This window comes from Macrotis lagotis, chromosome 7, assembly GCF_037893015.1.
Source record: "Macrotis lagotis isolate mMagLag1 chromosome 7, bilby.v1.9.chrom.fasta, whole genome shotgun sequence".
In the NCBI taxonomy this organism is placed as follows: Eukaryota; Metazoa; Chordata; class Mammalia; order Peramelemorphia; family Peramelidae; genus Macrotis; species Macrotis lagotis.
In genome coordinates, this window is record NC_133664.1 from 109,723,753 (window position 1) to 109,845,648 (window position 121,896).

Sequence of the window (121,896 nt, forward strand, 5' to 3'; positions counted from 1 at the left end):
GTCTTTGGGTTAAACAAATTCTACATTACTATAGTGATTTTCTACTGTGTCTTATTATTGCACTGACCTACCACTCTATTTCTTAGGCAGAACCAAATAGTTTTAATGATTACCTCTTTATAATACAGTTTTAGATGTGGTACGGCTAGTCCTCCTTCTTTTTTTTTTTTAAATTAATTCCCCTGATAATGTAAATATTTTGTTCTTCCAGATGAATTTTCTTATTATTTTTTCTAACTCTATAAAATATTTTTAGTAGTTTGATTGGAATTGATACCAGGGAAAATAGAATTGGCTAAAGATTTTTGGGGTTCTGGTGAACATGAACAAATTCATTTTAAAAACTGACTTTGGCCCAGAAGAATTCGGAGACAAAAATGTTTATTTAAGAATTACTGTGATAAACAGCAGCCAAAGGAGAGAGGAGACAGGGGAAGTAAAAGCAGTTCGCAGTAGCTGATCCCCTGAGGGATGAGCAGGAGGACAGTCAGATCTTAAGGGGGGAGAGAGAAGGCAGGGGCATGAGCAGGAGGTGGGAATAGCAGCTGGTTGGCATCTGGGCTGGCAAGAACAGCAGCCTCTGGACTTACATAGCATGCATTGGGTAGACGGGTTGGGGAAAGTGTTTGAGGCAATTATCAGCATCTTAGTGGATTTGCATCTCCGAAGGGATTGGGGTATTTTCCTCGACCCATCTCAGTACCCAGTTTCTATGGAAAAGACCTAGGGGTAGGCTTGGGAAAGACTAAGACATTCCAACAGGGTCTCTGTGTCTCACATAGGGGTTATCTGGTTAACAATAGGATGGAAACAGAAGCCCACAGAGTGAGCACAATAATATTTTCTTAATATTTCATCTTCATTTATGGCATTGAATAAATTAAGTATAATTGTCATTTTATTATAATAGTTTGGTCTACCCATAAGGAACCGACATTTTTTTCAATTGTTTGTAGCTGCCTTTATTCATTTGAAAAAGTGTTTTGCTAGTCATATGAAAAATTGCTCTAAATCATTACTTATTAAAGAAATGCAAATTAAAGCATCTCTGGGGTACCACTTCACACCTCTCAGACTGGCCAATATGACCAGAAAGGACAGTGATCAATGTTGGAAGGGATGTGGGAAATCTGGGACACTCTTGCATTGTTGGTGGAGCTGCAAACTCATTCAACTTTTCTGGAGAGCAATTTAGAATTATGCCCAAAGGGCAATAAAAATGTGCATACCCTTTGATCCAGCAATACCACTACCTGGTCTGTATCCTGAAGAGGTCATGAAAAAGGGTAAAAACATCACTTGAACAAAAATATTCATAGCAGCCCTGTTTATGGTGGCAAAGAATTGGAAATTGAGTGACTGTCCATCAATTGGGGAATGGCTGAACAAATTGTGGTATATGTACATTATGGAACACTATTGTTCTATTATTAGAGGGAGGGATGGGAATTCAGAGAAGCCTGGAAAGACTTGCATGAACTGATGCTGAGTGAGATGAGCAGAACCAGAACATTGCACACTTGAACAGCAACATGGGGGTGATGATCAACCTTAATGAACATGCTCATTTCATCAGGGCAATAATCAGGGACAATTTTGGGGTATCTGTGATGGAGAATTGTGGAAAGAATTGTAGAGTTTAAATAAAATCCAAGGACTATTATCTTTAATTTTAAAAAGTTATCTTATGTTTGTTCTCTCTCTCTCTCTCTCTCTCTCTCTCTCTCTCTCTCTCTCTCAGGTTTTTGCAAGGCAAATGGGGTTAATTGGCTTGCCCAAGGCCACACAGCTAGGTAATTAAGTGTCTGAGACCGGATTTGAACCCAGGTACTCCTGACTCCAGGGCTAGTGCTTTATCCACTGTGTCACCTAGCTGCCCAAGTTTGCTATCTCTTATATTTTATTTTTTTCTTAAGGATATGATTTTTCTCTCAACACATTCAATTTTGATCAATGTATAGCATGGAAACAATATAAAGACTATCAGACTGCCTTCTGTGGGGAGTGGGGGGAGGGAAGGGAGGTTGGGGGGAAATTGTAAAATTCAAAAAAAAAAGTATTTTGTCACTTGATATATACTTCCTGGATTTGTTTTGGCAGGTAGATTCCCAAATATTATATATTGTCTATAGTTATTTTTACCTTATTTTTAATATAAATTTATTTATTTTTCCAACTTCATGCAAAATAGTATTCAATATTTCAATTTTTTGGAAGGTTTTGTGATCCACATTTTTCTCCCTCCTTTCTTTCCCTTCTCCCTCCCCTTCAGTCAGTAATTTGTTGTTCATATATATATATATATATATATATATATATCTCATGTTATTTTTTATATATATATAACATGTATATCTTAAACATATTTCCATATTAGTCATATTATGAAAGAAGAATCAGAACAAGAGAGAAAAAAACCTTGAAAGTGGAAGAAACATAAAGAATAAAACAAATTTTAAAAACTGAAAATAATATGCTTTGGTCTGCCTTCAGCCTCCATAGTTCTTTGTGTACAAGTTGTTTTAAAAGGAGTTTCTCTTTCTATGTCTTGCTGCTAAGCTTTGTGGTGAATCTATAGAAATGCTGATTTCCGTGAGTTTACTTCATAGGCTTGCTAAAGTTGTTGATTGTTTCTAGTAGTTTTTAGTTGATTCTCCGGGATTCTCTAAGTATACCTATAATCATCCTCAAAGAGTTTCCTTGCTGCCTGTTTGAATTCCTTCAAAATTTTTTTTCCCTCTCTTCCCCAAAGCTATCATTGTTAAGCGTTTATTGGCTTTCTGGAACAAAAAAATGTAAGCAGGATGCATTTTAAAGTTTAATTGCACTATTAACGTTTCTCCACCACTTTCTTAAGTCAAGATAAAGAAACAAATGATCCACATTGAAAAATCAGCACTTGGTGCTTAGGATCCCATGGGAATTGAACCGATTCCAGCACACTCTTGGATTTAGTAGTAATGTAAAAATTTAAAAAATAGTAATGAGTTTTTAAACGTTGAATAAGTTTGATATTAGTGAGAAAAGGTGTATGCCACGGAATAAATGTTATCTCCTATGTACAAAGTGGCGTCTCACGTTGGTGGGGTTCGCACACCACCCTAACGCCGGAGCTGGCGCTGCCCTGAGAAGGGACTCACCAGGCACGGGCTCCCCCCCTCCCGCAAGGTGGCATTTTCCTGGGCACCGCTGGCCCAGAAGCACCTGATAAAGCCTCCTTTATAAAGGCAGGGGGGAGAACGACAAAAGCAGCGGTGGCTCCGGAGGGCAGAAGTTGGCACCGCGGAGCCCGGACTCTGCAACGAGTTAGAGCAGCGCCTGAGCGACTTTGGCTCTTCAATGGGCGCCGGTGGCAAATGCCCGGGAGATCAAAGGCCTCGGGCAAGGGAGAGTCCGCACTGTTGGGGAGCACGCACGTGACTCTCCCTGGGAGAGGGGTGACTGCCTACGGGCACGGCCCGCTATGACGTAAAAAGAGGAAAGAAAAAAATGGAAATCCGGCAATCACCATTTTTTCCCCCTCTTAAATAAGATTTTGAGTTTTACAATCTCCCCCACCCCCCAGAAGGCAGTCTGATCGCCGTTGCGCGGCTTCCTCGCTATACATTACGCATCACCATTTTTTCTCTTAAAGATGTCACTTGTTTGGAGTTTTACTATTTCCCCCAGGCAGTCTGATCGCCTTTACGTGGCCACTGTGCATTATGCATCACCATTTTTTCTCTTAAAGATGTCGCTTATTTGGAGTTTTACTATTCTCCCCGGCAGTCTGATCACCTTTACGCGGCTTCTTCGCGGTGCATTACGCATCACCATTTTTTCTGTTAAAGATTCCACTTATTTGGGAGTTTTACTATTCTCCCCGTTAGTCTGATCGCCTTTACAGCTTCCTCGCTGTGCATTATACATCACCATTTTTTCTCTTAAAGATGTCGCTTATTTGGAGTTTTACTATTCCCCCCAGGCAGTCTGATCGCCTTTACGCGGCTTCCTCGCGGTGCATTATATATCACCATTTTTTCTGTTAAAGATTCCACTTATTTGGAGTTGTACTACCCCCCCAGGTAGTGTGATGGCCTTTGCGCGGCTTCCTCGCGGTGCATTATGCATCACCATTTTTTCTGTTAAAGATTCCGCTTTTTTGGAGTTTACTACCCCCCAGGCAGTGTGATGGCCTTTGCGCGGCTTCCTCGCGGTGCATTATGCATCACCATTTTTTCTGTTAAAGATTCCGCTTTTTTGGAGTTGCGCTGCCCCCCAGGCAGTGTGATGGCCCCGGCGGCTGCGGGCCGCGCGTTGTCCGTCCCGTCGGCCCCGGGGGCCGCGGCCCGGCTCCCCGCCGCCACTCCCTCGGGCCGCCCGCGGCGGGGGCGTTTCCGGAAAGCCCGAGCGCCGGGCTGCGCCGGGCCCGCCCCGCCCCCTCGGGTCTAGGTTTCGTTTCCGCGGCGCGGCCCGGCAGTCCGGGCTGGGCGTCCTGCGGGGCTCCCGCCGCGCGCCGCTCCGCCGCGCCATGGCCGACCCGGCCGTGTGCGGCTTCCTCACCGCGCTGCTGTGCTCCCACGGGGGCCGCATGGGGCTGCGGGAGCTGCTGGGCCACATCGAGCTGGCCGAGGCGCAGCTGCTCGAGGTGCTGCTGGAAGCCGGCCCCGAGCGCTTCGTGCTGCTGGACCAGGGCCCCGACGGCGGCCGCCCGGTGCTGGCCACCACCCCCCGTGCGGGTGTGCCGGCGCGTCGCCTGCCGCGGGCCCTGCGAGGCCTTGCACCTCTGCAAGCTCAACCTCCTGGACAGGTGCCGGCGCGACAGGTGAGTGCGCACCCCGCCGGCCCCGGGGCGCCCTCCCGCCGGCCTCGGCCCCGCCGGCCCCCACCCGCCCCGCCGCCGCTCTCTGCCCGACTTTGCTGGCCGCTGCCCGCGACTTCCTGTTTACGTGTAACTTGGCCGCGAGCTGCGTGGAGCACTTTGAGAAAGCTTGAGGCTTGTGCATCCTGGACGGGCCCCCCGACCCCCCGAATCGCCCCCGCCGCTGCCCCCGGCGGGCACCTTGCCCGGCCCCGGGGAGCCTGCCCAGCCCCACCTGCCCCGGGGCCTCCCCTCCGACCCCCGCCTCCCCCAGCGCCTCTGCCTCCGTTTCTCCTCACGGACTTCTAGCACCTTCCTTACCGCCGCTGAAACCGTGCTGAGCTCCCCGGTATCGATCGACCGGTCCAAAAATTTCTTTTTTTAAAAAATTTTATTGATTTTTGCACTCTCGGAGACCGCCCTATGGCACCTAGATGTATAGACTTGTGTCTCACTGTGCACAGAGACAGGTACGGGGGCAATCCGACCGTTCTTCTGGGCATTCAGTTATACTTTCTTAAAAAGTTTTTTTGTTTTAATAAGATTTTGTTTTTTTCTGATTACTTGTGCTCACAGTTATTCTTCAAAGAATAATCCACTTAGTGTATACGACAGTCCCTTGGTTTTGCTCCTCGCGCCCTTTTTTTATTTCATACAGGTCTTTCCATGGTTTCCTAAAATTAAGCTGCTCATCATCCTCTTTTGACTTCCATTTTGTTGTTTTCCTTCTAAGTCTCTCTTCTCTGTCTCCTCTTCCCCTCTAAACCTCCAAATAAGGAGATACTCCAAAACTTGGTCCTCCAAGCAACAGTTTTGGACCTGAGATTCTTGCTCCATTTTGCTTTTTCCCTCCTTGTAGATCTCTTTTGTGACTTCAGCTATCGCACTGTGACTTTTCATCCAATTTTACACTTACTTTTTCTCTGATAAGCACTTGGTTCATACTTCCAACTATCTGCCCGATGGATATACCTACCCATTGGTAAAGGAGACGCCTAGTATCCTACCAACACTTCAAATCTATATCCCCCATCTTTCCCTCTAAACTAGTTTCCTTTCATCACTTCTACCATCTTTCTAACAGGAATCAAAACCTCAAACTTAGAAGGTAAAATATGTATGACATTTGCAATCCTCAATGTATTATACAAATGCAACTTTATTATTAATTATTATTATTGTATTTATCATCCTCTTTTTATTTAGTCTTCCAGTAGATTAAATAAGTTATTTCATAATCTCCTTCTCAGAATGGGATTTTTAAATGCATAAAATTAAATACATTTAATTACAAAAGTAACTGAAGATTAATAAAAATAAAAAATGTATTTTCTTCTTATCTACGTTCATATACTCCCTAAAAAAATCTATCCACACACCCTTGGTGGATTTATGCACCCCAGGATAAGAACTGCTGTGGAGATTTTCTATGTATCCAATATCTCGTGTCCATCTTGTCCCATTTATTTGTAAAGCCAAATCCAGAATCCCAAAGTGGTGGCCATCTTGTCTTCAGTTATCTCCTCATAACAATTTACTCTATTGCTTGTCCACAGGTGAATCTTTCTAACATACTATTTTATACATATCACCACCTTGTTTAGAAATCTTTAATGACTCCCCATTGCATCTGTGATAAGGATAAAAATCTGGCCACCTTAGGCTGATATAGGAGGCCCTCTCTAACATGACTCTGCATAACTTTCTAACTTTTTTCTATGCCATTGATGTCAAACTCAAAGAGATATGGGGCCACTGAACTGTACATAAGGGTCCCTGCAGGTACATATTGGCTTAGAAAACCACATACTAATATGACCTATGTTATATTTATTTTTATTCATTTTATTAAATTTTTTTCAAGCTCATTTAGGTTTTATTTTACTGACCAGAGATATGAAAGATGACCATTTTATTTTAATCCAATTCCCTCCTGTAATAAATAATAGATTAAAAAATAATAAAATAACATTTGTTGTTTCCTTCCCACAACAAATAATAAAATTAATAATAATAATAATAATAATAATAATAATAAAGGTAAAATTGCATTTTAATCCAGTCCCCTCCTGTAATAAATAATAAAATGAATACTAATAAAATGAATACTAAAATTACATTTTACTCTAGTTCCCTCCTGCAATAACAAGTTAGCAATAATATTAATAATAAAATAAATAATAAAATTTCATTTTAATCTGATTCCCTCCTGTAGTAAACAATTATTACAATAATAATAATTTTAAAAATTAATAATATGACATTGTAATCTGGTTCTCTCCTGCAATGGGAAGTGTTTATGGGCCTCAGACCTCTGGGCCTTCTCCTGTCTAACACCTCTACCTTGTTAAAAAGCTTCTACTGGCCAAACTGCTTGGCTCATTTCCTCTGAAAATTATGTGGTGGGCATTCCTGCCTCCCAGTCATTTGTTTGTGCTGTTTTTTTTCCTACCTAAATATTCCACACTCTTGCCTGATTCTTATATCCATACCTTCCCTTCTGTAACGAACTCAAGTTTCTCTTCTTCCCAGAAACCTTTCCAACCTCTGCCCCCATCTCTCCTATCCCTGGACTTATAGGAATAGTCCTCCTCCTGAACTCCTGCTGCATTTTAGACATATGCTTCTTTTTATGGTGTTTCATATGTTTATGTACCCACCTGTCCTTTGAAGGCAGTGACTGTTTTAGAACTCATTACATCACCACGGCTTGTATAATGTCTTATGCTTAGTAAATTTTCATTGAGCTTTCTTTGATTGTGATGATAATTCAGACCTCTGTCCTGCAGACATTCTTTTAGTTATAGAAGATATAGGGCCTTGCAAAAATATACTATTTCCTTATGTTTCTGTTGGAAGAAAATTCACAACTTTGATCAAAACAATTGTTATTCTGTATATTTTGTTGATAATGTTTGTGTGTTTATACACACATAGAGATGGAAGGGAAAGGGAGAGAGAATCCATTATAGAATTAATTATTCAAAATAAGAAAACCATAAAAACTGAGGGGAGTCAGATTAAAGTTAAGGAAGTTATAAAGAGCTTAGAGATTGTTTAGTTCGGTCCCCCCATTTTACAAATGAGGAAAATGAAGTCTAGAGAGATGAAGTGGCATCCTCAGTTACAAAACTAGTTAGAGGCAGAAGTGACTGTTGTTTCTCACATACTGCATCCTCCAACTTTTCCCCTCCCCTTGCCATGTTCAAATGTGCCATTCAGTAATGGGCAGAGAACAAAAATCAACAGATGGCAAATAACTGTCCACTACCTTATATCCCCCAAAGTTGTCAGAAAATTAAAAAATCCCAACCTTAATGAAAAATATCTCTGGCATCATAACATTTTGCAAGCTGTCTCTACCTGGTCTTCTTGCCAATTGATGCCTTTGGTGAGACAAAAAAAAATCTCTGCTTTCTTGATTATTGGGCCTGCGTTTGAAAAGGCTCAGATATTTTTGTTGGCCATTGTGACCACCCACCTTGTCACTTCAAGGATTGAGACAAGTGTTATGGCTAGAAAGATTATTTTTTTTTAAAGCTTTGTCCTTTCTTCTAGTTTCTGCTATCCTTTTAATCAGGTCTTGGAACTGAGAAACCTCCAGAAAAGTGTTATTCTCATGGTATGTTTGAAAAACAATATTTACAGGACAAATAGATGCATGGTAATCATTTATTAAGTACTTACAACTTGCCAAACATGGCCCTTCATGCTGCTTGTATAAATCCCCAACAAGACAGCCCCTGGCCTCAAGGAGCTTACATTCCAGCAGGGTAAAAACACTGTGTAGTAGTGATATTATGGTAAGGATCTTTTGGTTTGAGAAATCACAGGAATGATAGGCATAGCCATTGATTTGGTTATTGTTCCTAGAACAAGTGTTGGCAGGGCCAGCGGCAAGACACAGTATTCAGGATCCTATAGGATAGGAAGCATGATCCAAGACCAGTTAGATAGAGTGGTCCTATGTGTTTGCACTGGGAATGTCCCAATAGGGAAAGCATGGCCCTAGAATTATTCTTTCAAAGTTGAGTAGAGAAGGTCATCCAGGTCATGTTCTCAAGTGGCCTGGAAGTCCAAGTGGCACAGAGGGGGCCAGTAGCAGAGAGGAGAGACCTTTGAATGAGATATAGATATAGATAGTTTCACATTTTTTGCCCTTCCTTCCCTCTCCTCCCCTGCCCCTGACAGAAAGCAATCTAATATAGGCTATATGTGTACAACCATGCTTTAGATCCACTCCTGTTTATAAATTTTTGCATTCCAACTTTTCTCCCTTTGAGATACTAAGCTATTTAATGCAGGTTATATGTAATCATGCCAGACATATTTCCATATTAATCACATTGTGAATGAAGATACAGAGAAAAAGAAAAAAAGTGAAAAAATAATGTCTCAATCTGTATTCATCTCCCATCAGTTCTTCCCTGGAGGTCAATAGCATTTCTCATCCATATAGGTCCTTCAGTGCTGTCTTGTATTTTTGTGTTGCTGAGCCATAGCCAAGCCATTCACAGGAGATCATTTTATGGTATTGCTTTTATAGTGCACAATGTCCTTTTAGCTTTTAATTATTTTTAATTCAATTATTTTAATTTTATTAATATTAATAATCAATATTAATTAATAATTTTAATTTAATTACTATTAGTCACTCATCAACTTTAAGTGCTAAGATGGGGGGGTGCAAAAAGAGGTAGAAGATAATCTAATCTCTACCCTTGATGGACTCATGGCCTCCTCTACCTCCTTTTCCTCCTCTTTATGCGTTTTCTCTTTATCATCATTTTCCATGAGAGAAGGCCATCCTAACACCCACAAAACTTATCTTCTCTGGGCTAAGTATCTTCATTTCCTTTAAATAATCCTCATAATAGGGGTGGCTAGGTGGCATAGTGGATAAAGCACTGGCCTTGGAGTCAGGAGTACCTGGGTTCAAATCCGGTTTCAGACACTTAATAATTACCTAGCTGTGTGGCCTTGGGCAAGCCACTTAACCCCATTTGCCTTGCAAAAACCTAAAAAATAAAAATAAAAAAAATAATCCTCATAAGGCATAAACTAAATGACCTCCACCCTGCTGGTTGCTCTCCTCCAAAAACTGTACAGTGTCCTTTCCAAAATAAGGTCTTCAGAATTGAACACATATAGGGGACAGATGAGAGTATTTTCCTCCTTTGCTGCTCTATCACAGTTTTGCTCCATATTGACATAAATGTGTATGTACTAATATATATGTAATATATACACATATATAAGATATCTTACATCTTTTTTTACAGAGAAGCTACTCTTTAGTATACCTCTTATACTTGAGTTAAGTTTTTTTGAACTTAGTGTAAAGAGTTTGCATTTTATAATTTTTCCTCATAAAATTTCATCTAATTCAAGCTGGTATATTTTGTAATTCTTCAGTCAGTATACTAGATATTCCTCCCAGTTTTCTATAATCTGTAAATTTGATAAGCATGTTCTATATTCATTTATCTCAGTCAGGGCTGTCCAACCTTACTTTTAAAAGTTTTTATTGAAACAATAGACAATATGTTTTGATTTGCCATTTTAGTGAGAGCTCTGTGGTAGCTCGACCTTGTTTACAAAAGCATTTTGTAAACCCCCACAGGCAGCTGGCATTTTGGACAGCCCTGATCTAAGTCATTGATAAAAATGTCATTAAAATTTTTTTAAATGTTTGTCTCCTATTATTCTTCTTGTTTCTCCTTTGAACAATTTAGAAAAATTAAACCCTCCGTATATTGCAGCATAGTCCAGGAAAACAAATGCCTACATGGGCCATGTCTGAGAATGTATGTTTTTTTCTGCATTTTAAGGTTGTTGCTTCTGTTAGAACATGAGTGGTGTGTTTATTTTTCATTATTTTGAACTTGTGGTTTATCATTGCTGATGATCAGAGTGCTAAAGTCTTTCAGTGGGATTTTCCTTTATAATGTTATCATTGTAGATATGGTTCTAAGTTTATTCCCTTTAATCTCTACATTAGTACTTCTGAAACTGTTCATTTCACATTTCCTAGAGCACTGTAATATTCCATAACATTCCTGACACAGTTTGTTTAATCATTTGCTATTAGGAAGATACATAAATAGGTTATTCTTAGGTATTTTGTACATTTTGTAGTTATTTGGAATGAAAGTTCCTTATTGTTTGATTCTTTCTACCTTTTGTTAGTTCAAAACAGAAATACTTATGGTTTTGTGCATTTATTTTGTATCTAGATACTTTAACTAGAGTTATTCTCTTAATTTCACTGGTTGTCCAAGGTTTTCTAATCTATTACCTACAAAGAGAGATAATTTTCTCTCCATTTTGTTGTTGTTTAGACTTATAATTTTGCCAGTGATGAAGCTGGCTCTTGGTGATCAGTTTCCTTTTCTACATATTTGCTAACCATTTACTTAATAATACATTCTAGAATTTTATCAGGAATCAAAATCAAATGCACTGACTTCTAGTTTGCAGATTCCATCTTCTTCCCTTTTTGTAAATCAACAATATTTGCCTTTCTCCAGTCCTACGGTGTGGACATCTCCTGTTGTCGATGGTCTTTAAAAAAAAAAATCACTGCTGGGCAGGGATATCTGCTAGTTATTTCAGTTCCTGAGGATATAGTTTGTTGGAGCCTGGAGACCTGAACTCATCAAAGGCCACTGGATGTTTACTTTCATTTTTCCATATTTATCTTTTTTTTAGGTTTTTTTTTTTTTTGCAAGGCAAATAGGGTTAAGTGGCTTGCCCAAGGCCATACAGCTAGGTAATTATTAAGTGTCTGAGTCCAGATTTGAACTCAGGTACTCCTGACTCCAGGGCCAGTGCTTTATCCACTACACCACCTAGCTGCCCCTCCATATTTCTCTTAATGGGTTAAAAGCAGTTTCCCAATTTCCATCCCCTATGCAAATTAGCCTAATTTTTCCTTAAAAGATATTGAAACACTCAAATAAAATCTTTAATAAAAGAAAAAAAAGATATTGAAACTATCCTCAGGGACTTGATTGAGGTTTTTGACATTACTTTCTGTTCATTTTAATACAAAGCCACATGTGTCTTCTGATGACTGATGCTTGCTAAAAGATGGGTAGCTCCCGTTAGGAGCTTCCTTCCACAAAATCAACTGGGAGGTTCCTTCATGACTGTCCTTGAGGAAAAGGTCTTCTCTTCCTAGAGCCAAGTTAATCTCCTTTTGTTCATTATCAAATGACTTGAGGTTTGTCTTGTGGTTGTGCTACCAAATCTCAATCACCAGTTGATGGACCTGAGTCACGTCCAGCCCAGTGGTTATCAGAATTTCTTATCAGAGAAACTAGAAAAATAACAGATACTGAGAAGTTTTGCTTTGTTATCTATTATCAACAGGAGTTCACCCAAATCAATGGAGATTTGACTCTTCATTAATTATATTACATGTGGATTCAAAAGGGTATATAATGTGGGAAATTCCCAGTATTGAAACTCCTTCCTGAGTCCCCAGATTCGGGTCAGCAACTTGACTATCATTTCTCATTTTAGGAATTTGAACGGTGAGAGATTAAGGGACTTGCCCACTTCTTTTACTAGAAAAGCATATATATATCTCAAAGTATAGGAAGCTTATGCGTGTGTGTGTGTGTATAAACACATATACTGTCATATTTAACTATTAGGAACACATAATATGCAACATGTGTATTATTTGTGTACACATATAAATAATATTTACATAAGATTATATAATATATATATATTATGAATAATATATTATACTCCTCTTTTGGAATTGTTCTCAGAGCATATAGCTCATTATTTTGGTACCTTGTATGAAATTGATCCTGGGAGGTGTTTTAAGAGTGCTGTCAATATTTTACTAACCAATTTTCCTTTATATGTATGTATATTGTATGTATATGAATATGTATGTCCAGCTGTGATCTTATGTATATACATATATACATATACATATACATATACATATACACACACACACACACACACATTCACATATATGCAACCCTCTCTTTTCAGGAGGAGAAGCTGCCTCAACTTTGGGGCATGTAGCATTCCTCTGTCACTTTTGGAGGAGGGGAAACTGGGTATCCCTAACTTGCCAGACTAGAAGTGTAGGGGCTACTCACAGTCCCGGTCCCATTCTTAATTGGTCTATTTTTTAAAACTCATTATCCAGGTCTATTTTTTTATTAACCTGGTCTACTTCTGACCTGGTCTGATATAAATGTATTTAATAAATTGTTGAACAGTCTTTGTTTTCATTTTTATTTTTTTCTAGTTAGGTGAACAATAGAATTTAAGTTATATAAGATACTATGGTTACAAAAATCCTTTCAGTTGTAATAACTGATATTTATATATTGTTATTTATTATGAAATAGTATGCCCATTCAGTTGCCTAAGTAAAACTAAGATCTGACCATGTCCCCCTCATACTCAGTAAACTTCAGTAGCTGCCTATCCATTACCTTCAGGATCAAATATAAAATCCTCTATTTGGTGTTTAAAGCCTAGACCTTCCCCACAACTTTTCTAAATAGTTTTATATTTTAAGTGCCAGCTAAAATCCCATCTTCTACATGAAGGCCCTCTTGATTGCCCTTCATGCTAAGGAAGGCTTTTCCTCTATTGATTATCTCCAGAGTATCTTGTAAATAAATTTAACTACTGAAGGTGAGTCAACTCTGCCTCATACTTAATAAATGATTACTGATTTCAAGGTTTGCAAAGTATTTAACGTAAAATTTAACAAGTTGGAGCCTCATAGTAACCCTGTGAGATGGATTTTTGTTGTAGTTTAGTTGTGTCTCACTCTTTGTGATCCCATTTGGTTAACTCTATGTCTTTTATGTCTTTTATAAGTTTATGCAAAGTATTTTTTTCTTTGTTTGGGAAAATTATGCAGGTTAAAGTGCTTGGGAATGAGGGGCAGAAATTTATTAGTAACACTTTCTGTTTCTTATTTGTCTATTGATGTTTTCTGTGCCTTCCTGCATCAATTTGTTAAGTTTCAGTTTCATTTTCACTTAGTTACCACATTTATTTCCATGTAGCTGAGATTGTTATTGAACTCAGTTTTAAAATCTGTGTTCTCTTTTAGGGCTGTAGCAAAGCCTAGTGAAAATGCTGACAAATCCTAAAAAACTGGAAAGGTTTCAAGGAGAGACTTGCATACACCGTGGTCATTGTTGAAGGATGAGTTTGGAGAGACTTATCACCAGAGGGCTGACCACTAGATGCTGAATTTTGTTGATTACAGCTGTGAAGAAAGATCTTTTCCTAAAGCCTAGAAAAGGTTGCGGTCTTCATTGATGCTTGGAGTGCCCCATAGCTATGAAATCATGGATTCTTAACATACTGAATTGCATAATTCCAATACATTGTAATTAGTTGAATAGCCTCCTTTTCCATTCCTCATTTTGTTGATTTATATGATTTATCCTTCTTTTCAAAATTGGTTTAATTGTTTATCCATTTTGTCAGTGGTTCCAAAGAACCAAGAGGCAGCATGGTATTTGGATAAAGAATTGGTTTTGGAGCCAGGAAGAGCTGGGTTCAAGTTCTGCTTCTAATGCATAGTGGTTCTGAAACCCTTGGAATGTCACTTAGCTGCTTGGTACTCCAGATAACTAAGATACAAATTGCAGAGCATGTACATTCAACTTGCATAGGTTGATAGGTTCAAGGCTAGAAAGGATTTTTAGAGAACATCGTTCTCCACCCCCATGACAAAATTGACAAAATTTTTATGGGATCATAGATCTGTGAAGCAACCTGGCCGTGCAGTGGGTAGAGTACTGGGTCTGGAATCAAATTCAACCTCAGACACTTAATTTGCTTTGTGACCCTGGGCAAGTCACTTAGCCCAGTTTGCCTCAGTGTCCTAATCTGTAAAATGAACTGGAGAAGGAAATGACAAACCACTTCAGCATCTTTGCCAAGAAAATACCAACATAGAGTTGGACATGACTGAAATGACTGAATTCAGAGATCAACTGGTTCAATCCCCTCATTTTAAAGGTAAGGAAACTGAGGCTCAGGGATTTTTCCAGGGTCACACAGATAATATCTGCTGTCTCCCTTATTGTAGTATAGGGTAAGGCTTTTTCTTTCATTAATCAGTAAAGGTTGAATTGTTTTCTGACTGACAGATCTTATTAGGTATTTGTTTTTGGTCTGGATCTGTGATTTCTGTTGAAACTTAGAGTTTCTTCCCCTAACTGCAGTTCTTAGCAGCTTGCCTTAGGGGCAGTTCAAGTTTAAGAGAGTTACCTAGTGCCTCCCCTTCCTCATACCCCCATTATTTGGCATATGCAGGACTGGATCCTAGGTGTCCTGATTCTAGAACTTTTAACCTTTCCACTCACCTGAGCAGCTGCTGGCAAATGTGCTTCCTTATGCAGGTATATCTGTAACTAGATTTTAATCTCATTTAGTTTTTTTGACTCTTCTTCTTGCCTAAACTTTTCCTTATTTTTTTATTTTATTTTTTGATCTTTAGAATTAACTGCTTGGTTAAATTCTAGGATTATAACTAATGTAGATTAAGTGTGATGAGGTTGTTGGATTGCTCAGCCCTAGTAAAATAATCCGATTTTTCCCTACAGTAGTTTTGTATATGAGAACTCTTAAGTGTGTGAAAGGGTTAGATCCTCCCTTCCCAGATGCTTCTCATCTTCAGGAATGTAAGAGCCCTCTTTTAGCCATGAAGTTAGAAGTTAAAGAACAATAGAATAGTACTGCAGAACTGGAAAGACCCTAGAAGGTTATCTTATCCAACCTCTGATGAGATAATATTTGGCACATTGCCTATCACAGAGAAGGCACACCATTCATCTGATCAGAGCTTGATTTAGACAAATGATGATCCGGCTTCCCTGAGCCATCCTGAATTTGTCCACTTGGATATGTGACCAAATAAAGAAGAATCTTTCCTACATAGCCTTCAAAATTTTTTTTTTCTCTTGGGGCCTTTCTGCATTGACCCTGGCTGTTGTCATCTGCCTCCGTGGTAGAGGTCAATGACTCTGCTCCTTTACCACTATCCTGATGGGGCTGCTTGGTTTGTCTGAACTAAATGAGTCCCATTATGGCTGTTAGCTTTTCAACCCTATCCTCTCTCCTTTAAATGTCTAATGACTGGTTCCATGGGAGCTAGGCTGCCATGATCCCTTCCCCTGAGCTTAGGGACCTCCAGCCTGCTTTCTGGAGCCCACAGAACTTCTTATTCAATCCAAGGCTCTGGAAGTCTACCACCAAATTCCTATTCCAGAGCCTCAACTTCTGGAGAATGAGATGGTAGAGGCCATGAACAGTGGACACCTCTTCCCATCTGGGTTCCTATTTACCCCTTCTTGCTTCTCTATAGGTATATGACCAATCATTGAGTAATCAAATTTCCTTCCCTTGATGGACCTCTTATTATAAAGGAAAAAAAATATCTGCATGCAGAAAATAGAGCATTTTCCTCTGCCTTAGAGCATTTCTACAAGCAAATAAAATCAATTTTATTATTTCTGCTTCTTTTGGTTTGTTTTTCTTGTTATATTTCCCAGTGAATGTGTGTTCTTGAGTTGTTTTTAGCTGTAGTTTGTGCCTTTGCAGGGATGGTCCCTCAGGTCATCCAGAATGCTCTTCCTCCTCACTTCTACCTTGAAAAATCCTTAGTTTTCCTTTGAAGAATAAATAAGGGGCCAAGTCCTGCCATAAGACCTTTCTTGATCCCTCTCCATTACCAGCCTGCTTTCCCTCTTGAAATTGCTATTACTTTATGAATATATATATATATATACACACACACACACACACATGCACATACAATATTTTCTCATTTGTGTGAATGTGTAATATTCCTTGCCTATAGAAAATAATCTCATTTCCTCCTCTTCTTCCTTCTCTTTCTCTATGACTAGCTCAAAACAGTGCTATATACTAAATATATAATATTTAATATTATATATATATATATATATACTAAATTTAGTGGAATCAACTATTTACACTTTGATGCCTCTGGAAAAAATCAATCCATTTATTAACAAGATTTATTAATTGTCTGCTTGGAAGCACTGGAGATACAAAGTCAAAGGTGAAAACAAATTGGCCTTCAAGCATCTTAAATTAGATTAAGGGAAATATTGTATACACAAGAGATGTATACAGAATATATATATATATATATATATATATATATATGTACCTACACATGTACACACACACACACATACACATAAAACCTGATATAAAATGATTTGAAATGGAGAATATTTATAAAATGATTTGAAATGGAGAATATTAGAAGCTGGGGAAATCACAAAAAGCTTCATGTAGAAGAAGGTCAGGCTTGAATTGAGTCTTAATTTATTCTTTTTTGTTGTTATTTTTGCAAGGCAATGGGGTTAAGTGACTGGCCCAAGGTCACACAGCTAGGGAATTATTAAGAGTCTGAGGTTAAATTTGAACTCAGGTCCTCCTGACTCCAGGGCTGGTGCTCTATCCACTGTGCCACCTAGCTCTCCCTTTTGAATTGAGTCTTGAAGGAAACTTCTCAGGTATATGAAAAATAGCGAGAAGGCCAGGTTGACCATATCATTGGTCAACAAGCATTTTTTTAAGGCCTTACTCTGGTCTGGGTTCTATGCTGATGATGAGGTTCTATGCTAATGGATGTGAATTCACTAAGAGGGGGTCTTCTTGACTCCAGGCCCAGCCCACGGCCATCACCTCACCCAGCTGCCCCACTGCAGGATAAAAGTATCCACAAAAACTGAAACTACACCAACAGGTGCTAACTGTAGGCAAGAGAAAACAGAGAAATGGAAAAAAAGACAAGTTTCGATTTGCAAACAGGGACCATAGGAGTGGGGAAATTGACTTGGAGTCAGCGAGTAAAGTGAATTTTCATATTTGAACTGATATTTCAAACTAGACATTTGGAGAGAAACAAGTGTTAAATACCGGATTGACTGTCTGATGGATAGTCCTTGGCCATCTAAAACTTAACAAGAAAACTCCTAATAGGGTCAACTAGGTGGGCTTGCAATTAGGAAGACTCATTTAGCTTTGAGGTCCAATCTGGTCTCAGACAATAGCTGTCATTTACCCTGCTTGCCTCAGTTTCCTCAACTGTAAAATGAGCTGGAGAAGGAAATGGTAAACTTATCCAATATCTTTGCCAAGAAAACCCCCAAAGGGAGGGGTCACAGAATCAGACAGGAGTGAAAAATGACTCAACAGCATCAACACCATGCCGCTGCATCAGTTCTATTCTCTAGACTTGGATTTAGGATGTCTTTTTGACAGTTCTTATGGGTCTTTTTTGAAGTCATTCTTCTCTTTTAAAACACCTGCCTTTGTTTGTACTTGCTTTATTTTTGTCTTGTTTTTACTGGGTTCCCACAGGCTTGCTCTTTGGTTTTGAGGTTGCATTTCAGGCAGGACCTTGTGAATGGGACTAGAACTGGTGGTTTAAATTCACTTATTGTTTTTGAAGATTGTCATCTTTGATTGCTGCACCTCTAGCTCAGTGATTTGTTCTGACTTGGGCCCTTGAAAAATATTTGTTGAATTTAAAGGACTGAGTTTCTATTTCTGAAGCACACTTCTTTTTCAATCTATATATGAAGACTGAAAAAGAAATGTCCAATAGGCAGATATATTCTGTCTCTTTTTTTATATGTATATATGTGTGTATACTCTGGAAATAAATGTACTTTGGAAACAATCATTTAATTTCAATATACATGTTCACATATATTTTATATTTTGTATTTATGGTATTATTCCGTGTGTGTGTGTATATGGATATCCTACTATGTATACACATACACACCTAGATATACTTATTATCTACCTCTATATAGAGGTCATTTTTGTCATATTCACAAAACTAAGAAAATGTGTTGAGATTATAAGTGATAATTATCTTAAAAATTATTTAATGCATTTTCTAATCTTAATAAAATATTGCAAAGAAGTTCTTTATAAGTTTTTTAAAAACAAATATTGATTCTTCTTTTCTTCCCCAAAGTACTTCCCTCAACCCAAGCCCTAGAATTCTGTTCCAACTAGGTGAATTTCTCATTGGAATCTTCTCTTTTTCTCCATAATGAGAAGGGAAGAGTACAAAAGAATTTGTGTTTTCTCTTATTACTAAGCCAGAGAAGAGAAGTTAACCTGGGTCCTCCTCCTATGATCTGTGGGGTGGGAAGAGATTTAAAAAGGTCCTCTACAGAGCTTAAAGCAAAAATTTTAGCATGTTAGAATTCCTGGCAAACAGTTAAAACAGGTTATTGTTCATCTGTTGGTATTTGCTGTATTCAAACTCAAAACATTTTTCTTAATGGGGAAAAAAGTTTTGACCTTGACTTAGGGACCCCCAGGGATCTGAGAACCTCTTCTCTAGAAATGGTCCTCATTTTCTGGTGACACTTGGCATACTTGTAGCACTCATAGTACTTTTAGAATTTATTTTATTTGGCAACATACTATTTATTTATTTATTTATTTATTATACAAATAATAATTAGATTAAAATATGGGAGAATATTTTAAATATATAAATTATTTTAAATATAGTAAAATATAAACTATTTTAAATAAATTAAACTTTAAATTAAACATGAAAATATAGAAATATGTAAAAATATAATCTACTATATATGATATAATTATAAATATAAATATAATATATAAAATACATATGGTATAAAAATAATTCAATCTACATATAAATATTTAATTTCTATTTGGTGATATTGGAATCAGAGTGCCTAATTTTGAATTCTGCCCCTATACTACTCTAATATTGATCAAGCCATTTTATCATCCTAGGCATCATTTTCCTTTTATCTTGTCAGATAAAAGCTAGATAGGCTTTATAATTGCTTATTTTAAATTCCATGATACCGTGAAGTCACAAGAAGAGCTGAGACTTGAGAGTGAAAGTTCAGAACCTTGACTGGCCCCTTTGTGAATTTGGTGACACTTCAGTGTTGAACTAGAAGCTCCTGTTGTTGGCTTCTGTGAAGTAGACCCTGATGATCAGCATGGCTTGGCTCCCAGATAGTGAATTTTATTGGAAAATAAAGTGAAGGGAAGAAGGAATTAGGTAGGAATAAAATGCAGTAGAATGGACAGGAGGCAGGGTGAAGTCAACTGGAATCCAAAAGCTGAGGTGGTCAGATTCCGGGATGTATGGTATTCTGAGAGCTTGTTTCATTTTGTGATGATTCTCATTGCTAGGAAATTTCTCCTTGTGTCGAATTCATCTGCATCTTTGAAATTTCCAGCTTGTGTTCTCTAGATCTATTTTCTGAGACTTGAATCTATTCTTTGTTCTGGGTGATCTACCCTCAGATATTTGAAGATATCTATCATAATCCTCCCAAGTTTTCTGAGTCAGGCATATCCATTTTAGAACTTCCTCATATGGCATGTGTATCCTTTATTAAAGAAACTTGATTAGAAGTTTGTTTTTTTTTTTTGCAGTTAGCCTTTTCCCCTCTAATATGAGGCTATATTGGTTTTGTTTGTACAAGAACTTTTAAAATATTACATAATAAAAATTATCCAATTGATCCTCTATCCCATGTTCGTTTATGTTCCTCCTATTCCTTGTTTTGAGAAATTACTGCTTTGTAGTATGTTTTGAGATCTTATATTCCCTTCTACTTTTTTTTTTGCAAGGCAATGGGGTTAAGTGGCTTGCCCAAGGCCACACAGCTAGGTAATTATTAAGCGTCTGAGACCGGATTTGAACCCAGGTACTCCTGACTCCAAGGCCAGTGCTTTATCCAGTATGCCACCTAGCTGCCCCTTCCTTCTACTCCTTAAAATTTCTTTTAAGATTCATAACCTTTTGTGCCTCCAAATTAATTTCACTATTTTTTCTAGTTCTATAAAGTTAACCCTTTGGTAATTTGCTTTATCACTGAATAAATAAATAAATAAATTTAAATAGTATTATCATTTTTATTTGATTGGCTTGGCCTATCCCATGAGCAATTAAAATTTCTTTTTTTTGGTTGATGACGTTCAGTTAATTTCAGTTGTGACCTCTTTTGGGCTTTTCTTGGCAAAGATAATGGAATGGTTTGGCATTTCCTTCTCTAGTTCATTTTACAGATGAGGAAAGTGAGGCAAATAAGGCTAAGTGATTTCTCCAGGGTCACACAACTAGTAAGTGTCTGAGGTTGGATTTAAACTCATGAAGAAAGTTCCTGATTCCAAACCCAGAGCTCTGTCCACTGTGCCACCTAGCTGCCTACCTAGGAGAAATGAAGCAAGAGACTTAAAAAAGATTATTGAAAGAAAAACTCTAGAGGAAAGAATTAGAAGAATAAGAGTCTTAGAGGAAAAAGTAGTAAACATCATCCAAGTTATAGACTTCCTAAAAATGAGAACTGAGTCAATTGTTAAATATTGACTATTAAATAGTGAGAAAAATGAAAATCTGGGAGATAGTTTCTGAGGAATTCATATTCAATTTATAAGTGAAAACTAATGGAGACACTGAATACCTTATTTTTTTTTTTAAAGGGAATGCTCCTGACAGGAGAAATAAACCCTTATTGTTAACAAATGAATAAGGATGTGGGCTGACAATCTTTAGTTCCTCCCTACTGAGAACATGACTTTATCATGGGACTTGCCCACCTCCAACAATCTGGACAGTGGAATCCATCTCTTCCCAGACCACTCTGATTGGTTTCCTCCTTCATGGTCTGGGTCATCCTACTTTCCACTGGAAGAAGGGTGTATAAAAGCCTGCTTTGGGATTGGATGGGGCTGGAATTCACCTAGATTAGATTCTGTGTATTGTAAACAGACATACAGGTGGATGGGTCCCCGCCCAAGTTCAAGGAGCATGCACCCCAAGGATATTAGACCCATCTTATCTGTCAGCCTTGTCTTTCAGAGACTTTCTGACTGACCTACATGGGCTTCTTCCTGAATGAGGAAATTAAAAAAAAAAGCTTTTCAATAGAAATTGATATTAGATTCTTTGTTGACTCCAAGCTGAATGCTCATCCCCACATTGTTTCATTTTAATGATTGGTTATTCTAATTTCCCTCAATAGAAATTGATGACTCCACGAGAGAACAAAAAATATTAGATTCTTTCTTGTCTCCAAGACATACACATGTTAAGGTTCATACCTTTACAACAGAATTTTTTAATGTTCTTCTCTTGCAAATCATAGTTCTCTCAACCTTCCCTGTTTCATTTGAAAAATTTTTGTTCTTATGCCCAAAGGGCAACAAAAATGAGCATACCCTTTGATCCAGCAATACCACTGCTGGGTCTATATCCTGAAGAGATGATGAAAAAAGGGTAAAAACATCACTTGTAGAAAAATATTCATAGCAGCCCTGTTTGTGGTGGCAAAGAATTGGAAATCAAGTAAATATTCATCAATTGGGGAATGGCTTAGCCAACTGTGGTGTATATATATGTATGTGTGTGTGTGTGTGTGTGTGTGTCATGGAACACTATTGTTCTATTAGAAACCAGGAGGGATGGGATTTCGGGGAAGCCTGGAGGGATTTGCATGAACTGATGCTGAGTGAGATGAGCAGAACCAGAAAAACATTGTATACCCTAACAGCAACATGAGGGTGATGATCAACCTGGATGGACTCGCTCATTCCATCAGTGCAACAATCAGGGACAATTTGGGGCTGTCTGTGATGAGAATACCATCTATGTCCAGAGAAAGAACTATGGAGTTTGAACAAAGACCAAGGACTATTAAATTTAATTTAGGGGGAAAAAACTGATATCTTATTGTCTGATCTTGCTATCTCATACTTTATTTCTTCCTTAAGGATGTGATTTCTCTCATCACATTGAATTTGGATCAATGTATACCATGAAAACAATGTAAAGAATGGTAAATTGCCTTCTGTTGAGGGTGTGGGGAGGGAGTAAGATTAGGGGGAAAATTGTAAAACTCAAAATAAATAAAATCTTTAAAAAGAAAGAAAATTTTTTTTTGTACCTATAAGTTGGCAGTTTCAGAGTCATCTTTGATTCCTGTTTCCATAATCCCCACATATCCAATTAAATTTCCAAAACTTGTCAATTCTATTTTAAGAAATCAATAAACATTTATTCAGTGTTTGCTATGTTCCCAGGTTCTTTGCTAAGTGCTGAGGATTCAAAAAGAGACAAGACAATCTCTACCCCCCTACCCTCAAGAAGCTTATAGACTAATGCAGAGAAAATGCAAATATATATATATATATATATATATGTATATATATATATATATATAGAGAGAGAGAGAGAGAGAGAGAGAATATAAAAAGGAAGTAATTAAACAGAGAGAAGGCACTAGAACTTGAGAGTTGGGGAAGACTTAAAGAAAACTAAATTTTACCCCCACAAGATCTCTCATATTCATCTTTCCTTCCTACAAACACAGCCACCACCCTAATCAAGGATCTTATCAATTCCTGCTTGCTCCATTGCTATATCATCTTTAGAGGTGCATAGCCTGGAACATCGTTGACCGACTGATAGAATGTAAGTTCCTTGAGGATAGAGAATGTCTAGTATAGTCTTTGTGTTCTTAGTGTCTGGAATGCAATAGGCATTTATGTATTTAAAGATTTCCAGATTCAGAAGGCAGGCGCTCCCCCTCCTGACCCAATCTAATAGATGCTCTAATGGAGCAAATCTCCTGGCAGGAGGGTCTCCAGGCCTTGCCGCGTTTTCAGAGGTGTTTCTACTCACTGGATGTGGCCCACATATGTTCAGCACGTGAGCCTCCCCTTCCCACGGGGGGGGGGGGTGTCTTCGGCTATCCCTGGATTTCTAACTTTTTCACCCCAACTCCCCTTGTCATTTCTGCAGTATCTTGCAGACTACAGGTGTCTTGTCCAGAATTTCTCTGAAGGAGGGTTAAGGCTCCCCCAAACCAGGAGTCCAACTTGATACTGAATAAGGAGTCCAGGAACTCCAGATTGATTATATAAGTCATTTAATAATCATAACGGGTTACTTACATAGAGGTCACCTAAGATAGTTGGGGTGGTGGTCAGGTGACAAATTGGTTTCCCACAAAGACCCCAAGAAAGCCCTTTGGTCATTATAAAAATCAGAGAAAGGGAGGAGGAGCTCTAGAGTATGCATGTATCTTATGGATTGGCTGCAATTTTGAGCTTTCTCTGCTTAGCACTGGGCTTGAGTCCCAGACACCTGGGTGTCGAATCAGTGCTATTTGAGTTGAAGTCCTGGACAAGCAAGGCCATGTTCTGGTCACCGTGCCCTTCCTGTTATTACTATTGTGGCTTTCATTGGTAGGGACCCCCCAGTAAGCTGGCCTTATTGAGGCAAAAGGAGCTTAATGAACATCTGGCCCCAAGGACTGATAATTTTCACCTGTGACAGCAGATTCCAAGACTTCTTGGGGAGAGCCAATAAATAGGACTCCTTCCTGGATGTACTGCATGTAGAGGGTCTGGACTGGTCCAGGGAGTAAATAAATCTTTCAGAGGTGTAAGCGCAACCAGGCCTGAACAAGTCAGTTTGGGAGGAGTGAGGTGCTTTGAGCTGTGGCTAGGAGTGGATGCCATATGGGAAAATATTCAAAGAATCAGTTACACCCTTGTGCTTATGTGGATTAATTAAGACAAACCAGTTCACTATCTAGCATTTCCTTAAGGGGCACGGGGATTAATTACCTTTGGATTGGGAAGAGGATTGAGTTCTCACTCCTTTTCTGTGGCTCGGAGGATGGACTGTCAAATTGGTACCAGTAGCAGGGAAGATGCAAGTGTCTGCATCGGAAATTGAGAGACATTGGATATGGGGGGTCAGGGTGAAGGGGTGAGAGGTGAGAGACAATTCAGACAGACTAGATGTTTCAAGGAAAGACAGCTGCTGGGCTGCCTCTGACTCCCAAACCCAAGCAGAGAGCTCCTGAGCAGAATGTGAGAATGGCTCTGTTCTCTCTAGGGTCCTTGTGTATGTATGGAGAGTCTGCCCTAAGGGTGAATGTTTAGTACCGGCTGTGGATACTCTTAACATTTTTAGGAAACACTATACATTCAAGCTATTTTATTTAGCAACCTGACTGGTTGGTAAATAGTGAGCACCACAGGGGCAGCTAGGTGGCACAGTGGATAGAGCACCGTCCCTGGAGTCAGGAAGACCTGAGTTCATATCGGACCCCAGACACTTAATAATTCCCTAGCCGTGTGGCCTTGGGCAAGCCACTTAACCCCATTTGCCTTGCAAAAACTTAAAAAAAAATAGCAAGCACTAAACCCGAGAGAAGCTTCTGGGTGAAAGTGTTAGAAACTACAGACCCTCACGGCAATACACTGGGGTGGGATCCCAGAGGTGTAGGATGCCATAGGCACCAGCCCCAACCAGAATTGCTCAAAGGCCTTTGTATTCATTCAGTAGCTGGGTTCTTGCCCATTTGAGATCAAGGATGACACCTCTTAATTTCATCCCCATAAATTTTATTTCAGATACATTCAACAAACAAACCCTGCCCCTCCCCCACAAAAAACCTTTTGTGATATAGGTCTAACAGTTAGTGAATCTAGAACCTCTGATCTATTAGTTCAATAATTAGTGCTTCTAGAATTATGTCTTGATCCAACAAACATGAGAGAATTCGTTCTCTCTAATAACACCCTCTCTTTAGCTTAGAGGAGCATTTGAATTTGTTTCATTTTCAACTTTTGACTAAGGATCCTTAATTTTCTTTGTTAAACTTTATTTAAGGCTCAGGGGGGAAAGAGTGAGCCTTCATTCTCATCAGAAATGACTTGGAGAGGAAATAACATACACACTTAATAGCATATAGAAATCTATTTTACCCTAGAGAAAAATGAGAAGAAAGGGATGGGATAAGGGGGAATGGGAGGTGGGAAAGGGGGGGGGTAGGTGATAGAAGAGAGGGAACTCAGATACAACACACTTTTGGACAGGGCCAAGATGAAAGAATAAATGAATAAATAGAATAAATGAGAGTGGGGAGAAATAAAGTGGAGGTACAGCTTGTAATAGCAACTGTGGGGAAAAATATTGAAGCAACTTCTCTGGTGAATTTATGATAAAGAAAGCAACTCACCCCAGAGACAGAGCCATTGGAATCTGAACACAAACTGAAATACATTTTTGGTTTTTTTTCTTTATTCTTGAGGTTTTTTTATCTTCTTTGGAGGGGGGTATGTTTATTCCTATAACACATTCCATTTTGATCAATGTATAGCATGGAAGCAATGTAAAGACTATCAGACAGCCTTTGGCGGGTGGGGGGGATTGTAAAATTCAGAACCTTACAAAAAATGATAGGTAGATACTACTATTGTATATAATTGGAAAACAAATAAAATGTTAATAAAAATAAAATAATAATTTTTTAAAAAGAGTGACTTGCTCAAGGTTACCATAGCTAAGCCATTATTAAATGTCTGAGATCAGAATTGAACTCAGGTCCTCCTGACTCCAGGGCTGGTGCTCTATCCTCTAGCTGCTCTATCCAATGCTCCGCCTAACTGTCCCCCCCCCCCCCATCCTTAATTTTCTCACAATTGCCAAACTAACCAGGCAACAAAGAACATCGGAGGTATTGAGACAAAATTTTAAAATCCGTCTCTGGTAGACCCTCCCTCCAGTGATTCTCAGTACTCCTCAGGACTTGACCCCCATTGTACTGAGAAGATAAATAATCTAGGTTTGTTAGGGGTTCAAGTAGACCACCCAAATGGTCATCTTTATCTTCCCTGGGAATCTATTTCATTGTTCCAGATTTAATGTACCATCCTAGAATTTAGACTCTCCTCTCTCCAAGCACGGAAAAAACTAGGAGTACTAATAATAGTTAATATTTATGTAGTGCATTAAGGTTCACAAAAATCTTATTATTTCATTGACTCATTGAAGTAGGTAATTCCTATTATTTTTAGGTCATTTTTACAGATAAAACTGCGCCTCCTTTTAAAGTTGTTTGTTGGTGGCCAGAGGCAGCAGCTGACCCCCAAGTTCAGCTCCCATTGCAAGTGAGTTAGAGCATTTTTTCATGTGACTATGGGTAGTTCTGATAACTTTATCTGAAAACTGTTCATGTCTTTTAATCAATTAGAGGTATGACTTTTATTTTTACAAATTTGTCTCAGTTCTCTATACATTTGAGAAATGAGGTCTTTATATGAGAAACTTGCTTCAAAATTTTTTTTTCACAGTACTGCAAACTGTCTGCCCTTCCTTCTCATAATATTCCCTTCCTCTTCTACTTTCCTATACAATAAGATGGATTTCTATATCCAATTGATATAGTATTTGTTAGTCCCTCTGAATCAATTCTGATGAGAATAAGGTTCACTCACTCCCCCTCACTACCCCCTCCTCCAAGTTTTTTCTTGACTTTTGAGATAATTTGTCTCGTTGTACCTATCCTTTTCCTTTCTCCCAGTATATTCCTCTCTCACCCTTTAATTTTGTTTTTAATTATCATCCTTTCATATTCAACTCACTCCTGTGCCCTTTATATATATATATACATACATATATGTATGTATGTTTATATATTCCTTTTAATCTCCCTAATAATGAGACCATTGTTATGAATTACCAGTATCATCTTCCCATGTAGAAATACAAACAGTTTAACCTTATTAAGTCCCTGATGGTTTCCCTTTCCTCTTTACTATCTTATGCTTCTCTTGAATCTTATATTTGAAAGTCAGTTTTTCTGTTCAGCTCCGATCTTTTCATCAGGAAAGTTTGAAAGTTCCTATTTCATCAAATGTTCATCTTTTCCCCTGAAAGAGCATGCTCAGCTTTATTTAAGGCAATGGGGTTAAGTGACTTGCCCAAGGTCACACAGCTAGGCAATGATTAAGTGTTGAGGTCACATTTGAACTCAGGTACTCCTGACTCCAGGACTGGTGCTCTAGCCACCATGCCAACTAACTGCCCCGAGTATTCTCAATTTTGCTGAGTAATTGAGTTTTGGTTATAATCTAAGCTCTTTTGCCTTCTAGAATTTCATATGCCAAGCTTTGATCCTGTAATGTAGAAGGTGCTAAATCTTGTATTATTGTACTGTGGCTCCATAACACTTGAATTGTTGCTTTCTGGTTGCTTGCTATATTTTTTCCTTGACTTGAGAGCTCTGGATTTTGGCTATAATAGATCCTGAGAGTTTTCAATTTAGAATTTCAGGAGGTGATCAGTGAATTCTTTCAATTTCTATTTTACCCTGTGTTTGTAGGATATCAACAGTTTTCCTTGATTTCTTACAAGATAACATCTGGCTTTGATGTGCCAATAATTTTAAAATGATCTCTCCTGGACCTACTTTCTAGGTCAGTTGTTTTTCCAGTGAAATGTTTTACATTATCTTCAATTTTTTTATTCTTTCGGTTTTGGTTTATTGTTTCTTGATTTCTCATAAAATCATTAGCTTCCATTTGCTCAATTCTAATTTTTAAGGAATTATTTTTCTTCAGTGAACTTTTCCACCTCCTTTCCCATTTAACCAGTTCTGCTTTTTAAGGCATTCTTTACCATTTTTAAACAAGTGTTATTTTCTTCAATATTTTTTGGTGTCTCCCTTACCAAGTTATTGGCTTGTTTTTCATGATTTTCTTGTATCATTCTCATTTCTTTTCCTAATCTTTCCTCCTAACTCTCTTGATTTTCAAAATCTTTTTTGAGCTCTTCTGTGGACTGAGATCAATTTACATTTTTCTTGGAGGCCTAGGATGTAGGGACTTTGGCTTTATTATCCTCTTCTAAGTATGTGTTCATCTTCCTTAGCAGTACCATAGACATTTTCTATGGTCAGACTTTGTTATTGTGTTTCATTTCCCCAACCCCATGACCTGATTTTTACTCTTTGTTAAAGTTGGGCTCTGCTTTCAGGTTCCAAACTTCAGGGACAGTATTTCCAGAGATACTTCTTTTATTTTTATTTTTTTTACATATATTTTTTGAATTATAAAGATTTTATATATTTTGAGTTTTACAGTTTTTCCCCTAATCTTACTTCCCTTCCCACTACCCCCCCACAGAAGGCAATTTGCCAGTCTTTACATTGTTTTCATGTCATACATTGGTCCAAATTGAATGTGATGAGAGAGAAATCATATCCTTAAGGAAGAAACAAAGTATAAGAGATAGTAAGATCAGACAATAAGATACCATTTTTTTTTCTAAATTAAAGGTAATTGTCCTTTGTCTTTGTTCAAACTCCACAGTTATTTCTTTGGTTACAGATGGTATTCTCCATTGCAGACAGCCCCAAATTGTCCCAGATTGTTGCATTTATGGAATGAGCGAGTTCATTAAGATCGATCATTGCCCCCATGTTGCTGTTAGGTTGTATAGTGTTATTCTGGTTCTGCTCATCTCACTCAGCATCAGTTCATGCAAACCCCTCCAGACTTCCCTGAATTCCCATCCCTTCTGGTTTCTACTAGAACAATAGTGTTCCATGACACACATATACCACAGTTTGCTAAGCCATTCCCCAATTGAAGGACATTTACTTGATTTCCAATTCTTTGCCACCACAAACAGGGCTGCTATGAAAATTTTTGTACAAGTGATGTTTTTATCCTTTTTCATCATCTCTTCAGGGTATAGACCTGTAGTGGTATTGCTGGGTCAAAGGGTATGCACATTTTTGTTGCCCTTTGGGTGTAGTTCCAAATTTCTCTCTAGAAAGGTTGGATGAATTCACAGCTCCACCAGCAATGTATTAGTGTCTCAGATTTCCCACAACCCTTCCAGCAGTGATCATTGTCCTTTCTGGTCCATTGGCCAGTCTGAGAGGTATGAGGTGGTACCTCAGAGAAGCTTTAATTTGCATTTCTCTAATAAGTAATGATTTAGAAAAATTTTTCATATGACTGTGGATTGCTTTGATCTCCTCATCTGCAAATTGTCTTTGCATATCCTTGGACCATTTGTCAACTGGGGAATGACTTTTTTTTTTAAATTTGACTCAGTTCTCTGTATATTTTAGAAATGAGTTACTTTGTCAGAAACATTAGTTGTAAAGATTGTTTCCCAGTTTACTACATTTCTTTTGATCTTGGTTACAGTGGTTTTGTCTGTGCAAAATCTTTTTAATTTAATGCAGTCAAAATTATCTAGTTTGCTTTTAATGATGTTCTCCATCTCTTCCTTGGTCATAAACTGCTTCTCTTTTCTTAGATCTGACAGGTAAACTAGTCCTTGATCTTCTAGTTTGCTTATAGTGTTGTCTTTTATTTATAAATCCTGTATCCATTTGAATCTTATCTTGGAATAGGGTGTGAGGTGTTGGTCTAATCTAAGTTTCTTCCATACTAACTTCTAATTTTCCCAGCAGTTTTTATTGAAGAGACAGTTTTTATCCCAGTAGCTGGACTCTTTGGGTTTATCAAACAGCAGATTACTATAATCATTTCCTGCTATTGCACCTGGTCTATTCCACTGGTCCACCACTCGATTTCTTAGCCAATACCAGACAGTTTTGATGACCGATGCTTTATATCCAGAGATACTTCCAGGGAGTTGCAAGTTTTCAGTTCTTTCCAAAGTGGTATGACCTAAGGAGAGGTGTGGCTGCTCCTCCCCCGGCTTGTGCTCTTGTCTGTGAGTGACCCCTAGGGTTCCTTTCTGCAAATGTGAGGAGGGGGCCCCCCAGCCCCCACCCCTCCGAGGTCACAAGCTCTGGCATGGGGTGTGCTAATGCTCCTTCTCTCCTTGGAACTCCCACGAGGACTGTGACCTGAATCTGAGGATGGGCAGAGCAAAGAGACCCCCTGTTACGTCCTTCTGACCCTTGGTTGGCCCCCCCAGTCTGTGAGCAGAGATCTTCAGTGGCTCTCAAGGCCTGCTCCTGGTTGCTGTGCTGCTGGGGCTCCGGTCCTTTCCTGTGGACCCTCCAAACCTCTCTTGGGCTGGAAAATTGATTCACTCTATTTCTTGGTGGTTGTTGCTGCTCAAGAATTTATTTATTTAGAGTTATGATTTAAAGCTATTCTGAGAGGCTTAGGAGAGTGCTCAGACAATGATTCTGCCGCCTTGACACCCCCCCTAAATGTTTTAACAGCAAATTAGCCTACAATAGCTGAGGTTTTGGGGGGTAGGGAGATGTGGTGGGGTCAGTCACTCTGCTGTAAATGATTTCTGGCATTGTAGCTGTCCTCTAGATCTCATATAATGCTTTAATAAAATAAAAAGGTAGCTTGGAACCTGTATGGCCAAGTTAGCACAGTTCCTTGTTTCTTTGGTTGGTCATGATAATAGCTAGCCGGAAGGGTTCAGAATCAGCCCCAAAGACTTGGTGAGTCCAGCCTTGGACATCTCCAGTCCTAAAGACCCACACTGTTAGAACTAGGCAACCAGTCCAACCTTCCTCTCCCCTTGGTGGTTAACAGTTTGGTAAAAGTTGTACATGCACATTTCTGCTTAATATATTTACATAGTATTACATTTACATATTATTTTACAAAATTTGCATATTATTACATAATAATGTTACATATTATTAATTTTGCGTAAGAGGATTTAGGACCAAGGGGAAATTAAAAAAAACAAGCCATGAAATAGGAATGACAAATATAAGAGAAGTTTTAAAAAGATGAACATAGTATAAATTCAGATTCTGGGTTTTTTTTTCCCCTCCCTTCTCTGGATGGTCTCTCAGGGACCTTGATCTCTGAAGGGCTGTGAGGAGCTGTATCCATCATAATTGATCATCGCTCAATATTGTTGTTAATATGTACAATGTTCTCTTGGTTCTGCTCCCTTCATTCAGCATTCATTCATGTGACTCTTTCCATGTTACTCTAGAGTCTGACCATTAATGGGTTTTTTTAAATAGAGCAATAGTACTCCATAACATTTATATATTATAATTGATGAGCATCCCCTCAATTTCCAGTTCTTTGCCACTAGAAAAAAAACTGCTAAAAATATTTTTTAATGTGTGGGACTTTTCCCATTTTTTATGATTTCTTTTGGATATAGGCCTGATATTTGTATTGCTGGTCAAAGGGTATGATCAATTTTATTCTTTTTTGAGCATATTTCCATACAGTTCTCCAGAATGGTTGGATTAATTTACAACTCCATCAGTAGTACATCAATGTCCCAATTTTCCCACATCCTAACATTGCCATTTTCCTTTTTTGTTATTTTAGCCAATCTGATAGGTGTGAGATGGTACCTCATAGTTATTTTAATTTGCATTTCTCAGTTCAATAATGACTTGAAGCATTTTTTCCTTAGAACTTTATGAACTTGAACTACTTAAACTTCCTCCTGTGTATCTTTTCTATTGACTTTCTATGTCAGAGGTGAAATTATTGATGTATTATTATTCCTCAACTGCAAAATGAAGATGATAACAAATGCTACTTCCCAGAGCTATGTATAGGCTGTGCTTCCTACTGCTACTATTACTATTAAGATAATGATTGTCTTTTTGTCTTTTTTTTCTTTTCAGAACTTATTGCAAATACTCCCATGAAATTCATTCGGAAAGGAACATCAAAATCCTGAAAAAACATGATATCTCTGTACTCTCGAAAAATGATTTGGCTGTTCTGCTTCTCCAGAGTGACCCCTTTTTCCTTCCTGATGTAAGTCACATTATTTCAACGCCAAACCCAAGTAGATATTACTTTAGAGTGATGTTGGAAGTTGTTTTCAGGGAAGGCATTCTTTAGGAGGGAAAAAAGTAAATGTAGTTTACCTCTAAAAAATTCATCCCAAAGGTCCTGGAGCTTTATCTTTATGGAAGACATAATAGTCAAGGATCCCAGGCTTTGATTTAGTTCCTTTGGAGAAGTCATGTTTATGAGTGTTTTGGGGGGATGAAGAGTTTCCAACATTCTCCCAATCACTCCATGCCCCAAACCTGTTAAGGACTTCACATTTCAAGAATATAATGGGAATGATTTCTCTCAGTTGTTGTAATCAGGGAAGGCGTCCTAGAGAGGACACCCTTACCCTGGCCTTGGCCTTTTATGAAAGGAAGGGAAACTTGTGATGTTTAAAAGCTTTCAACAGGGAAGGACACTGGGAAGAGACATGAAGATGGAAAGAAATAAATGGAGAAAATTGAAATACAGAAAATAGACAGGAGGAATGGATGATGCCCAAGTTGAAGAACTAGAGTGAGTGGGAATGATAGAAGATTTTGAAGGCTACTCATAAAAGTCAGTTATAGTTTAGTTAATATTTTTGTAGTTTGCAAAGCATTTTATTTTTAAGGTAAAAATATTTAATTAACAAAAACATATTTTCTTTTTCTTCTACCCTTATTCCCTTCATGAGGGAAGTTTGACTTTTGTCTTGCCATTGGACTTTGATGACTGTAGAAGAGAGAGTGAGGCTGATGACTTTTTGCAACTCTACTTGACTCAAATACAATTCCTATGCAAGTCAATACTTGACCCCATGATGTCATAGGTCCTCTTCATAAAAGAGGAGCAACCACAGTGATTGGGGGAAAACACACAACCAAACTCTTGTAACATTTGTGTATCAAGCAAAATCAAATCTTCAATGTTGGCCATGTATCAAAAATAAATGACTTGTTCTCCTCCCCCAGACCACCACCTCTCTTGTCAGGAGGTGGGTAGCATGCCTTGTCCTTGGACACTGGTTGATCTTTGCACCCCTGAGACTTCTCTGTAAGGTAGTAAGCCATCTATTGATAAGACACTAACAAGATCATCAAGAGAACCTGGATTCTTAATTCATGCTTCTTTCCTCCTATTAAAGGAGCCTAATCAACTTCTTACACAAGTGCCCAAGGGCAAAAATTTGAGTGTTTAACAACCAAGATGGTGGAAAGAGGTTTGCATTAGCTGGGTTCTTGGTTGAGTAAGTGGAGTGGGACTTGTGATAAAATTTCCTTAGGCTGCTCTCCACCTGACAGTTAATTTAACTCCCTCAAGTTTCAAGATTATCCTAAACCACACTTCTGCCTACATACTCAAGTTGGTTGAGAACTTTGGTTGGGTATATTTAGGGGTAGAAAATATCCCATTTTTTCAAAGATCCCAGAACTTTTCTTTTCTCTGAGATAATTTTTTGCTTCAAGGTCATATCCCTCCAGGAAAAGTTGATGCTGTGATTTAAGAAAAAAGAGCATTGGATTAAGGAAACAGATGATCTAACTTTGCATTTCCCTATCTCCTTAGGAGTGACTTTGGATAAGTCAGACCATCTTTCTATTGCCTCATTTTCCTCATCTGTAAAATGAGGCTATATATATACCTTACCTGGAGGGTTATAGAATCAAAAAAGGTGATTGGTAATAACACTTTCAGTTTCCTTGTTGTCTGTGAACTTTCTGAGGTCAGGGATGATGTGCTTTTTTGTTTGTTTTTGCAACGCAATGGGTTGAGTGACTTCTTGCCCAAGGTCACACAGCTAAATAATTATTAAGTATCTAAGGCCAGATTTGAACTTAGGTTCCCCTGACTCCTGCCCCTTGGGATGATGTTTTTGTCTTCCAAGTGCCTACCACAGTGACTGGTTGATATACACAACACTTTAAAGTTTATTAAGGGTTTTCTTCCCAGTACTCTATGAGGAAGGCAGTGCATAATATCATTACTTGTAGTGTAAGTTTGAAAAATCTGAGTGAGGTTCAGAAATAAATTGCCCAAAGATAAAAAGTAAGTAAATGTAAGAGTTAGGATTCTAACTTGGGTCTCTCCTGACTCCACATCTAGTACTCTTTTTTTAAAAAAATTTATTTATTTAAGGCAATGGGGTTGTCTTGCCCAAGTTCATACAGCTAGGCAATTATTAAGTGTCTGAGGCTGGATTTGCACTCAGGTGCTCCTGACTCCAGGGCCAGTGCTCTATCTACTGCACCACCTAACTGATCCCCAAAATCTAGTACTCTTACCTCTACCTCATACTGTCTTTCCACTTGTTAGTTTCAGTGTTTTTTTACTTAAAGATTTTATTTATTTTGAGTTTTACAATTTTTCCCCTAATCTTACTTCCCCCCCCCCCCACAGAAGGCAATTTGCCAGTCTTTACATTGTTTCCATGGTATACATTGATCCAGATTGAATGTGATGAGAGAGATAATTTCAGTGTTTTAAAAATTAAATTTACCCCTTGGCTGACAACATCTTATTGGTTTTTTCACCTCTGCCTTCCTTTACATAACTGCACTCATCCTTTGACCCTTCAGTTTCTTCCCAAGCCATCTCCTCGGCATGATTCATTCTCTCCTCTTCTCCCCAAATTGACTCCTTGGGAAACCAATTCAACTTTACACTGGCCTCCTCTCTTGAACTCTAGCCAGCTGATATCATATTAGTAAATACACCCCGCCACAATTCGCTGCCTTCTTGCTTACACCCATAGTGTTGAATGGGGGTGGAGAAAAACCACACAATTATTTCTGAATCTGCTACAAATTTATGTTTTACATAGTATTTTATAATTCTACCATACCTCCATTCTCAATTCACTTGCCCATCTCCACAGCTTCCTTTAAATGTTTTTTTTCCCTCCTGAAACCTCCTATGGGTCCCCTTGTCTAAACCCTCTTATTGAAAACTTTGCCTGATATCTTAAAGAAAAAGTGGAGGCCATTTACCATGAACTCTTTCTTCTCTCCTTATCCACATCTCCTATCACTCAAGGCCATCTTTGTGTGTTTATTATACTTTGCTTCTTATGAAGGTGGCTGCTGCTTAAATTGTTGAATTGTTTCTTTTCTGGGTACTCATTTCCATTATTGGTATTCTTCCTCTCTTCCCCAGGTATGCAAATTCTACAAGGGAGAAAACAGGCAAGACTCTTGCCCTAAGAATACAGAATGCCTAAAACTCCACATCTGTGAACACTTCATTGAAGGAAAATGCGGCTTTGTCCACTGCAATCGATCCCATAACTTGATGGATCCAAAGGTCTTGAAATTACTCAAAGAAGAGGGACTGACCGATTCAATAATTAAGAATATCCAAGACATCTGTAATCAGAAGCATTCCAGAAGCAAAAAGCTTACTTACAAGAAAAGAGGTGAGTTTAGGATAAGGGCTAACAATTAAGCATATTGATATTTGCTCTTTCATCAGTCCAACTGTGTCAGAAGTCTTTTTCTAGTTTTAACATTTCAGTGTCTACCTTGGTACATTTAAGTGGCCCAGGTCCCATCCCTGAAGTGCAGCTTCCTTCTTTTCCTTCAAAGATCAGATCGGGTTCTTCCTCCTTTCTTGTCTCAGATCCCCAGATGAAAGTCTCCCTTGTGTTTTTTAATTATCGGTGTCTTGTCATATTACAGGAGAAAATACCCCTGAGTCATAGAGCATGGGTTTACATGCTACCTCTGATAATTAACAAACTCAGCTACTTCACTTTCTTAGGCCTTGGTTATCTCTTCTATAAAGGATGAGGGGCTGGACTAGCTGGTCTTCCAGCTCCAAATCATAACTGTGTGCTAGAGGAATAAGGCTACTTCATTTTTGTCTCTGTAGGCCTATTACATTTGTTGAATGGTAGTCACTTAGTAATATGTTTGTTGAATTGAATTAAATCCTCACAGCCTAGTACAGGTGGACCTTAGCATATCTGTCCCATTTGCAATCATCATCATCATCACCATCACTCAAATGTACATGGACTGTACAACAGCTTTTGAGGGAGTGTATTTCTCTTTTTCCTTTCCTTTCCTTTTTCCTTTCCTTTTCCTTTTCTCCTCCTTTTTCCTTTTCTCGGTCTTCATTCTTCTTGAATTCTCTGATGTCTTTGACTGCTATCTCCTCTTGTCTCTGTATTTTCTTTCCTCTTCTTCTCCAAAATGAAGTCAGGGTTAAATGTCTCACCCAGGGTCACACAGCTAGTAAGCATCTGAGGTTGGATTTAAACTCAGGTCCAGGCCTAACTGGCCTTTTGCCTCTCATCCTAGAGAGCAGTGTTTGATCACACCTTGGTGTTCTCTTTGCTGATTCATCATCCCCATCATGCCTCTAACTCTGCCTAGACACCACAATTCTGTCCCAAATCTGTTTCTTTTTCCTCTATCTAGGTTCTTTCACTTGGTATCCTCCTTAACTCCCATCATTTTAATACCTTTTCTCTGAGCAGATGACCCTGCCCAGGTCCTTCCTTGAGACAATCTCATATCATTATTGAACTTTTTGTGCTGATATCCAGTAGACATTCTAAACTCGACATATCAAAACTTAGCATCTTTTCCCACAAACCTATGTCTCTTCCAAACATCCCCATTTCTATTGAAAGTACTTTGCATTATTCTATTCCTTTCTGCCATAACTTTGGCACTCTTCTTTTTTTTTAAATTTTTCCAGCTACATGCAAAAATATTTTCAATATTAATTTTCCTCTAAAGTTTTGAGTTACCCATGTATCTCCCTCCCTCTCCTCTCTTTCTTCCCTCTTCCCCTTGACATTGAGCTTTGGCATTCTTCTTGACTCCTCACTCACCTTTACCCTGTGCATCCAGGTCCATTTCCATATCTTATAATTTCTGTCTCTATAAAATCTCTTCCATCAGATTTCTCTCTCTGTTCACACAGCCACCACCTTCTCTCAGACCCTCTAGATTATATCCATAGACATCCTTAAGAAAGGTAACAGGTAAAAAATGGGACAGGAATTTGATATAGTGGAAAAAACTCTGTGTTTGGGGTCAGACAGACCTTGATTCATGTCTTAGCTTTGCCAGTTCCTAATTCTATGACCCTGGACAAGGTACTTACCCACTTTGGACCTCAGTTCCCTCATCTGTAAAATGAAGAATTTGGACTGGATGTTCTCTAAAAGTTCTTTATACCTGTGAACTGATCCTATAAATTTAATTGTATTCATTTTCTGTGTTCTTTTTTTTTTTGTTCTCCCTTCCAATCCCCTCACTGACCTCTTTTCCGCAGGCTTCCCAAACAAACCAAATGTAAGAAGTAGAAGCCAAAGTAGAAATCGTTATTATTTTGGGATTCAAGAATTGTCTCCCACTCCTTCTGACTCTGGTGAAACTGCCTGTGATCCAGAATCAGACAAAACAGACCCATCCTGTGAAGACAAAGTGAATGAGAGTAAGGCCATCAAAAATAACATTACTTTGAATCAAGATTGTGTCCAAGCCATATCAGCAACTCCTAAGACTGTCAGTACCCAAGAAATGAGTCAAGTTGGAACAAACTTTTTCTTTCCAGTAACTGGTTCTAGAGAAGACCTCTTTGGGAACCAAGATGATATATACCATGCTGCTTCTAGCTCTCCACCTGCTTCAGGTGACAAGGGAGTCACACCTACAGTGAGTAAACATACCTCCAGAAGAGTGAATGTGTTCTTTGGGAGTGAAGCTGACTCTTATTCTGGTCCAGGTCCCATAACCACTAGCAAAAGTACATCAGTGCCTTCCTACAATTATACCAATGCTGGAAATGATTATGGAAAGCAGAAGACCAGTTCTTCACTTGCTCCCAGAAAAACTGTTGTAGGAAGCAGTGCTATGCTGTTTTCAAAATGCAAATCAATACCAAATCTAAAGAAAGAGGAATCCTCATCTAAGAGTGAAGACAACCAATCCATGCTGGGGAATCCCCAAATGGCTCAATCAGCAACATTAATAGGCAAACTGGAAACCCCAGTTGCAAATAACATAGTCCCTAATGCCAGTTCTAGTGTGAGCTCAAAAACATCATCTCTTAAGAACAAATTAAAAGCATTGAAAATTGATGATACGACTGGTGCCATTACTCTGGATGTGGAAAAAGAAAAACCCTTTTGTGGGTCTCAGAAAATCCAGCCTTCTCCCTTGTCTAATCCAGCAATGGCCCACGTACGACCGAAAACATCATCTGTAAGTAATGTCACCCGGAGTGCAATACGGAAGGGCATTTTAGCCCAGTCTTCTTTACCAACAGGTAAGGTGAATGCTGGACATTTAGATCAAACTAAATATAAAACATAGAATCCATTATTCCTAGAATCTGAGATTATGGGGTACCATTGATATGAGACCACTTTTACTGGTGAGATTATTGGCAATAATATCAGGAAGCTTGGGGGGCTTAACTTGAGTGGGGAAGAATAATAATTTGGGGATTAAACTTGCAATTTCACTGGTTAATGTACTTCTGATGAGGAAACTTGCCAGTGTAGATTGTTTTTAAATACACAAATATATTTATTTGTTTTAATTTAATTCTCTTTTAATCTTCTCAATGACACAATGAGGTGAACATGAGTGATATAATTCCTCCCATTTTAGTGTTGTGAAATGACTAGTCTAATAAGAAATGGATCTGGGGCCCTCTCTACTTGTATGTTTTTACAATCTTAAATTGTTGCCTGGAGACCTGAAAATTTAAATGACCAGGTGTGTTCTAAGTGTTAGGTAGTGATTTGACGTTAGGCATTGTGCTTCTATTATTATCACTTTGATATATATGTTAAATTTTATAAATCACTTTATATATATGATGTATGAAAATTCTCAGTGTGATCATAAGCTATTAAAAAGCTTAAATTTTATTTTTTGTTTCCTTAAAGCCATACAATTACCCTGTAAGATGGGTAGACTAGGTGATATTATGCTCATTCTATTAATAGAGTTTCAGATTGTTGGGGTGACTTAACCATTGATCACCCTCCTATAGTAAATTTCAGTTAGATTTTCATAAATCACAGATTTAGAGCTGTATAGGACCAACCCCCTTTATAGATGAGGAAATTAAGACCTAGGAACATATAATAATTAGCTTTAAGTCACACAGAGGTAAGAAAGCCAGGTCTCTCCTTACTCCAAGTCCGGTACTTCTTAGACTATAGTACAACAAAACAGAGGAAGATGCAATTAGGGAAGGAGATGGAATTAGTTTCCAGAATTCCTTGAAATTTAAAAAAAGTTAGAAGTAGAAATATTATTAGGGCTGTAGTTAGTTAACAAGTAAAATATGATGTGAAAAGAGAATGAAAAGGTTTGAGGCCTAATGTCAATAAAGAACTACTCTAAGGGTAATATGTTGGAAGCAGAAATCTAAGCCACAGAGTTCAGTAGGAAGTGTGGGATTGGTTCCCAGCACCATTTCTTATTACACTTGCCATTTTGTCAGTTGAAGCCTCAGTTCCCAGAGCTTAAAAATAGGGGTAATCATATCTCCTATACACACTGAGCTGTTGGAAATCTAAGAAGATAAATATATTGTGTTTGTATATGACAGTATTTACACACTTTGAAAAAGCTGTAGGGATGTAAATAAATGTTAAGGTATTATTACTAAGGAAGACGTGGGGTCATCTAAAAGAAAGATAAAATAAAGCTCTTGATCAGAGTTCAAAATTCCATTATTCCCGTGATTCATGCAAACTCCATCTCTACACCAGCCTCAGACCACAAGAAAGACACGTCTTCCCTTAGGAAGCAAGTTATCCCCATGCAAGTGTCTGTCTGATAGCCAAGAAAGTTCTGTTTCTACCTCTGGTTCTAGTCAAACTCCCAGCACCTTGACTAGAAAGAAAAGCAGAGCTGTGTCTCTTTCCAAAAATACAAAAGCAGAGGCTAAGTAGAGAAGTTGGACTGGCTAGTCTTCATCTGCTCCAAGTAAGAGACCATATGAGAGATGTACACAAATATTATTGTTGTTCTTCCGGACCTGTGGTTTTATCTCTATGGGAGCTTTTAGATGCTGAAATAAACCTCTTTTAATACAGATCAATACTCTTCTTTACAACTGATAGTATATCAGAGCTAGATCGGGTCTTCCATTCTTGATAAGAATGGTCATGCAGGCCCCCCCAAACCTGATCTGATCCCATTGCTGCTCAGCTCAAGCTGCCTCAATTTCTGGTCTAGGCTGTTTTGCCCCTCTGTAGGCAGCCCGGGAGCTCCCACCTTTATGAGGCTGACCCTATTGGTGCCTGATGGAGGGTGGATGAATACCCGATTGGCAACTTCTAACTCCCAAGCTCAAGTGATCCATCAGCCTGGTAGCAGAGTGTTACAGCCATGTGCTACAACTTGGACTGGGGTTCTTAACTCAGGGTCTATAAATTTACATTAAAAATATGTAGACAAGCACATATATACACATATGTGTGTGTGTGTGTGTGTGTGTGTGTGTGTGTGTATATACATACATCACTATTTCAGTATAATTCTTGTGTTTCATAATTTCTTGTATTTCATTTTATGCTTTTAAAGACATTATGCTGAATTGGGATCTGACATTAACAGATTGCCAAAAGAATCCATTACATAAAAAATGTTATGAACCCCATTTTAGGGAGTTTGTTAGAATGGTGAGGAGTGGAGTGGCTTGTCAGGGCCATATGGTTAGAATGTGCCAGTCAGTCATCATTTATTCATCTTTTTAGTTGATCTGCTTTTCCTCCCCAGTTCTCCCTCCATTGACTGAAAAAATCCCATTACATTTATAAATGGTCAAATAAAACAACTTCCTGAGTTTACTACATTAAAAAAATTAACTATCCCCACTATGAATCCATCACTTCTCTATTAGGAAAATGGTAGTCTCCAAGAAACTTTTCTTAAAGTCTTAGTCTATGTAGAAATTGGATTGATACCTAAATTGTCCTTCTTGAAGTCAGCTATCTAAGGAATATACCCTGTTGCCACATCTTTGTAGAATCTGTCACTGCAAAGCCATGGTTAGTGGAGAGAGAGAAGTTGAAATCATTATCTGACTGTTCACCTCCAGTAGTCTTGAATGTGCTAACAATAGGGGATTTAGAAGTCAGTTCATGAACATTTATTAAGTGCTTACAGTATGCACTGCATATGGCTAAGCATTGAGAATTCAAAGAAAGAGTAAAGACAAAAGACCGTAAAACAACTATGTACAAATAGTATAAATACAGCATCAGTATGAAATAATAAGAGGGAAGGTACTAGAATTAAAAGGGATTGGAATGGCTTCCCACATTCTTTAAGTAACAAAGGTTGATTACTTTGATAATCAATTACATCCCTGATTTGCCCCTGAAGAAGCCAGACCTGTGAAATTTTGTGTGTCTTCTCTTTAGATTTCAGAACAGTTTCTAACACAAGGCCTTCAGGAATAAAGAATGATGACTCCAATGACATTTGTCTTGATTACCTCCTTGGGAACTGTAAATTGCAGAGTAAGTAATGTTGAGAAAATTATTCTGGAAAATACAGAAGCTCTGGAATTTGACCTGGGTTGGAGGGGATGGGTATGGAGAACACATCTTGGTAAAGAACTGGACCTCTAATGCACTTAATTTAGTTAAGTCTCTAATGAATGGATTTCCTTTACTAGTATAATGGCATCTTCTCTTCAATTTAGAGTCTTAGTTTTAAAGATCACCAGGAAATAAAGTGACTTGGTTAGAGTCATACAATACAATCAATGGGTATTTTATTTAATTGGGTCAGCTCTCAATTTACTTTGTAGCCATATCTTGTTGGAAAGATTTTATTTTTCTATAATAATAAATTTATTTATTTTTCCAACTACATGTAAAGATATTTTTCAACAAATATTTTTGGTAAGGTTTTTGAGTTCCACATTTTTCTTCCCTTTCCCTTCCCCTTGACAGAGAGCAATCTAATATAAGTTATATATCTATAAATGTGTTACACATATTTCCATATTAATCATGTTGTGAAAGAAGAATCAGAAAAGAAAAAATTGAGAAGGGGGAAAAACCGTAAAACATCAAACAACTTTTAAAAATTGAAAATAGTAAGCTTTGGTCTGCATTCAGATTCCATAGTTCCTTCACTGGATGTGGATTTTATTTTCCATCACAAATCCTTTAGAATTGTTTTCGATGATTGTACTTCTGAGAAGGTCAAGGCATAGTTGATCATCACACAGTGTTGCAGATAATGTGTGCAGGATTCTGTTGTTTCTTCTCACTTCACTCAGAATCAGTTTATGCAGGTCTTTCAAGGAATTTCTGAAATCTATTTGCTCATGATTTCTTTCTTATTTTTTAGAAAGATGTTTTATTTATTTTTCCAACTACATGCAATGGTAATTTTCAACATCATTTTTTGGCAAGGTTTTAAGTTCTTCAACTTTATTAAAAATTGAAGATAGTAAGCTTTGATCTGCATTTAGACTCCACAGATCTTTCTCTGAATATGGATGGTATTCCCATCACAAATTTTTAAGAGTTATTGTCTTTGATTATTGTACAGCTAAAATGATGAAATCCATCATAGTTTATAATTCCCCAGTGTTGCTGTTAGTATGTATAATGTTCTTCTCCTTTCCTAATTCAGGGCATCCCATCAGTTTTCAATTCTTTGCCACTCCAAAAAGAACTGCTATGAATATTTTTGAATATATATAGGGTTTTTTACCCTTTTTGTGATCTCTTTGGGATATAGTAGTGGTCTTGCTGGATCAAAGAGTGTGGCAAGGTTTTATTGTCCTTTGTGTATAGTTCCAAATTGTTCTCCAGAACAGTTGGATCAATTCACAACTATTGATCACTTTCCTTTTTTTGTCATATTGGCCAATCTTAGAGGGTATGAGGTGGTACTGCAGACTTGCTTTAATTTGCATTTCTCTAATCAATAATGATTTAGTGCATTTTTTCATATGACTGTGGAGAATGAATTTCTTCATCTGAGAGCTGCCTGTTCATATCCTTTGACTATTTATTAATTGGAGAGTGACTTGTATTCTCATAAATTTGACTCAGTTCTATATATTTTAGAAATGAGTCCTTTATCAGAAACACTAGTTGTAAAAATTGTTTCTTAATTCACTGAATTCCTTTTAATCTTTTTTTATTGGTTTTATTTGTGCAAAACCTTTTTAATTTAATGTAATCAAAATTATCCATTTTGCATTTTATAATGTTCTCTTCTTTGGTCATAAACTCTTCCCCTTTGTTGGAGAGATTTTAAAAGGCCTTTCCTATGTCCCTATGTGTTCAAAAAGGGCTGGGAGTCCAAGGCTATGGGGTTAAATATGGAATGTACACATTTAATGTAATTCAATTCCCCAAGTTTCAAAAATCTTGTGGAAAGGTACCCCACTCTGAGTGTAACTGGTTCATTATGACCTGTTTTCAGTTCACATCTTGTTTTGCTATTAGAAACTTTATTTAAAATTGCTAATTTAGACACCCCCCTCAGAACTCTAACTTTGAGTAATTTCCTTCCAGTTCTTTTGAAGCTCCCCTCCTTTTAGTTAAAACAGGAAAGATGAAGAGAAAATGAGCAAGGTCTGGTATGGTATAGCACCTGGAGCTTTCCTTTTACTTAGGATGTTTTTGCCTCCATTTCTTTGGCCACAAAGTCATTCACAGACCTCCCTCCCCCCCACTGCGTTTTCTATTAGAAATCTGTATTTAATAATTCTGACCTTGCCTGAGACTTGCCAGTTCCTGTCTAATTCTGGGAGGAATCTCATGCTTTTCAAAAGCATAGAGAGGCCCCTGGAGGCAGAGCCACGCTGGTGGAGTGGAGGGAGTAACTCCAACTGAGCTCCTCCAACATCCGCCCTCCCCCAGAGCTTTAAAATAAGGACTCTGGTGCAGTGGGAGGGCAGCAGCGCCACCAGAAGATTAGAGCCAGGGAATTTTCCAGCCAAAGGTCAATTTGGCGGACAGAAGGAGGAGTCTAATATGGGTGGACTCTGCCCAGAACTCACATAACAGTAACAGGAACGAACTTGGAGGTAGCAACAACAGCTTCAGACCTCAGTCTAGAAACAATAAGGGGATCAGGGACTGGTCAGGGAGGGATAACGGTACTCCTGCGCTTGCCTGGGTGGGGGACAAGGTGCTAGTTGACTGTTCCATTACCTAGACCCACTTTCAGGGCAGTTCCAGGGTAGGGGGGAGCGTTTGTTGTCCCAAGGAATCAGGGGCCTTGAGAAGCAGTATCACTAGCTGTTGCAGGAGACAGTGACTACAACTCACCTTGGATCATACAATTTTGAAAGGACCCCAAACTTCCAAGCCTCCAGATCTAGCTCTGAAAACAGAAAGGCAAAAATAGTCTGAAGCTTGGGACGGTGTTGCCACCCTTCCCCACCCCTCCCCCTCAAGCCAGCCTAACTTTAACATAAAGTTCAATAAGTTAGGAAAATGAGCAAACAGTAAAAAAACAAATATTGAAAGCTACTGTAGTGACAGGGAAGATCTAGACAAACATGGAAGATAACAATGTCAATACAGCCACAAGCAAAGCCTCAATGGGAAAAAAAAACTTAAATTGGACACAAGCCCAACAAAAATTCAGGAAGCACTAAAAAATTATTTTGAAAATCAAATAAAAGTAGTAGAAGAAAGCCTGGGAAAAGAAATGAGTGTGATAAAAGAAAAAAAATTATTGATAGACAATAACTCGGTGAAAGACAAAAAATACTGAAGAAAATAACACCTTAAAAAGCAGAATTGACAAAATGAAAAAGAGGTATAGAAACTCACTGAAGAAAGTAATCCCATTTCATACCTTATACAAAGAGAAGATCAAAATAGGTACATGATTTAGATAAAAAGAGTGATACTGTTAGCCAGTTAGAAGAGCAAGGAAGCATTTAGCTATAAGGTTTATGGAATTTGAATGCAGATCAAAGCATACTATTTTCACTTTTTTAAAATTTGTTTTTTTCCTTCTTGAGGTTTTTCCTTTTTTATTCAGATCATTTTATCACATCGTGACCAGACATAGGTGTGAGATGATTGTACATGTCCCCTGTGTCATGGTCTTCTTCTAGAAGGAAGGACAAAAAAAACCAACCCTTCCTTCCTCGTCCCTACCTTTCCTTCCTTCCTTCCTTCCTTCCTTCCTTCCTTCCTTCCTTCCTTCCTTCCTTCCTTCCTACCTTTCCTTCCTTCCTTCCTTCCTTCCTTCCTTCCTTCCTTCCTTCCTTCCTTCCTTCCTGCCTGCCTGCCTGCCTGCCTGCCTTTCTTCCTTTCTTCCTTTCTTCCTGCCTCCCTTCTTGGTTCCCTTCCTCCCCTTCCTCCCCTTCCTCTCTCCCTCCCTCCCTTCTTTCCTTCTCTGTTTCTCTCTGGTTTTCTCTTCCTTTCTGTCTGCCTTCTTTCTTCTCTACTTGTGGGTGCTCTCCCCCAAAGGCCTAGTAACATTTCTTGGGATTTATAGGCCACAAATTAATCTAACTCTATCTACTGGCCAACAGTGGGTTTCAGACTAAGCACTCTTGGTTATTGTTTGAATCCTGATTACTTAAGACTAAATTCAAATTGCAATTGTTTCTGTTTTGACCAGAAACCCTGAGGGTCTTCCCCTACCTGATTATTATTATTATTATTATTTTTGAACTATGCAAAAAAGAATCTCCTTGCTTCTTTTCTTTCTCACTTGTGTTAATCATTGATCAGGGTCTTACCCTCCCAACATTCTTTTTCTTCTTTTTTTTGGAAATGGTCATTCTTGACCTCTTTGCCTCATCTCTCTATGTAATTTTAATGAGTGCATGGGCACTGCCTCAGTCAAATGGTGACCTGGAAAAGGTCTAACTTTAAAAAAGTCAAGGTCTCCCCTGCATCCAGGGCCTTTCTCAGTCTTCCTGATCCATAACTGGCCACTGGACCCTGATGGTTTCAGAAGAGAATGTGAAGCTGGTGACTTTGCCCAGAACCTTCTCACTTAAATTCAGCTCACTTGCATGTCATGGCATCAACCTCCCTGATGTCAAGAATGAAGGACAGGGGGCAGCTAGATGGTACAGTGGATAGACCAATGACCCTGGAGTCAGGAGAACTTGAATTCAAATCCAGCCCCAGACACTTGATACTAGTTGTGTGACCTTGGGCAGGTCATTTAACCCCATTGCCTCACAACACCCCCCCCCCAAGGACGAACAACAACTTATATCAGATTACTTGCTATCCTGAGGTAAGGAGAGGGAATGATGGAAAGGTAAAAACTTTTTAGAGTGAATGTTGAAAATTATCTTTACATTGGAGAAATGAATAAATTAAAAAAATAGTCCTTAAAAGTTAGAAATTGAACAAGTGGAAGTTAATGAGACATCAAGAAACGATAAAAGTCAAAAGAATTAAAAAATAGAAGAAAAGGAGGAATAGCTCATCAGAAAACCAGCTGACCTGGAAAATAGAGATAATTTAAAAATTATTGGACTACCTGATCTATACATGAAACTCATGCTTAAAGAACCTAGAGCTCATACATCAAGAAATTATAAAGAAATACTTTACTTTGCTCCACAAGGTAAAATAGAAATGATAAGAATTTGCCAAGAAAGAAATTCCAAATTGAAAATTTTCAGTACTATATGAAATCAGATTCCAGAGTTTGCAGGTTAAGGAGAAACTACTGCAAGCAGCCAAAAAAGATACAATTCAAATATTGTGGACCCACAGACAGAATCACAATGGATTTCATGTCTTCCTCATTAAAGGAGCAGAGGGTTTGGAATATGATATTCCAGAAGACAAAGGAACTAGAATTACAAGCAAGAATCATCTACCTAGCAAAACTGTTTATGATCTTTCAGGAGGATAAAAAAGGATTTTTAATTGAATAGCCAACTTCCAAACATTCCTGGTGAAAAGGCCAGAAACAAATAGGAGATTTGACTTTTAAGTAACAAGACTAGAGAAAACTATTAAAGCCTCCCCAAAAACATAGATTTTAATGAAAATAAGCTTAAGGGGCTGGCTAGGTGGCACAGTGGATAAAGCACTGGCCCTGGAGTCAGGAGTACCTGAGTTCAAATCCAGCCTGAGACACTTAATAATTGCCTAGTTGTGTGGCCTTGGGCAAGCTACTTAACCCCATTTGCCTTGCATAAATCATAAAAAAAAACCTTTTTTTTTTAAAGAAAAGAAGCACACAGAATGTTGATTTCACTTTTGTTCATTTGTTAGAATACAAGATTATAAATTTGGAACCGGGGGAAACCATGGTGTTTATCGCTTCAAACTCTACCATTTTATTGGTGGAAAAAAATGAGCCCATAAAGGTTAAAGGTTAAAGTTCAAGGACACGGTATCAGAATAAGGTAGTGCCTGAAGAATACAAAACAATTTTCAAGAAATGAGGAAAACTGCTTTGTGTTTTCATTTATAGAAAGAATATCGATGATCTGGTTCAATTCATACAAGAGTTTATCAGTCAGCTGGTGATTGGGACAATTTTAGAACATCTACAGATAAAAAAATTAATGTTGATAGTCTAAGAACTGTATGATTCTTGGTGCTTCTTAGTGGTGAAATATGTTCATTGTAGGCTATGCCTAATCACAATGTACTGAAAATAAGCTTTAAGAAATTGTTCTGCTTTCTAAGATTACATTGTGGTGAAAAGTAGAGGATATCTGTACTGTAGTGGAGGTGGATTGGCAGAGAATTGGTAAAGGGCATTCTAGGTTAGAGATAATATAATAACTGTTAAGGGTAAAATAAGGAGACTGGATAGGTTGGAGCAGAGAGGCCTTGAATGGAGGGAATATTAATAAATGAACTTGGATAGAACAAAAAGGTCTTACCTTGGCCTTGGGAATTCTGTGCTTTCTTTCCAGGCTGCTGCAAGTATATCCATTTTCATCTACCCTACCAATGGCAGGTGTACATTTCCTTCAACTGGAAAGACTTAAAGGACATGGAAGAGATTGAAAAAGCTTACTGTGACCCAAGCATCTCCAAGTAAGTTGGTACTCACACCCTGTTTAAAAGAACCACTCTGCTTACCTTACTTCTAGCTTGAGACAGAGGAAAGCTGATTGAGGGGAAGAATTCAAGATCCTAGATTTAGAGTCAGTAGAGACCACAGAGATCTCTAGTCCAACTTACATCTTTTACAACTAAAGAAACTGAATCCCAGGATGTTGAAGTGACCTGCCCACGGTTACATGGATAGTAAATATCAAATGTGGGACTTGAACTTGAGCCTACTTTCTTTTTGCCTTTCTGTGGCCAGTGGAGAGACTCAAATTCAAAAATTAAATATTTTTGTCTTTTATGGTCCTATCAGATTCTTTTGGTTTACTTTTACTGGAGTTGTTTCCAAAATATTTACATATGGAAAATTATTGTGGTTCCCTGTTGATTAAAAATCTCTTTAAAAAATGTGGAACAAGGGGCAACTAGGTGACACAGCAGATAGAGCACAGGTCCTGGAGTCTGGATGACCTGAGTTCAAATCCAATTTCAGATACTTGATAACAATAACCTAGCTGTGTGATCTTGGGCAAATCACTTAAACCTCCATTGCCTTGCAAAAACAAAAAACACAAAAATATAGAACAATGTAAAAAATCACTTTGGCAAAACTGTATGAAAATTTTTATAAGCATTCTTACCCTTCTTAAGAAACAGAATGCGAGGGGCAGCTAGGTGGCATAGTGGATAAAGCACTGGCCCTGGAGTTAGGAGTACCTGGGTTCAAATCCAGTATCAGACACTTAATAATTACCTAGCTGTGTGGCCTTGGGCAAGCCACTTAACCCCGTTTGCCTTGTAAAAAAAAAAACCTAAAAGAAACAGAATGCAGGATGGCTAGGTGGTGCAGTGGATAGAGCACTGGCCCTGGAGTCAGGAGTACCTGGGTTCAAATCCGGCCTCAGACACTTAATAATTACCTAGCTGTGTGGCCTTGGGCAAGACACTTAACCCCACTGCCTTGCAAAAAAAAAAAAAGTAACAGAATGCAAAGGGGGCAGACTTTAGATTTTTATGTTTTTAAAATTTCTCTTTTTCCCATATCTGAGGAGCTGTATAAAGTCAATCTATTGTGATAGATAGATAACCTTTGTTACCTTGTACTTCACCTGTCTATTGTACAGGTTCCTGAACTATAAAGAGGGAGTATTAGGAGGTAAATGTAGTGGAGTGCTGGTAAATGTTTACAATTCAATCTATGGAGGGAGGGAAATGCACAGAGGGCACACTTTTACATTTAATCTGCATCATTAACAATTTCTACATCAGTTTCTTTTTTATATTCTTTATTTATTTTGAATTTTACAATTCCCCCCCAATCTCTCTTCCCTCCCCCCACTCCCCACAGAAGGCATTCTGTTAGTCTTTACATTGTTTCCATGGTATACAATGGTCTAAGTTGAATGTGATAGAAATCATATCCTTAAGGAAGAAAAATAAAGTATAAGAGATAGCAAAATTATATAATAAGATGATGGGTTTTTTAAATTAAAGGTAATAGTCTTTGGTCTTTGTTCAAACTCCACAATTCTTTCTCTGGATATGGTATTCTCCATCTCAGTTTCAGCCCAAGTTGCTACATGTCCTCTAAGGTCCCTTCCTACACAAAATCCTCTGATTATAATTTTGTTTTGCTTTAGGTGGTGCTGAGTGATGTTAACTAGAATTTAGTCTCAAGAAACTTATGTCACTTCCCCAGATTTTGCCACTTTTCATCTGTAAATTGATGTTGTTTATTTAAGTGATCCAAATTCACTGAACTCAAGATCTCACTAAAACTGTGTATTGATTTTGGAGGTTTCAAAAAAGGTTGGGATGGGAGCAGAGTTGGAGGTGAGGAAAGGGAAGGAAGACTGAGAGACTGGGGTATGACTGGAGGAAATTAAGTAACTTCTCCCTGAACGTTTACTTTCAGAAGTCACAGTATTGACTTCCAGAAAATGGAATTTGTATATTATCCTGTCCGACGGCTGTCTACTCCATCAACTGTTCTAAAATCCAGTGTCCTGACCACTAAGTGGCACTGGTATTGGAAGAATGACTATGACCAGTGGATTGAATATGGTAAAGGGGTGAGTATCCATTTCCTTCCTTCCTTTTTGTTCAAATCTCAAATGAAACCCATTAACTATTCTATTTTTAAATTTTATTTTATTTTATTTTTTGAGTTTATTTATTTATGTTCAGACTAGGATCTATGAATTTCTGGCAGGAAAGTCTAGACTGGTTCTTTCTGGGGGGTTTTGAGTATTATGTTATTCCAGCATCTTAGGGACATCTTAAGCCAAGAAACTGCCAAATTTTAGTGCTCCCCAAAAGGTATCAGGTCCAGGGCAAAGTCTGAGTCCTATTCCCCTAGTCTGAGCTCTGTAAGATTTTGCCTGGGTCTGAGTTCGAGCAAGGGTCAATTTTTCTGCTGTTCTTGGTTCCTTCCCTCCAAATAGAAAGCTCTAGGGGTTCAGAGCAGTAGAGCTGCAGACTCCCCCCTTTGGTCTGAGTTTCCTGTATGCCTTTTACTCCATCTAGCTCCACCTCCAATTTACTACCCAGGCTGTTGATTGACCTAATCATCTCATCTCAGAGCCCCTGTTAATCTCCAGGATCCTCCTACTTCCTCAGTTTTACTGAATTCTAATCCTGTGACCATGACCAGGTGGAATCACTTCCCCAAAGAAACATATTACCAGGCATAGAGATAACATTTTGATTCTTGGCATAGAACCAATAAAAGCAATAAAATAATACATAAGAAAGGAAATAAGCCAGACCAGGTCTTTCTGTCTTCCATGTTCTCTCCATTGTGCCCCCTGCTTGGCTGCTTAACAGATTATTTATAGTAGAGCTATAGTGCCTTCCCTCCGAGATTTCCTCCTATTTACATTGTATTTTGTATTCTCCTTGCCATTTATATTTTCTTCTCCAATAGAATTGTGAGTTTTATGAGGACAGGGATGTTGTTTGTATCTTTTCTCCCTAATCTCATCTTTATCACTTAATATATATATATATATATATATATATATATATATATATATACACTTGATTGTTTTTTTTGTTTTTAAAAATATATTTATTTTTCCAATTACATGCAAAGACAGATTTCACCATTCATTTTGTAAGATTTTGAGTTCCACATTTCCTTCCTTCCTCCCTTCTGTTTCCCCATCCCCTTGACAGTGAGAAATCTGATATGTTATACATGTGTAACCATATTAAATATATTTCCATATTAATCATGTTGTGAAAGAAGAATCAGAACAGGGGGTGGCTAGGTGGCGCAGTGGATAGAGCACTGGCCTTGGAGTCAGGAGTACCTGAGTTCAAATCCGGCCTCAGACACTTAATAATTACCTAGCTGTGTGGCCTTGGGCAAGCCACTTAGCCCCATTTGCCTTGCAAAAAACAAAAACAAAAAGAAGAATCAGAACAAAAAGAGGGGAAAAAACCTAAAATATCAAAATAAATTTTGAAAAGTGAAAATAGTAGGCTGTGGTCTGCATTCAGATTCCATAGTTCTTTTCTCTGGTTGCTATTTTCCATCACAAGTCCTTTAGAATTGCCTTTGATCATTGTATTGCTGAGAGAGGAGCAAGTCCTCAGAGCTGATCATTACATGCTGTTGCTGTTTCTGTGTACAGGGTTCTTCCGGTTCTGCTCACCTCACTCCGCATAGTCCGGTCTCTCATGCTTTCTTACAGAACAATGGTTCTTCATCTCATTCATATACCACACTTTGTTTCAGCTCTTCCCAATGGGTGGGCCTCCCCTTTCTGATTTTTTTTGCTACTACAAAAAGAGCCGCTTTAGATATTTTTGTACTTGTGGGTTATTTACCCTTTCTTATAATCTCTGGATACAGAACTAGGAGTAGTAGTACCGGACTAATGATGATGCCTAGTTTTATTTTCCTTTGGGCATAATTCCAAATGGTTCTCCAGACAGGTTAGATCTGTTCACAACTCCACTAGCAGTGCTTCTTCATGTATATTTATTGAGATTGAGATGGGTTAAGCTAGTTACCAGGACTATGAATTCAGAAAGGGCATCTGAAGCAGGATTTGAACTCAGGGCATCCCTACTCCAAGTCTTGTGCTCAAACTATTGGCATTAGCTAACAGCCTAGGTGTTTATGCTCCATGCTTTTGTTGATGCAAGACCATGATAGTCTCTTGCATCCCTCAAACATCCAGATACATCTCTCTTTATTCAGATGACATCTTATGGGGTGGCTAGGTGGTACAGTGGATAGAGCATGGGCCCTGGAGTCAGGAGTACCTGAGTTCAAATCCAGCCTCAAACACTTAATAATTACCTAGCTGTGTGGCCTTGGGCAAGCCACTTAGCCCCATTGCCTAGCAAAAACCTAAAAAAAAAAAAACCCAACAAAAAAAACAGATGACATCTTCTGTTGAACTCTTTGACAGCTTGGTCTGACTTTGACAACTGAAACTACTGCCTTCCTTTCTCTGCTGGAGGTGCCAAGATACAACAGAGAAGAATTTCTATAGAAAAACTTTATTGGAAGAGGGTTGGGAAGGGAGAGTGAAAGGAAATTCTAATTTAAAAATATGCATATGAATGTTGATGAATGTTGAAAAACTTTCATAACGTAATTGGAAAAATAAAATATTAATAAAATATCAAAAATCCATCCCTCTTAAAAAAAGAAAACCTTGATTGCTCAATATTGAAGGAAATCATAAACAGTTTTTTTGTTTTAATCAAATGACATCAGGGATCATAGTAATAACTCTTTGAAAGAGATTCATTTTTTTTCCATATGATTTCAAACAGGAGGGTTCAGGACTCACTTCTGGAGATCTGGAGTTCTTCTTTCTGCTCTGTCCAGAAGAGTTTGTGGAATTTTCAGATGGTGGTCATAAATACAAAGTGAACTTTAAGGGTATGGCATCTTTTAGAGGATCTTTTCATGTTCTTGGTGTCAGTGCATATAATGCTCTTTTGGTTCTGCTTCTGTTCTGCTCTCAGTTCCTATGAAGCTTCCCTGGATTTTCTGAATTTCTGAATTGTCATGTGACATATGAGTGTAATGAAATATTTAAGATATGATGAAAATTGGAAATTCCAATGAACATGAGAAAGCACAAATCAATCTTTGAAATCTTTAAGATTGTCCTAAACATGAATTGAAAGTATGATTGATTAAAGAAGGAAAGGCATACTTTCACAAATAATCTTTTTTACAATAGACCTCTTCATAGTCACAGAGGTGACTAAGAGAATACAAGACCTTGCTAGGTTTGCTTTTTCATTATTTGAAAAGAAGCATTTGACTTGGTAGATGAAATGCAAGACTTAGGTTCTAAGAGGAAGATTTTAATGAGTCAGAAAGACCTAAGTTCAAATTTTGCCTCAAATACTTTGGTATGGGGTGGCTAGGTGGTGCAGTGGATAAAGCACTGGTCTTGGAGTCAGGAGTACCTGGGTTCAAATCCGGTCTCAAACACTTAATAATTACCTAGCTGGGTGGCCTTGGGCAAGCCACTTAACCCCATTTACCTTGCAAAAACCTTAAAACAAACAAACAAACAAACAAAATACTTTGGTATATGAGGCAAGTCATTTAGCCTATTTTTGCATCTGTTTTCTCAACTGTGACATAAAGATAATAATAATCCTTACCTCATAAAGTGTTGTGAGGAACAAATATTTGTGAAATGCTTTGTTAGGTGCTTAATAAACACTTATTCCCTTCATGCATATTAAAATCGTATCAGCAACTTAGATAAACACAACCGTAGAGGTAACTTTCATCAATCCTCTGACTTCCTATCAACTGAAACAAGGAACAGGGGGATGGAGATAATTTTCTAGGTAGATGTCCCAGATGCCCTTGCCTGTTGCCCAGACTGCTCCATGTAGCTAGATGAGTAGTCTGTAGAGTTATTCACATCTGGTTATCTCTCTGTATATTCACTTCTGTGACCCTGATTCCAGACCAGAGTTTCTTAATTTAAAATGTGAGAACTTCTTTTAAATTTTTTTCCTCATAATTGGATTAATCTAATAATTTATTTTCTTGCATTTAAGAGAATTACTCATTGTCTTTATTGGATTGCCAAAGATTTTTTCCCCTAAGAAAGTTGAAGAATCCCTACTCTAGACCAAAAGCTAAACTGCCGATTCTTTGCAGGGTTCTGAAAAAGAGAGATACTGTGAGTAGATGTAAACTTTCATCTGGGGCAATCACCTATCTGAAAGATTTCTTCCTTCATGCATATCACATAATTGGCATATCATTCACTGTTAAATACATTAAAAGATCACTATATGCAGTCATATAATACCTAGATTTATGACATATTTATTTGTGATGGAGGCTCCCAAAGGTAGACTAGAAGGAAGACTAGTCCAGGGTTTACAAATAATGCCTGTTTGGTTAAGACACTTAATTTAATGAGGTTGAGTCGACAGAAACCATGATATTGAGAAGGGCAAATAGAGGCCCAGTTCAGGAGGGTGGTCCTCCTGTTCCAGTGCATGCTAGGATGAAGCAGATTAGTTAAAAGGGCAAAGACTAGACTTCCCTGTGCCTCAAAGGAGAGGTCTGAAAGAGTAAGGAAAAGAGGGACAAGATGAAAAGTATAGCCCACACAAATACAATCTTTGGTTAACTTAGCACATGCCGTGAGAATTAGTTTTTTATGTGAGGGAAATGTGGTAACTCCATTCTTCCCTCCTTGGGACATTGAACAGAGCGGTTGCTCTCTGTGGCTGAACAGTAAAAATCATTTTAACTTTGTATGGACTTTTTTTTTCTCTCTAAAGAAATGATACAGACCAATTTAGTCACTCAAACTAAAAGGGAAGTCCGAAGGCGACCTGAATTTGTATCCAATGTGACTGTGTACTGGAATCAGAAACAGACAGAGTAAGTATCTGATCGAGCACTCCTCATCAATTAACTCCTGAGATGCACAATAACCGATTCAATTGAATTCATAACTCATCCAGGCAAGGTTGAAATTTACTTTCATATTGTCTTCAAGCATTTATTCTATTTGCCTACCTTGTGACGGGTTCTAATTAAGGCCTTGACATTATAGAACTAAAACAAATTAGACCCTGTCTTCAAGAAACTTCTATTCTGTTGGGGGAAACAGTATGCATATATAGAAAATTCAGCTAAAAATTTATGCAAAATTGATACAGGGAGACTTCCAAGGTGAGGACACTTAGCCACTGATGGCTAAGTGTTCCTATGGGAGGTGATATTTGAGCAGAGCCTTGAAGGAATCTAGAGATTGTCAGAAGTCTAGGTAAAGGAGAGTCTTGCATTTCAGGTGTAGAGGATAGATTATCTGTACAAAAACACAGATATGAGTGTTCAAATGTCCTATTCAAGGGACAGTAAATAGCTTAGTGCCATTGGGGAGGAGAGTAATGAGTAATGAACCCAGAAAGCTATGTGGAGACAGATCAGGAAAGAGTTTGTATTTTAACCCAGATGTATGAGGTGACCCTTGAGCTTTTTGAAAAGGGGAGGGATGTGGTCAGACTTTTACTTTAGGAATAGTGCTATTCCTAGTATAGACATGTGGAGTATGCATTGGGAGAGGGGAGAGACTAAAATCAAGAAACCAGTTGGGGGATTGCTACGGTAGACTTGGTGAGATGTGGGGAGAAGCTGACCTAAAATAGTTGTGGTGTGAGTGCAAATAAGACAGATTCAAAAGATATTGTGGAGTTGGAACATACACTTCTTGGCAGTTGGCTCAATATGGGAAATGTGGCAATTATTCTGGGCAGCTAAAAACAACAATAGGGAAATTATAAAAAAGGACAAATTTGAAGGGAGAGATGAGTTCTGTTTTAGATATATGGAATGTGAGATTTCCCTGTAACACCAATAAGAAATGTCCTGTAGGTGAATAGGCTCATAGATTTAGAGAGCCTTAGAAGTTTTGGGACAGGGATTCAGGAGGGAGACTGGAGTTGAATGTATAGATTTGAGAATTATCTGCATGGACACGGGAGGAAGAGAAGGAAGAGGAGGAGGAGAGAGAGAGTGTGTCTGAGAATGCAGCAAAGTTTCAATGGAAGAGCTGTCCATAACCTTATCTACCCTTACATATATAGTGTCAGCTTCTTAAAAGCATGGGTTGCCTCACTTTTAAATTTATATTACTAACACAGTCCCTGGCAAATAGTCAGCACCTAATCAGTGATTTTTCATTCATTCATTCCTGCCAAGTGCCTTGCTTATTCCTCTGTTATGGTCTTGCCATATTTAACAGGGACTAATTAATTCTTTCTTTCTTTTATGTTCAGCCAACACCGAGAGAAGAACAAGCAAGTTTCCCTCGATCTTCCTTCACACTGGGACCAGATGACCCCATCAGATGCAAAATATCAGGTACATTTTTTTGTCATTTCTTTAGTACATGAATTATTCAAAGAGAGGTTTTTGTGATTATAGTTTGATTATAGTATAGTTTGATGAAATAAATATGTCTGACTTGAAATGAAATAAATATGCTTCTGCCTAGCAATAGGGAAAAAAACAAAGTAAAAAACTTTTTCTCTCATTTTTGTTTTATCTTGTTCCCCTACGGAGAAATTTCTTCTAAAAAAACGTATCATGAAATGTCATGGAGACAAATTGATACTTGTATAGAGTATTGCTAGTTGGGAGTGATAGGGTTTTTTGTTTCTTTTGTTTTATTAGTTTAATATTTATTTTTAACGTTCTTTTCTTTTTAAATTTTGAGTTCCAGATTCTCTACCTCCCTTCCAATCCCTCCTTCCCTCATTGAGAAAGAGAAACAATAAGTTATTATACATATGAAACCATGAAAAACATTTCCATATTAGCCAAATCTCCCATATACATAAAGCAAAAAATAAAGCTAGAAAATTATATTTCGATTTGCACTCAGAATTCATGAGTTCTCTTTCTGGAGGTGGTTTCTTTGATCTCTTTGGGGTACAAATATAGTGATATTGAATCAAAAGAGAGATTTGTAACCCTTTAGGCATGAATGATTGGTTTGTTTACAACTCCACCAACAATTCATTAATGGTCCTATTTTTCCTCATCCCTTCCAGCATTTGTCATTTCTGATAGATATGAAGTGGTATCTCAGAGTTGTTTAATTTGTCTGTGATTTAGAGCATTATTTCATGTGACTATAGATAATTTTTATTTCATCTGAAAAAAATACCTGTATATATATCCTTGAACCATTTGTTAATTAGAAAATGGCTTTTATTTTTAATATATTTGACTTACTTTCCCATATATTTAAGAAATGAGTCCTTTATTGGGGGCTATGTGAGACTGTACACGGAATGCTGGGCCTGAAGTCAGGAAAACTTATCTTTGTTAGTTCAAATCTGACCTCACTAATTGTGTGACCCAGGGCAAATAGCTTAACCCTGTTTGCTTCAGTTTCTTCATCTCTAAAATAAGCTGAAGAAGGAAACAACAAACCATTCCTATATCCTTACCAAGAAAACCACAAATGGGGTCACAAAGAGTCAGATCCAACTGAAATGTCTGAACAGCAACAAGGCCTTTAAAAGAGAAACTTAATGTAAAATTTTTGATATTATTTTATTGTTTAGCTTCTAGTAAAATGCAGTTTCCCTGATTATCTCTTTTAATTGGGTCTGTTTTTGCTTTTGATTTGTCTGAGTTAATGATTGCTGCCCCTGCATTTTTTAGTTCAGCTGAATAATATTAGATTCTACTCAGCTCTTTATTTTAACTGTATGTTTTTTATGTTTCAAGTTTATCTCGAAAAATAATGTTGTTGAATTCTAGTTTCTACTCCATTCTGTTAGCTGCTTCCATCTTATGGGTGAGCTCATCCCATTCTATAATTACTGTGTATTTCCCTCCATCCCACTTTGTTTATCCTTCTCTCTTTTTATTCTGTTCCTCCTCAAAAGTCTGTTTTGCTTCTACTATTTGCTTCCCTTAATCTGCCTTCCCTTTATCATAACACATGATAACCGTTAGCCTCTTCTCTTCTTATTTAATTGGGCAAACTGAATTTCTATACATAACTCAGTGTGTGTGTGTGTGTGTGTGTGTGTGTGTGTGTGTGTGTGTGTGTGTATGCGCACGTGTGTGTGGTTGTGGTTGTGAGTTCTGTCTGTGAATCAATTCCAGTGAGAGTGAGTTCAGGCACATTTCCCCCTCCACTATAAAAGCTCTCCTTTGCACATCTCTTTTATGTGAGAGAATTTTCGCCATTCTACCTTTTCTTCTCTCTTCTCCCTCTGCATTCCTTTTTCTTTGTCATTTTTTTGAAAGCATCCCAATACAATTGACTAAAACCCAGTTCTTCCTTCTGACTGCCCTAATAATGATATTGTTAGGAGGAGTTATGTATATCACTTTCCCATATAGTAATGTTAAATTGTTATGATTACTTACATATTTTTACCTTTTTATGCTTCTCACAAGTCTTGGGTTTGAATGTCAGATTTTCTATTAGGCTCTGACTTTTTTTTTATCAGGAATGCTTGAAAGTTTTCTCTTTAAATGTACATTTTTCCTCTAAAGAATTATACTTTATTTTTGCTGAATAGGTTATTTTTGGTTGTAATTCTATTGGTTACAATCCTAACCATCTAGAATATCATATTCCAATTCTCTGGTCCTTTAATGTGGGAGCCACAAAGTCTTGTGTGATTGTGACTAGGGCTTCTTGATATTTGAAATGATTTTTTTTCTGGCTACTTTTACATTATTTTTTCTTTAATCTGGGAGCTCTGTAGTTTGAGTATAATATCCCTGGAAGTTTTCATTTTGGGATCTCTTGCAAGAGGTGATTAGTAAATTCTTTTAATTTCTATTTTATCCTGTGGATCAAAGATATAGGGGCAGTTTTCTTGATAATTTTTTGAAATATGATATCTAGGCTCTTTTTTGATAATTGCTTTCAGGAAGTCTAATAATTTTTAAAATTCTTTCTTTTTGATTTATTTTCTATGTCAGGTGCTTTTCTGATGAGATACTTGACATTTTCTTCATTTTTTTTATTCTTTTGACTTTGTTTTATTGTTTCTTGAGGTCCCATGGAATCATTAGCTTTCATTTGCCTGGCTCCAATTTTAAAGGAATTATTTTCTTTAGTGAGCTTTTGTACTACTTTTTTCAATTTTTTTATTTTGCTTTTTAAGGAATTTTCACTGAATTTTTTGGACCTTCTTTTCCACTTGACTTATTCTGCTTTTTTAAGGAGTTCTTCAGTGATTTTTTTGGTTTGTGTTTGTGTCTTTTTTATAATCAGGTCAATTCTGTTTTTTGAGATATTTTCTTCAAAAGTTTTTTTTCTTGGGCAGTTAGGTAGTGCAGTGAATAGAGCACTGGCCTTGGAGTCAGGAGTACCTGGATTCAAATCCTACCTCAGACACTTAATAATTACCTAGCCATGTGGCCTTGGGCAAGCCACTTAACCCCATTGCCTTGAAAAATCTAAAAAAAAATTTTTTTTCTTTCATTTACTAAGCTTGTTAAGTCTCTTTTCCTTGTATCACTTTAATTTCTTTTCCTAATTTTTATCAATTTCTTGAATTCTTTTAGGAATTCTTGCTGGCTTTCAATCCAGTTAGCATATTATTTGATTCTTTGTATCTGTTTTCACAGTCATCTCTGTTATGTCTTGGTCTTCCCTGCCACTAGGATAGCTTTTTGAGGACAAGTTCTTTTTTTGCTGTTTCCTTCTTTTCTCAGCCTATTTCTTGACTTGAATTTTATGTTAAAGTTGGATTGTTTGCCTTGGGGGTGGGGTGGTACTGTGCCCAACTGTTTTCAGAGCTAGCCTTCAGAGTCAAAAAGTTTTCAAGGTTTTTATTGCTGAAAGAGGTATGGTCACTACTCTTCTGGTCTTTACCCAGGAAGGGTCCCTGCTCCCTTATAGTCACAAGCACTAGTGTGCCTTTTGGCCCTGGAACTGTGACCCAGAACTACCTATATACAATGAAGTGAGCAATCAGAGCCCGCTGACCCCCAGTGTTTTATTTAAATTTATTTTTATTAAAGATATTTGAGTTTTACAATTTTCCCCCTGCCCCCCAGTGTTAGCAAAGGGTCTCCTGCTTTCTGATGATTTGCCCCTTAGCATCCTGATACCTCTGATCCTGCTGTCTCCAAGGCCCGCTACTGGTGTTCCTGCCCATGTAATTGGCCTGCAGCCACCCTGATTTTAGACCTCTCTTGGGAACTTCCTAAGTTGTCATAGGCTGAAAAAAAAATGTCCCTTGATATTTTGTTGGCTCTCTGTTATTTTAATGTTTTTTTGGAGGGGATTGATGGGAGGCACTTTTATCCTGCTATCTTGACTGTCCTTTTTTTAGAAATAATTGTCCTTGGTATATTATTCCCCACTCAAACTTGGGCCCCTCAAGTTCAAGGTATTTGGCACACCTGCAGCTCTTCAAAATCATGACCTCTGACCTTCAATAGGTGACCTTTTGCTCACAAAGACAAATAAATAGTGTATTAGGGACAAAGGAGTCTTTGTAACTATACTACTTTTGAGTAAGGCTAGAAAACATACATGGAATGTGTTCAGGGAGAGAGAAACACATCTTACCAGTGAGCACCTAGGAAGAGATAAGATAGGAACTCAAAGAAAACATTTGTGACAAGGACAGCTTAAAACTCTGGTCATGTTATATCAGCGAAACTATCTGGAGAAGTTCTCATTGTTCTTCCTTCCTGGATTCAGTGTTCAGCTGGCCCTGAGGTCAGCCTCTCTTAGTCATTAGTCTTCAAGTAGCTCCTGAGCTTCCTCCCAGTTTCCATCTCCTAGGATGCTGTGATTAGAAAGTCTCTTCCCCAATTAGGGCAAGTGTACGACTTTAGAGTCTTGTTGAGCTCTTGGAACAGTTGAACCAAACTAGGCAAAAGCATTCTGTGCTGGTAAATCTTATCATTGTTGTACCAGACAACTTAGGGTGAGAAAATCAGAAAGAGTGGCTTGCAAATGAACTTGAGCCAGAGAAAAAGTTAAAGGAAGTATGATCTTTTTTCTCTAATTTCACAGCCCATTTTCCTATCTTTATATGTATATATTTAAATGACAAAAGAAGTAGAAATGACTTAGGGATTATGTTTTTATTCAGCAAAAAATCCTGTCTCCCTAAATTCTCCCAAGAAAAACTTTTGCAATCCTGAAAAATTACATATTGTAACATCAATCCCTACACTTGGACATGGTATAGGCATACCTTGGAGATGTTGCAGATTAGGTTTCAGACCACCACAATGAAGCAAATATTGCAATAAAGCATGAATTTTTTGGTTTCTGAGTACATATAAAAGTTTTATTTATCCTGTACTGTAGCATATTAACTGTGCCAGTAATATTATATCTAAAGAAGCAATGTATACCTTAATTAAAAAATATTTTTATCGCTTAAAAAATGCTAATCATTATCTGAGTCTTCTGTGAGTCATCATTTTTTGCTGGTGGAGGATTTTGCCTCAATGTTGATGACTGCTGATTGATCAGGTTGTAGTTGCTGAAGATTGTGAAGGCTTAAATTTTTAAAAATGAGAGATGATGAAGTCTGCCACATCAATCGACTTTTCCTTCCACTTAAACCCTTAGAGGCCATTGTAGGTTATTTTTGTAGGGGTGGGGGAGCAATGGGGTTAAGTGACTTGTCCCAAGCTAGTAAATATCAAGTGTCTGAGGCTGGATTTGAACTCCGATCCTCTTGACTCCAGAGCCCTTGCTTCTATGCACTGGGCCACCTAGCTACCCTCATGGTACGTTATTACATGACCTGATTTCAATATTGTTATGTCTCAGGGAATAGCAAGAGTCAAGGAGAGGGAGAGAAACAGGTGAAGTCAGAATTAACGATTGATTTCTCCATCTTGCATTGGCTCAGTTTGTAGTACCCCAAAACAATTGCAAGAGTAGCATTAAAATCATCTTTTAATAACATCTATTCATACTGAAAAAATTTAAAATAGTTTGAGAATTACCAAAATGTGACTCAGACACAATGAGCAGCACATGTTGGAAAAATGGCACCAATAGTAGACGCAGGGTTGCCACAGACCTTCAATTTGTAAAAAATGCATTATCTGCAAAGTGCAATAAAGCAAAAAACAATGAGATGAGGTAGGCCTGTAAACCTGTTTTAAGCAACATAAAACTGAAGTTATTGCAACTACATGTGCATGCATTATTATGGTTTAGTCCACCTGGAGGAATAACTAAATAGTATATAGATACCAGATTTCCTTTAATTGTATAAGGACAGTTAGTGATGTCAAGACAGTGGGGGTTTCTTTTTTTTGGAACATTAAATTTTTTTTTAAATTTAAGACAGTAGGGTTAAGTGACTTGCCCAAGGTGTCACACAGCTAGGTAATTATTATGTGTCTGTATCCAGATTGGAACTCAGGTTGTCCTGACTCCAGGGCTGGTGCTCTATCCACTACACCACCTAGCTTCCCCTGCAATGGGTTTCTTTTGATTAAAGTGATATATAGAGAAACAAGTTAAATTTAATTGAGATGAAGACTGAACTTCTGTGAACTTCTGAATGTAATTCAAATACAATGAAATAGGACTTAATCAGTTATACAAAATGTGGCAGTGAAACAGAATAGAATCAGCTACAAAATAGATGAAATTTTATTTTCTCATCATGTGGTAGCACCACAACTGGTCCCATGTCACTCCTCTGTCCTCAGTTGGATCAGCCTACTCTCTGCTGCTTGTCGTTTGGTAATCAACTTGGGAATCTGCTCTTTGCACCAAAGGGGACATGCAAACCCAAAGAATACACAATCCATGTGAGGATACACAGGAAAAGACCCACAAACAGATCCTTTTAGTCATGAGAGATTTGGGAGCCAATATGTTATCCATTCCCTTGAGGACCAGAATTCCTTCCCTTCCTCCTTTAACTTGTGGCAGACTTTCAGAACCGAGTCCTCAGGCATATGAATATCCCTGAAGTTGTCAGAACTCCAGGTACAGCATTCTTGACTAGGAAGGCACATCTCCCTCCCCTTTTTCCCCAGAGCTATCCTGTTTTATAAGACTTCAGCCCTGAGAGTATCAACCATGGTCTCACTGAGGAAGATTTGCAGAAACCTGCCCATTCTTTTTAGGAGGCTAGACTGCCTGCATCTTTATATACATACATATACATATATGTGTGTGTATACATACACACATATACACATATAGAAAGTTCTTTTTCTGAAGGGGATAAGGAATAGATAGATAGCAGATCCTTGCATGGCTGGACATTGGTTGGTATGTGCTTGCAGCTTAGGTGGATAGGTTTGGCCTGGAGTCCAGAAAGAGCCCTGCTATCTGGTGTTGTTCCTGCCACTTTTTGGAAATTCAGCAATGTTCTTTTATTATTGCACAAAAAAACAAAATCCCAGAGGGGCAAGCCTAAAAGCCTGTCAGTTTATGCTTGATCCCCTGCAGAGAAAACATTCTCTGCTAATTCCTGGTCCCCATGGATAGTCACATATTATATTTGGGTTTGGTATAGTTACATCCTGTTTCCCATCCCATTTCCTGACCATTTGCCCATTCTGTTCCTGACACAGTTTGGATGGTCTTAAAGTATAATATAGACCCAATGGGAGTGAAAACTGGGAGATGTTATTGATTTTCTTCCTCTCTCATGTTCAGAATGTTCAGGAATTCTCCTTCTACCCATAGCTTTGTGCTTATGTTTCCTGTATTGATTAGCAAAAGAATAGTCACAGAAATCCTGCCTCTCCCCACCAGGGATGTCCCTTCCTCCATGGTTAAAGGATGTATAATCAATAATTAGTTCAGTTAAAGATATGGCTAGTACTTTGGCCTCTGTTTCCCCAACCTCACATGTACAAAGCAGGCAGAAAGCATAGAGGTGAGTCACAGCAAGTAGGCTTCACGTAAAATGACGCACCAGATCATCCACTCACAGCATTGATGGCAATAAGGCTATTCAGCATGATCTGGAGAGACGTGTTTCCAGGAATTAGAGATCCACACATTGCAGCCTGACCAGAATGGAGGCACCAGCTCGTCCAAACCTGTGAAAAAGAACTGAGGCCATTTAATTGTTTCCTGGCATAGATTTCCCAAAAGGGTCTTAATTTCCTTATTTAGCCACCCAATTATGGCTAAATGATTGTGGATGAGAAGGAGTGTTAACTTAAAGAATTGCTTGCTTCTTTCTTTGGTAAAATGTAGCCCTTGGTCGCAGTCAGCAGGCTATGGCAAGCCAAATTTTGGGATTGTGTTGGTACTGTTCAGACATACCTCGCTACTGTTTTTGCTGTGGAATGTATACTACAAAGAACTTTATTCAGTGGGTCAGGTGGTCTCACCATACAAAAGTATATCTATATTTCATAGATATTCATAATACAGTGAAGTCAATCTATAGTCAAATGGTTCAGATGCCTTGTAGAGTTGAATTGTTGACAGCAAAGACATCTGATGAACTCCTGCACAAATACTGGGGGAAATCCATAATCAGCAAATTACAATTCAAGGTGCCTTAGTTTCCAAATATTTCTGGGCATAACCAAGGACAAAGGGATGGATTCTTTTAATAAACTTTAACAGTGGTCATGAGGGCCCGAATGCACCTTATTTGAGACTGTTGATATTAGTATAAAATAATTCCCAAATCAGTATCAGTCCAAGCTTTCAAAATAGGCAATAAATCTGTAACACACAAAAAACTAATAAAACAAGTGAAATTATAATAGGGTGAATAACGAAATCCAATATACCTTTAACTTTAGGGGTTTCAAGTTCTTTGGCAGTGTCCATGATATTTGCATCACCACTTGTGCACCATGTTTGTGCATTGATCAGAGCAGGTTTATGTAGTTATTTCCTCAACCATCTCCAGGTACACTGGAGTCATTAGGTCAGGGGTAGGGCCAGTTGAATATTCATAACATCATTCATGAGCTAGCTCTTGGCCAGTATTCAATTAATTCAAAGCTACTAGGTTTGATTTTGAGTGCCGCCTATTGTTGCCTTGGCAACACTCAGTTCAGATCTTATGGAGCTAGTTAACAAGCTATCAAAAGAACATCAAAGTAGGCTCCCCCAGTAAGGTATCTTGTATTTGCATCTCATCATAACCATTTAGAAGTTCTGAGATATTATAACACAAGATTTTGTACTTTAAAAAAATCATAGTTTTACCTGCCATAGTTAGAGATGTTTGCTATGAAAGAAAGGAGAGATTTGAACTATTCCTCCACACCTAAGTCTAAGAATACATAATGACTCAACAGGAGTTACAGGGTAAAGCATCCTTGGTTCTGTTTGAGTATAGTCAACTTGTTAGAGCAAGCCAACACACAAGCAAAGTTCCATGTTATTCATAGCTGAGTATTAACCAGATGAGAAGCATTCTTATTGAAAGGAAATGGCATTATGGGGAAACCAGCCTTTATCCATGCAAGTTGTCCCCTCAGTTTTCCCAGGCACAAGCGTTCACTAGGAGCAGTGCCCAGATTGAATGTACTTTGGGTAGCACCTGGTCTTCCCTTTAACTTATTGACTTGATGACAATTTAGTCAGCTATACCTGAAATCAAAACTCATAATTATTATCAAATTATTGTTCTAAGAAATTTTATCTCATATTGGAAGATTCATTAATTACTAATCTATGACTAGATTATAAATTTTTATGTTGTAATAAGTTAATAATGAGCACATATAAAGATGTCTCATTTATAAATTAAGAATAATCACATTCTGAAATTTCACACATATAGTTGTGAAATATCACAATATGATATCACGACTTGGTGGTTGGCTCACAACCCCCAAAAAAATGTTGCCTAACAATAAGTCTCCTATCTATTCTGCCTATTAACCCCTGTTAGGTTAAAAATAAAATCTTTGAGTTGAAGGTCTTTTTTAAATTAACTCAAAAAGATGTAACATCAATATATAGTATTTATTAATAGGTACAATTTTGTCATTTTTCATAAGTGATAGCCAACTAATATATCAGCAAAAACTCAGTCTTTACTATAAACAAACTTATGAATTTCCCCACTTTGACTGGGAGTGGTCCTAGTTTCTCAAACTTCATTATTTCAGAATGTTATATTATGCTGTCAACAGGACTGATAAGATCTCATGACCTTTCCTGAACAGGAAGTTCTAAAAACATTACAGATAAGAACAGTTTAAGAGATTCTATGCTACTTTTCTGTTCAAAATTTTCTGTTCCATTTTAAAACAAAATTAAATACATAATTTTTCAAAATTGGGACCACATTCTTTACCAGCTAAATTCCTAATCAAACAGTATCCAGATTAAAAGATATTTTAAAAACATAATACCAGACTTTCTGCCAGACAAATTATATTTCTGAGTTTTCTAGTTTTGGTATTCTATATCAATTGAATTAAAAAACCAGTATAGAATTATTACACTTAATATTATAATAATAATTATTATCATAAACACTTTACAGTTCTTCTGTCATGTGATCCTCACCACTACCCTGGGAATAGGTGTGATCATTTACAAATGAGAAAACAGAGGCAGACAGGTGAAACAATTTGCTTAAAGTATTTTCTCAAGCATATTACCTTAATGCCAAATACCAATTTTTTTTACATTAAATTCTGATTTACCTCAATTATCCTAATAGGAAAACACATTTTTTTAAATGAGACCTGTATAAATTCAAGTCACGTCTGGATGTGCAATGCTGTCATACAGAATCTCAAATTATCCAAAAGACAGATTACTGCTAGCACTTCATTTATAGGTCCTGGTAGTTTCAGGTAATCTACTTTCAGGGATTTAAAGTGGCAGACTTAGATTTTAAACCCTCTCTTAGAGTCCATGAGGATTTTATGTTCTTCACCCAACAGCTAAAATTTCCTTTTCAGATGATTCTGCAAAGGACAGACTGTATGCTTTCCTCAGATAATTCCATGTTGCAAATATATTCTGATAATTTCCATATTGTAACATTTGTAACATAAATTTTCTCATATCCTTATTTTACCTAACTTAAAACTTCCTTCAAACCTCTTTCCAAACTCCAAACCCTTTATTTTCAAACCCTCCTTTCATATTCATCGTGTTGCTAGACATGTTAAGGTTTAAGGGGTTTGAGCAAATGTGAAAGAATTAAAATACTTCACTTAAATACTGCCCTCTGGCCTAGAAGAATTTAGGGACAAATAAAGTTAGTTATTGCTATGATTAGCAGAATCTAAGGGAAAGAAAGATCAGCAGCAGCAAGAGCAACAGAAACTGTCATGAGGGAATTAATAGTAAGGAAGAGTATAGGGAGAGTTCATTTGAGGGAGTATGCTCCCTAAGTCTTTTTGGGTTTTGCAAGGCAGTGGGGTTAAGTGACTTGCCCAAAGTCATACAGCTAGGTCGAATTTGAGCTCGGGTCCTGACTCCAGGACTGGTATACTCTATACACTACAGCTACCCCCTGGGAGAACTTCTTAAAGGAAGACTAGTAACTCAGCTACTTGAAGGTGAGCTTTTAAAGGGGCTGGAAGATGGGACTATATGTAGATGGGAGGTTAGAGAGGGGTAATTAGGTATACATTGGTGGAGACCAGCTCAAAGACTTAATCCTTTCTGGCTAGGGCAGGGATCCATTGTTGACAGAGGTTTATCTTGTGTCTGGGGGCTGGAATTTATGTAATTTGAGACAAATCACCCTCTGCCAGAAGACCCCCCCCCACAAGTAGTCTCCTATAAACTCTTTACACATGTACTTAAACATTGTTCTCTTTTGCTTTCTAAATCTCCCTTTTGGATCCTTAATCCCTTCTCCTTTGCTTTCCTGCATTGTCCAGTCAGGGATGCCACTGACATCTTCATTTCCTTTACCTCATCTTCCTTCTCTCTGAGCATTCCCTACAAAAGTTTCTTTACAATGCCATGGTCTTTGTTTCTGAGAAATCTAGACTATATGGCTATAGGAATGAGGGAGTCTTGGTATTGAGAGTTTGGTTTTTTCCTGTGATGAATCACAAACTGACCTAGGAATACAGGTGTAAAAAAGAGATTAAGAAGTCATTACCACACAATAACATTTGACATGTTATTAAAGGCTGCTGAATTTTAGGCATTGCAGATTAACCAGGCATTCCAGGTTGATAGATACATTTGCAAGAAGGAGGTCAGCAGGAAAGAGAGGCCTTAGTACCCCAGAATATTCTTAAATGCGCCCCCCCCAAGATGCATGGGAAAAGACAATGCTTTAGGAGTAGTCCAAGTCCTGTACTGGAGAGTTTGTTTCTGGCAAGGGTGGTTGTGATCTTTGTAGGAGGTGGCTTAAAATGATAGTTGTGCCTGCATAATCTAGCATGACCCACCAGTGAGAACCTGGCCAAGGTCAGACTGAAAGTCTTGGGGAAGGTTTTAACAACACAGATTATGAGGAACAGTAAGATTTCAGAATTTTAATAGTGCAAAAAGATTGCAAAGTTTGTTTCCAATTACAATATTTCCTATGCTGATAATTCCGTGCATCACTGGTTTGAAAGTTATGCCCAACAATAGCATATTTTATTTGCCTTGGCTTTAGATCATTTTTAGTATGTGCAACAGACTTCTGTTCATCTGGCCAAATTTGTTTTCCACAATTTTCTATGAAATCCCTCCTGAGCTATACCGCTCAAATTTTGGACATTTCTGGTTAAACTGGGACAAGTTTTCCCTAGTCCCAAGCTTACCTAAGTGGAAGTCACTAATCTGAATCATAATGATATCGGTATTTTCTTAATTTTTCTCTCTTGATTTTCTAGAGTCAGAAAAGACCAGTTACTCATCACTGCCTTCTAGGGTGCAGTTTCATTTTTCTTGGTGTTCAAGTAAGAATCCATTTGGGGCTTGGGATCTTCTTGTGTTTGGGGAGTTTAATTCCCTAATCACTCCATGCCTGACCACCAAGAGTTCACTCAATTCACTATCAGACTGAAGTCAGAGTGCTCACTGAGAGTTGGAGTTGGTTTACTCAGTAATAGCAAATGGCCCTGGACCCTAGTGGCTACGATGTTTAAAAGAAATCTTGTAGCTCTGGCATCAGGAGGACCTGAGTTCAAATGCAGACACTTAATATTTGTTACTTAGCTATGTGACCTTGGGCAAGTCACTTAACTTTGCCTTGCCAAAAATTTAAAAAAGCACTTCCGAAAAGAGAAAGTCTACCGTTTTCTTTAAGAAAGACATCTTCTATCCAGACTGAATGGTAAAGTGATTTTATTAGCCAACCTTGACAGGGCAGCAAACAGTTGGCTGTGATTACCTTCCAATTCAAATTGTCCAGTGCCTTTATAGAAGGAGTAAACAATGTCGTTATAAGTCCAAGGCAGTCCTGTTTGGTGTACCATCTGCCCCACCATCCCCTACAGTCCTGCAGGAGTATAAAAACTTAAACCAGGGCCCTCTCAGATTGACTGTGTATCAGGAAGTCAGACCCATTCCCCAGATGGTCCCAGGTAGTTCTATTTGTTTTAAAATATTTTGTTTTCTCATTAACTCTTCAGGAGGCTGCAATGTAATTGTTTAATTTTTTGTTATACTCCGGAGTCAATGCTTTCTGTTTAGCCCATCATAATTTATTTTAAAATTATTTTTAAGGGAGTTTAATTTTTGGATAAGGTTTATCACTAATTGTTCTAAGCGATTAATTCTCCTAACCATGCTTTCTTTCATTTCCTTTAATGTTGCATATTGTAATTCTGTTTCGTGTTTGACTGTAATAATGTTTGTCCTTTAATTGACATCTTGGGCTGTGATTCTTCTTAAATGTGGTAAGGTGCAGTTCTAGACTTTGTACAGCCAAGGGAATTGAACTAAAATGAGGACAATATTCTTTAGGCCAAGATTAAAGCTTCCCATTTCCTTTGAGTCCCAATCCATTGAACCCTAGAAATTGGCAGATTCTCATTGATTTGGCTTGCAAATTACATTTAAGCCAGAACAAAAGTTTATGGGAAAAGGATGTTAGTCTATTTATCTTCCTATTCTCTCATTCCTGCCTTTATTATGCATAAATGTTTGCAACTACAATTATAAAAACCCAAAAGCTCTATCTAGATTTCCAATGTTTAACTAAAAGCTTCAGAAACTGGTTTAGAATTTATTCTTGGAAATGTATGTGTTGCAGAATACAAAACATTTCCAGGATTGCTGAATGGGATTATGCCAAACATATCCTTCTTGCCACTTGGTGGTGAGACTTTTGTACAACAGAGTCTCTGACTCCTTTTGCTTCTTACCTGCTTTAGATCCCTTCATCTTCTACAGCATGTGAAAGAAATTGTTCTCTGTTCGAAAATACTCATATGAAATCAAGAAACAAACAAGCACGTGGAAAGATAGAGAAGCTGATCTCAGTGTGGGAAAACCTTCATTTTACAGAAGTCCACAAAGAAGAAAATCATACAGTATCAGGAAAAGCAGAAAACACTGATAGCGACAGCTCAGAAAATGAGAATGACTAAAATAAAAGTCCATGCAACAGAGCTTAAATGAATTTTGAAGGTTTTCTTTCCTTCTAGTTTCCTTTTCTGAATTTCATTGCAGTCTTGTTTCAGAGAGTACTTCAGTACCTAATGATTTTGTTTGTAATTGTGACTTTTGCTTTGTCCTCAAGTTTCTGTTTGCTTATCACTGACAACTCCTTACCCCGAAAAGTGAGATTTTTGTATCCAAGTTTTTAGTGATTTGTTACGCTTTTTGTAGAAAAAAAAATAAAAATTACTTAATGTATTTTATTTTTAATTTTTCTTTGAATAAACTATACTTAAGTTGAATCTCCTAATCATGATCATTTTATGAGCCAATCAGCTTCCTAAACTAATTAGGCAATGAGTGGCATGTGGAGTTTGTGTGTGTGTGTGGTATTTAATGTCTATATTGCAAAATTTGAGGCCCTGCATGTGGACCCTACACTTTAGATAGCATATTAGCTTAGATATGCTGCTTTTCCTAAGCTCACTAAAAAGTATTCTATCATTACATTAATTATCCACTGAGGGTAAAACTGAAACTGAAAACTTTGCAGCACTCTACTTGAAATACCAACCCAGGGATCTCAGGGGCATGTACCAGAAAGTTCTCAGTGGCTGAGAAATGGAAAATATTCCTGGTTTGAGTTCAGAGTTTAGACTTAAGGGATCATACAAGATATTACTCAAAAATATTTTTAAAAAAATTCCAACTGTTGACAGGTCTAGGAGGTTAGCATTTCCTAGAGGGAAGGGGGGCTTGCAAAGATTGCTAGGCATTCCTTTTTAAGTGAAGCAAATACATGGATCTCTCACCCAGGAGAGTAAGAAAGGCCATAAATTTTAATTCACAGGTTACTGCAAAAAAAATTACAAGTAAATTCACAAGGATTCTTTGAGTTGGCAGCAAGGTAAAGAGTTTTTTTTTTTTTAAACAGAGGTTGTGAAGTTAAGAAAGAGGGGAAGAGGCAGCTTCATCTTCCTCCTATGCTCCTGACTACTGAGAGTCTTGGACAATGACCACCCTATGACAGCAGCTGCCACCACTACATGTTTTATCTATGAGTTTCCTCCTTGTCAAGGGGTTTCTTTGTGCCTTGCATAAAAAAAAATCTCTTCCAAGAAAGAAGGGAAAACAAAGGGAAACCCCAGACCTGTGTACCTATGCTGATCTCATGTGAAATCTTGACTTCTTGAACTATATGCTCTTCAAAAATTATGGACAGATGAAAAATGACAGTTGTTTAGAAACTCAGCTTCCTAATAGGGTAGTTGGTGTAAAGGGTGAAGTAGAGAGGTGTTAAACCAAAACTCCATATGTAAATGTTAACATTATCACACAGGATTAACAGAGGAAAGTAATACTAGATCTGGTATTCTTCATCTTTGTGTCATTCAGTTTAGAAGTCTGGTAAAGCCTATGGATCTCTTCTTTGTGTTTTCAGGTGCATAAGATATGTATGTAGAATTACAAAATTATATTGAAATGCATTCATATATATACATGTTAGATATAAATACATTTAAATATTTTATATGTATTTATATGTATTATATATATATAAATTCATTTTAAAAGCATTTTTAAAAACCAAATGTGTTGGCCAAAGGTTAAGAATCCTCAATTTAGATAAGATCCTAGTTAATCTACATAATGAGTTCACAATATTTAACAAAAGTGATTTGTAATTTATTTGGATATTTTTAAAAACCCAGTTTGTAAACCGTAAGAATCCCCGATTTAGATAAGATAGTCCGATTTAGATGGGATCCTATTTATTTAGAAATGTTGAGAGGTGGCTAGGTGGTGCAGTGGATAGGGCACTGGCCCTGGAGTCAGGAGGACCTGAGTTCAAATTCGAACTCAGACAATTAATGATGACCTAGCTGTGTGGCCTTGGGCAAGTCACTTAACCCCATTGCCTTGCAAAAACTAAAAACGTTTAAAAACCCAGTTTGTAGACCACATGCTAAGATCCCTGTCTTGCATAAGATCCCTGTTCATCTGAATCATCACAATACACAGCAAAGTAATTTGTGATTTTAGGGGAATTTTTATTTTTATTTTTTAACATTTTTACATATTTGGTCATCTTTAAAAAAAAAAATGGGTTGAGCCTGAATTAAATGAGGATGTGTTCCCAGGGAGGTGGATGGGAAGTTGATGGCCTGCTACTAAATACAAGATCCCAGATGAAACACCGCAGAGACTCAGGAACGTACAGGCCTAAAAGGAAACAACAAACACCGTCAGTAGTCAACCCAGGCCTGGGACCCCCCGGGGGGCCTTACTGCTGCCCTGGGGCTGCATGTGGAGCCCTGAGCCCAGTGAGGAGAGGAAACCCCGGGCAGCGAGTAGTCCAGGGGGACCCTTACGTTTGCCCCGCAAGGCGCTGGCACCCTTAAAGGAGGGATCCGCTATGGACCGGCCCAGCCCATGCCCCCACCCAGCCTACGGCTGACGAGATGAGCCAGCTCAGCTGTGGTGGAGAGATGCCCAGAGAGGAATCCCACAATACAAGTGAAAAAGGAAAAAAAAAAGCCATACTTAGAAATTCCGGGTCAGATGTCACAGCGGTCACAAAGAAGCTCAAGTACTCCGATGCCGTAGTAAAGGCCTGCACAAGGCTCTGGGATGTTAGAGGGCCGGGGCATTTTTTTCACTCATCTCCCCATTCCAAGGGTTTCTCATTGACCTCTCACCTTCGAGGTTAAAGGGGAAAGGTGGGTGTTCCCTTCCAAGTCTTGGTTGAAGAAGAGATATGCTAATGTGGGGGCTTCCACGCATGCGCAGCCTGCCTACGCTACGGTAGGCTGTGAGGGACATATTTCCCCAGGCGCGCTCGCCCACTACCCACACTCTCAGGCCTTTGTTAACAGCGCGCGCCAGAACCAGGCCGGGGTTGGTGTGTTTGCCATGGGGAAAGGGCTCTCCCCGGAAAATGAGCCCAAAGTTTTGGGTCTTGAATTTGGTTATTTTCCCTATCACGCCCCCCCCCATGCCCCGCACGTGATGGAAGGCTGAGATAGAAAAGCAAGATGGTGGAGCCTGAGGGCCGCCGCTTGCCTTTCCTTCCTGGGGACCCGGATGGAAGGGAGGGGCGCCACCTAGTTGACCCGGATATGAATACTTTGGAGCCAGTGCTCCAGAAAAAAATAGATTTCTACTAAAGGCAGTTGGAGATATTCCTATACTGAGAGCAAAGCAGAGTGTAGAGCGGACCTGAACCATGCAGGGTCTCATTGATTTCATCAGAAAAAATTTTCAACTTGTGGCTTTTGGATATATACGTGTGTGTGTGTGTGTGTGTGTGTGTGTGTGTGTGTGTACCTGAATCAATCCCTTTTTTTTGAATATATATATATATATATATACATATATATACCTGAATCAATCCCTTTTTTTGAATATATATATATATATATATATATATATATATATATATATATACCTGAATCAATCCCTTTTTTGAATATATATATATATATTATATATATATATATATATACCTGAATCAATCCCTTTTTTTGAATATATATATATACTTGAATCAATCCCTTTTTTGAATATATATATATATACCTGAATCAATCCCTTTTTTGAATATATATATACCTGAATCAATCCTTTTTTGAATACATATATATATCTGAATCAATCCCTTTTTTGAATATATATATATACCTGAATCAATCCCTTTTTTGAAAAAAAAAATATATATATACCTGAATCAATCCTTTTTTTGCATATATACCTGAATCAATCCTTTGCTCCTTTCACCAGATCAAGAAAACATTAAATATGTGTAAAATGAAGAGTATATGATTAATCCCTTTAACATCACTTCCATCTGAAAGGGAAAATTATACATTAAAACTAAAAAGGGAATTAAGAAGAGATGGAAGAGCTATAGGGTTTTAAGAAGGAAGGATAATTTAGAGAATATGATGAGCAAAACATTTGAGTTTTGGAGAGAGGAATGTAAAAGAGGAATAAAAAGGAAGAAAGACTTAAAAATCAAAGTGGTGAAAGGAATAAGAAGAGATGTAAGAGAAAACAGGTTGTTTCATTTATATCACAAAGATCCAACTCTGTCTCTTTCATTATTTTATTTGTAAAGAGAAAAATGAGGACAAGGAAGAAGAACTGCAAGAGGACAGAATGGAGGGAAATACACTGAGCATTCATAATCTTGAGTGTGAATAAGATAAACTCACCCCAGAAGTAGAATAATATAGCAGGATGGTTGAGAAATCCGAATCTAACATTGTTTACAAGAAATATATTTGAAAAACAAAAGAGTCACATTGTAGAGACTGAAGTAATATCTATTATGCTCCAGCTGAACTAAAAAAAACAGGGATAATAATCATGATTTCAGATAGGATTATAGTAAATATAGATATGATGAAAAGAGAAAAAATTATATTAGGCATTTTCCATCACCTCTTTTATGTTCTAATTCTTCTTTCACAACTTGACCACTATGGTAAAATATTGAACTATTTATACACATCAGATTACTCACTGTTATGGGGAGGGGGGGAGGTAAGAGGGAAAGTAGAAAATATAAAACTCAAAAGCTTACAAAAAGATGAATATTGAAAACTATTTGCATGTAATTCGAAAAAATAAAATAACATTCCAACATAAAAAAAGAAAATGCCCAAAGCCTGACTACAGTGTTATGAAGAGTGGAAGGAAAGGAATTGGAAGCATTAATTATAGATAGCCTTCTCTGGAATAGTCACAAAAATGAGAGAGATAAAGGAAGATAGCCAGCAGTGTGTGTGTGTGTGTGTGTGTGTGTGTGTGTTCTAAATGTACCAAATTGGAGAGATAAAGACATATTTGTAGGCAGTAAGGAGGCAGCAGTAGAAAAGGAAAGATTGAAAATTACAGAGAATGGAGATGTTAGATTAATTTCCTGGAGAAGAAAGAATGGAACAGGATCATTTGTGTCTGTTGAAGGGTTCACTTTGGCAATGAGAAGCTGTACCTCTTCACATGACATGAGAGAAAAGCAGTAGGGGCGGCTAGGTGGTGCAGTGGATAGAGCACCGGCCCTGGAGTCAGGAGTATCTGAGTTCAAATCCGGCCTCAGACACTTAATAATTACCTAGTCATGTGGCCTTGGGCAAGCCACTTAACCCCACTGCCTTGCAAAATCTAAAAAAAAAGAAAAAAAGAAAAAAGAGAGAGAAAAGCGGTAAAAGACTTCTGAGTGATGTGAAATGAGACCGGGAAAAGTCGGAGCTCTTGGTGAATGACTTGACTTTTTTTCAGTGAAATGATTCTCACAAGACAGGGCAGGGATAGGGGAGAAAGGGTTCCATGGGAGATTTGGGGGAAAGAGAGTGTCCTGGAGATTAGTAGAAAATCACTAATAGAATCTTCATTCATATTAGGTGATAAGTGTGGATTGAAGGAACCTCAGAAGAGTTTACCAAGTACTGGTGACAGAGGGAGTGCCTTGGAGTGGCATTGAGGAGGAAGGAATATTTCAATCCTCCACTCTGATCAGTAAGGGGCATGAGTGAAGGGGCAAACAGTGCTGAAAAGGGTGGACAAGAAGCTATCTCATCGAAAGGGAACCAGGTCTCATTGAGTACAAGACTAGGGGGAAAGAAAGGAAAAGATTTAAGATGAAAGCTAGTTTGTTACCTGTCATTCCAAAGATCACAGTGAAAAGGTTGATATCTTTGGAATGGGATGTTGGTGGGATTGGGTTAAAGAGCTAGGAATGTGGTAATGATGATAGGTGAATTGCTCAGGGAAGGGAGCCTGCAAAGATCTGTGTGGAATTGGTTTAATGGTGAAGAAATCATAAGACTCTCTGACTCAGGCGTATAGGAAAAGTCCATAAATTTTAATTCACAAACCACTGTAAAACAAAATTGCAAGTTATTCATACAGCTCTTTAAGGAGGCAGCAAGATAAAGAAAGTAAATTTTGTTTTGTTTTTGCAAGGTAATGGAGTTAAGTGACTTGCCCAAGGTCATATAGCTAGGTAATTATTAAGTGTCTAGGGGCAAATTTGAACTCAGGTCCTCCTGGGCGGGTGCTCTATCCAGTACACCACCTAGCTGCCCCAGAAAATGAATTTCATCAGAAGCAATGAAATTAAAGAAAAGGAGCAGTAACAGCCATGAGTAGCAGAAGGAAGGCAGGGCATGAAGAAGAGGAATACAGCTGCAGGGAACACCTGGGCTCTCAGCAGAGAGCAGCTGATCAGCCCCCTTAGAGAGGGCAAGGTGGGCTTTTTTTTAAAATTTTTATTAAAGATATTATTTGAGTTTTACAATTTTCCCCCAATCTTGCTTCCTTCCCCCCACCCCCACCCCACAGATAGCACTCTGTCAGTCTTTACTTTGTTTCCATGTTGTACCTTGATCCAAATTGGGTGTGATGAGAGAGAAATCATATCCTTAAAGAGAACAGAATTCTCAGAGGTAACCAGATCAAACCATAAGACATCTGGGTTTTTTCCCCCGAATTAAAGGGAATAGTCCTTGTACTTTGTTCAAACTCCACAGCTCCTTATCTGGATACAGATGGTACTCTCCAAGGTGGGCTTTTTCAAAGAACTCTTGGGGGAGGGATCAGGTGGCATTATGAGAAGGGGAGGGGTTTTGGTGGAGATGGGGGGAGGTAGGCAGGGTCAGGAATGGACTGAGGACTGGCTTAATGCCACACAAGGTTGTGCAGGTGGGGGGGGGGTCAGTTTTAGATTAACCTTAGGAATTTAAGAATTATAGTGCCTTAGCGGAAAGTGTCAGCTTGACTGGGAGTTAGAGATTTTTGTTATCGTAAAAGATTGTAACCTCAGAATTTATATGATGCTTGTTCTGGTGAGGTAACTTGGAGACACTAGTTTAGATAAGATTACATTTCAGACTAATACTATTAATATAAAGAATAGGGAAAGTTTAACAGTCCTTTTAAAGATTAACAGTTTTAATAGGGTGTCTATTTGGAAAAACACTTCTTAATTGAGGAGTGGGTTTTATTAGGTAATAGGGGTTTTGCTCATAAATAGAAAGGAAAGTATTATAACAAGGCAGAAAAAAGTAAGAATTATAACATTTATCTTAAAACAGGAAAAAGGGGGCAAAAGATCACAATATCTCTCTCTGCACAGAGTTCCCCTGCTTCAGGAACATCATTGGAGACCAACAATGACTTTGGAATAATGGCAGCTTCTGAATGGTGGTTGAGAACTATTGGTATAGAATTCACGTGGTCAGAATATTTTAACCCTTGAGGAGTTATTTTAGGTAGGTCATCATTGACCATAGGGATTTGTTTCAGAGGTATTGGATGGCTATGTATATCTGGAAACTGGGCTGTGTGGGTAGTGTAAGGCAACTTCTAGGTTAATCAAAAGAATACCTGGAGCATGGTGGAGCAACTACTCAGATCGACTAGAAAATTGTTTTGGGCAGGTGCGGATAAGTTAACCTTTGTATAATTGTAGGTAGCCTCTTACAGAGAGTGCTGGGGAAAACATTTCATAATTATAGTACTACATATTGTTTGAAACAATAAGAAAAGAAGGTATATTTCTAGTCTTTTTCTATTGTACAAATATGGTCTTGATACCAACCTGATTTTAGCTAACAAGGTTGACTAGAACAGCACATTAGAAAAACTCTGCTCTATGAGTTGATACAAAAAATGCAGGGTTTGTTAAATAAGATTAAAACTATAGTTATAATAAATCAAAAACTATAGATAATGACATTCATATAATATTAAGAGATACTGAAACCTTTTGACAAAATCCAACATATATTTCTCTCAATTAAGAGCCTTAGAAATGAACCTTTCATTAATAAAGAAAATTGCATTCATCCAAATTCAAAAGTATAGATTATATATGTTAGTTAAAAGTTAGAGCTTTTTCCAGTAAGATTAGGAATAAAGCAAGGATGCCCATTAATACCACTACTACTTTATATAGGGTTAAAATACTACTTCTGGCAATAAGAAAAGATAAGAAAAGAGGAAACAAAATTATTGCTTTTTACAGATATAATGATTCACTTAGAAAATCCTAGAGTAAAAAATTTAATTGAATTTATTTTTAAATTTAACAGTTCCTGGATATAAGATAAATTCATGTAATCCATCCTCATTTCTATATATAAATTAACAAAACTCATAAGGAAGAGCTAGAAAGAGAAATTACATTCAAAATAACTTTTTCTTGATTAGTCAGTCATGTCTCTTTGTGATCCCCCCGTCAATTATACTGTACTTGGGTTTTCTTGACAAAGATACTAGAGTGGTTTGCCATTTCCTTCTCCAGTGTGTCCCTATTTTAAAGATGAGGAAGTTAAGGATTTAAGTAACTTGGGCAGGGTAGCTAATAAGTGTCTGGACCTAGATTTGAACTGAGATCTTCCTGACTTAATATCCAGTGTTCTTATCTGTTTCGCAACCTAGATGCTCCTTCAGATATTACAAAAATTTGGAGTGTATGAACCAAGATATACTGAGGAACTGTGTGAATCCAGTTATATAATCCTAGCAAAGTCAGACCTAAATAATGAGGAACATTAATAGATCATGAAGAGATCAAGCCAATATAATTAAAATGACAACACTACCTAAATTAATGTTCTTATTTAGTGCTACATTTATCAAACTATAATCACTGGCTACTTGAGTTCAGTTCTGCCTATGAGGAATCATTATTCAGACTCGGTAAAGCAAGGATGGAAACAAAACAAAAATTTATTTTAAAAGGTTACAACACATAGGAAGAGAGAGAGAGAGAGAGAGAGAGAGAGAGAGAGAGAGAGAGAGAGAGAGAGACAGAGACAGAGACAGAGACAGAGACAGAGACAGAGACAGAGAGACAGAGAGACAGAGAAAGAGAGAGAGAGAGAAAGAGAGAGAAGCAGCAGCCAAGCAGCATTGGGTGGACCTAAGATCAGAGAAGACTGCAGCCCTGAGAACCCAGGTTTTTATGTCTTGCCTCTTATCCAAAGGGTAAAAGGTGAACTCACTTCTTACTGGATTTAGAATTAGGTAGAAGATGAAGGATACAAATTGATGGGGGGGACGGCTAGGTGGCGCAGTGGAAAAAGCACTGTCCTTGGAGTCAGGAGTACCTGGGTTCAAATCCAGTCTCAGACACTTAATAATTACCTAGCTGTGTGGCCTTGGGCAAGCCACTTAACCCCATTTGCCTTGTAAAAACCTAAAAAAACCCAACAACAATAAATCGATGGTACATCAAGAATGGAAATCTCCTCAAAGCAATCCATAGTCATATGAAAAATTGCTTTAAATCATTACTTATTAGAGAAATGCAAATTCTCTGAGGTACCACCTCACACCTCTCAGACTGGTCAATATGACCAGAAAGGACAATAATCATTGTTGGAAGGGTTGTGGGAAATCGAGGACACTAATACATTGTTGGTGGAGCTGTGAACTCATCCAACCTTTCTGGAGAGCAATTTGGAACTATGCCCAAAGGGCAACAAAAATGTGCATACCCTTTGATCCAGCAATACCACTACTGGGTCTATACCCTGAAGAGATGATGAAAAAGGGTAAAAACATCACTTGTACAAAAATATTCATAAAAGCCCTGTTTATGGTGGCAAAGAATTGGAAATTCAGTAAATGTCCTTCAGTTGGGGAATGGCTTAGCAAACTGTGGTATATGTATGTCATGGAACACTATTGCTCTATTGGAAACCAGGAAGGATGGGATTTCAGGGAAGCCTGGAGGGATTTGCATGAACTGATGCTGAGCGAGATGAGCAGAACCAGAAAAACATTGTACACCCTAACAGCAACATGGGGGTGATGTTCAACTTTGATGGACTCTCTCATTCCATCAGTGCAACAGTCAGGGACAATTTTGGGCTGTCTGCAATGGAGAATACCATCTGTATCCAGAGAAAGAGCTGTGGAGTTTGAATAAAGACCAAGGACTATTACCTTTAATTTAGGAAAAAAAAAACCCTGATATCTTATTGTCTGATCTTGCTATCTCTTATACTTTATGTTTCTTCCTTGGGGACATGATTTCTCTTTCATCATGTTCAATTTGGATCATTGTATACCATGGAAACAATGTGAAGACTGGCGAATTGCCTTCTGTGAGGGGGTGAGGGGAGGGAAGTGGGATTGGGGGAGGAATTGTGAAGCTCAAAATAGAAAAAAATCTTTATAATTAAAAAAAAAAAGAATGAGCATCTCCACCCAATTTAGCAGCCTTTAAGATTACAGATTTAGTTTCTGCTACATTCATGGATTTCTATATCTTTTCCATGGTAGTCAATTTACATCTCTACCTAATTTCTTTCTGTTACACTCACAATTCTCTTCATCTTTCCCCTGCATCAAAACAATGAAAGGAAGTTTTTAAAAAAATAATGGAATTCATGTGACAAAATAATTTAAAGGGTAATACTGAAAAAAAAATAGGAAGGAAAAGTATCAGATCTCAATCTGAACTGCAAGGCAGTAATCATTAAAATTACATTTGATAATGGTTCCATAAAAAGAGATTGATTAGTAGTAGGGATTAAGTATATTACACACAGAAGCAAATAAACAGTAGCATAGCATTGACTAAATGCTCCAGTTACTAAAAGAACTTTTTGATAAATACAGCTGAGAAAACTATATAGCAATCTAACAGAAATTATGTTTAAACACACACTTTCTGCCATATACCAAGATAAGCTACAAATGAATACATGACTTGTATGTAAAATTTCATTTTAGAAACAGTAGCAAGGAAGAAATTATCTTTTAGATTGATAGAGGAAGAATTCATAATTAAACAAGTAGTAGTAGCATCATTCCTCATAAACTGGATAATTTTGATTGTATAGAATTTAATAGTTTTTTACAAAGAAATCTAATATTAAAGTGAAAAAAGAAATAGATGGCTTGGAAAACATCTTTTCAGTAAGTTTTTCTGATAAAAATTTCATATCTAATATACATAAGGAACTGATTCAAATTCATAAGACTAAGAGCTAATCCCTAAGAAATAATTGGTTTAAAGATATGAATAGCACATTCTCAAAGGAAGAAATTTATCAATCTGAAAAAATTCTCTAAATCACTAAAAATTAGAGAAATGAAAATTTTAAAAGACCATTTAGGTTCAACCATGAGGTCATCAGACTGGTAAAGATGACAAAAGAGGAAAATGATAAATATTGGAAAACTGTTGAAAAACACTAATAATCCATTGTATACTTGATAAAGCTATGAATTAGAAGTCATTCTGGAAAGAAATTTGGAACTGAGGCAAAGAAGTTATTAATCTATGCAAACTCTTTGAGCCAGCTGTACCACTATATCAAAGAAATCAAAAGTGCAAAAAGACCTATATGTACAAAGATATTTATTGTAGCTCTCTTCATTGTAGTCAAAATTGGAAACTTAGGGGTTATTCTCCTAATGGCATATAACTAAACAAGTTGTAATATTTATAATGCAGTGTTATTCTGCCATTAAGAAAGGGCAAAATGGGCAATTTCAGAGGATACTGCAAAAATGTTTAAATGAAAAAAATCACATTTTCTGAAAGTTTAAGTCATGAATATAGAATAAATTTATAAAATAATGAACTTAACTGGTGATTAGTGAATATATAATTTATTATTTTATTATTATTTATGTTTTTTAGTTTTTGCAAGTCAATGGGGTTAAGTGGCTAGGTAATTATTAAGTGTCTGAAGCCGGATTTGAACTCAGGTACTCCTTACTCCAAGGCCAGTGCTCTATCCACTGAGCCACCTAGCTGCCCCAAATATAGAATTTTTGTCATATTATATACCATCTTTGAAAAGGAAAGGTAGGACATCTAAGAGAACAATTTACATAACAACATAATAGGGAAAAATTACTTTGAAAGACTTTGGAACTCTAATTAAATACAATGATATTCTTTGAGATCAGAAGACTGAAGATGCAACATGTTACTAACCTTCCTACCAGAGAGGTTATGGATTAAAATGTCTGGGAAGATAAACAATTTTGGGCTTGGTCAATGTGAGATTTTTATTTTGGACTATATGTTTAAAATGGGGATTTTTGTTTATTATTGATTTGGGAGGGACATATTATAAAATTATTTTCAAAGGTGGTATATAATATGACAAAAATTCTGTATTTATTGCCAGTTAAGTTCATTAGCTTACAAATTTATTCTATATTCATGACTGTTAAACTTTCAGAAACTGGGTTTTTTTTCATTTAATAGACATTTTGAAAATTGGAAACTGGACTAAGTGCTGGGGAACATACAAAGTTTAGAGATTTTTAAAGTATGTGATGGGTGAAGAACACTGGGTACAGGACTATGTGGTGGCAAATATACAAAGTTAGGCTGAGTCATGGTCCTTCTCCTTGTGGATCTCCTAGTTTTATTCAGGGATAAAATACCTAAATTGGTGATTAAAATATGTCATTTAAAATGATGAGCACATTTGAGTGATACAAACCAAATTACTTTTTGAGGTCATAGGGATGTTAGCAAATGGGGTGTTTATGAAAGGCTTCATATAGAAGTCAGCATTCAATTTTCACTTTAATGAGTGAGTAGAATTCCACTGGGGGAAAAAAGGAGGAATGAAAAATAGGGAATAGAAGTAGCAAGACCACAGATGGGAAAGTTCAGCTTAAAAGGGTAGAAGATCCTAACTAGAACTGGCCAGTATGACTGGAATTGTGATATGAGATACACCCATAAACATAGGGTGTTGCATATTCTGGAAGACCTTGAAAATAAAAGAATTTGGACTTTATTCAGTGGACAATATGGGGACCATTAGAGATTCTTTGAGCAAGGGAGTAATGTGACCAGTTCTGTGCACAAGAAAGAGTATCCTTAAGGCAGTTGAAAATAAAATTTTTAAGCAGTTTGAAAGACAAATTGGAAGGAGAAGGTAATATAATGTAGGTCTTATAATGGTCCAGATTGGAAGTAATGACAGCCTGAATTGGGGTAATTGTGGTGGCAGCTGAGAAAAAGAAATGAATGTGAAATATGCTGTGGAAGTGAACCTGATAGAATTTAGTGGTTATTGGCAATAAATGATATAGGAAAGGCATGAATCAAATATAAGTCCATATGAACCTGGGTGAAAAGTAGTTCTCCAAAAGAATCAGTGAAGTCAAAGAGAATTGCAGGCTTGAGAGGAGAGACTTGGGTTTTGGACATTGTAAAATAAATTCAGAGATTCATTGAATCAGAAATTTAGCAGTAAAGAAAAATCAGAGGTCATTTCGTTCATGTCCCTCATTTTAGATGATATCTGGGTGTGATATCTAGATAGTTAAAGAGCCTATAAGTAGCTGCAGATCTGATGTTTGGAAGAGAGGTTACAACTGAATGTAAGGATTTGTTAGGTATAAAACAATATTTCACACTGTATACCAAGATAAGTTCAAAATGAGCATATGAGCAAATTAGGGGAGCATGGAATAGTCTATAGGTGAAGAATTTACAACCAAATGAGCTAGAGTGGATTATAGGAAGTAAAATAGATAATTCTGATTACATTAAATTAAAAAGGCAAATATAAGGAAAACAAGAAACTGAGAAGATTTTTTTACAGCAAATTTATTTTATACATGGCTCATTTCTCAAATTTATAAAGAACTGAGTCAGATTTATAAGAATGCAAATCATTTTCCCAATTTATAAATGGTCAGAAGATATGAATAGGCAGTTTTCAGAAGACATCAAAGCTATAATAGTCATATGAAAATGCTCTAAATCAATATTTATTAGAGATAAAGACAGATTAAAACAATTCCCGCATACCTGTTAGACTGGTTAATTTGACAGAAAAGGAAAATGTCAAGAGTTGAAAGGAATGTGGAAAAATTGGGATACTAATGTATTTTTTTGTAAGGCAATGAGTTTAAATGACTTGCCCAAGGTCACACAGGTAGGTAATTATTGAGTGACATCAAATTTGAACTCAGGTCCTCCTGACTCCAGGGCCAGTGCTCTATTCACTGTGCTACCCAGCTGCCCCACTAATGTACTTTTAATGGAGTTGTAGACTGATCCAACTATTCTGGAAATTAATTTGGAACTGTGCCCAAAGGGTTATAGAATAGAATAGTGCATATTCTTTGTTCTAGCACTACTGCTACTAGGTCTGTATCCCAAAGAGATTAAAAAAAGGAAAAGGACCTGTATATACAAAAATAATTATAGCAGCTCTTTTTGTGGTGGTAAAGAATTAGAAATTGAGGGGATGCCCATCAATTGAGGAATGCTAATCAAGTTTTGTGTTATATTCTTTTGATGGAATATTATTAAGCTATAAAAAATGACAAACAGGATGGTTTCAGAAAAACCTGGAAAAACTTATATGAATTGATGCAAAGTTAAGTGAACAGAACCAAGAGAACAGTGAGTAAAATAATAGCAGTATTTTGGCAACAGTCATCTGTGAATGATTTCACTGTTCTCAACTATACAATGATCAAAAACAATTCCAAAAGACCTATGATATAAAATGCTATCCACTTCCAGAAAGAGAACTGATGGAATCTGAATGCAGATCAAAGTATATCTTTTTTACTTTATTTTTCTTGGGGGTTTTCTTATATTTATTGTATAACATATCAAATTGCTTGCCTTCTCAATAAGGAGGAAAGAGAAAGTGGGAAGGAATTTGAAACTTGTGAGAAATGGGATTCAGTCATCCCCCTGGTAGGTTAGAGAATTAGCTCAAGTGCATTACCATGGCCCATTGCTCCCCTAGTAGCATACCCAGCAGTTTGTCTCCCCTCTCAGTTAATGAAACTTGAAAGCAAAGTGAGTGAAGGAAGCTTTTATTATGATCCTTGGGAGAAGTGGGTGTATGGTTACCCCATAAGGAGACTCACAAGCACAATTACAGAATTGAGAGCAAGCATTATACTGTTAATTCAGCTCTCCACCTCCCATCAGAGTCAGAATTCGTCCATACTCCTGAGTTACAACAACCTTCCCACTATATATGCTCCTTAATATGTTCCCCCTCCATACATGCCATGATCAAAAATAGCAGAAAAAATCCACCCTGAAGTGTTAGTTAATAAGCATGAGGTTAATTGAGCAGGTGCAGTAGCTAGGGTACTGTGGCTAGAACATGACCCCCTTCCAGTTTGGACCAGTGTGGAGTTCTACCCCTCTTGTTCCCTGAAGTTAGAAGACTCTGACTATTAATCTTGAAAAGCAAAACATGCTTATCTTTGCTGACATAGCTATTCTTAACTAGGTGTGTATCCCAACTGGAGAATGACTCAAGAAGCTGTGGTATATGACTGTAATAGAATATTACTATGATATAAGAAATGATGAGCAGGCAGATTTCAGAAAAGCCTTCCAGGCTTTCCAAGACTTAAATGAATGACTTATTTGGCAATATCTTGGAAGCAGAACTTCTTTTGTTATGCACTCCTTATCTTACAGAACTCAAAATTTAAAAAAAATGAAAATTAAGAATTATTTTTATATTAAATTGAAAAAATTTTCAAATGAACATATTGTTTTTAGAAAAAACTGAGAATACTTGTATTAACTCATGCAAAGTGAAATGAGAAAAACCAAACAATGTACACAATAACATAGGTATTGTATGATGATCACCTGTGAATAACTTAGCTATTATGATCAGAACAATTCCAAGACAATTCCAAAGAACATATGGTAAAAAAAATGCTATCCACCTCAAAAGAAAGAATTTATGGAGTCTGAAAACAGATTGAAGCATAATTTTTTATTTTTATTTTTCTTGGGGTTTTTTGACACATGGTAACATGAAGATATATTCTGCATAATTTCACACATATAATTGTTATATATCATTTCTTGCCCTCACAATGGATGGAGGGGTGGGAGGAAGGGAGAGGATTCAGAACTCAAATGGTTTTTTTAAATGAATATTAAAAAAAATTTTTTTAAAGAAAGAGTAGAGAGGGAAAAGAACCTATGGTTAGAATTGTGGTGAGCCATATTTAGAGGGCAGTAGGAAGATAAAGACTGAAGGAGACAAGAAAGGGAACAGTTAGAAAAGAAAGAATGTGTAGTTTTTTTCATCAGATTGGCGATAACCCTTCCCCTTCCTTTCCTGCCTGCTTGACCATCCACAGTTACAACTTTTACTGCCTTAGAGTGAAGTTGGCTTCTTATTATTGCTTCCTTGGCTTCAAAATCTAGAGAGGGAATGGGAATGGTCTGGTTTATCTCCTTAGTTGTAAAGCCTCTCTGTATAGGTGATAGGAATTGAACATGCCCCATAAAGGTCAGAAAGCCCTCTCTAGAGGCAACTAGGTGGTGCAGTGGATACCTGGAGTCAGGAGGACCTGAGTTCAAATCTAATCTGAATTCAAATAATTGCCTAGCTGTGTGACCTTGGGCAAGTCATTTAACCCCATTTCCTTACATAAGTAATTTTTTTCTTACAAAATGTCCTCTCTGTAACCTTGTTCACCTATGCAAGCACAGCTCTGCCCTCTGGTAAAAACTAGCTGACATTTATATAGAGCTGACTTTGTGCCAGGCACTGTGCTTGTGCTAAGTGCTTTACAATGATTATCTTATTTGGTCCTCACAACAACCATGAGAGGTGGGTGCTATTATTATCCCCATTTTACAGATGTGGAAACTGAAACAAACAGTTTAAATGTTAAATGACTTGCCTGGGATTTCTCAGCTAATAAGTGTTGGAGGTCAGATGTGATCACAGGTCTTCCTGAGCTCTAAGTGGTGGCTCTATCTTCTGTACCACCTAACTACCTAATAGGTGTTTTGAAGTATGTCCTCCTAGACAGCTTGTCATACTAGCATACTAGCCCCAGGCACACAGAACTGCTCAGGCTGAGTCTGGGGCCTGGAGAGATCGCACGGGAAAACTGAGAATATTTTAGTTTGGAATTGTTTGAGGTCACCATTTTCACATTTTGGTGATCAGGAATGAGCCAAGAGCCTGGAAGGCAGGGAAGCCAGTCTGGGCAGAAACAGCAAATAATCAAAACAAGCAGAAACTTCTCAGGTTCGGCAATTAGAGTATCCTATTTAAAAAGGCAATTAGGTCAATAAACATTAAGTGCCCAGAACTAGCTAGGCATGGTGTTAAATTCTGGGAATATAAATACAAATAAAAGGCAGTCCTTGCCTTCTGAGAGTTTGTAATTTAATGAAGAAATAGAATGCACAAAAGGAGGCTAAATGATGCTGGAAGGGAAGTGAGCCTCTTGAAGGAGCACTAGAGAAAAATTCAGAGGAGAGGTAGCTAGGGAGAAGATGAAGCAGCGACTGGCCTGGGTCCTCTCCTTAAAAGAACTCTTGGCCCTCCATTCATAGGGTGGGGGCACAGGGGTGAAAATACTGATGAGATGGGAGAAACCCACTTAAACCCACTTAAAAACCCACTCACTATTGGTGAGAGGGGTAGATCGTGAATGCAGCTAAAGAATGGGATGCCACTGGCATTTTTGAGCAAGGATGTGCCATGATCTGATCTGTGCTTTAGCTCTATCAATTTGACAGCTGTGTGAAGAAGGGATTGAAGAGGATAGAGACTATTTGAGATAAATTGAGGTTTTTGCAGTAGTATAGTGAGAGATGATAAAGGCCTGTATTAAAGTATAGGTCTAATAAGAATAAAAATCAGTTGAAAAAATAGAAACTAAAAATGATTGCTAATATTCTTTGGGTCAAAGACCAAATGTTAAAAACAATAAAAATTTTTTAACAAAGATAAATTTTTACCAAAGATAATTCAAGACTAATAAAATTTAATGAATTTATACATCAGTTATTCAAAAGTTTATGATCCCCATTTGGGATTTTCTTGGCAAAGATATTAGCATGGTTTGCCATTTCCTCCTCCAGTCATTTTACAGAGCAGGAGACTGAAGCCAGCAGGCTAGGAAGTATCTGAGACCAGAATTCAACTCAGGAAGATGAGTTTTCCTAACTTCAGGCCCAGCACTCTATCGACTGCCACCTAGCGGCCGTTAAAATTTATAGAATAAAGCTAAAATAATTCTTAGGACAAATTTATCCTTTGGAATATTTATACTGTCAAAACAAAAAAAAAATGAGTTGTTTGTTGTTTAAAAAATAAAAAATAATGTACTCATTGTAAGCATAAAAGAAGAGATCACTAGGTTTAAAGCAGAAATTAATAGAAATGTAATTAAAATCCTATAACAGAATTGTTAAATAAGTTATTTTTTTAAATGAAATCAGTGAGTTACTAGTTCCTTTAACCATATAAGCAAAGAAAATTCAAGGACTAAAATGAAAAATAAGAAGGGGAAACTTAGGACAAGTAGTAAAAAAAACTTAGGACAAGTAGTAAAAAAAAATAGAAAATTTTACATATGATCTATATCAAGAAAACTTAGAATGTAAACTAAATTGATAAACATCAAAATATATACATATATACATTCAATATTAAAACTGACCAAATAAAACTTTGATGATCTAAATAAACTAATAAAAGAAGGCAACATTAATGAACTTACCTGTTAATTGGTCCTTCATTCTTGAAGACCATTATATCAGCGAAGTGATACCATGACATGTATGTGAATTGGACTTGAGTAAGGAGGTGCTGTACAAAAATCATCAGCCTCATTTTCTTCTCTCTGGGTGCAGTAAACAGATGTGGATCAGGATTACTGGAGATGGCCCTGGTTGTGAGGTAATCAAAGCTAAGTGACTTGCCCAAGATCACACAGCTAATAAGTATCAAATGTCTGAGATTGAATTTGCACTCAGGTCCTCTAGACTCCAGGACTAGTGTTCTATCCACTATGTCACCTAGTTGAATTCACAGTGAGCTGGATCCACAAGATAATTCACTAAAAATTTATTCCTGTATCCCAATTATATAAATTAATATAAAAATCAAGAAAGACTATTATGTGTAATTCATTCAGTGGGATAAATATGGTTTTGATTCTTATTCTGGAATAAAATAGAGAACAATAGGCCAGTTTCAGTGATAAATATTGACACATACGTATCTTCTAAAATACTAGTAATAGAATACTGTAAATTCATGTTTTAAAGTGAACATTTATGACACCAGTGAGTTGCAAGGGGATAGTTCAATAGTGTGGAAAGTCTACCATTATGGACTATCTTTGTAATCAAAGTAATTTTAAATTATTTGATACCAATAAATGCAGAAAAAGTTGTTGAAAATATAGGGGGCAGCTAGGTAGTGTGATAATTAGAGTGCCAGCCCTAGAGTTAGGAGGACCTGAGTTCAAATTCCGCCTTAGATACTTAATAATTGCCTAGTTGTGTGACCTTGGGCAAGTGACTCAAACCCCATTGCCTTAAATAAATTTTTTAAAAAGAAAAAAATGAAAAATATGGCATCCTTATAAAGTACTAAAATGAACAAATTATAAAAATATAATTCCCTTTTAAAATATAAGTACTAAAAATATATGTATATAGGTATAGAAGAGTTGTTCCTAAGTATAGTAGAAATCATTTTTTAAAATGTAAGAGCAAGCATTCTACATAATGGGACCAAAGAATCACAGTTCAAAGAGGGATTATAGGAGTCATTTAGACCAAACTTCTTATTTTGTAGGTGAGGAAATTGAGACTCAGAGCCATTATATAACCTGTTCAAGGTCATACAAATAATGTGGGTGGCAGATCTGTGATAGAAACTCTTATGCCTGACTTGCATTTCATAATCTGAGATGTATTACTGTCTGGAAAAATCTTCCCAATATTAATGTAAGGAAAAAAATCTTCCCAATAAACCTGATCAGCTACTCTTAAAGATAAAATTAAAGTGAAATCCAGTCTCATGACTTACTGGGTTATTAAACTGTTACTTCGGTTTAGTGCCATCTGGGAATTCCAAGCCCTAGTAATTCTAAAGATTTTTAGTAACCTCTGTTCTTGGGAGGTTTATGGAGTGTTCAAGGAGGGCTGGTATCTCTGGTGTGAGGGCTTGTTGAGCCCTTTTCAGGGCTTCTCATCCACCTTTGAAGTCCACTTGTCACCCAACTCTCACCTGTGCTCTAAGAAACTGTAGCATGTTCAATAGCTTCACCCTGGTTAACCATCTAGTCATACAGGTTAAACCAGGTTGAGGATAACCAATACCACTGGTGAATTAGGGGGATGTTTACCCCAAGCATGTGAAGACTTCTCCAGGCAGAATGAGAGGTAGGGGATGAGAACAATTTGTTCCAGTGATCATGAAAGCAGCCAACACTGACCCAATGGAGCACTTGGAACTTGATCAGACATCAAAATGTTAAGATCTTTGGTCCATCTCCAGTTGTTCTGACTTTTGTCTTGCCCCTGGGCTTCAATGACTCTGGAAGTGAGGTTGATGACTTTGTAAACTCTGCCTCACTTAAATCCAATTCATGTGCAAGTCAAGACACCATCCCATGATGTTACTGGTCCTCATTTAAATAAAAGGACAAACCACAAACATGTAACCTACCCCAGTGTTACATGTTATATTCATTTATTTCCTAATTGACATTTTAAAAATTAATGAAAATTAATTATTTTAAGTCATTTTTTAAAAAATTGATTTCCAAACTCTCTCCATCTCTGCCTCCTTCCTGCACCCATTGAGAAGGCAAGCAACATTATATCAATTATATACATACACGTTATATTTAGATAAAATATGATACCTATGAATGTTGACACTAAAATCTATTGGAATAGAAAAATCTTTCCTTTACATAATAGAAAGCATTTATTTAAATTCAAAAGCCAGCAGTTTATTTAATGAAGAAGCTTTTCCACCCAGAAAGTATTATTAAACAAATATTATTAAATAAGGCCTATGGACCTCAACATTATTATTTCACATTTTTCTTGAAGTATTACCAGTAGCAATAAAATCAAATAAGAAAAAAGAAATTAAGTGAATAAGAATTATTTAAGAAGTTAAGATATCTCTATAGAAAATGTAATAGTTTATATGAAAAGTTTAAAAAATACTGTATTATTAATTAATATAATAGATAATTTCTGTGAATATCAGAATATGAGATAAATTTAATAATAAATTAGCATTCTGTATGTGAAAATAAAAATCAGTAAAAACGTATCAAAGAGGAAAAAAATTTTTAATTAATAATGACGAGGGGGCAGCTAGGTGGCATAGTGAATAGAGCACTGGCCCTGGTGTCAGGAGGACCTGGGTTCAAAATCGGCCTCAGATATTTAATAATTACCTAACTGTGTGGCCTTGGGCAAGTCACTTGCCCCAGAAGGAAAAAAACTAAAAAAAAATTAATAATGATGGGTATTAAATAGCAGGGGAATTAACCTATTCAGATATTATTAAGACTTTCATAATTGACCTAAATAATTGAATTGTTGTTCAGTGTTCTAATAGTTAGATTGAACAAATGTAATAAAGATGCCAGTACTTCACAAATTAATATTCTAACAATCCTATGCCATTCAAAGTGGCATGTAGGGCAGGGGCAGCTGTAGATACAGTAGATGGAATGCTGGGTATGAAGTAAGGAAGACCTGATTTCAAATTTGGCCTCAGATACTTAACTCTGTGACTCTGGACAAGTCACTTAACCAAGAGACCCTCCCAAAAAACCAAGTGGCATATTTTAAAGAATTAGTTGAGGGGGAAACTCATATGAAAGAAAAAGAGAGGACAGCTAGGTGGCACAGTAGATAGAGCACCTGCCCTGGAGTCAGGAGTACTTGAGTTCAAATCTGACCTCAGATACTTAATAATTACCTAGCTGTGTGGTCTTGCACAAGCCATTTAACCCCATTGTCTTGCAAAAACCTTGAAAAAAAAGTTAAGAATATCAAAGGATATTATGAAAAAGAAGAAAGAAGACTTGTATTGCCAAACCTCAAATTTTACTATAAAGTAGTAATTAGCAAAATTATATGGTACTAGATTTGTTTTAAAAAAAAGTTGTAGAATCATTAAAAACTACTTCTCAGAGTTAGATTAAACAATAAATTACAAATTGAATCCACAGAACTCTGAAAAGGAAGAAACCAGAGAAGGAAGACCCTAGACAGAAATTAGATTTGTCATAGTTATATACTATAGCAACTAGGTGGTACAGTGTATAACATATCCAGCCTGGAGTCAAGAAGACTCATTTCTGAGTTCAAATCTGACCTCAAACACTTGAAAGTCAATTCACCCTGTTGACCTCAGTCTCCTCATCTATAAAATGAGCTGGAGAAGGAAATGTCAAACCACTCCAATATCTTTGCCAAAAAACCCCGAAATGAGATCACAAAGAGTCAGACAGGACTGAACAATGTTAAAAAAAAATTTCAACCTGCTGGAAGAACTAAAGAAATAATTTGCCAAGAAAAAATAGTGATGATCACAGTAGACTTTTCAGGGAAGACAGAGAACATTAAGAAAAACTGGAATGCATCATAGACAGGTAATGGCCATGAATTCACAATTATTGCTCACAAAAATTTAGTATATGTGTTTTATTACAGTGAGATATTTGCATTTCATATTCATGTTGCCTTTAAACCACAGTCAAATAAACAATTCACACTGTTTAGATCAAGATTAAACTAAGAGCAAACAAAACGTAAGAAGCCTCAGAATAGAGTATTGGCTAAATCATTGCATTTTTCAGAAGAATGTTTTGAGGAAGTAAAGAGGAAAATCAAAAAGAGGAGAGCAAGGGAAGAAAATAATTCTAAAGTAAAATTACTTTTTTGTGCCCAGAAATCCCTCACAGGGATATTTTCAAGGTTTTTAATCATATAAAGAATTCAGTTTAATATCTATCTATATCTATCTATCTATCTATCTATCTATCTATCTATCTATCTATCTATCTATCTATCTATATGTAAGAAATGAGCTAGAACCTCCAGATTGATAATATGATAGTTTAATAATCAAAATGTGGCATACTCACACCAGGATGGTCTAGGTCACTAGACAAGTCATGGATCCCCACATAGAACACCCCAAAATTCCTGTGGTAATTATAAAAAAACAAAGAAATGAATTGTTATAAGGTATGTTAATGGTTTAGGATTTCCACAACTTAGTGCTGGCCTTGAATCCCAGACACCTCCATGTCATATCAGAGCTGCTTTGATAAAATCCTGTGTTTACAAAGCCCTCTACTGGTTATATTCTGGTCAGTATGCTTTCTTTGGTCTAGTTTACATTCATCTTAAATTATACTAGTCTTTGAGAGATATTCCTTTTCATTCTTCTTCTTATTATTATTACTATTATTATTATTATTATGGCTTTCACTGATATAAACTTTTGCTGGGAATCCTCATTATGAACTTTACTGCTAGAGACTTGGTAGAACATGCATATCATAGCTTTTACTTCTTAAAGGGGGACACACTATTATGGGTTTTACAACCTAATGAATCTACTTCCCAGGCTTTCAGCCACAGTACCCTACACTGTTTTTTTGTTTGTTTGTTTTATTTTGCAAGATAATAGGATTAAGTGACTTGCCCAAGGTCACACAGTAAGTATTAAGTGTCTAAGTTCAAATTTGAACTCAAGGCCTCCTGACTCCAGAGCCAGTGCTCTATCCGTTGTGCAACCTAGCTGCCCCAACCCTATACTGTTAATGGATAAAGCAGAAATCTGAATTAAAGATGCTACATAGCTATTGATATTTAAAAAACAAAATAACTTTATTTGAAGTGTACTTTATATTTTGGTTAATAACATAAGAAAAGAAAGTATATTTTCTTCCAATTAGAATTATGAAAGATGAACCTAACACTTGAAACACTAAATGTTAACTGATTAAATTCTCCAATAAAACACAAAGATTACAGAATGTAATGAAATATAGGTTCTAACAATATGAAACTTTCTAAAATTTGCTTGGCTATACCATAATCATAACCCAAAGTGACACTAATGATATTAGATAAAAGTGAATTAAAACCAGAAAACAATAACAGAGATAAACATTTTTATTTTGATTGATATTTTTATTTGCCTTTATTTTAGTCATTTTTTCCCCTCTAGGATAACTGAGACTATACAAAAAAAAGCCTAGATTCCTTTAATTGTCGATGTACTATCTTGGAAGTATGCTGTTATTTTTTAACTTGCTATTTATTTTCCATTTTCTCCTTTTAGTTGGTCAAGATCAAAAGTACATTATTTGAACATTTTAGTATCAGTTGCTGTTTTAAGACTACCATGAGAAATTTCGAAATTCAAAAGATCATGAGGAATCAAAACCCATCACTCTGGAACAATTTTCAGCGGTTTGTAGCCATGTTAAATGCTTGTGCTAATAATAGTTATTATTTACATATCACTGATGGACTTGCTCATTTCAGCAGTACAATAATCAAAGACAATTCTAAAAGACTTGTGATGGAAAATACCATCCATATCCAGAGATGGAACAATGGGGGGTTAAATGCAGACCAAAGCTTACTATCTTTAATTTTTTTTTTTAGATTTTTCAAGGGAATGGGGTTAAGTGGCTTGCCCAAGGCCACACGGCTAGGTAATTATTAAGTGTCTGAGGTCAGATTTGAACCCAGGTTACTCCTGACTGCAAGGTCGGTGCTCTATTCACTGCGCCACCTAGCCGCCCCTACTATCTTTAATTTTTAAAAATTGTCTTATATATTATGTTTTCCCCCATTTCAATTTGATTCTTCTTTCACAACATGATTAAAATGGATTTATGTTTAACATAATTATGCATTTATAACCTATATTAGATTGCTTTCTTCAGGGTGAAGAGGGAGGAAAGGGAGGAGGGAGAAAAAAGTGAAACTCAAAACTTTGCAAAAAATATTGTTGAAAACTACCATTGCATGTAGTTAGAAAACGAAATAAATAAAATATTAAAAAAAAAAGTTCATAGCGCGTACTTGTATGCCAGGTCCAAATGGGGTTTTCTTGGCAAAGATACTGGAGTGGTTTGATATTTCCTTCTCCAGTTCACTTTACAGATGAGAAAACTGAGGCAAACATGGTAAAGTGACTGAGGTCAGATTTGAATTCTTGAAGTCTTCCTGACTTTAGGCCTGCACTCTATCCACTGCACTATCTAACTAAATTTTGATTATTGCTCTTTGAAACCCTTGCTTTGCTCAGTCACAAATGGATCATTATCTCTCTTGATCCTCACAACAACTCTAGGAGATAGATTCTGTTATTATCCCTGTGTGGGATAAAAATCCACTTAAAAAAATATAGAGACTCCTCTGAGCAAAAAAAAAAAAAAAAAAGTTTATTTTGGCTTTTCTTGAGAAAAGGGCACAATCCAAGTCTCACAAAGACAGTGAAGATCAAGGAGCTGTCCCAAATTGACAGTCAAACAAGATTATAGGCCTAATATGATCCCCTCCTCCTTCCTATCACCTCTCTCTGTCAACTCATTGGTTAGTCTTCAGAGTTGTATTCTACTTGTAAAAATCTACCCCAGCAACAAAGAAAAGAATGAAATGTTTTCATAAAATATTACCTCATCATCCAGATGGTGAGAATAACCTTTAGGATTATAACTATCATATTGAAGTAATGAAACTTGTCTTGGAAAGCAAAGTCTAGGAACAGTCTACTTATCATTAAACAAAAGAAGTCTTATGAGCTTCATTGGAAAGCAAGGTTTTTCTCATGGGAACAGTCTACTGTTTTCCCAATTAAGATAGTTTTATCATCAAATAGGTGACTAATGAAAAATGCAAGGTCTCTCTGGAAATAGTCCACTGTTCCCCCCCCCTCCCCCCGCAGCAGAATCAGTAGAGTGCCTGGTGCCTGGCTTGGAATGCAAGATCTCTCTACCTCTTTTTTCTAAGAATAGTCTAAGAGTGATAGTCTATCTTCGTTTTAATGATTTTAAACCCTGAGAGGACTTCACTGGCAATATTAACCCCTTAGAGGGAATATTCCACTCATCCCCATTTTACAGATAAGGAACCTGGCAAACAATGACTTGCCAGGGTTAAGCAGCCAGTAAGTGTTTGAGGATATATTTGAAATCTCATCTTTCTGATGCATGTCTGTCACTCTAAGCTCTATAGTTCCCTGGTTGCCCAACTTGCTAAACCCCAAAACCAACCCAAGTTCTGTAAAGCATGTTCTTTTTAGACATGCACTTGCTCAGCCATGCCACTTGCCTAGAAATTTCCATCTCTTTCAGTTTTCCTCCTATTCCCCACCCACCCACTGCAAATTTAATTTTTATAAGGTTTTTTTTTTTTTTGGTAAGACAATGAGGTTAAGTGGCTTGCTCAAGGTCATTCAACTATTTAGTATCTGAGAGGATTTTAGCCCAGGTCCTCCTGGTTCCTCAGCCAGTGCTCTATCCTGCCCCTCATTTTTATAGGTTTTTGCCCCTTTCTTTGGGCTCTAACCTGAGTTTGCTGTTGGTCTGAGTAAGGAGAAGCTAAAAGTTGATGGAACAAAGCATTATTAATATTAGAATTTGGTTGGGATAGTATTACTGAGGGAGAGTCTCGATCTATGCATTAAAGCTGACATTTCTCCCATTATTAGCATGAAGAAGAAAATGTTGAATGGGGGAAATGAAAAGAAACTATTTCATGCAGCAGATCAACACAACATGGATTTAATTTGCCGTTACAATTGTGACTGGAGTTTACAATTGCTTCGTAAAGAAAACTATGGGAAAGGTTTGTATTATCTGTGTAAGTTATGGTAATAACAGTAATAGCTGATACATACATTTTCTTATTTTTATCCTCACAACAATCTTGTGAGGTAAGTACCATTATTATTTCTATTTTACAGATGAGAAAAATAGAGGCAGAAGTTAAGTGACTTGCCCAGAGTCCCAGAGGCAATGAGTGTCTGAAGCTAGATCTGAGTTTGGAATTCTTAACTCCAGGTTCAGCTCAACCCAGCTGCCTAATAACACCTGCTCTTCAGTTTCTAATCTTTGAATTGCTTGGAGCAGGGATGCTTGACCAAGTTATTCAACCAATATCTTTGAGAGACAGGACTTGAAAACACATCTTTTTCTTTCTGAGGCCAGCATTAGTACCTACTACATTATACTGCTTCTCTATATAGAAGTTATACTCATATAAGTACATAATTATCTTTGATAATCTTTCCTCTTGTTAATATTAACTTTTGCTGTTCAGTCATATCTGACAGCTCTTTCTGATCCCACTTGGAGTTTTATTGGCAAAGATATTAGAGTGGTTTGACATTTCCTCCTCCAGATCCTTTTATAGATGAGGAAACTGAGGAAAACAGAGCAAAATGACTAGCCCAAGGATACATAGCTAGTAAGTGTCTGAAGTCATTTGAATTTATGAAGATAAGTCTTTCTGACTTTAGGCCTGCACTCTATCCACTGCACTATCTAGCTAGAGCACTATCTTGCCCAAGGTCACATAGCTAGGCAATTCTTAAGTGTCTGAGGTCAAATTTGAACTCAGGTTCTCCTGACTCCAGGGCGCTCTATCCGTTATGCTACCTAGCTGCCCCTAGAGTTTGATTATTGTTCTTTAAAACTCACACTTCTGTTTCAGAAATGGAGCATCATCAGCACCTGTGTACCTTGATAAACATGTTAAATTTCAGTTTCCATATTTAGAGCTGTGAGGCCTTGAGTCTCCCCTAAGACAATTAGGACAAATTATCAATAAACATGAAACCCGATAATCAATAGAACGTGACATTATTTGATTTTTCTATGAATTTATACAAAGGCTGGTTTATAATTAAAAGTACTTGTGGGGTGATTAATATCTGACAAAACAATGGGAATCCATACTTCTGGTCATCATTTGACTAAGTACCCACAGAAAGTTCCTTCAGGGACAGTCTTTAGCTATTTAGTTAGCTAATTAATAAGCTTCCTTACTATAACCTTACTATTACCAGACAGATTAAGAAGCACAGCAATGATTGCTTAGAAAATAATACTTAGAACATATCCTATGAAATATCTGTGACATTGAAGCTTTGATAGATGTTCATATTGTACTCCATGAAAGCATACCATTAATTTGTGTTCTCTTTGTAGCTTCTTCCATTTCCATAGATATTATCTCTTAGCTATGTCATCTATACTCATATGTGCTCCCATGTTTCTTTGAAATTTTGCTCCTTCTGATTTATTTCATAAGGTTCATATTAAATAGCACATCCACCAGAGCCCTCTTTAATACATTGTTATCATAAATATATAACAGGATGACCCTGAATATTAAAAATTCATGGTAGTTCTAGTTCACATATTCCTATATGTGTTACAAAATTTCAGGCTATCACTCCTCCATCATTTTTTCTTCATTGTGACTAGAGAAAAATATGGTGAGCAGTTGGGAAAGAGCCATTTTCCAATGTAGAATGTCACTGGTGCTTAGGTACAGAAAACAATTAACAGGAAGAATTATCCCACAGACTAAGTAGGATATCTGCTTTTATTCTGATCCAGATGTATAAGTAGGATCAAGTGATGGAGGCTTTGTCCTAAGGCACAAAAATTTAGAGCAATTTCATCTCTTCTGTAGCATAGAAACTTCTGAGTTAGTTCTTAGTCAGAAAAAAGAAAAAAGAAGGAAGCTGTCATGTCATTAAATAATGACAAAACTTGGCCATGGAGAATATTAAAAGATGTACTTAGCACTCTTTTAGGGACAGATCAAAGCCATGATTGTGGGATATTACATATAACGGAAGACAGTTGATTTTTGCTAAATATCTCTTTTCTCTTCTTTTTTTAATTCTTGACACAGGGTATAACGTGTTTGGCAGGAGAGAAAGAAAGGATATAGTCAGAATGGAAGGTATTTTAAAACAAAAGATATTTTTAAAGAGAGAGAGAGAGAGACAGACACTAGGGCAATTAGTTTATAGAACACTAGACCTCAAGTTAGGAGGACCTGAGTTGAAATTTGGAGCATCTAGGTGGCACAGTAGATAGAGCACTGACCTTGAAGTCAGGAGGATAGAAGCTTGAATCCTGCCACTTACTAGCTGTGTGACTTTAGGCAAGTCACTTAACTCTGATTGCCTTATTTCCAGGGCCATCTCCAGTTGAGAGTTAGGTATCTCCATATCTGACCACTGGACCCAGGTGGTTATGGAGGAGAAAGTGAACCTGGTGACTTAGCACAGCACCCCCCCACACTCAAATCCAATTCATGTGCTTATCATGGCATTACCTCCCTGATATCATGGTATTCTTAGAGAATGAAGGACAAACATATATTCATCTTTACCTGATTACTTTAAAAAAAAGATATGCACAAAAATATATATGTATATTTTTAAAATAGAAGGCTTCTCAACAATGATTTGCTCCCCTCGATGGCCACAGTCTAGGCAAACTTCTCTTCCAACCTGTGTTTACCTCCTAACTTTGACATATGCTAGCCAAATAGTTCTGAATCTTCATTACTCCAAATAACTCTGAAACTCAGTTATTTTAGTCCTTCATCAGAGTTGAATGACTCCTGGGAAGGACACAATGATGATTGGTTATAAACATTGAGAAGAACTTTTAGAATTATTTGGAAAACATAAAATCAATCTTTTAATTTTGGTCAAGTGGATAATGCTCTTGTTTGGAACCATTCCAAAAATTCTTTCCACAATAAGCATAGCCTTCATTAGCTCTGATATCTGGAGATATTTCAAAGATATCTAAAACACCAAGAAATTTTCTATAATGTCTAGAGGAAGAAAATAAATTAAGTATACAACTTGATGGGTGCCCATCAATCGAGGAATGACTGAACAAATTGTGATGTATATGAATATAATGGAATACTATTGTGCAATAATAAATGATGAACAGGCAGATTTCAGAAAAACCTGGAAAGACTTGTAATAATGAATGCAACATGAAATGAGCAGAACCAGGTAAACATTGTACATAGTATCTGCAGCATTGTGTGTATCAACTATGAATGCTCTTCTTAGAAACATAGTAATCCAAGACAAATACAAAGAACTCATGATGGAAAATGCCATACACATCCAGATAAAGAAATGATGGATTCTGAATACAGATTGAAACATACTTTTTTCACTAACTTTATTTTTATCATTTTTTTTCCTTTTGATCTTTCTTCTTTCACAATTGTGACTAATAAAGAAATATAGTTTACATAATTGCATATATATAACCTATATCAAATTTCCTACCAAAATTCAAAATCCTATAAAAATTGTCTTGACATATAAATGGGAAAAACACTATTTAAAAAAAAAAATATATATATATAAAATAAAGAATGAATACAAACTGGAAAAAAAAATCCTACATTACAAAGGAGTTGTGGATCTGCATTGGTAGAAGGATTTTCTACATTTAGAAAATTCCCAACACTAATGAAATAATAGATTTAGACAAAATGGATTTTAGATTTGAAAGTAAGTACCTACTATGTGCTAAATGCTGGTAAAAAATGAAGGAAAAAAGAGAAAGAAAAAAATAAGTCCCTATCCTCAAGGAGCCTACAATCTAATGAGGGGGAGACAAAACCAAAGTGAAACTTCTTTGAGAGTAGGGGTGGGGGGATGGAAAAGGCACCTGAAGTAAGGACAGAATGGAGAAGTCCTAAGATGGTACAATCAGTGAGAAAGGGGAAATCTAACCTGAGTTTCCTCCTTAAATGGAACTTTGGAGTTCGTGATCTTACCCTCTAATCAATGAGGCAAAGAATGATGATATGTTGGAATACAAAGCCTGATGAGATATTAGAGCATTGTTGAGTCCCTTTCCAGACTCACTTAATCTTCCCCAGGCAGAGCTAATGGAATGGGAGACAAGGAAGATAAGTTCTCCCTTTGTATATTTATCAAAATACAAGTGCTTAAATATCCTCTCCAGTCCCTAATCCACTCCCTCTCCCTTGTCACTTAGTAAAACAACTTGGTGCTCAAGGACACCAGGTGATGAAGATTTTACAGTACTTCCACACACAACAGTCCCTAACAGAGCATGACAGGATTATCCTAATAAAAAGCAAAAACATAATAGTTTCTGATTTCAGATCTACTGAGGTGATAGGACATGTATACAAATTAAGTAAATGTATTTTTACTCTTTAAACTAGTTATTTTTATTTTTCAAGTAAGAAGTATTTTTTCAATCTTCTGTCTCTCCCAGTACCCCCCATTAAATAAACATTTTAAAAACCTGAAAAACAAATGCCTCTCTATATAGCTATTGTTCATCAAAACAATATACTTCTAATTGTTTTCTCTGCCTTAGATTTCTCTCCTTTCTAATCCATCCCTCATTCAGTTATTAAACCAATTTTTCTAAATTGCAAATCTGGCTGTATCTTTCCTTATATGATAAATTTTAAAACTTCCCAATAGTTTTTATGATCAAATATAAGCTTCTCTGTTTAGTTTTTAACCCCTTCATACCCTACCTTTTCCAAGCTTATTAAATATTATTCTCCTTTCTAAATTCTGATCCAGCAAAACTGACCTTCTGACTGTTTCTCATATATATCGCACTTTGTCTCTTGCTTGTGTCCTGTGTCTGTATTGTATTACCACCTCTCTTCACTCTTTTAGAATTCCTTATTTTCTTCAAAACTCAGTTCAGGTGTTACTCTCTCCACAAAGGGCTCCCCTGCCTTAGCCCCAGCCCCAATTTACCTTGTATTTATTTTGACTATCCTTTACTTATGGACATGCTATTTCATGATAAAATGTGTGTTCCTTGAAGACATTGCCTAATGCAATGTGTGGAACCCATATCTCTTTTCACTCCCACTTCAGTATTATTTTCTATATATATGACAAACCTATGAAATAAGTTAAAATGTGATCCAGTAGCACTTGTTGATGACCCTTCATTTACTCACTCCAGGGATTTTCCTTGACTGTTCCCCATCACTAGAATACTCTCTATTCATATGCCACTCCCAGCTTCTCTAACTCAGGTCTGAGCTAAAATCTCACCTTCTAAAGGAAGCCTTTCCCTTAATGCAAGTTAGTGCTTTTCCTCTGTTCATTATCTCAGTTTTTTCCCTTGATCTTCTTTGTACATATTTGTTTGCAGACTATGCAATTTTGCAGTTTACAGACTATGAATTTTTTATAAGTTTGATTTTCCCCTCAGTGATTATATGGTGCCTGGCATGAGAAGAGGGTGATGTTTAAAAATAAATAGTTGTTAAGTTCCCTTAACTATAATTTTTATATCATGAATCAAATAAACTATTATATGTGGCATTTTTTATTATGAAAGAGTGTATTGTTAATCAATTTAATTGTTAAACTGATTAACAGCATTGTTAATGATAAAATGTGATTCCAGGTCATGTGGAAACTTAGTGGATCAAATCAATAAAGTAATAATGTGTTCTTTATGTATTAAACACTTTTCCTTTCCAGTATCTTCCTCATCCTTGCTCTTTTCTGATTATTCCTAGGTATTTACTTTTCAAAAGATGCCAGCTCTTCCCACAGCTTGTATAACAGCAATGCCAAAAACAGGATTATGTTTGTCGCCAATGTCTTGGTTGGAACATATACTCAAGGAAAACAGAATTACACTCAACCTCCTCTCACGTATAATAGCTGCGTGGACAGTACAACCAATCCTTCTACTTTTGTCATCTTTGATAAGAATCAAATTTACCCTGAGTATATCATTGAATATACAGTTATTGATACAGGCTGTAACATTAGTTAGGAAGAAAGAAAAGCTTGATTGCACTCAAAACAATGAAACTGTTCTATACTATAGAATCAGGTTTCCTTTATTCCTAACCCAAATAATCAGGTATAAGGTATTTGATCCCAAGTGTTTGATTATCATGATTTTCAGCATCTTCAAGAGTCTATTGTTATTGGTTTGGTTCTGTGACAATAATTGAAACTTCATGTCCCTAATATACTATATGGGACTAATTTTTATGAATATTAAGAAAGATTTAAATTAATTTAGAAAGTGTTAGAATAACCATTGAGATATGTAAATATAACTTGAGATGTTTTATGTCTAAGGATGGGAATTCTAGCTGTAGAACTAAGACCTTAATCTTTGAAATTCTGAAAATGGTTTATATTAAGTGAACTGTTACAAATTATCAATTATGATAACTTCTGCTTACATGGTACTTTAAAGTTTAAACCAATGAATCAGAAAATAAAATTAAGAAAACATTAGAATGGAAGATAAATAATGAGGACAAAATGAGGGAAAACATAGAAAAGGAAACACTCTATTAGAGAGTGGAATCAATGGTTAGAAAGATTCCTGAAAGGATGGTCAGGTGGTATCCATGACTAAAGACTATAGTGAAGACAGAATTACCCATTTTGTATATATACTAATAAGCAAAAATGATAAAGAATTAACATACTCTGTGCTTCTATACAGAAGAAAATCATTTTTTAAAAAAAAGAGCCCTTCCCCCCCCAAGATGGTGACTAAGCCCAAGGAGGAAGTGATTGTTCCCCCAAAGACAGAAGCAAAGTCCAAGGCCTTGAAGGCCAGGAGGGCCATGTGGAAGGGTGTCCTTAGCCACAAAAAGAAGATCCGAACCTCCCCCACCTTCCAGAGACTCAAGACACTAAGACTTTGAAGGCAGCCCAAATACTCTTGGTTAAGTGCCCCTCGGTGAAACAAGTTTGATCACTATGCTAATCATTAAGTTCCCCTTGACCACTGAGTTTACTATAAAAAAGATTGAGGATAATAACACCCTAGTCTTCATAGTGGATGTCAAGGCCAACAAGCACCAAATCAAGCAAATGGTAAAGAAGCTGTATGACATCATTGTGGTGAAGGTCAACACACTGATTCAGTCTGATGGAGAGAAGAAGTCCTATATCCAGCTTGCTCCAGACTATAATGCTTTAGATGTTGCCAACAAGACTGGAATCGTCTAAACAGTGTAGCTGCCCTGCTTCACCCACAATAAAAAAGTTTTCCAGGAAAAAGTTGTGTGTGTGTGTGTGTGTGTGTGTGAGAGAGAGAGAGAGAGAGAGAGAGAGAGAGAGAGAGAGAGAGAGAGAGAGAGAGATTGGAACCAAGCATGGTGGTACACTCCTGAAATCTTAGCTACAGGAAAGCTAAAACTAGAGCATTGTTAGGCATGGTGAGCCCCTGGGAGGAGAAGGAACACTGGAACTACTAGAACCACTAGGGTTGAATAAGGGGTCAGAATAGGTTGTTTGTTGTTGTTGTTTTTCAAGGCAGATGTGGTTAAGTGGCTTGCCCAAGGCCACACAGCTACGTAATTATTAAATGTCTGAGACCAGATTTGAACTCAGGTACTCCTGACTCCAGGGCCGGTGCTTTATCCACTACGCCACCTAGCTGCCCCAAGGGGTCAGAATAGAAGGTAAATAAATAAATCAAAAGTCATCAATAAATTAATTTTCAAGAGGAAGTTGGATCTCTAGATATCTAAAGTACAATTGTTAGCCAAAGTATACAAATTATTCTCAAAAATTAAAAAATAAAAATATTTCCAAACTTTTTTATTTGCCAAATATAGCTCTAATACCTAAACCAGAAAAAAAGATAAACAAAGAAAAATAATTGGAATAATATTGCTAATGAATATGGATGTTGAAGAATGGGGAGGGGGAGATTGAGTTTGTAATTTACTACACAAGATTAGAGAAATATTACAGCACTCATAAGAAATGACTAATGATGGGGTGGCTAGGTGGCACAGTGGATAAAGCACCAGCCCTAGAGTCAGGAGTACCTGGGTTCAAATCTGGTCTCAGACACTTAATAATTACCTAGCTGTGTGGCCTTGGGCAAGCCACTTAACTCCATTTGCCTTGCGGAAAAAAAAAAAAAACCTAAAAAAAAAAAAGAAATGACTAATGAGCTCAGAGAATTTGGAGAAGACTTACAGCAGTAAAGTGAACAGAACTATGGAATCACAAATGGGAAGAAAATGTAAATGGAAAGAAAAACAGTTGATTGGTATGTAATTATAATGCTCAAGTTTAGCCCTGTAGAAGAATGAATAAAATTGTACTTGCCTCCTTACTTTGCAGAAATGAGAGGTTATTGATGTAGAATACTGCCTATCCTATTAGATACAGTTAATATGTTGATTGTTATTGCTGAAATACATGTTTTCTTTTGTTTTAAAAAATCTTTGTTACAAGAGGGAAATATATATTTAGAGATTAAGGTGATATAAAAATAAACATTAGTTAAAAAGAAGATTGAAAGAAGAAAATTATAAAAAATGATTCCCAGTCTTAATGATAACAGTTGGAGTTCAAATTTGAAGTTAATTACACATATATTATTTGAGCCTGTAAGATAGGTTCTAAAGATAAATATAGATAAGTAAACTGAGACTAAGAAAAGTTTAATGACCTGAATATGGCTCCACTATTGATAAATGCCAGAAGCAGGCTAGGTTCTTTTGATTCCCTGGTCTTAACTTTCTTTCTGTTGTGTTATGATAGCTCTTCCAGTAGTATGTGGTTATCATTTAAAATATTGCACAGCATTTTTGTGGTTACTAAATATAAAGCAGGTACCCACCAAATAATTAATGACTTCACAAATTTTTTTTGCTTATATATGCATGAATGTAATGAAGTATTACTATGCCTTTAGGAAATGGAGAGGATTGGGGCAGCTAGGTGGCGCAGTGGATAGAGCACCAGCCCTGGAGTCAGGACCTGAGTTCAAATCCTACCTCAGACACTTGATAATTACTTAGTTGTATGGCCTTGGGCAAGCCACTTAACCCCATTGCCTTGCAAAAAACCTAAAAAATAAAAAAGAAATGGAGAGGATAAAGAACTCAGAGAAGATGAGAAGGCACATTAACTGATATAGAATCATTTAATAAAAACCAGGAAAACATATACACAATTTATGACAGTATAAATAGAACAAAAAAAGGGAATACTTTATAAGTCAAACTTGAATCCAGAGAAGAGTTGAGAAAATTTACCTCCCTTCTCTCTCTTTATAGACATTGAAAGATTATGAGTATGCAATATTGCATATAAATATATGCATGTAATATATAATATGGAATATTGCATATAAATATCAACATGTTGATTAGTTTTGCTCAACTGACTTTTTTCTCTTTATTTTGTAAACTTTCTCATATAAGATTTGAGTCATATAGGTAGGGGAGGAGGAGGAGAAATATGTTCAGAAGGATATCACATAAGATGATATAAGAACAAAAGATATAAATAAAAATAAATTTTAAAAATAAAATGTTCCTTTGCTTCATTATGTTAAAAAAATCAATCTTAAGACTTAAACACAGAAGTGAAAATTGTTATATTGTTATATTACTGGCAGCTAGGCATGATAGTGGATAGAGCTCTGGTCCTAAAGTCAGGAAGACCTGCAATCATGTCTAGACTCAGACACAATCTTTGTCACCCCAGCAAATCATTCAACTTCTGTTAGCTTATTATTATTAAGGATAATAATAGTGCTTACCTCCTAGGGTTGTTGTGAGGATCAAATGAGATCATTGCAAATGTGGCTGGCACATCATAAGCTCTATATAAATGTTAGTGATAATATTACTAAAATGGGTCAGAAAGAAGAAATGGTAAGATATTCATTGAATAATTGTAGTACGTGGCTGTACCAAAGTGGCCATCTGTGCCCTAAGGAGAAGCTGGTGGTTCCAGACTGGGGTCTGCATATTCCTGGCTTTGGATCTTTAGTTTGGAAGCTCAGACACATTTCACCCAGCTGTTATCAGTCAGTAAGGAATTGAATCAAACAAACCAAACTCACAGGAGACTGTCTGATAAGCCATGATGTTGCTTAGTCATGCCTGACTCTTTGTGACTCCACTTGTGGTTTTCCTGCCAGAGATACTAGAATTATTCACCATTTTCTTCTCCAGCTCCTTTTACAAATGAGGAAGCTGTGGAGAGGAGCCATCTCGATTCTGGCAGGAAGTTTTAAGTGCCTGAGTCTAGATTTGAATTCAGGTCCTCCTGACTCCAGGGCCAGCGCTGTATCCACTGTGATCCATTCATTGTAACTCTTAGTTGCCCCAATCCACTATATCAGTGCATTATTTATCTGGTCCATAAACTAAAGTCACAGGAAGTATTATTTCCTGTTGGTGGGTTCACAAAGGAAACCAAGTTAGAAATCAGCAATTGTTAAGCAACAATTTTTTTTAAAAAAAGGAAGGAAAAAAAAGATTTATGTTGTTCCCCCAAAAGAACATAAAACTATGATACCATCATTTCTAACCCTATCATTTTTCAGATGAGGATACTGAGTCACAAAGAGGTTAAGTCATTGTCCAGAATCATATAGCTAGTAAGTACTTGTCACACTTTTAAACAAGGTCTTCTTGACTTCAAATTCAAGGTCCTATCCATTTGTTTGTTTTTTTCTTTTTTTTTTTTTGGCAAGATAATGGGGTTAAGTGACTTTCTCAAGGTCGCACAGCTGATAATTAAGTGTCTCTAGGGCAGTGCTCTGAAGGTCCTATTATGACACACTGCCTCTCCCAAAATCCAGACCTATCTAACATGATGTGAGCTGTCATTGTTTTATATAGGGCTATTTCTTTTGAAATAACTAGTCATCTAAAATCATTCTCTCCACAGTATTGGATGAATAATCTTTTGCTTTTTCATTTTCAATAATCTTTATCAATTGTCATCAAAAACATGTATACCACTAATAGAATTTCTAATGGAATTAGATTGATTAGAAGCTAATTATCTTTTATCCCCCAGATTGAGTGTATATATATTTATTGTAAATAAATGAGAGGACCTAGGAGATATCAGCTTGAGTTGATAAAAGACAGACAACATGGCATGATGGATATATGCTAGATTTGGAATCAGAGGTCTTAAGTTCAAATCTGAATTCTTCCACTTAGTAACTTGATGATCTCCAACAATTCAGTTAGTATCTCTAGACTTATCTGTAAAAATAATCAGTCACTAAGCATTAATTAGGCACCATGCTCAGTGCTAGGAATACTAATACAATCAATCTTCAACTTTCATGGGGATAACATTCCTAAAAAATAGTGCAAAAGTAAAAAATGCATATTTTGATACACTGAACCTATGGGAAATAGGGGGTTAGGTTCTCACAAACACCTAAAACTGGAATCTTTCACTAGAGACAGTTGAAAATATACTTTTCTGTATATAATTCTTTATAACAAAACATTAATATATGTACTCTTCCTAAGATAGTAACCATGAAATCACCCAAAAATGTGATACACAAAATAAAATAATCAAGATAAAAAATATTTTTTCACTATAATTACCCAGAATTCTGTGGCCTTTTGTGCTAACATTTCAATTAAAAATTATTTCAGGGGTGGCTAGGTGGCACAGTGGACAAAGCACTGGCCCTGGACTCAGGAGTACCTGGGTTTAAATCCGGTCTCAGACAGTTAATAATTACATAGCTGTGTGGCCTTGGGCAAGCGACTTAACCCCATTTGCCTTACAAAAAAAAAAACTAAAAAAATTATTTCAGATAGTTATTTTTCTTAACATTATGAAATTCTCAATAATACAAATACTATTCAACAAATAACTAAAACCTTTCCACTGTTTCATATGACAGTGTGAGAGTGTTTAATCTGTACATTGTATGGCTATAAACCTCTATACTTTGACTATCTTTTAAAAACTAAGGGAGAGGGACTTCCGGCCAAGATGGTGGAGAGAAGACAGGAACAGTTCTAAAGTCTCCTGATCTTTCCCCATCTATCATATGAAACAAACCTCTTAACAGAAATCCGACCCACAAAACCCAGAAAGAAAAGCCAGGAGAAAGAACATCTACCTTAGGATTTGTCTCCCACAGCAGTACTGGGTGAATCTGGGCAGTTGAGTCTGGGCGAAGAGGGCGGATCAGCCCCAGATCAGCCAGAGTAACAGCTGAATTGGAGTCAGGGAGTCGGAGGGCTGAGGGACGGACCTGCTGGATCAGTGGTGGGGCTAGACTGTGAGGGCTTGAGTCAACTAGGGAGCAGAGGCACTGGTGTTGGCACGAACCTCTGGAGCTTGCCGACAGGGTTGGTGGGCGAGTTCCAGTGCAGGAGACCTGCAGACACTATCCCTGGGCTCCTCTGGTCTGAGGAACTCTAATTCCACGCCTCCCTTGCAGCTGAGGCCTCTTCCCAGAACAAACAATGGCAGACTACTTCTGCCTCAGGCACAGGTGTGTGAGCAGAAGAACCAGCCCAGCTGACAACAGGGAGAGGAATGACCTCACCCCAGGGTAAAGCCCACCATTGATTGAAGGCAAAAGGATTCAATAGCTTCAATAGCTCCCTTCAAGCTAAGGGAGAAGGCCTCAATCAAGGTCACAGACACTCCAGAGAAAGAAACCAGAACCTCCCACTGGCCAGCCAGAGAAATTGCACTTAGTGAGTAAAGCCTCTAGAGATCCTAAGCACCTGCAAACCAGCCCCACCACAACTCAAGGTCTTAGTGAAATGAAGAAGGGTCAGCGGAAAGGTGGATACATAGAAAAATTCCTGGAAAGAAAAGACCCTAACTCAGAGAGACATAGAACCTCTGAGGAGAATATGATCTGGTCTTCAGCACAGAAAGATTTCCTTGAAGAAATAAGGAAGGAGTTTAAAAATCAATTGGGAAATTTGGAAAAAGAAACCCAAGAGATTAATACCTTGCAAAAAGAAAACAAATACTTAGAAAATACAACTGGACAAATCCAAAATGAGTATAAATCTCTCAGATCCTCAATTGGACAAATGAAAAAAGAAAATAATTCTCACAAAACCTCAACTGGTCAAATGGAAAGCTCTCTCAAGAGTAGAATTGACCAATTGGAAAAGGAGTTGCAAAAGGTTAATGAAGAAATCCTCCCTAAAAAAAAAGAATGGAGTCTGTAGAAACTAATGACTTCATGAGACAGCAAGAGCCAGTTAAACAAAATCAAAAAATAGAAAAAAATAGAAGAAAATGTAAAATACCTCATCAGCAAAACCACTGACCTCGAGAATAGGTCGAAGAGGGGCAACCTGAGAATTATTGGACTTCCTGAAAACATTGAAGAGAAAAAAAAACCTGGACTTAATATTACAGGATCTAACGATGGAAAATTGCCCTGATATCATGGAATCAGAGGGCAAAGTAGTCATTGAAAAAATACATCGATCCCCTCCAGAGAAAGATACTAAAATGAAAACACCAAGAAATGTGGCCAAATTCCAGAACTATCAGAAAAAAACAGAAAATCCTGCAGGCAGCCAGAAAGAAACAATTTAAATATCAAGGAGCCACAATAAGGATTACACAGGACCTAGCTGCATCAATATTAAGGGATCGAAGGGCTTGGAATGAGATATTTCGAGGAGCAAAGGAGCTTGGAATGCAGCCAAGAATCCATTATCCCGCAAAGCTGAGCCTTCTCTTCCAGGGAAAAAGATGGACATTTAACGAAGAATTCCAAAAATTCCTGATGAAAATATCAGAGCTAAATAGAAAGTTTGGACTTCAAACAGGAGGTTCAAGAGACACAAAAAAAGTTTAAAAAAGGGGGGGGCAGTAAAAGGAAAAACAAACTGCTATCCAATAAGTAGAAGCTGGCTATATCCCAGCATGGGGAAAAAGATTCTCATAAATCTTGAGAATTGAAACTCTAACAGAGAGATATATACCAAGCCAGAAGTGATGGACATTCATGACCTATCCATGATACTGCTATCCAATGGGATGAGACTGGCTATAACCCTACTTGGAAGAAAGACTCAAATAACTCTCAAGAAATTTAACTCTATTAGATAGAATGTACTTATCTGGAAGTGACAGACACTCAGAATTTTCTATGACTCAGATAGAATGATCTATAAAACACTACCTCCTTAAAAAGGGGGACAGGAAGGAGACGGGAGGAGGGAGGGGATTGAATGGGGTAAATCTCATTACACTAAGAGGTACAAAAACCTATGGTAATACAGGGGGAAAAGGGAGCAGATGAGAAACACCTGAATCTTCTTCTCATCAGACTTGGCTTAAAGTCAACTTATACACATACTTAGTTAACTTAAAAAAATCTAACCTTTCAAGTATTAAAATGGGAAAAGGGGAGCAGGAACAGAGAAAGGGAGGGGAGTGCAGAAAAAAAGGGAAACTAACAAAAGGAAGGGAAGGGAAAAGGGGAAAAGGGAAAGGAGAAAAGGGAAAGGAGAAAGAAAGGGGAGTGGTTGATATAGGAGGGCAAACCCAAAGAAGGGGATGATATTCAGAAAAAAATACTGGGGAATATGGATAAGGAGGAGGAAAGGGGGAAAAATACAAACAGAGGGAAGATAGCATGAAGGGAAAAAAAGAATTAGTAATCATAACTTTGAATGTTAATGGGATGAAATCTCCCTTAAAATGTAAGCGAATATCAGAGTGGATTAAAAACCAGAATCCTACAATATGCTGCTTACAAGAAACTCATTTGAAGCAGAGAGATACATATAGAGTAAAGGTAAAAGGTTGGAGCAAAATATATTTTGCTTCAGCTGAAGTGAAAAAAAGCAGGAATAGCAATCCTTATCTCAGACAAAGCAGCTGCAAAATTAGATAGCTTTAAAAGAGACAAAGAAGGAAACTTTATCCTCCTAAAAAGTACCATAGAAAATAAAGATATTTCAATACTGAACATATATATATATATATATGTGTGTGTGTGTGTGTGTGTGTGTGTGTGTGTGTGTGTGTGTGTGTGTGTGTGTGTGTGTATGCACCCAATGAGATAGCATCCAAATTCGTAGAGGTGAATATGAAAGAACTACAGGAAGACATAGACAGCAAAACTCTATTAGGGGGAGACCTCAACCTCCCCCTATCAGATCTAGATAAATTGAATCATAAAATAAACAAGAAAGAAGTTAAGGAGGTAAATACATTGTTAGAAAATCTAGATATGGTAGACTTACAGAGGAAATTGAATGAGAATAGAAAGGAATATACCTTTTTCTCTGCAGTACATGGAACTTATACAAAAACTGACCATGTACTAGGACATAAAAACCTAATGATCAACTGCAGAAAGGCAGAAATAGTGAATACATCTTTCTCAGATCACAATGCAATAAGTCATATGCTATGTTGGGCCAAGGAGATATAGACCCAGAACCAATTGGAAACTGAATAACCTCATTTTTAAAGCGTGAGTAGACCAAAAAAACAAATTAAAGAAAGAATTAACCATTTTATCCTAGATAGTGACAATAATGAAACAACATACCAAAACCTATGGGATTCATTCAAAGCGACTCTCAGGGGATATATTATAGCTCTAAATGCTTACATGAATAAATTAGAGCAAGAGTAAATCAATGAACTAAACATGCAACTAAAAAAATTAGAGAAAGAACAAATCAAAAATCCCCAATTAAATACCAAATTAGAAATTCTAAAAATTAAAGGAGAAATTAATAAAATTGAAAGCAAAAAACTACTGAATTAATAAATAAAACCAAAAGTTGGTTTTATGAAAAAACCAATAAAATTGATAAACCTCTGGTCAATTTGATTAAAAAAAGAAAGAAGAAAACCAAATTGCTAGTATCATAAATGAAAAAGGTGAACTCACCACCAATGAGGAGGAAATTAAAGTAATAATTCAAAATTATTTTGCCCAACTCTATGCCAATAAATTTGATAATCTAACTGAAATGGATGAATATTTACAAAAATATAAGTTACCCAGGTTAAATGAAGAAGAGATTAGATACCTAAACAACCCTATCTCAGAAAAAGAAATTCAACAAGCCATCATTGACTCCCTAAAAAAAATCTCCAGGGCCTGATGGATTCACAAGTGAATTCTACCAAACACTTAGGGAACAACTGGTTCCAATGCTATATAAACTCTTTGGAAAAAAAGGGAAAGATGGAACTCTGCCTAACTCTTTCTATGAAACTGATATGGTGCTGTTACCTAAATCAGGAAGAGTTAAAACAGAGAAAGAAAATTATAGCCCTATTCCCTAATGAATATAGATGCAAAAAACTTAAATACAATCTTAGCAAAACAATTAAAACAAGTTATCACCGGGATAATACGTTATGATCAAGTAGGATTTATCCCAGGAATGCAGGGTTGGTTCAATATTACAAAAACTGTTAGTATACTTAATTATATCAACCTCAAACCTATCAGAAATTATATGATCATATCAATAGATGCTGAAAAAGCTTTTGACAAAATACAGCATCCATTGCTACTAAAAAACACTAGAGAGTGTAGGAATAAATGGATTGTTCCTTAGAATAATTAGCAGTATCTATTTGAAACCATCAACAAGCACTATATTTAAGGGGAGAGGCTAGAGACATTCCCAATAAGATCAGGGGTGAAACAAGGGTGACCATTATCACCACTACTATTCAATATCATATTAGGAATGCTAAAAAAATAAAAACAAAAAGAAATGTTAGCTTCAGCAATTAGAGAAGAAAAAGAAATTGAAGGAATTAGAATTGGGAAGGAAGAGACAAAACTCTCACTCTTTGCAGATGACATGATGGTCTACCTAGAGAATCCCAAGAAATCATCCAAAAAAGTACTGGAAACAATTAGCAATTTTAGCAAAGTTGCAGGTTATAAAATAAACCTTCATAAATCCTCAACTTTTCTATACATGTCTAGCAAGATACAGCAGGAAGAGCTAGAAAGAGAAATCCCATTCAAAGTAACCTCAGACAATATAAAATACCTGGGTGTCTATTTGCCAAGACAGACTCAGAAACTCTTTGAAAACAATTATAAAACACTTCTCACACAAATTAAATCAGATTTAAATAACTGGGCAAATATCAACTGCTCATGGATAGGGAGAGCTAACATAATAAAAATGACAATTCTACCAAAACTAAACTTCCTGTTTAGTGCCCTACCAATCAAAATTCCAAAAAATTACTTTAATGAGTTACAAAAAATTGTAAGCAAATCCATATGGAGACTCCAAGATAGAAGAAAAATTGGGAAAAAAAATGAGAGAGATGCAGGGAAAAACCATGAAAAAGAAGTCAGCATCAAGGAGATCCAAAAAAAAAAATGCTGAAGAAAATAATATGTTAAAAACCAGCTTAGGTCAAATGGATAAAATAGTTCAAAAAATTATTGAGGAGAAGAATGCTTTAAAAAGCAGAATTGGCCAAATGGAAAAGGAGATAAGAAAGCTCTCTGAGGAAAACAAATCCTTCAGATGTAGAATGGAGTTAAAGGAAGCTGACGACTTTTGTGAGAAATCAAGATACAATAGATCAACACCAAAAGAATGAAAAATTAGAAGAAAATATGAAATATCTCATTAAAAAAACAACTGATATGGAAAACAGATTCAGGAAAGATAATTTAAAAATTATTGGGATGTCTGAAAGTCATGATCAGGAAAAGAACCTTAACCTCATTTTTAAAGAATTCCTACAGGAAAATTGCCCTGATATCCTAGAAGCAGAGGGTAAATTACAAATTGAGAGAATCCACCAATCTCCCCCAGAAAGAGATCCCCCCAAAAAAACCAAACCAGGAATATTATAACCAAATTCAAGAACTCCCAAGTCAAAGAGAAAATATTACAAATCGCCAGAAGGACACAATTCAAATATCATGGAGCTTCAGTCATGATCACACAGGACTTAGCAGCAACTACATTAAGGGCTTGTAGGTCTTGGAATACAATATTCCAGAAGGCAAAAGAGCTTGGATTGCACCCAAGAATCAACTACCCAGCAAAACTGAACATCCTCTTCCAGGGCAAAAGATGGACTTTCAACAAAACAGGGGAATTTTAAATGTTCCTGTTAAAATGACCCAAGCTGAGGGCAGAGCCAAGACGGCAACAAGAACAGATCATGTCTTAGGTGGTCTCTCATAAAACTCATAAGCTAAGGACTCTAACTAAATTTTTGAGGGACAGAACCCACAGAGGGACCCAGTGAGATAGTTCTCCTACTCCAGGTAACCTGGAAAAGAGCAGAAAGGCTCTGCTCCCCGGGGTTGGAGGGGCAGCCTGCCAGAGCAGTGGCCCAAGAGAAAGAACTTTAGCCCCCTGGAGGCAGCCCCAGGGCTCTGAGAGCCACAGCTCACAGCAGTGGGGGAGTTTCCTGAGCTACGCCCTGGGGAACAGTGAGCACAAATTGGGCGGGGGACCTCTGCCAGAAAGAGCACATGAAGTCCAGCCCTCAGGGCACACAGCTAGCAGCTTGGCCACTGCATTCCAGATCCAGGAAACATAAGCAGGTGGAGCCGGTAAGCAGGAGCCGCCAGAGCATGAGCCCATTGAGCTGAGGGAGGGGAGTGAAAAGAGACTGAAGAGCTCTATCCTCTGCCCCTGGAACAGGACTCTGGGGTTCTGACCACATTCAGATCCTGATTGCAGTCTAAGCTCCCCCAAAGAACAACAGGCCCCCCCCACCTCAGCCCCATGGCAGAGAGGGGCACATATGGTCATTCACAGACCAGGAGAGAGGACAGAGCCTCACACACTGAGACCCTTGTTGGAGTTGTCACAAAAGATCAGGAAGCACCCCCCAAAACAGGCTTAGGCTGGGAAAGTGAGCAAGCAGAGAGAATAAAAGAGGAACACCATTGAGAAATATTTTGCATATGAGCCCAAGAAGCATCAAAATACTCAGTCTGAAGATGAGGAAGCACAAGATCCTGCATCTAAAGACTCCAAGAAAAACAGAAATTGGGTTCAGGCTATGACAGAGCTCAAAAAAGACTTTGAAAATCAAATGAGGGAGGTGGAAGAAAAACTGGGAAAAGAAAGGAGAGAGATGCAGGAAAAACTTGTAAGTAAGAAGGAGGGGGGACAGGGGTAAGGGCTGGGGATGTGAATGAATGAGAGGATGGACCATGGGGGGAGAGTGGTCAGATATAACACATTTTCTTTTTTACTTCTTACAAGGGGCTGGGATTGGATGGCCTGTCTGAGACTATAGGGCCAGGTGGATGCTGGGCCTAAGGGGTGGTATGGGGGCTCAGGGCCTCTTGGCCCCAGAGCCAGGGATCTGTCTGCTGCGCCACTCAGCTACCCTACTGTTGGGAGCCAGGGTCTCTAAGCTGTTTGACACAGTCGCAGCAAGAAGACTCAAGGCAGTCACACTGCCTGATGGAACATTTCCTTCTTCAATATATATAGGGATTTCATGCATACCAATATTTATAGGTTTATTATTGATTACAATATTTACTCACCCTAATACTGGAATGACTATAGAGGAAGGATTTAAGAAAAATTCCTTGAATAAAACAGATTGTAAACTCTGTCCAAATTTAACAGGATTGCCTCTCTCGCATACAAAAGCTACAACATTATGAAATCTCTGGAAAACCCAGCACTGTGAATTCCAAGGCGATGCCACAATATATACAGGGAAAACAGATACAAGATGGGTCAGATAGAATTCCAGGGAACTTAATAGTGTTGCCCCCTTACCATACACAGGAATATTTGAAAAAGATGGTGAGAAAATTAGTGCAGGTGACTGATATATGAACTCCAGCAGCTTTAGTTTCATGGGGAAAGAATAAAAAAGTCACAGAAAAACTGTGGTTTCTACCAACAAGGCCAGAAAGAAAAATTGGTTATTGGGAGAGTTAACAGATGGGTGGATAAGCATAAAGACCCTCACTGCAGATTGTTAAGGAAGTGTATCTAAAAACATTACTTACACAAAAAATACAAAAAACTTTCCATTAAAAGAATTGCTTAATTAATAACTTTAAATGAATTAACAATTATACACTGTAGTAATAAATAAGGTAACAGACAGGTTAAGGTCATCATGGTCTGAGTAGGGATAAGAAAACAATTAACTATATGATTATTACTTAAACTTGTAATCACATGATTAAAACTTGTAACTAAATGAACTATATGATTGTTGATGAAAATTGTACATTTTTATAACCAAGGAAATGATCTCAGCTTGCTTCTTTGCTTGAAACGTACATGATTCTGAAACTATAAAAATAAATCCGAGCAGCTGACAGTCAGTCAACCTGCTCCTGCCTTTATCTACTTGTTGACTCAACTCATGTCGCTGACTCTATCCCTCCTGTAAGGTTCCAAGGACCCTGTGGAGGCTGGACCTCCGCACCCTACAGCAGAGTCAGAGTGAAAGGAGAGAGAAAATATAGTGCATGATAGTGGAGAAATAAGAAAGGAGGGAGTTGCGATCAGCAATGGCAACGGTGGAAAAATATGGAAGTAACTTTTGCCATGGACTTATCATAAAGAATGTGATCCACCCATGACAGAGTTGTTGGTGTTGGAACAAAGACTCAAGCAGGTTTTTATTATTATTATTATTTGGGGGGGGGGTGCAGGGCAGATGGGGCTGGGTGGCTCACCTGGGGCCGCATAGCAGGGTGATCGTTGGGTGTCTGAGGCCGGATTTGGACCCAGGTGCTCCTGGCTCAAGGGCCAATGCTCTGTCCACCACCCAGCCACCCCTACTATTATTACAATTTTATTTTATTTTGGGTCTTTTTTTTCTTTTTGTTTGTGTTTTTCAGGGCAGTGCTTGCATATCACATGGCTGGGTGATTGTTGGGTGTACGGGGCCAGATGTGCTTGGGTGCTCATGGCTCCAGGGCTGGTGCTCCGTCCAATTATTACTATTATTTTTTTTAATTTTAATTTTTTTCTCTCCCCTTTACTTTATTGCTCAAGCAAGTCTATATTTATGGGGGGAGGGGGCATTTCATTTACTCTTAAACAAGAATATTTCATTAATGTAAAAAAACACATTATTTGTACAAAATGAGAATAAATATTAAATAAAAAAATAAAAAAAATTATTTTTCAGAGGAAAAAAAAAAAGCTAGGCCAGCTTGCAATAGTTCCAGTACTTTTCCTAAGGAGAAGCACAGTACCCTTTGATATGTATAAGTGTTGAATGTATATTTCCCATTTCTTCACACAGAAAATTTTAAAAATGTGTACTTAAAGAAAAAGATTTAATAAAACTAAATTATTGTATTGCTTCATTAAGGAAAACAAAAATAAAAAAAAAATGACCAGAGCTGAACAGAAAGTTTGACCTTCAAGTATAGGACTCAGGTGAAGTATAGAGAACAGAAGAGAAGGGTAAATTATGAAGGACTTAATGATGATGAACTGCATGTATGCCTGCATGGAAAAATGTTATTGATAATACTCATATGAACTTTCACATTTAATAGAGCAGGTAGAAGGAACTTTTATAGATGTAGCACAGGAGAGAGCTGAATTTGAAGATATAATATGTTGTAAAATTGGAGTCAATGGCTAAAATGGAAATGTACTGGGAGTAAGAGAAATAAGATGTGGAATAGACTAAGATATTTCATATAAAAGTTTTTTTTGAAATGATATGGAGGGGTGGCTAGGCGGCATAGTGGATAAAGCACCGGCCTTGGAGTCAGGAGTACCTGGGTTCAAATCCGGTCTCAGACACTTAATAATTACCTAGCTGTGTGGCCTTTAAGCAAGCTACTTAACCCCATTTGCCTTGCAAAAACCTAAAAAGAAAATGATATGAAGGGGGGAAGGTGAGGGGGGGGATAATGGCTCAGAGAAGAGACAGCATACACACTCAATAGGGTATAGACATATGGAGTAAGGAGGGAGAAGGGGGCAAGGAGGAAGAGGGGGGATGTGGGTGATAGAGGAGAGAGTAGATCGTTGGAGAGAATAGTCAGATATAACACACTATATCTTTTATACTTTTTGCAAGGTGCTGGGATTGGGTGGCCTGTCTGGGACCACAGGGCCAGGTGGTTGCTGGGTCTCTGGGGTGGTATGTGATCTTGGGGCCTCTTAGCCCCGGGGCTGGTGCTCTGTCCGCTGTGCCACTCAGCTACCCTCAACACATTTTAGAAGAGGAACAGAGTGGAAAGAGAGAGAAAATATGATAGATGGTAGTGGGGAAGAATGGATGGAGGGAATTACAATCAGTAACAGCAACTGTGGAAAAATATGGAAGTAACTTCTGTGATATATTTACAAAGAATGTGATCCACCCAAGACAGAACTGATGGTATCAGAACACAGACTGAAACACATTTTTTTCTTTCTTTTACTTTATTTCACATGAGCTTTTATATTTTTGTGGGGAAGAGGTAATATGTTTACTCTTAAACAAGAATATTTTAGTAATGTGTAAATTAAAAAAAATAAAGAAAAAAAAACAAGGAAGAACTTGCTGCTTTAGTTTCTGCTTTGGAAAGACTCCAAAATGGATGTCTTGACCTCACCTCTGACATTCTGTTTTTCATGACTTGTGATTGGCATTGGAGATTGTGAAGGATGCACCAGCTTGAAATAATCTGCAAAAAGATATCAGTTTCATGAGCCATTTGAGATCCTTAAGGGTCTTGGAGTATGGAAGCATAGCAGAGGTGAGTTGATGTTTAATTTGATGTTATGATCAATGAGACTGGCAGACTCAATGACTGATCAATTTTGCTATACCACATTTTGAGCTTGGAAATCATAAGTGGTACAGTGGTGGGAGCTTGTTCATCATCATCATCATCTATTCTTCCTGAAGATCTTCCTGAGCCATTGCATCTAATTCTGCATTCATCACCTTCTGGCTGCTCCTGCAGAATGCAGAGATATCTTCCTCTCTCACATTTTCAATCCTTCATCTCCAGGAATCATGTACTAGATGCATGATTACTTTAACTTTCTACTTCACCACTCATCAACACCTTTGAAACCTTCAAAAGCCAAAAAACCTACAAGGAGACCACATTTTTTTCCAAGGTAGTCTGTGAAACATTTTCCCAGGTTACATTAAGGTAATCAATGACTTGAAGCAGAGTGACAGATTTCCAGAAATTCTTCATGGTGGTTTCTGGATTTCCTTCCAAGTAGTCACAGGTATTATGGTAGATTTCCCTGGTATAACTGTTCTTGAAGGTTTTTATGATTCGAAGATGTTGGATTTCATTGAATTAAAAACAAGTTTTACATATTCATGGGACATTTTCTAACTGCTCATAATTTTGAAAAAACACCTTTTACATATTCGTGGGCATTTTCTAAGTGCTCATCCTTATGAACTGGTGCATTGTTGAATATTCATAGAACCCTGACTGCAAGGTTCTTTCCCTGCAGATATCATTCTACCTCCATAATGAAGCAGTTGTTGAACCAGTCCCAGATCTCTGTAGTCATCCATTTTTTTAATGCATTCTGACTTTGTTTTCACTTCTAGAATCCTGGGATTTGGGGCTTGGTAGATAGTCAGTGGTTTATAATTGAGATCACCACTAGCATTGATACAAGACAATGAGGTCTAATGGTCTTTAAAAGTCTTAAACCCCAAGGTTTGGGCAATGACTTTTGTTATCTATGTGTGCTTTCCTACGGGTATCATAAGTAGACTACTCTCATTGGTTCTTGTTCAGATAGGTAACTTTTTTTTTTTCAGGCAGTCGGTTCAACATGTTCTGAAACTCAGCAGCAACAACAGAATCAGCTTCAACATAAAGTTTCACCTTTTTTAAAAACCATATTTTAATTTAAAATGATAAATCCACCCTTAGCTACAAAAGGCTTCATTTTTCTGATGTGTTTATATATTTGCTAGGCCTCCAAGTGAATGGTTGTTGTATGCACCACACTTTTTTCATTCTTCCACCTTCTCATTACCTACAGACCTTGTCACTTTTCCATTTTTTTCAATTCCCTCCTTCCCAATTTGAAAGCACTTGAACACTTTCTGGAGCAGATTCAGGAACACTTTTATGAACACTTTTTGTCCTTTTTGTGGATATAACTAAAAGTAGATTTGTTAATCCAAAACTCATGCCAACAGTAGCTGCAAACATACCTGCACAAAGTTTATCTTTGGACCTAGAATGCAAAGGACTCGTCATATACTTTGAAAGTATATTTGCAACATAAATTTTAAAGTTTTAAAGGCAAACCATGAAAATATGCAATGTGTGTACACAGGAAGGTCTTTATAACAGTCTGGTGAATGAGACCAGTGAAGCAC

The 121,896-nt window shown here is 37.2% G+C and overlaps 1 protein-coding gene and 1 long non-coding RNA gene across 2 annotated transcripts; one reads left to right on the forward strand and one right to left on the reverse strand.

Annotated features, from left to right (window-relative positions):
• Positions 1 to 4,452: 4,452 nt before the first annotated feature.
• ZC3HAV1 (zinc finger CCCH-type containing, antiviral 1) lies at positions 4,453 to 105,831 on the forward strand. Its single transcript, XM_074193585.1, is given in 14 exon segments — positions 4,453 to 4,708; positions 4,710 to 4,804; positions 32,311 to 32,446; positions 35,603 to 35,861; positions 37,733 to 38,728; positions 41,850 to 41,948; positions 48,320 to 48,443; positions 50,374 to 50,530; positions 53,253 to 53,361; positions 55,248 to 55,350; positions 56,751 to 56,835; positions 95,080 to 95,210; positions 97,462 to 97,598; positions 103,341 to 105,831. Coding segments are annotated over 14 exon segments (2,892 nt in total). The 5' UTR covers positions 4,453 to 4,510; the 3' UTR covers positions 103,604 to 105,831.
• Positions 89,448 to 110,072, reverse strand: LOC141492882 (uncharacterized). The gene is made up of 3 exons (XR_012470068.1): positions 109,712 to 110,072; positions 93,872 to 93,932; positions 89,448 to 89,584 (listed from the first exon to the last, which is right to left on the reverse strand). It is a non-coding gene; the product is annotated as an uncharacterized LOC141492882 (long non-coding RNA).
• Positions 110,073 to 121,896: the final 11,824 nt, after the last annotated feature.